General features: G+C 35.5%; 16 protein-coding genes, 1 long non-coding RNA gene and 1 pseudogene across 21 annotated transcripts; 8 read left to right on the top strand and 10 right to left on the bottom strand.

Annotated features, from left to right (window-relative positions):
- Positions 1 to 12,475: 12,475 nt before the first annotated feature.
- On the top strand, positions 12,476 to 13,472 carry DYT1 (basic helix-loop-helix (bHLH) DNA-binding superfamily protein). The gene is made up of 4 exons (XM_048101171.2): positions 12,476 to 12,646; positions 12,723 to 12,896; positions 12,963 to 13,145; positions 13,205 to 13,472. The coding sequence occupies exons 1-4, from the start codon at positions 12,491 to 12,493 to the stop codon at positions 13,274 to 13,276; spliced, it is 585 nt and encodes a 194-aa protein (XP_047957128.2). The 5' UTR covers positions 12,476 to 12,490; the 3' UTR covers positions 13,277 to 13,472.
- A 1,023-nt stretch (positions 13,473 to 14,495) lies between these two features.
- LOC125188296 (uncharacterized) lies at positions 14,496 to 15,495 on the bottom strand. The gene is made up of 2 exons (XM_048085075.2): positions 14,835 to 15,495; positions 14,496 to 14,761 (listed from the first exon to the last, which is right to left on the bottom strand). The coding sequence occupies exons 1-2, from the start codon at positions 15,241 to 15,243 to the stop codon at positions 14,715 to 14,717; spliced, it is 456 nt and encodes a 151-aa protein (XP_047941032.2). The 5' UTR covers positions 15,244 to 15,495; the 3' UTR covers positions 14,496 to 14,714.
- Positions 15,496 to 17,535: 2,040 nt separating this feature from the next.
- On the bottom strand, positions 17,536 to 18,837 carry LOC125222334 (uncharacterized). Its single transcript, XM_048124866.2, has one exon. It carries the CDS (start codon positions 18,656 to 18,658, stop codon positions 17,801 to 17,803), a length of 858 nt encoding a protein of 285 aa, XP_047980823.1. The 5' UTR covers positions 18,659 to 18,837; the 3' UTR covers positions 17,536 to 17,800.
- Positions 18,838 to 19,649: 812 nt separating this feature from the next.
- On the bottom strand, positions 19,650 to 21,452 carry MORF9 (plastid developmental protein DAG). Its single transcript, XM_048124878.2, has 5 exons — positions 21,054 to 21,452; positions 20,543 to 20,640; positions 20,359 to 20,424; positions 20,065 to 20,252; positions 19,650 to 19,909 (listed from the first exon to the last, which is right to left on the bottom strand). The coding sequence occupies exons 1-4, from the start codon at positions 21,398 to 21,400 to the stop codon at positions 20,083 to 20,085; spliced, it is 681 nt and encodes a 226-aa protein (XP_047980835.1). The 5' UTR covers positions 21,401 to 21,452; the 3' UTR covers positions 19,650 to 19,909; positions 20,065 to 20,082.
- Positions 21,453 to 31,891: 10,439 nt separating this feature from the next.
- Positions 31,892 to 33,601, top strand: LOC125213852 (uncharacterized). The gene is made up of 5 exons (XM_048114615.2): positions 31,892 to 32,173; positions 32,360 to 32,726; positions 32,806 to 32,871; positions 32,953 to 33,018; positions 33,101 to 33,601. The coding sequence occupies exons 1-5, from the start codon at positions 32,010 to 32,012 to the stop codon at positions 33,281 to 33,283; spliced, it is 846 nt and encodes a 281-aa protein (XP_047970572.1). The 5' UTR covers positions 31,892 to 32,009; the 3' UTR covers positions 33,284 to 33,601.
- Positions 33,602 to 34,685: 1,084 nt separating this feature from the next.
- Positions 34,686 to 35,996, bottom strand: LOC125215097 (NAD(P)H dehydrogenase (quinone) FQR1-like). The gene is made up of 4 exons (XM_048116411.2): positions 35,851 to 35,996; positions 35,465 to 35,558; positions 35,125 to 35,387; positions 34,686 to 35,053 (listed from the first exon to the last, which is right to left on the bottom strand). The coding sequence occupies exons 1-4, from the start codon at positions 35,871 to 35,873 to the stop codon at positions 34,822 to 34,824; spliced, it is 612 nt and encodes a 203-aa protein (XP_047972368.1). The 5' UTR covers positions 35,874 to 35,996; the 3' UTR covers positions 34,686 to 34,821.
- Positions 35,997 to 36,779: 783 nt separating this feature from the next.
- On the top strand, positions 36,780 to 37,394 carry LOC125188307 (uncharacterized). Its single transcript, XM_048085085.2, has one exon. The coding sequence runs from the start codon at positions 36,780 to 36,782 to the stop codon at positions 37,392 to 37,394; it is 615 nt and encodes a 204-aa protein (XP_047941042.2).
- Positions 37,395 to 46,145: 8,751 nt separating this feature from the next.
- On the bottom strand, positions 46,146 to 47,523 carry PUB8 (plant U-box 8). Its single transcript, XM_048099488.2, has one exon. It carries the CDS (start codon positions 47,404 to 47,406, stop codon positions 46,306 to 46,308), a length of 1,101 nt encoding a protein of 366 aa, XP_047955445.1. The 5' UTR covers positions 47,407 to 47,523; the 3' UTR covers positions 46,146 to 46,305.
- Positions 47,524 to 50,750: 3,227 nt separating this feature from the next.
- On the bottom strand, positions 50,751 to 53,989 carry LOC125220537 (receptor-like serine/threonine-protein kinase SD1-8). Its single transcript, XM_089065571.1, has 6 exons — positions 52,751 to 53,989; positions 52,167 to 52,459; positions 51,884 to 52,094; positions 51,579 to 51,816; positions 51,355 to 51,505; positions 50,751 to 51,264 (listed from the first exon to the last, which is right to left on the bottom strand). The coding sequence occupies exons 1-6, from the start codon at positions 53,205 to 53,207 to the stop codon at positions 50,959 to 50,961; spliced, it is 1,656 nt and encodes a 551-aa protein (XP_088921697.1). The 5' UTR covers positions 53,208 to 53,989; the 3' UTR covers positions 50,751 to 50,958.
- Positions 53,283 to 53,981, bottom strand: LOC125220527 (S-locus-specific glycoprotein S13-like). The gene has a single exon (XM_048122692.2). The coding sequence runs from the start codon at positions 53,979 to 53,981 to the stop codon at positions 53,283 to 53,285; it is 699 nt and encodes a 232-aa protein (XP_047978649.2).
- Positions 53,990 to 54,117: 128 nt separating the features above from the next.
- Positions 54,118 to 59,513, bottom strand: LOC125220517 (receptor-like serine/threonine-protein kinase SD1-8). Its single transcript, XM_048122681.2, has 7 exons — positions 58,109 to 59,513; positions 55,967 to 56,131; positions 55,642 to 55,832; positions 55,356 to 55,566; positions 55,039 to 55,276; positions 54,774 to 54,924; positions 54,118 to 54,559 (listed from the first exon to the last, which is right to left on the bottom strand). The coding sequence occupies exons 1-7, from the start codon at positions 59,400 to 59,402 to the stop codon at positions 54,245 to 54,247; spliced, it is 2,565 nt and encodes an 854-aa protein (XP_047978638.2). The 5' UTR covers positions 59,403 to 59,513; the 3' UTR covers positions 54,118 to 54,244.
- Positions 59,514 to 61,030: 1,517 nt separating this feature from the next.
- LOC125220508 (G-type lectin S-receptor-like serine/threonine-protein kinase B120) lies at positions 61,031 to 64,360 on the bottom strand. 2 transcript variants are annotated; one of them, XM_089063896.1, is made up of 7 exons: positions 62,866 to 64,360; positions 62,651 to 62,761; positions 62,350 to 62,558; positions 62,067 to 62,277; positions 61,745 to 61,982; positions 61,517 to 61,664; positions 61,031 to 61,444 (listed from the first exon to the last, which is right to left on the bottom strand). In XM_089063896.1, exons 1-7 carry the CDS (start codon positions 64,271 to 64,273, stop codon positions 61,136 to 61,138), a joined length of 2,634 nt encoding a protein of 877 aa, XP_088920022.1. In that variant the 5' UTR covers positions 64,274 to 64,360; the 3' UTR covers positions 61,031 to 61,135. The 2 variants fall into 2 exon arrangements, with proteins under 2 accessions (XP_088920022.1, XP_047978629.1); XM_048122672.2 differs by having other exon boundaries at positions 62,881 to 64,358.
- Positions 64,361 to 79,031: 14,671 nt separating this feature from the next.
- LOC125202119 (calcium-binding protein PBP1 pseudogene) lies at positions 79,032 to 79,823 on the top strand (annotated as a pseudogene).
- A 3,895-nt stretch (positions 79,824 to 83,718) lies between these two features.
- On the top strand, positions 83,719 to 87,054 carry LOC125188349 (G-type lectin S-receptor-like serine/threonine-protein kinase At1g11300). The gene is made up of 7 exons (XM_048085138.2): positions 83,719 to 84,973; positions 85,054 to 85,161; positions 85,239 to 85,441; positions 85,543 to 85,753; positions 85,837 to 86,080; positions 86,159 to 86,309; positions 86,386 to 87,054. Exons 1-7 carry the CDS (start codon positions 83,722 to 83,724, stop codon positions 86,686 to 86,688), a joined length of 2,472 nt encoding a protein of 823 aa, XP_047941095.1. The 5' UTR covers positions 83,719 to 83,721; the 3' UTR covers positions 86,689 to 87,054.
- A 3,788-nt stretch (positions 87,055 to 90,842) lies between these two features.
- On the top strand, positions 90,843 to 94,073 carry LOC125218871 (G-type lectin S-receptor-like serine/threonine-protein kinase At1g11330). Its single transcript, XM_048120656.2, has 7 exons — positions 90,843 to 92,103; positions 92,203 to 92,310; positions 92,396 to 92,598; positions 92,672 to 92,882; positions 92,967 to 93,210; positions 93,290 to 93,440; positions 93,516 to 94,073. Exons 1-7 carry the CDS (start codon positions 90,843 to 90,845, stop codon positions 93,819 to 93,821), a joined length of 2,484 nt encoding a protein of 827 aa, XP_047976613.2. The 3' UTR covers positions 93,822 to 94,073.
- Positions 94,074 to 94,596: 523 nt separating this feature from the next.
- Positions 94,597 to 96,534, bottom strand: LOC148931723 (uncharacterized). Of its 3 annotated transcripts, none has more exons than XR_016136056.1 (6): positions 96,252 to 96,534; positions 96,061 to 96,112; positions 95,511 to 95,574; positions 95,348 to 95,407; positions 95,187 to 95,257; positions 94,597 to 94,862 (listed from the first exon to the last, which is right to left on the bottom strand). It is a non-coding gene; the product is annotated as an uncharacterized LOC148931723 (long non-coding RNA). The 3 variants fall into 3 exon arrangements; XR_016136057.1 differs by having other exon boundaries at positions 95,187 to 95,222; positions 96,252 to 96,532; XR_016136055.1 differs by having other exon boundaries at positions 95,187 to 95,215; positions 96,252 to 96,531.
- Positions 96,535 to 102,454: 5,920 nt separating this feature from the next.
- On the top strand, positions 102,455 to 105,653 carry LOC148931724 (G-type lectin S-receptor-like serine/threonine-protein kinase SD1-13). The gene is made up of 7 exons (XM_089065815.1): positions 102,455 to 103,703; positions 103,783 to 103,890; positions 103,974 to 104,176; positions 104,251 to 104,461; positions 104,545 to 104,788; positions 104,852 to 105,002; positions 105,078 to 105,653. The coding sequence occupies exons 1-7, from the start codon at positions 102,455 to 102,457 to the stop codon at positions 105,381 to 105,383; spliced, it is 2,472 nt and encodes an 823-aa protein (XP_088921941.1). The 3' UTR covers positions 105,384 to 105,653.
- Positions 105,654 to 106,904: 1,251 nt separating this feature from the next.
- Positions 106,905 to 110,113, top strand: LOC125188357 (G-type lectin S-receptor-like serine/threonine-protein kinase SD1-13). 2 transcript variants are annotated; one of them, XM_089065814.1, is made up of 8 exons: positions 106,905 to 107,978; positions 108,123 to 108,177; positions 108,254 to 108,361; positions 108,440 to 108,642; positions 108,735 to 108,945; positions 109,034 to 109,277; positions 109,352 to 109,502; positions 109,578 to 110,113. In XM_089065814.1, the coding sequence occupies exons 1-8, from the start codon at positions 106,923 to 106,925 to the stop codon at positions 109,881 to 109,883; spliced, it is 2,334 nt and encodes a 777-aa protein (XP_088921940.1). In that variant the 5' UTR covers positions 106,905 to 106,922; the 3' UTR covers positions 109,884 to 110,113. The 2 variants fall into 2 exon arrangements, with proteins under 2 accessions (XP_088921940.1, XP_047941107.2); XM_048085150.2 differs by having other exon boundaries at positions 106,905 to 108,177.
- The last annotated feature ends 288 nt before the right edge of the window (positions 110,114 to 110,401 follow it).

The following is a 110,401-nucleotide window of genomic DNA, read 5'->3' on the forward strand; positions in this document are numbered from 1 at the left end:
TTCCACTACCAAATCTTCTCAAATCTTTAATTTATTTAATTAAAGATATTATATCTTGCACTCTATAAATAAGAGTGAAACCCTAAACCTAAATAAAAAAAAATCGCCCCCCCTCTCTCTCAAATTCACGCCTCTCACTCCCCCACTCTCTCTCAATTTTTCTTCTATTTTTCTCCAAGAGTTCTTCATCTTTTGAGAAGAATTCAAGTTGATGCCTAAAGAATTATTGAAGAATCAAGATTCTACTTTGTTTCTACCGATCGTTTTTATCAAGAAGAGGTATTTTGATTTATCGTTTCTCATCTAACCGATTAATCGGTGTTCTTGAACCCTCATGCATATAGATCGAGTGAAAAGGGGAAAACCAATTGATGAATGAGATGCATATGTGTGTGTGTGTGTGTGGATCGTGCGTGTGTTGTGTGTGTGTGTGCATGTGTGTTGTGTGTGTGCGTGTGATGTGTGTTGTAAAACACTCATGCGTGACATGTTTTGAGGATAGATTTGGAGTTGTAGTGTGAATAAAAAGTGATATGATAATCATGTCTTGATTTTGAATTGTGATATTAAAATGAATTGATGGGAAAAGGGAAACGTTGGGAACATGCATGATTTTTGAATCAATGTTTGAGACTGATTTGTTATACACATAATTTAAAGGTGATAACTCGCGCTCTCAGCGTGATAGCAAGGGGAAGAGAATACTTGCGATCTAAGCCGTCGAGGTGGGCTTTTCTTTTAAAATAAGGACAACGTCCTAAATCTTTATTGATGAGAATGAAATCTGTGCTTATCATGCCTTGATTTGTTTTGTCGTGCCTATCCCTTGTGGCTATGCCACTATTGATTTAATCGAATTCAGATCTTTGTAGAGCCGCAAACTCTACTTGGGTTAGTGTACACCAATGTTAGACCGTGTGCCAGCGTACGGGTTGGCCGGTCTAGTGACCTGGATTGCGGCCGCATTCCTTGTCATGTAAAATGAGGATATGAAAAACGTCGATGTGAAAAATGGTTGCGCGACCGTGATTTTGATAAAGGACATATTTTGGTGCCTCGGGCATTTCTAAAGATAAAGCTCTGATGGACACTTGAAAATGGCATGATAACTAATATTTTTGATAAAACTGTTTTCAACATAAGTCCATTGAGTATGTTTATAGTACTCACCTCTGCATTTGTTTTCCCTATGTACAGGTTGAGCGGCGACGAGCGGTTGGCGGTGTTGAGCAAGTTAATGAATAATATGATCATTTTGAAACTCCGAGTGTAGTTGTGTCTTCATACATGGCTTCACCCTTCTCTTGGATGCTTCCGCTGAAACATGAAACTTATTATCGTTTGTTTGAGTTTGAACTATTTCATTTTGTTAGATTATTGAGACATGATACGGTTTGGATTATCATAAGACCTTGTCGTTTTGTATATTAATTGTGATAGCCCTTTTTTATTGAACTTAATTGCTAAGCCGTTACTTTTATCGTTCTAATTGTTCATTAAATACTTTGGTAAAATCCCTTTAAATGAAACCTTAGCTTATATTCTTGTTGTATTTAAGTCCGCCTAGGTAGCGATCGCCGTATTTATTGTACCCTAAAAGTGCGATCGTTACAATTGAGGACGGAATATAACAATATCTTACCATTATATAAATCACATGAATCACTACTTCTATTGCCAGTTAATTTAATTTTAGGATGGAACTCTATAAATTTCTATCAAATTTAAATCTTAGAAGTTTCTTATAGTACTATTGATAGTCTTATCAAATGGCATACACACTGTGCTTATTCATGTGTAATATTCACATTATACATATTACTTAACTATTAAACATCCCGCCGCCTCTGCATAGCTCCAAAATCCGCCAATGGAAACGGACAACATTGAACGAATCAATTCTTGATTGCATGAATCGATTCTTCAATGTTTCTTATACCGTTGACTGTCTTTATATATATACATATCATGAAATGACAAATAGTCATACGTACTCTTCACATTATTCATATACATATTCATGTGATTAGTAAATCAATGGCACAAAAGTAGTTATGAAAAATAGTCATATACTTTTTATTTTCTTTTATACAAGGAGGGCCCATGAGACTTATATAGTGATTTCAGTTCTCTTTTTATATGTTGCGGGATAGTTGTAAGTATTTTTTAGTTTCAATTGCCAACACATGCATTTTCTATTTAGTTTTTGTGTTAGGAAGTTGCTCCCAACGATCGGCGTCCGAAGATCGGCGATCGGCTTGTGTTCCGTCGCGGTTTCTAGTCTTGATATCTATCTAGCGGGCGCGTTTGGCGCCAAGGCCATCATCTCTTTTCTCTCGGCTTGCGTTCCGGCGGTTGGGCTATCGTATCATTTTGATTGCGATCACTTCATTGGAGATTGTGATCGTATGATTTATTCAGTTCCTCACTCTTCGTGTCCTCGAATTCTCCGATCCATCATTGGAGATTGCGATCGGATCATTTTGATTGGTATTCAGTTTGCGAAAAAACTACTCCCTCCGTCCCACTTAAAATGACACGTTTTCCTTTTTAGTTTGTCCCAACTAAGATGACACATTTCCTTTTTTAGAAATTTTCTCTCTCCAATTAATACACTCAGCCACTTTTTTCCCACCCCTATTAAAATATTCATCTTTCTTTCCCTCTCTATTTTAATACTTCTACCCACCTTTCCTCTCTCCAACTAAACATATTAACCAATAACTCCTAAAATCCCATGCAGGCTAAGGAATGTGTCATCTTAGCCCAGACGGAGGGAGTATATAGCAATGCATAAGTTTGTGTATTTATTTAAAAGTACTTTTAAAGTCAATGTATTTTGGTGTAGAGATCTGCGTATGATTTATAGTTACACAATACATTTTCGAAATCTAAACTTATCATCTTGGTAACTTGGTTATTGGTCGATATATGGTATACGACTGAGGTCCAAGTTATTATGTTTTTCTGGTGATATATCTAATCCTAAATTATGTATATGGTGCATGCATCTAATCGAGGTTAGAACCAATTCATTGTCTCAAACTCAAGAGAATATTGCATAACAATATTCAAAAAATAATTTTGTACTTTAGTCATTATTTAAATTGCATAATAGAGTAAGAAAAAAAACAAGAACCAAAAATAACAATTCTACGTCTAGATAACACGCATATGATATTTTGGAGTGTTGTAATTTATTATGTCAAGCAGTTATGAAATTGATTGTATTTTCCAGGCATCTCAGAAAATTGTTGTGTTGTAAAATTGAATACGTAACCTTGAATTAAACAAGGGCTAACTAGAATTTTAGAAGAGTAGTATTATCGATGATCTGGTCGACATTTTAGACAAAATGATAAGCTTGCAGGATTCTCAATATTTTATTGTCTGCTCCAATTTGTCTCTTTTCAATATTTATGATTTTTAAATCTATATGTTCGGATTTTATAAATTTAGTTAATTCAAATCATGTTATGTCACGCATTCTAAGTTTATTGATGTTCTGGTCGAAAAAAACATAAATATCGTTTTCCCTCAATCAAATAAAATTGACTAGTTTAAGAATTAAAATAAAACGATAAGCTTGCAGGATTCCCAATATTTTATTGTCTGATCCAATTTGTCTCTCTTTTCAATATTTATGATTTTAAATTTAGAATGTTCGGATTTTATAAATTTAGTAAATTCGAATCATGTTATTTCATGCACCATATATTTGATATTCGTATTTTATTCTCTCAATTCATATAAATTTTAATATTTTTTATTTTTTAAAATATGTGCTCAAAAGTAATGGATCAACTGGATAGATATACTACTGCAAGTCTGCAATCCATCACATTTAATCAGGAGAATGAAGATCAGAAATAATATTAAGCTCCCATCACTGGCAGACCTACATGCATGGAGCCATATATGGGGTCCCATGGAACCCCCAAGATTTATAAATTTCACTATATATATATAATAGGTTCACAATATTACATGCAGATCTTATAGTGCAAGTGGTGTAACCATTACAGAGAGCCGAGACGATTCTTGCTGATCTCGTTAATTTATTCGCATGGTTTTATGTGGTTTATGTTTATATTTACACAGTTACTATTTTGTCCACCACACTTCCTATTTTTAAACTACACACTCTTTGCAATAAAAAGTATTCTCATAATAGTCATTGTCTTTACTATTATTCAATATAAAATATTTTGAAATTTTATTATTATGGAACACAAATAATATCATAATAATGTTAGCTTTTCTAATGCCCACGTTATTTTTAACGACAATGATACATATATATTTATATGTATTTCTAGTTATTGTCATCCCTTTTTATTATTTGTCACACTATAATCTATACTTCCTCTGTCCCATTCAAGATTACCACTTTTCCCTTTTTTTTTTTTTTTGTCACAATCAAGATGACCAATTTTCAATTTTGGAAATAACATCCTCTCCCCTCTTTCCTCATTAAAATATTCAACTATCTTTTTCATCTTTACTTCATTCCACCTAACAACTCTTCCTAAAATTCCGTGAATGTGGCCATCTTGAATGAGACGGAGGGAGTATATCTTACAACTTCACTCATGTCATAACTATTTGTGATGAGGTAAATATCGAAAATTACAACTTCACTCATGTCATAACTATTTGTGATGAGGTAAATATCGCAAAATACCCTGAAACTGTTAATGAGTAATTTGGACCCTCCCCCGAGTTGAAATCATGTGTCCGCCACTGCGGCTCCCATATTTCAACTTGTTAAATGCGCAAAATATATATACATTACAACAACTCTATAAAGACATTGTGATAAATTTAAGAAATATGAACATATATTCACACGTGAACTTAATGATAATCATTTGAATAAGTAACGAGAAAAACTACAAGAAGAAACAAAATCACGCTTAAATATGAAATATTTGGTTTTAAACAAAGATTTTATTTAGTGTTGTTTATATAGAAATAATAAAATAAAATAGAGAAAAAATTGAAATAATGTGATTTATACTTTACGAAATGTATTATTTTTAATGATATAAATAGGACGTTTCATTAATAATGAAACATAATGGATTGCTAATATATTAGAGATACACGATGCAAACGTTTTCTTCTAAAACTATTCCTCACAGGGAGTTTCATTATCAAATAATAACACTTACATTATTTAGTCAAGTAGATTGGAAAAACATATTTATGATATGTGGGGTTCAAAAACATAGCATCCACTTAACAATCTTTTTCTTTATTTCAATGTCGTTGAAAGTAGAGCTGGCAAATTTTGATACGACACGGACCCGCGCGAAATTAACACGACACAAACATGCACGTTTAGGATTTGGATTCTTATAGGGCCGACCTAATAAGAATCCGAAGATAATGGGTTGGGTCGGGTCCGGTTTGGGTCGGGTTAGTGTTATGCGCTGAGAAAAAAATAATTACTTTTTATTTATTAAAAAATTATTAAACTTTAACTTTAGTTATTTTTTTGATTAGAAAAGATTATACTTTTACTTTAATTAATTAAAAAATATTATACTCTAATTTTAATTAATTAAAAAATACTATACTTTACTTTTATTAATTAAAAAATACTATTAATTACTATTTTTTATGAATTTTAAGAAAATTTTTTGTTTAATGTTATTATAAATTAATTTTTTTTAAATTATTTAATTTCGTTATTTAGATTTAATATTGCTATACTTTAATTTTATTATTTTGATTAAGAAAATAATTATTTTAATTTAGAATTTTTTTATTTTATCGTGTAATATCATGTTTAAATCGTATAATTGTATCATGTTTTAGTCGTTATCGTGTCGTGTCAAGCTAACTGACTATCATTAACAGAGGGTTGACTTTTTTTGGGTACACGATAACACGCATGAATCCGACACGAACCTGTTGGGTTGGGACACGATAAGAACCCTATGATTTCGGGTTAGGTTGGGTTTTGACCTTATTGGGTTGGGTCGATAATCGGTCGACACGATAACGACCCAACCCGCACGATTTGACAGCCCTAGCTAGAAGAATCATCGAACACTATTTCTATGGCGCATTAAATAAATTAAATAATATTCTCTCCGTCCTTGAAAAGTATAAACTATTTCCTCCATTCCTGAAATGGATAAACTATCTCTTTATTAGTCCGTCCTTGGAAAGTATGAACTTTCTAATTTTGGAATAATTAAATAACATATTACCCTTACATATCATTTTATTTACTACAAATTATACAATTAAATCTAAAACCTAAAATGAGATATAGGTAATTAACTTCAATGATACTCCAAAATCAATCCGACTCATTTTGGTTTTTGAGTAAAAAATAGTACTCCATCTGTCCCAACTAAGTTGAACTAAAATTATTGGGCACAGAGATTAAGAAATTGTGTTGAAAAGTGGAAGAGATGAATAAAGACGAGCAAAGTAGGAGACAGAATAAAGTAGGAGTGACTGGAAATTTTTTTGTCAAAAAAGGAAATGACTCAACTTAATTGGGACCTCTCAAAATGGAATGCCACTCAAATTTAGTTGGGACGGATGAACTACCTATTTTTAGGTTTACTCTAAACCAAAACCAAAATATTTTCAAATTTTATGAGTAAAAAAAACATAATATAGAGAATATTCTTTTAAATTTGAGTTTAGTGTAAATGACTGGTGTAAAATCATATTGGATATGACATTTACACACAAAAATGGGTTTGAGTTTAGTATACATGGAAATATTCTTACATTCCACTACTGTGGAGCTCACTCTCCACTAACACTACTTACACTACCTTTTATCACTCTCCGTCTTACTTTACCAATTACTACTGTATATTAAAACCTGTGTCGAACTATATGTTCATATTTTTCAGGGACATACTGAGTACTACTATCAGTTAAAAGATTTATTCTTTTTTCTTTTAGAGTCATTTTTTTAGCACATGATGCAAAAAAATTTATTAAATGAGTTAAGTTGAGAGAAAATAAAGTATAAAGATAAAGAGAGAATAAAGTAGTTAAGATGTGTATGTTATTTTCTAAAAAAGAAATGAGTATAACTCAACTACAGCGAGACGAGATAGTATTTTTTCATAATGAAACAAAAATTGAGACAAATTATTTTGTTGGAAATTTTGAAAAATGACCATAATTTATACTTCATCCATCTGTAAATAGGAGTCTCGTTTTTTCTATTTTAGTCCGTCCGCGAATAGGAGTCTCAGTTCATAATTACCATAAATGACCATAATTTATACTTCATCCGTCTGTAAATAGGAGTCTCATTTTTTTCTATTTTAGCCCATCCGCGAATAGGAGTCTCAGTTCATAATTACCATAAATGTTAAAAAGGCCCCACATTCACCACCTCATTCCTTTCATGTATCATTAAAACTAATATATACAAGTGAGACTCATGTATACTTCACTAACTTTCTTCCACCCACTAACTCATGTCAGAAAGAAATGAGACTCCTATTCCCGGATGGAGGGAGTAGGACGCAAAAGAAAGCATCTCTAAATTGAGGATAAATTAATTTTAGTTGAAACACCAAGAATGAGGACGATTTTAAAACATTAATGGTATATTTAAAAAAAAAAATTAACATCTTTATCTGCATTAAAAATTATCAATATTTGATGTCTCAAAATTTTATCCCAGTATTCATCTCTTGCGTGCAGCTCTCTATTATATGTTAGAGTTGTTTCTGCGTCGTTGACACTAAAACAACTCAACAAATTTCAACAGTAATTGGGCCCTCTAGGATTAAATTCTTGCTCCGTCACTGCCCATGGTGATCAATTCCTGGATCCGTCAATAGCACACGTTATCCTTAGAGCATCCACAATGGGGTGCCCTATAATCCGCCCTATAGGACGCCCTATCCTCTGCCACATCAGCAATTTATTCTCCTACCCTTCCACCTACAGTGGGATGCCCTATATTCCGCCCTATAGCACCACAATTTAATTTTGTATTTAATTTTTATGTTTGCAAATATATCAAGCAAAATAAATAAATAAAAAAGCACCACAATTAAGGCAAATCCTACTGATTAGGCCTGATTCATGCATGTGTTTTATAGTAAAACTGCAATGAAATCAGCGAACTAACGACCCTTTTTGAGCCAGGTGTGTGTAGATTTCGCCGAAAACCGAAGATCACATCATTTCAGAGGGTGAAAGCAAAAGTTGGGAAAAGAAGGAGAAAAAAGAGGCGGCATTTGAGCTGATCAAGTCATTATTCAACCGGAGCCAGTCAACCTCTGCGCTGGAGAGAAGACTACGAACTCCACTCTAAAGTGTGAAGGGCAGAAGCGTCATTTCAGGGGAATGGTACCCTAGGGATCAGAGCCCTACGCCTCCATATATAAAGGAGTCTTTCACACTAAGAGAAGGGAGTTCCCCCAATTTCATTTCTTGCTTTGTAGTGTAGGGGGTTCTCTTTAGAGTAGGCAGGATTTCTAGCTCTCTTCTAGAGCTGAAATCAAAGTTCCCCTCGTTTCCTTGCTTTTCAATCTCCTGCACACACTTGGTTCAGTCTAGATAGCTGGTAGTTAGCTGGTTGATTGTTGTTTACACTCGCATTTCCGTTTCTGTTCAGTAATCCCACTCCGAGAAGGGGTGATGAAACAATTTCTTGCTTTCCTAGCTTAGTTCTGTTTTATTTTCATGTAATCGACTCTTTCCTGTTTCGTTCTAGTTTAAATCTAAGTTTTCTGTTTTCGTTTTCTTAGCTTCGTGTTTGTTTTACATTTTAATATTTTAGATCTGTTTTCGCTTTCATTGTTTTGTTTGAGTCTTAGCTTAGATTTGATGTTTTTGTTTGAGTCTTCGTTTTCTGCTTAGATCTACGTGTTCTCTTTTCATTTCTGCATGTGATAGTCGTGGTTCTTGTTTTTACGTTGTCGTAGTTTAGATCGTAGGAGTGATTTTAAGTTTTATGTGTTTTCTTTTGTTTCGTCTTCTTCAGCTTTTCAGATCTGTTGTTGCTCTGTTTCTTTATGCTGATCTGTTGAGGAAGACGATTCTGTTAAAGTTGTTATGCTTTTCGTACCTTTTTGCAGGGCCTGACAACCCCGTTTATTCTGTTTGTCTTTTTATAGTAATGTTTTCCGAGTTGATCGGTTAGGTAGCTTAGTTGTTCAGCTTAATTAGTTTTCTTCTTTTCCAAACTCGTAGTTAAACTTAACTCACCCCAAAGTAAAGCGTGGCAGCAGCGAAGCCCCAAGCCGTATCACACAAACATATCAAACGCCTCATCTATGTGGGATCGATCCTTACTTCCTTATTCTGATTAGTTAATATTAGTGGGTTAAGGTTTTTATTTCGATCGCCCCTTCCTGTCAGCTCTTCCATTCTCCTCACTCGAGTCGGAGCCACTCATCTACATTTACTTCATTAAAAAAAAGTTAAAAGAGTGGAGATAAAAAAACAAGTGCACTACAGATCAAAGCATACTCTGCATCATTCCCAACTTGCGGCGCAGATCATCGATCAACCACTTGTGGTATTCGGCTTCGCCCGGGTCCTCGCACTGCCTGAAGGCGTGGTGCGTGTCCAACAACATCCTCCGGTTGGCGGCCGCCACCAACTCCGCGTAGGAATGTCCCGCAGCCGAAGACGAAGCAGGGGCCAGGGTCGCGATCAGGGTTGGGGTCGGGGCCGGGGCTGGGTTCTGTGAGGATGTCGCCTTCGCCTTGCCCTTGTACATCGGCTGGTTGAGGTCCATCGGAGGTGCGCCGCTATCGCTGCTCTTATAATCACCGGCGGTGGTGTTCTTCGTCCTCTTCGCCACAAACCGATATGGGCAGAATCCCGCCTTGGAACTTCTGCTTGTCCTTCAAGATGAGCCAGGAGCTGTAATGCTTGAAATCGCCATACAATGAAATGTACGACGCGCACATCCGTCAAACTCTCGCCGCTGCCCTTCTCTCTCAAGCACTTCTCGTACTCTGAAGAGAACAAATTGACCTGCTTCTTCACCTGATCTCAGTGCTTGCGGAGCTGCTCCCTATGGCGATTGTAAGCGGCCGTCGGCTTGGCCTCGTTGTAGCGATCAGCGATGCGCTCCCAGTACGCGATTTGCTTTTGGTTATTGGCAAACACCGGGTCCTCTGAAATATCAACCCAACACTTCGTCAAGACATTGGTTTCATCCGGGTTGTAGTTCGTCCTCCCTGGGGCGAATTCTTCATTCTTCTCCGGAGGCGGCAACTTCTGGGCTCTTTGCTTGTTCCTCTTCTTCTTGGTGGTGGAGCCCGAGGCGGCGGCGGCAGCAACGACGGCAGAGGCAGAGGCGCGGCCGCGGGGTGTAGCGGGGGCGTAGGTGGGAGACGGCTCCATGTCTGACAGTTTGTACGAATCCGTGCTGAAATCGGGATCGTACTGGGTGTTGGAGTTGAAGGGCCGGTATTCATCAAGGCTTGTACCCGGTCACCGTGCACCATCACCGAACAACGGAAATCCGTCGGGACAATTCTGACTTGGGAAATCACCGGGATTCATTTTATAAATTGAAATAGAGAGAATGAGATGAAAGAGTGAAAGGACGAAATAGAATTGTGGTGTATATATGTAAATTTTGAAGAATTAAAGAAAATGTAAAACGTGTTGCATCGGGCGCGCTATCGTCCGCGTCGCCCGCAATGAAGCGGACGATAGCACGCCCGATGCGTGCTCCAAGACCTATCGTCCGCATGGCTACAGTGACGGACGATAGCCGGCTCGATGCATCGGGCGGACTATCGTCCGTTTCACTGTGAATGCTTTAGAAAAAAAATTGCATTATTAGTTCCTAAACTTATGGTATAGTTACCCAAGAAGCCCTTGTTTAGTTTTTTTAAAAAATCAGAATCTCCAACCCCTACAAGGGTGTTTCAGACTATATGTAATAGTTTGGGTTAAGCTAGGGAAAGGAAATCCTCTTTACATAAGACAAATTACACCAAATTACACCTTTGACTGATGATCACTCATATTGACATATTGTCACTAATGATAAAAAAAAAAAAAGACACCCTATTTTTATATAGAAGTATCTCAAATTTACTGGGCATTGGTTAATTTAATAGAGTTTCGAGAATTGAGCACACAATGCTATTAAAGAAACTAAGTGGTGAATGCGTATGATGCAAACTATTGTAAACTTTGAGAGGCAAGCGTTGCTAAATGTAGAAGTACGAATGTGGTGTGTTTCTCTCTTGCAAAGCCTACACTTATTTATAGGCTCAAGGAAAAACTTGAAAAAACTCAGTCATTACAACCATTCATTACTTAACCTAACTTAAGAAATAATACTATCTTCGTTCCATCATAGTTGAGTCAATTTTTCACTTTGAGAAGTTTCCTCATAGTTGAGTCATTTCCATATATAGTAACTTTTTTCTCTTTCTTACTTTACTCTCTCTTACATTATTCACTTTTTACTTTATTCTTTCTACTTTTTTATCTTTCTTACTTTTTTATCTATTTATTTAACACACTCATTTTGTAAACTCTGTGCCAAAAAGTTTTGCCTCAACTATATGGGAACGGAGGAGTATTGCATTTGAAATGATAACTTGGTTAAGCCTTTCATATGGAATGTGATCAAGCATACATGTTCTTTATGAATGAGAAAAAATTCTACGAGCATTAATAGAACATGTTTTGAAGTCAAAGCACTATAGAGATGCAATAAAGATGGAGATGAATGCATTAACTAAAAATAACACTCAGTGTGAGTCAAACCAACTAACACATCTTTTGCTGAAAATCACATATAGTTGTCAAATAGATTGGGCCAATTAGCTCTAACTTGGATTCAAAAACATGAAATTGTATCCATGAAGGTTTGAACTTGTGACCTTCACATTTAGGACTGTATCACTTTAATTTCTTAGCAACTAAATTGTGGAATTCAACACTTATAACGTCTAGTCTTTTGTGCATAATTAATATCCAAACCATCACTTGTACATATCATGCTCTGAACAAGTAAAATCCTCTGAACATAATTCTACAAAAATAATGTACTAGTAATAAGATATCAGGATGCTTCCACTCTAACAAACATAACTGACACTGAAGGTAGAGAGAAAAACAACTTGACAAGAGAATAATGTACTTGTAACTTCTGCATGCTTAGACAGCTATGCTCACACTATATTGTACTATGCTACTTGCAACCATATATAACAAGGCCACGAGTAGTTTGATGCTATTACGGTTAAAAAGGGTCAGAAACTCAATTTCTTAATGGCTTTGATCTGATATAACATATTTTTACATTAAGTTGTAAAACCCCTCCCACTCTCTTTCTCTCTCTCTCATGCTAGAAATGAGCCTCTCAACTCCCAAAGACACTAATCAAATGTGTATGTTGACCAAAGGAAGCCTAACAAACTTCAACAAGAAGATTCCCACTTGACTCTGTCATGTGCTAATCTTGTGAAATACACTTATAAATAGGAATCCCCTCCCATCATTTGGCAAAGCAATGGGGGGAGGAGGCATGGACAACGAGTGCCACAACACCAGCAACGAGGGCGATGAAAGGTTCAAATCCAAGAACCTCGAAGCTGAGAGGAGAAGGCGCAAGAAGCTCGGGGACAGACAGCTAGAGCTGCGCGCCTTAGTACCCAACATCACCAATGCAAGTAATCGAAAACCTCTCAGTATGAATCCTTACTCGCAATTTAGTCTCTCTGAATATGAGTTTGTTGGTGCAGATGACTAAATCCACTATAATAACTGATGCAATCACGTACATCGAAGAGCTGAAAACGACCGTGGAAGAACTAAGCAACCATCTCCTGGAATTGGAGGAGACTAGCGTCGATGAAGAGAAGATCAAACTGAAGGAGATTGACGATGAGAAAGAGATGAAGAAACATGGAATAAAAGTAGTATGCATTCTATCTCAAATTGATCAGCATTATAATGTGCTCTTACTTATCATTTCTTAACAGGTGGAGGCTGAGGTTGAGGTGAACCGTGTCTGTGGGACTAAGCTATGGATACGCATCGTGTTCCAGAAGAAGAGAGGCGCGCTTACTAAACTGATGGAAGCGATTACCTTGCTCGGGATTGATCTCATTGACACCGCCATTACTACTTCCAGAGGAGCAGTTCTCTTCACCTCATTTGGTCAGGTATAACTATCACACTTAAGTACAAAATGAAGAGATTCTGATTTTATTTGTTCGAATAGGGAATTCGTGGTGGACTGCCGGAGGCTGACCAGATGAAGATATACTTGTTGGAGATCATAAGGAGCATCTAGAGATATTATAACCGCGATTAATTCGCATTGATTGATCATTAATCCATCCAATAATTAAACAAGTTTTGAGATTGAGGTGTTGAAAAACAGAACAAGTCCAATACTAAACACTAATTCTGGACATGGCCATTGTATTCTTCAATATTTTTTCTGGTAAAAGAAGTGAACAAAATCTTATTTGTTTGCAGTTATTACAGAGATGGCAATAAAGAATTTCTATTCTACACTCTGTTCTACAGCAAGAAAAAACATATGCAATAACCTAAATTTAGTTTTAGTACATCAATAACATGAATAAAAATACTCAAATTTAGACATTGGTTACAAATTCAGGCCATTAATCTTAAGCAGATTACTCATGTTATTATGGGCTCTGTATTTGTGCGAAAGAGGCCCAAAACAGACAGATTTAACTGGATACGGGTCATGGTCCCCAAGTGAAACGTATAAATGCATCGATAAAATCTAATTCTCATCAATGATACAAACGAGAAATTACTTGAAGACGATTTCCTTCCTTCAAATTCTTCAAAAGACGAAATGAATAGCTCTCACTTCGTATTCAACATGTATGATTTATGCCAATCGTTAAGTTTGATTCCAAACACCATGAATGTCAAAAACAAATTGACAAGAATACAACAGCCTAATTTGGGACCACGAGGTACAAGATAGGCTAATATCTAAACTAATGGTGCTTTCCAGAAACATTAAGAGGCCCAGTAGAGATGATTCACAGCCTTAAATTTGTCCATATATGCATGTCTTTGGACTCGTGAACAATTTAATTTAATAATTACTATCAAATGTGCCTTTCAACAAGATATCAAAACATTTCTTTTTTCTCAACTTTAACCCTTAAATTTGCCAAATTACTGATTTGATGACAATCTTCCTCTTCAATTTTCCATTTCTAACCAAACTCTAATCTTTTTCTCCAACCGTTTGTGGGCCCCATTTTCATCATTCAAACAGATCATATGCCAATGGTCTGTTGAAAAGCTTCATTATAAAACCAAATTTCCTGGCCCCACATCAATTAACTCACTTCTTTCCTCATTCCATCTCACTTCAGGTATTCTACAATCTATTCATGAAAATAATGTGAATAGCAACCAATTCCAGTTAGGAAGTTGCCATTTACTAATTTTTCAACCGGAATGATTCTGCCAACCTTAAACTCATCAAGATTTTGTCAGAACACAATAAATTAGTCATGTAGAACAAAATCAGAGCCACAATCTCTTCATTCATCTCAAAAAATCTGCAGTTAGCATCCATGTTTTTACAATTCTACAAAGATGTAAATTAGAAAACAGTCCCGAAGTTGAGTGGGAGAGACTCATTCATCCTTAACCAAAGGGAGACAAGACCGATCTTTGACTTTGGGTACGGAGCAACTTCTCTGGCATGCCTACAAAGGCAAACAAATGAGACATTATTCCTCTCTGGGCTCCAAACCCAAGCCGCGGTCCAGCATCACAGCTGCAACAACAACAACAACGACAACAATCAGATACATTAAAAATAAAAATTAAAAAAAAAAAAAGGATCTTACAAGTGGGATAGCAAAGAGGAGGTTCTTCAAACAGAGAAAGAGACATCTGCTTGTGAGCGAGGCCGATGTCGAACAAGATAAGGCCGGAGGAAGGATCATACACGATGATGTCCTTCACCGGAAGCCATAAAAACAGCTCTTCTTGAGACAGCCCCTCAACTCCCATCAACCCTCCATAGCTGAGATTCGCCCTCACCACGCTCTCGAACCAAATCCTCGTCTCCATCCTCGCCATGCACGGGCTCTCCAAAAACACCTGCAGCAATCCATCTTCACTCAATTCGTACGACTTCACCCCATTCTTCGGGAAAAGCCCGGCCGGGAGGCCCCGGCTCCTCAGCAGGTCATGAATCGAGGCCGAGGCCAGTGTGACCAGACAGAGTATTAGAATTTTCAATAGCAGCAGCATAGTGAGTAATGAAATGTGAAATGTGAAAGAGCAAGGATTTATTTATTATGGGGTGAATTTGAAATGTGGGGTCATGAAATTTTATTTCTATATTAGCATTGTCTTGTTACTAAAATGTTGTGTGTGATTTTTGGGAGTGTGTGATTAAAAAAAAGGCTGGCGTTTTGGTGACAGATGAAAATGCATTTTCTTGCCAGAGGAGATCTACCTAAGAGCCAATAATTGTTGGACATACTATACTCCAATACATGATTGTCATTATTGTATTGAGGAGGCAATGTCTCAATTCATGTCGTACTATATATCTTCATTGACAAACCAGATAATTTCAATTACTAATGTTAATTAGTGATCAATTGTGACATGGTTAGTGTACCAAACAGGAAGATTATGAAATACACCAAATACTTATAAAAAAAGTTGTAAATTAGTAGTAGTAATAAATATAGAAGTGTATGTAGCAGAAGAGGAAATCATGAGAAAAGGAAAGATCATATGGTGATGCATCAATTGGGCAGGATAAAGTTGGCATTTCTTTAGAGCAAGTCCGATGACGGAAATGACGAGGTTCTTGTCCCCACTTTTGGAACTTTCTTGTTCATTTATTCCTATTAATCTCAAATATAAATATTATTACTATGATGGATTGCTATATTCTCAGCGTATTCGTTTAATTTAGTTCTATTTTGGATATTTTTAACACTATCATTTAGGAAGAAATTATTAATTTAGATTATAAATTAATTATGGTAATATTAATTAACGTACGTACTATATGATTCAATTGCTATAATTATAGAATAATTTTACACTATATTTTTTTTTCAAATAAATTTTATTTTGTCACTTTAGTTTGATATCTAGTTTATCTTTTCTCTTTTGAATTATTCAGTCGTGGCTTCTTTCCTTTTTTTTTTTTTTTTTTGCTCAACTGTAATTTTTAAAATAAATCATCAATATAGTAATAATAAAATCATTTATCTTAATATATGAAAACAAAAATTAATTAAAAATTTTCCTTATTGAAATGTGAATTACATAATAAAATAATGATTAAAGCTTTTTCTGCATCTTCTGTTTATATGTTATTTTCCATTTGTGTTTTTCGTTAGCTTGTTTTCTTTCTCATTTAATATCCAAAAACAGAGGTGAAATAATCAATATAATCTCTTCCTTGATTATATGAGGGGTAATTAACTAAATAGCAATTTTCAATTAAAATATATAAATTCTATTAATCGACAAAACTATCCAGTTATCTATATACATGTATATAATTTATCACTACTCTTCAATATTTATTTTAAATGGCAGAAAAATATGTTTGTTGTACATGGACAAATAGTCAAATACCCATAGTTAACAGAAATATATAACCACAATTCACAAACATAGTGATGTTTACTCACTTAGGGTAGTGATAAAATGCAAACTTATATATTGTACAAACTCCAAACTCCTCAACACAGCTTCAACACAGTTTCAACACAATATCAACATAGTGTAAAAGTTCACGATTTTAATGTCAACACAGTATCAACACAATATCAACACAACATCATTCATTGACTACCGTTGAAATTCTGTTGATATTTTATTGTTGATACTTTTTTGTGATCCGTTGACATTTTTCAATGGCCCAGATCATAATTTTGAGTTTGTACAATATTTAGAGTTTTCATTTGATCACATTCCTACTCACTTATGTATAAAGTTCAACTGTGGGGAGACTAATGAAAAAAAAGTGAAAAAAGAAATGGTGAAAGACCAAAATACCCTCACCAAGAAAACTGATATTTGATTGCAAACCCTAATGGCAGAGAGCGCCGCCAAGAATTAGAGTTGGGTAAGTTTTAGTTGAAAATTGGAGTATTTCACTATTATAAATTGGTAAAAGCAACGTCGGCTCATACATGATTAATCCTAAAAAAATTTATGTGGATATATACCTTTCCCAAAGATTCCTGTTGCAAGAATTTGCAGTACCGATAGTTACTTGCTTTTTAGTCTTCAATCCATTGATTAAGAGGCGGAATGGATACAAAATTATTTTTCAAAATAGCCATGCTTTCACTTTATGACTTTTATCTTTCCTAGTAACATTTTCGTACATGTAACACTCATTGTATTCTATTCACATGTTGACCTCACTATTCATCATTTCATGAATATTTTTCATTTATACTTTACCTTCATTTTGCATACTTATTTAGAAGAAAATTGTACATAATCCATCATTTCTTGAGATTGGCCCTAGTTGCATAATTCCACAACGCATAGGAAATTGTCGGATTTTGCAAATAAAGTGTGTGCCATTGCATTATTACAGTGTGTTAAGAGGTAGGTTACACATCCCTTTACAAAGAAGAAAGCAAGAATAACAAAATTAAATTATTAAAAAAATGCCATGATTTTGCCTTCCACCAATTTGCATTTTGCACAATGCTTCTTCAATGTGGATAGTACAGTTTATTGCCCAATTCAATAACCCAACTAGACATGTTTATTTTGCAGCCAAGAAATAACACGAAAATCATACCAAGAATAATTACTGAAGTCAAGAAATTTGATCATACTGGTAGAGAGACTGGTGATAATTGTCGTGACCATACGGCACCGGACTACCGAAAAGATAATCTGCGGCTGACTCCCACGGCTCAATTCGCCTATCTTGATCACAGACGTGGCAGCAGTTCCTCTGCTGCTGCGCGGCCTGCGCCTTCTTAGCTAAGCACGGCCAGTAACCAAACAGACCCTCACACAAATCCACACCTTCCAATCCAGACCCATATGGAATTTGAGAACCATAATTTGGATACTCAACAATAGGGATCACATCACTTTGCTCAACAATAGGGATCACATCGACTGGCTCACTACCCTTCCCGTCATCATCGATAATCTTATCTGTTTCAGGTTTGGTATCGGCCGGTTTGCTAGGGTTAGTTGGGGTAACGTCTTGGTCTTTCCCATAGGGCGAAGGGATTGAATCAAAAGAGAAATTCTCCGGGGCGTTGGGTTGGGGGACCGAGCGAGGGTAACAGATGCGATCGGAAGGAGGAAGGGGCTTTCCGTATGTCATGGCCTGATCATAACCTCCACCGTAGGGAGTGGGGTCATACTCTTCGAATTCGGGTATAGTGAACAACGCATCAGAGTGTGATACTGTAAAATTGGTCTGGGAATAGAGAAGGGGCGGTTCGTAACAACTATAGTTCGTCTCCGGTTGATATACAGAGTAGTGGTAGTAATCGTAAGACGGAGGAGCATAACTAATCGGATCAGGATAAGTAGATACAGAGTAGTCAAACGGGGTTGAGTAAGACTCACCGGGATCGTATGGAGAGACGGGTTCGAAACCATGGTGGGGAGCACTCCAGTAGCGATCATCGCCGTTGTAGCGGTAAAACTCCATTTGGCCGGAAAATTGATCGCCTAGTTTTCAGAGAAATCAAGGTGGAAATAATAGATTTCATACAAACCAAGTGATGCTTATCCATAGGTGACTGTTTTTGTTAGAAAAGAAACAAAAACGGTGGAGGGTGCATGTGCCCACTTCTAACAATAGTACACATCATGATAGTGACACAACACCTTCCTGCCTAATTTTCCATAAATTCTTAATTTCAACCGCAGACCTAGCATTCTAGTAAGGATAACCTATCTTAGAGATATGAGTAAAAGCAGATGCACCAAAAGCATTCGATAAAATCAGCATACGAAACATATCACACCATAGGCATAATAAAAAGATTGATCGGAATGAAATTCACGCAGAAGCATGATAATCTAGAAACTTAAACTGATAGATGAAAGGAACGAATCCCTAACCAAGAAAGGAACAAATCCCTAACCAAGAAAGGAATGAGTCCTAACCTCACGGCACTTGTCGGACACTGCTATTTTACCTCTGTTCAATCCTCAAGGAGGTATTTTTGGAGAATTACTACGTTATGACTCTAATCCTACTTCCCTACAAAAGATGAGACTATAAGTATGAAAACAATACTAATAAACATGGAAATAACAACAGACTCATAGGATAAACGTCACTCTTAAACATCCTGCATCTATCGCTAATTCTTGATCACTATCACTAAGAATGTACCATGCTTGCAGATTTGTGCTTTTTGCGGATACTTGGAGCAACTTGCTCGCCCTAGAGTGGCAGATGCATGGATCGTTTAGCTCAGCAGAGTTATACATGCATGAGTCCTTGGAGTGGAATTTTAGCTGCTTGTCGATCGAAGAGATTTCTTCTAGCAAGGAATTGCATCAATGATATATGGCATATACTATATACTCAGACTCAGTACCTCTCGGATTAGAGGTATTGGTACACCTGTAAGCTGAGTATATTTCTGGTGCATAACCAAAGCCAGAAATGAATACAATAACTAGCGCTATTAGCGAATAAACATGAGACGTTCAATAATAGAACCTGACTGACAAGTTTTTCTACTACATACTTAAATAGCACTGGTCACAGTTACTCCTATAACACAGCTGGATACATATACTGAAAACTGACAAGCAGCCTCATAACTAGCTTGAGATTCAAAATGTAAGGATCAAAAACTTAAACAAAGCTCTCATCTTGTGAAAACTATGCTCCAATCCAAGCTATTATTTGACAGAACAGCATCCACGGATAGCAATTTGCAACCTAGAACAATAGGAAACAAGAATAGAATTGGATCGGTAGAAAGACCAAGCACTTAGCAGTACCAGGACTGAATACTTTAGAGTACCTAATGAAGCAAAGATCTTTACGGTATATTTTCCTCATCAATTATAAAGGAAAAGTTACAACCAAATTACCATATTCGTCATTGTTCATTAGGAAGCAGATTCCGGTGTTGCTTCTTGTCTTGGTTTTCTTTGTTCGGAGGGAGGGCCATCTCTCTTTCTTACATAAGCTTTGCTCTTATATTTTGAACTTCTGGCTTGCTTCGGTTGATAAGTTGGGTACTGGCAGGGAATGATCTCTCCATTTACGTACTTATCTCCTACAACCATCAAAACAGCAAGCGTGCAAAGGAGAATGTTCAAATGTAACACAGACAGTACTGTTTAGATGTCAGATCACTAAAGAAATTTAAAAGAACAACCAACCTCCATAATCCTTGTTCTTAACATCAATATATGAATCAGGCAAGACCCACAAAACACCAGGTAGGCCTACAGAGTGAAAAATAGACACACAAACAACTTATTAGGACCCGAATCACATCTGTGAAAACAGTAACTGCATTTTGGAGATTGAAGACAACAGGAAGATATTGCAACATTAACATACCCTTGAATTTCTCAGATGTCTCTTCCGATACAGTGCACTGAAAACCAGTGTAAGTTGTGGTACTAAAGGCATACATATTCTTCTTTGCTTCTTCCATACTGAAACACAGAATTTTAGATCAACCGTGAGATGTTTGGCATCGATGAAACATACATATACGAATGCATCACTCAACCCTACTCATCAACTTCAATAGGCATAACATCAGAACACAACCACCTTCTTATTTTTCGAAACAATGCCAACATTTAGGATTCCATAAAAGCTACACCCATAAGAACCTCAAAATTAATCAATCCATCAAAGGTAATCACACACAAAGTAAACATAACCTCAGAGTCTTCAGCCAAAACTACAAGCAATACTCCAGTTACTAATACAAGTAATTATACTATAAAATACCTCACAACAATTCAAATGCACTATCAACTAGCAGAAGCATATACTATCCTGGGGCAAAAAAAAATCAAAACTTTTCAAAATAAAACATCGTAATTTTGCTGAAGGAGACCTGCCGAGAACTGTAGCGAGAGTGTTGAGGTAAGTGTCAATCATCTGGTCCCTGGTGGGAGCGGGGTCTTTGGGGAATTCCATGACGATGAGCCAGTGATTGTAGTCACATCCCGGTAGCAATATCGTCTCCCTTTCCTCGCCGCCGCTATTCCTTTTGGCGGAGTATTCGCCGTCGGTCAAAGCTCTCACGGCCGGCAAAGCGGCACTTCTTGATTTAGTTAGGTACGGGCGAGCGCAAGGAAGGAAGGATACGGACAGTGTGGAGGGATGTGAAAGTTTGGGGGTTAGGGTTTTGGAAATAGGGTTTAGGGTTTTGGAGAAGGATGAGAGATTCAAAGTTGCCATATTTTTGGTTGTTGGGATTGTGGTCAGTGATGAAGAAGATGATAAGATTAAAAATCTGCCTGAAATTGAAGTTGTTTTTTCACAATTTGTTCTGATTTGGATCAAATTTTTCTTCAAGGCCCATCAGATATTTTACAATTTCAAACAGACAAACACCAATTTAATGATTGAAATTATCATTTAAATTAGGTTAGCTAAAATCAGTTAATTGTCGATATAATCACAATTTCTGATCAAATTTAAATTTATATTATTCGAAGCTTGAATGGTAAATCACTAAGTTTTAAAAAAAAATACAATTGTCTCATAAATAATGTTTTTGGAGGCAAAGTGGATGCTAAATTGATGCACACATGCAAAATTTGAGTGTTATCAATTAATAATGACGTGAATGTATATTAATGTGATGATATAGATGACTGAACGATATAACTTTGAGCTTAAGAAACTAAAAATAATAACAGAAATTTGATCAAATAGAAAAATTGATAATTTTAAAATTTCGTGATTTGTCATTTAAATTTTGAAATGCGTGAGATGAAACAGAATTGGATTAAATTTTATAATTATATACTAGGTGAATAACCCTTTAAATTACAGGCTTTTGTTTACTTCTGTTTAATCACATAGCTTTTAAAAGTCCGGTATTAAATCATCATTTTTGTATCTTTTCGCATTTGTTTCGTACCGTGAAAATTCCAATGAAATTGGTCATTAAAATAATAATTTACAAAATTTTCGTGAGATGTAATAATACTGTTCGGCCCATCATATGGGCTACGATTTGTAAGTTGGCTTGAGTTGGGCTTTAAACTTTTATCTTCTATAGTAAATTGAAATGTTTATTTCCAAATCTAATTATCTTTGCAATAGATTTATTTTAGACGAATTATTGATAAAGAATAGTTGTATATAATAATACTATTCCTATTTATTTTATAATATAACATAAAAAATCTAAATAAATAAGAATAGTTTTAATGTGTAAAATTAACTTTTCCTTATTAATTTTCGTATTGCACGTTATGGAAATATAGGTAGAAACTACATTTTAATAAAATGGTCAGGCTTAAATACATCATACTACTAACTATCTGCTTCATTTTATTTTTTAAAACCTAAGTTGTAGATACGACATTAATTTAATACTCCCTCCGTCCCAAGGTATTAGACCAACTTTCCTTTTTGGGATGTCCCAACATATTAGACTCATTTCTTTTTTTAGCAAAAAACATCTATCTTATTTTATTCTCCACCTACTTTTTTCTCTCTTCTCTCCCCTACTTTTTCCTTCTCTCATACTTTACTCTCTCCACTTTAACTATTTAAATATCAATTCCTTAAATCATGTGCCCAAAAGAAGTGAGTCTAATACTCCGGGACGGAGGGAGTACTAGTTATCCATGACTTACTTTCCTAAAAGAGTGGTTGACCAATTATTTCTAGTCCCCATGAATATATATAGTTTAATATAATATGACAAAGGGATGTGATCGTATCATAACCCATATTTATGGTGATAACCTAATAACTCTCATTTTATGAAAAAAAAATATTATTTTATGGAACAGAATATCATTTTATGGAATAAAAGTATCATTTTATGCATGCTGAAAAAATATCATTTTATCGTGTATAAATATTATTTTTAGTAAAAATGATACTTTTGCCCCATAAAATGATAGGATTATTAGGTTATCACATAAATATGAGTTATCACAAATGTGTAGCAGTATGATCTTAACACAGTAAGTTAATTAAATATAGGCAGAACATATCCATTCCATTAGGGGCTAATTATTTTAGGTTAAAAGAAAATTGATAAATGTCTAACAAAAATTTGGTCCAAAGCTTGTGGATTACTATTACATAGTACACGAGAATTGACTAAGAAATACTTAATCGGATATTGTAGACATAATTACTTGATTAGGTAAAATTCCAGCACGAGGAGAGTTCGTTGGTTAATTGCATAGGTAATTATGATTTAGTGTCACAACAAAGTGGAAAAATATAAATCATTTGACTTAATTATACCAAATCAATTAATCGTGCAAACTACTCGTTATAAAAGCGATAAAATAAAACCTTTTTCTTTTAATTGACCAAATCTCAGATTTAATTAGTAGTTCAACAGAAGTTTGTCTGCATGTAGCAAATCTTTGGAAACTAGTGAAGCCCACCTAAATAATGCTTAATCTTTAAAAGCCTAACTTAATACCAGAAACTTATGGGGGTTGACTTGAGTTGTTGCAATGGTAAAACACCAAATCGACTTTTCATGAAGAACGTGCTCGATTAATTAAAATTTTTAAAAAGATGATAATTATTTTTAATTTTGAGAATAAGCAATAAAAGTAGTTGAAGGCCATATTTATATACATAATGCGATAAAATATGCTTGAAACTTAAAGTAGTTAAAATCTATATGGATAGGGTTAGTGTTGCAGTTCACTTGCACGGTCGTAAACCGTGACATGTGCATATAGTTATACATAAATAATTATTTATGAGATTCTTATAACCACTTAAAAAGTTTAATTCTCGTTGTTGTAGATCTTAGTAGAGCTGTTGAACCTCCCTTAACGGCAGTTTGATATTTAGTCTTTTGGCAGCAACCCCTGTTGGATAATCACAAAATGTTACTGGTCCTATTATTTTTTATATCTAATATATGCTAGGGGTGTTAATCAAGTCAACTCGCTTGGATTGTCAGATTATTCAAGTGTGGGCCAATCTATTGTTCACAGAATGTTATTATTAGAGCATCTCTAGTGCTACGGACTTCCCGTCGCCCTTCCCAAAAATATCTTCTGCCACATCATAAAGACTTCCCACCCTTCTACTACGTCATAACGGCTTCCCACTGCACAATCCAGACTTTCAATCACCCTTCCCGCAATAAAAAAAAATTTACAATTTCACAAATATACTATTTACGTTACAAAATTAAAATTTTGACACGAATACGGACGGAAAAAATGCAACGATTTTATTTTTTTTTTAAAAAGTATACATATTTAAACTAAAATAAGTACATTTTATATCTTTATTTTTGTTTTATGTCTTAATTTCCGACGATAATACATGCGTTAGAGTTTTTTAAAAAATCGTATACATAGAGTTTGCAACGAGCCGTATATATAGAGTTTGCAATGAGCCATATATATAGAGTTAAAAAAAATAAAAAAAAATTGGGAAGTCCGCGCCGAACGTCCGCGAGTCGCCACAATGGCGGACGTCCGCACGCCCTTCCGCCGACGACCGCGCCCCTCCCGCATCCTCACGGGACGTCCGCGTCAGTCCCTTCACGCCTTAATGGCGCCCTTCCCGGAAGCCTCTCCGACGTCCGACGGGAAGGGCGCCATTGGAGGATGTGATCAACAGATCACGTTGAAAACTCTAAATATTGTACAAACTCAAAACTATGATCTGGACCATTGAAAAAATGTCAACAGATCACAAAAAAGCATCAACAGGAAAATGTCAACAGAATTTCAAAGGTAGTCAATGATTGATGCTGTGTTGATACTGTGTTGACATTAAAATTTTGAAATTTTATACTGTGTTGACATTGTATTGAAATAGCGTTGAAGTTGTGTTGAGGAGTTTTAAATTTGTACTATAAGTTTGTATTTTATCATTACCCGTATTAATTATATCTAATATTAATATATGTGGTTAGGGATGTAAATCAAATCAACTCACTTGGGTCGAGTTAACCTGAAATAATATGGAGTATTTTTTGAAGTTTACATCTTCTTCCAAGTTCTAACCACTATAAATCTAATTTCGACATAGGGCAGAACATTAAAATATGGAATTAATATCAATGGCTATTTAGAAAGTCCCATATTGAAATAGAGAGTTGCGTTTTACGTCGAAAAAGTGAATGTATAACATGGTAGAATGTCCCTATGAAAAAAGAACCATCAAATCATTTTTCTTATACACTCTTTTATCAATTTATAAGTTATAACTTCATACTTACACAAAGTTATTGAAATGAAAACTCAGTAATAAAAACATTCTTTCACCGCCCTAAACTAAAGACAAAATTGTGTAGACTCTCAATCTTTTAAAGTCAATTTTTACCAAATACTTCAAAATTAAATAAAATTAATATTTATGTGATCACAATGCTTGTAGTCGGTTGTTGGGCAGTCACTTTCCGATATAAAAATTAAAGGGAAGTCAAATAAATGTCGGAACGGAGAGCGCCCACAAAAAGTGGGGGCTAAATATTTTTATTCTGGTATTTATTCATTCATACTCCTACTTTCCATAAGAAATTTTAGAAAACAATTAAATTGAAATAAATAAATAAGTGTCAATGACGCTTAACCAAAGGTCAGGGTTAAGTCCACCTATATGCGATATTTATTTCTGCATATCGTATAGTGGTTTCATCTGTATACAGAATAGTATATTTTTCACTTTAATAAATAATGTAAATTTTTTATCTCTAACTCTATATAAATTTGTATATGCCACGTATAATTTTAATAAATAATGAGGCTTTATTTCCACGAGCAATGATATTGAAATAGAAAGTAGAAGAATACCCACTTACGAGCTGTAATAGAATCCTTTGTATCAGCTCATTTTTTAAGTACTAAAGTCTTTTGTCACATTATTCCAAAATGAATTATTTATACCCATCAAACGCCAATTTAACAGTTCCCCACTAAAATAATCATAACATAAGTGACGTCATTTTCCTCAAGACTTGCCAACTCTACTGCTTTAAGTCTTTAACCCTTGTAACTTCGTTATTATTAACACGATTATATACTTATTTATTGTATCAATTTAGTTAAGTTGAGTGATTTCTAATCATATAAATTTACAAAAAGGAGAAAAATCTGGTGTAATTGGATCGATGGTTGCAGAATGAATATTATGGACGATGTATCAATTTAATTAGGTGATAAAATCAAAGAAAATAGTAGTAATAAAAACCAGCGCTTTTCAATACAACTAATACTATTTCTGATATATTCATAGTCTTATAATGAACAATACGAATTTTAATATAAAATTAATATAAAAAAGAAAAAAGAGAGAGAAAATGGTTTAGAAAAGGTGACTCATTTCATTACATATATGAAAACTTATCAACCATGAAAAGAGATTAATTTTTGTAAGCAAATTGAAATAGAAAAATAAGACTATTGTTTATATCTGTGGAGCCCAAAAAGCAGTGTATATGTGAATTTTCACAGTACATTAATTTGTAATCAATCAATCAATGTACATTCCAAAGCCAATAATTAACAATAGTGTATGAAAAATAAGCAAGTCCTATTATAAATAACTAGGAGCAAGACTTTGTTTACGGAATTTCAACTCCTCAAAGTCAATGTAAGATCGATATGACAATGCGTAATTTGGTAGTAGAAAATCTTTCATTTTCATTATGTGTGTGACTTGTTTTGACAAAATACTAAAGTAATTCTTTCCTTCTGTCTTCAAAAACGCGTTGAAGTAGAAATTAAAAATGTTTACATTTAAAAATGAAAGTATTAATATATAATTATATTGACTTTCCAGAAGATTAAAGTCAAAAGTTGCCCATTTGGGAGGTTAGTAGCCAGGGTAGGACGGTTGGGGTATGGATAAGTGTGATTAATTTTTGTATTAAGCAGATAATGTAAAAAAATTATCCCTAATCACACTCATTAAAAGACAAGAAGTGTCCTGTCCTTATCTATAAACACAAGTTAATTTCTTGCTATTTTTATAAAACAAAATTATCCTAATTGATTAGATTTTGATATATATTTGGGTGGCATCTCGAGTAACAAAGTTTAATTAGATTGAGAACTTTAATTTTTTTATGATTGAGTTTGTTTTCAAGTTAAGCGAATGTGCATCATATTCAATTTACTACAGATTATAATAATATATAATTAATGAAAAATTATGTACAAAGAAAATGTGCTACTTATTTTTAAATTTTGTTGTCGACAAATTAACATGTTAAGATACTCAACATAATCCAATTACTCAATTCGCATTAATAACGGAATTAGTACATATTATTAGCTTGTGTGTGCAGTGATTAAAAGATTTAATTGTCTTTGTGAGCTAAATTGCTGATGTAATTGAATAAGACGTAGTTAGGGGTTGAGCCGTTGAGATAACCACACATCAAAGTAAGCCAAACACATACAGTATTATTCTCGGCCAAAATTCCCAATAATAGATAATTGTGGGGATATCCTAATGTTTTCATTTGAATATAATTAGATAATAATTCCTCAAAATGACAAATTATTCGAGTAGTGGAATATTGGTTGACTAGTGCATCGCATTTCCCACAACAATGACACGTGTACCCCTTAAGCCTTCACTTGTCAATTTCTACACCTCACTATGATGTCAATTTGCGTTATTAATTAATAGACTCATATTTTATTTTATTCATTGTTTTACTATTTATGGAACCTAAAAATTATTGATAGTTCTTAATAGAAAAATTTTCATTCTTTATTCCTACGTCGTGCCGTCCCATGTTATTTGCACTATTCCGTTTCGGCTCTATTTATAGTTTAAATTAGAACTAATGTATTTAAATAATATATTAGATTAAGTTAAGAGCTCATTTATTAAGTGACGTCTCATTACACTTAAAATTCTAATTTAATTATAATAAAAAATTAATCTAAAATTTATGGCTTAAAATGGAAAGTGCAAATAATATGAGACGGGGGAGTACTAGATTAATGGCCCATGCCTCTCATAATCCAAATATAACAGGATTTGAATGTCTCTTAAATTTTATTAGAATAATTAATACGTCATAATTAACAAAACGTGTATGAAATGTAACACTATCATAATATAAAATGTGGTGGGTTTCTAATGATAGTAATTATGGAAGTTGTGGGTGAGTTGACGAGTGGTTAAATCTTGAATTTCTAAGAAGAAGAGCTAGAGCTACATTAAATAAATTTGTGTTCCAAATGTCATTATTAAAACATTCTTCAACAACACTTGGTAGTAGGAAAAGTCATAAGCAATGACATGAGCATAAGGGTGAACTTGTCAATTCACAATCTTGTATATTGAAATTCCTACTTTGCAATAAGACAAACAGATGATCCAGATGAGTGAATGGCAATAGACTTTTGTAACATACAAAACACAAAATAAATACTCCTACAAATTAAAATTTTAATATACTTATATTTATAAATTAACCGCTTCTGGAAGGGTCAATAGGCTCTATAATTTTATAAGTATCATACAAATTTTTTCAAAATGGTCTCTATACTTTCTTCCTTAAGCATTATGTAAGTCTATAATTTTATTCAGTATGTTACTCTATATTTTCATCGACCTTTACTAATTTTTATTAGTTATACATCCTCTAATTTATAGCTTTTCAAGTTTGGTTTGTAACTAACTCTCCTGAATTGGTAGCTAATCGAGAATTTTTCTGCAGTTAATTCTAATGAAGTATCCAAATTAATTTTGGTATGCTAATATCTAAACTAGATTAGTCAAACTTGGTGTAATTGTTGAAATTATAAACCATAAATTTAAATAGAACTAATTACTGTCAGAATCTTGTACATGCTCATCCGACATCTGAGGAGATTATATATACAGTATTGAATGCAAACAGAATTTAAAATAAACACTACTACTACTATTTTACAAATTTTTGATATGATAAGATGATTTCTTACAAATTTATACAGTAATAATTTAAGTATATAATAATCAATATAGTCAGTGTCATGTTTTGACCCGGGCCCGATAATGTGTGACTAATGATGCGCGTGCCCCGTGCGGGACCCGGCCCACCACCCCACTCGTACAGTACGCTTGCAGCCGCCTCGCCTCTTTTAGCCGCGCTATATTTTTATTTAATTAAACTTGCTTTTGCTAGTTGCAATAGCAAATAAAAATAATAATTCTGGTGCAATATTGGAAACGTGTAACAATTTGTATTCTCTTTCTTTCTTAAAATAATTATCTTATATAATCCACGTATGTAGTTCCGTTAGTTAATGTAAACGTCAGTTGTATCGAAATAAAACGAAATTCGCACGGTGCATGCGAAATGGACTGATGAGCCAAACACACCGTCTTTGCCATGGTGTACATGGATTCCAAACATCCAATATATTACTTAAGGGGTGAAATCGCCATCTTATTATTATGTCGCCTTTTTATAATTTATGTAATTTATTTTGTTTATTTTTGAGTTTCTAAGATTTCCAAACACACTACAAATTTAATCTCGGATGTAATCTTGTAAACCGAACACCCTCTTAGTTTCTAAGGACACAAAAATTGAGATGCAATTAATTGCGGTAAATTTTTTTAAAAATTAACAACAACTTAAGACGCAAAAGTAATCGTTACTAGATGAAGGACAAATTAACTTAATCTTTTACTTTTTTAGGACAATTCCATTTGTGTCCTCTAATATTAGTTCAGACACTAATAATAAAGATGTTTTTTGAAGCATTGTGGTATATTTAGAAACATAAATTAGCATTCTTAATTGAATCAAAAATATTTTTAATGATTTTGTTTTTTTATCGTAGTAGTATAATTTACTACTATTCCGTAGTATAATATAAGAGATGGGATTGAATGGTACTTATTCATGTCACCGTAATAAAAAATAAACGTAATAAAAAAAATGTACTTATTCATCCAACCGTAATAATAATAAAAGAAAAAGTCAGAGGATTGAGAATTACAAATTATATGGAATTGACCTAACATACCTTTGAAATAATTTACATGTATGGACAAGACAACACGATTTGTTATCTCAGCCAATTCTATCTTGTTCATTGCTTGAAGTACATACGGTTTTCAAAAGAATTACTACACGACACTGTGTTGCTTGACATTAGAAGATTAGTTTGTTAGAGGACAGAATAGTTGACCTTTTACCTCGTGGGACCAAATGCTAATTTTATAAATATAAATTGTTTAAATTGATGGGATTAACAATTAAGTATGACCCATGATCCTAGAATTTTTATGGGGGGGTGTTTTATTTTTATGCAATAGAGCGACACTTTTCAGACCACCACTACATATAAACATACGTATATATATACACACATGCATGCACATGTACGTATAACTATCGTATCAATTAGGAGATTATATAGTCAATTATTTAATCTATCAATTAGGCAATATTATGTTACTTTAGGTCAAATTGAGTGTATCTTAGGAGAAAAGTCAATTTCCTCACATATATATTACGAACAAAAAATACGCTTGTTGACTCGACACAACGAAGTCATTGATTTAACAAGTCTATTAGTAAAAAGAAAAAGTCAATCACGTCTTTTATTTATTATTTGAAAATTTTGGGCTACAATAATTTTATTACTTCCTCAATCCCACAAAAAAATGGACATTTGAAATGACACAGAAGTTAATACACAATTAGTAAAATAAGAGAGATGGAGATACAGATAGAAAGAAAAGTAATTATAGTATTATTAGTGGAGAATGAAGCACACTTTACTAAAGAGAAAGAAGTTACCAAAAATAAGAGGTATTTTTATGGAACATCCGAAAATGAAAAATGTCCTTATTTTTATGGGACGAGGGGAGTATCATTTTTTTCCAGCCACATTAAGACACCCTACAAATATTTTAAAAATATATAGATACAAAAAACTTAATACAATTTTTAAGGGCATAAAGTCGAGAAAAAAAAATTAGAACGAAAAAAAGGATTCTTAAATTAAGAACATCTTAATTTAATCTTTTGTTTTTTAGGGTGCAAATAGAAATGTCCTCTAATTTTGGTTGAATCACTAATAATAAAAATATTTTTTAAAGCGTCATTATATTTTAAAATAAAAATTAACCTTCTTAATTGTATTAAAAAATATTTTTAATATTTTTTTTTTAAATTATAGTTTTACCATAATAAAGGTATCTTATATATATTCGACCTAACATCGACGTGGCAAGTCAGATCAAATTAAATTTGCCCACAAACCAAATCCCTTTCTTTATAGTTTATAGCAACTTAGGAATTTTTAATGCTACAATCAACACCTAATTATAATAATGAATAATACACGCACTCCTAAATATACCAAATACACAAAGAATTCTACCCGAATCTCTATCTAATTAATAAGTAGTAGTTGTACAAGTATATACTTCCACAAAAAATAATGTCCTTTTTATTTTCGATTATATATCCTACAATTTTTAATTTTTTTTCTCTTTCTCAAGTTATGAACTTCAAATTAATAATATTTCATTTTTTTCATTGATATTCTATCAATTTTATATTTCCACTATTAAGACTATTCTAATGAAGTATTATTAATTGTTTATAGTAAGAATGTATTTCCGCATATTAGTATGCATTGTCTAATAATGAAAACATGTACTCCAAATTAAAGTGTCGGGACCAGATTCCAATCCTTACCTACACCATTTTCTCATCTACAAACACATACATGAATGTATATATATAGCTGGAGCCACACCCCACAAGCCATACAATTCACTTCCCACCTCAAGCTTAACAAGATTTCAAGTGTAGTACAAACCCAAAATCCAAAACCAAAAACCAAAAAAGTTGATCATATCAGCTGCATCCATGGCAGAAGAGGTCGGATTAAGCTGGTGGAATTCCCCCCAAAATCTCTTCAATTCATCGCCATGTTCGCTAGGGAGCTTCGTTTGGCCCACCCCCGATCTTCACCACCACAGCACGGGAGTCGGCCTTTCGCCTCCGGATAGCTGGAACCATCAAGATATGCTGTGAGTAATATTTTATGTTTTTTCTCTAAAAAAAAGTTAAAAGATTTATGCAACATTATTGATGAAGAAATTCACAACTAACCCTAATAGAAAATTCAGTGTTTTTGGACTTACCTGCAAAAAAAAGGTGGAATTATGTAAGCAGACACTTATATATCTATGTTTTTCCCACTTGTCGCTTTGCAGCGGAAAATCAGAAGAAAATTATTCCAATCTTCTACTCGATTCAAGCATGAATTATCGGCCTTCCAGCAAAGAAGATTCAAGTTTTGGTGAATCATATGCAACCTTGTTGCAGACACTCTTCGACACTGATTCTCAACCCCTTCCATCTTCATATGATCATCAAACTGTTTATGATCAGATGAATTCAAATGGATTTTTGGGTAAACCTAATGTTCGTCCGCTGCTGCAACCGACGACTCATTTCTTCCAATCATCTCTTAGCAATCAGCAGCAGCATGAACAAGCCGCAGCAGTGAAGAAAGCAAGCAACCAACCTGCATATAAACGGCCGCGAATAGAAACTCCATCGCCACTGCCAACCTTTAAGGTATGTACAGCTTTGTGAAAAAAAAAAAAAATTGGACTTGAAAAACAGAAGGTAACTTTTAGCTTTCTCTCTTCAACAGGTTCGAAAAGAGAAACTCGGGGACAGAATCACCGCGCTCCAGCAGTTGGTTTCGCCTTTCGGAAAGGTAACTTTGGAATTCATCATTATAATAAAAAGTTGTACAAATATTTTCAAGAATGTTAATATTGTGAAATTGAACTTTCAGACTGACACTGCATCCGTTCTCCACGAAGCAATCGAGTACATCAAGTATCTCCATGATCAAGTCCATGTATGTTTCAGTTTCACTTTCAATTCATTTAGTTCATAAAAAAATATGGATAATTGATTATGTTTCTATAATTCAATTTCAGGGCTTAAGCACACCATACTTGAAATATGGAGCTACAACAGTCCCGTGCCAAAAGAGGAATAGGGATGAAGAAGGGGTGACGAAGGACCTCAAAACTCGAGGGCTGTGCCTCGTCCCTATATCGAGCACCTTCCCCGTTGCAGCCGAGACTAGCTCAGATTTCTGGACACCAAGCTTCAGATAGATATCATGACTATTTACACACCAAAAAAGAGACAATAATGTAAGATTTGGAAGTGGCAAGAATGAAGGCCGCTCTCCATTGTTGTTATACATGTTTTCATGAAAAGCAAGGAAAAGGTAAAGAGGGAAAAGGGACAATGCTGGGCCACATCTTTGAAAGAATGTAGAACTAATCAATGTAGCATTTCATATAATTGTAATAAAGTAAAATTGATCAAGAGGAGGTTTAGGAACATATGCTAAGCTTCTAGTTTATTAGTAGTTTTTAAGGAGATAAGTAATGTGCATTAAGAATTTCAGTTCTTGCTTCTTTGTTTTATTTGTGGAGAGTTTACATTATTATTTGTTAGTGGAGGATGTACATGTAAAGGGAGTTAGATAGCATCCCAACATACACCCATTGAGATGATGGGGCAGCCTCTGATTACACCTACAATCCCATTATACTAATTTTAGTTTCATATTTTAATATTTAGAATTATTTAGCATAAAATATTTTGAGATTTCAGATCAGTGGTGAGGGGTCATGTAACAATTTGAGTCATTGAGACAAAAGAAGCTTCACTGACCAAAAAAAGAAGAAGAATAAGAAGAAGAAATGATGTATGATAGATGAAAATAAGAATATATGAAAAATGTCAAGGTCAAATTATCCGCCTTTGATTTCTTTTTATCCGAATAGAACATTACGCCATCTGTTTCATTCTATATTTGTTGTTTATTCATCAAATGTTCTCATGGTATCTAGCTCTCTCTCTCAATAAAAAAGTACACTTAATTATGCTTAATTTTCTTGATAGTTGAAATTAGATAGTACTAATCATATGCTGATTCCATTCTAGTGGAGGAATTGATGTTCATTCACAAGTACAAAGTTAGTACTGATGTTTGTTGCACAGCATTTTATACATCATGTAATTAGAAGAAGAAAAAGATCAGATCTTTGATGTGTGTGAATGAGACTTTGCTTTGAATTTATGCATTGAAAAGGTGTAAAAACTTTGAGATGGTACCAAATTTTTGTTGATGGTGTCTGTGGCATGTGCTTTCTAGCTAATCTCTTTTGTGAGGGATTTAAATATGATGGATTGATTGGAATTATACCATACAAAGAAGCATCAAAGATAAGCTTACGTTTACTGCTGAAAAGAATTGATTTTTATCTAGAATAAGAGCATGTTTTACTTTAAAATCATGAGAGAGGAAAAGGAAATTAAAAAGCATAATATAAAGTAAAAGCATTGTGGCTTCATTGTGAAGCAGAGATTAAAGAAGACAAGCTTCATGCCACAGTTTGCTTCGTCTGTTTTAGGTAATCATTCCTCATTATATTATTTGACTTCTTTGTCAAGTTTGAAACATGATCTGTAAATTCTGTTATCAGTTGATGTTTAGTGATAATGTTACTTAAAAAAACAAACTTTATTAATCTATGATGATGATTTCAAACATAAGAGTAATAATGTAACAACAAATGAAGTATAGTGTGACAAAACAGCAACATAATGTAGAACAACAAGTGTTGATGAGATGAGGAGATCAAGCAGATTGTTTAAGCTTCTTCGCGACAGTGGCAACGATCTTCCCTTGGTGGAAGGCTTGGGCCTTCTCAATCTCGGATGGCTGTCTGGAGCCGTCTCCAGCAAAGGTCCCCGCGCCATAGGGGCTACCGCCCTTGACCTGCCCCATCTCAAACATGCCAGCTCCAAATGTGTAGCCAATGGGGACAAAAATCATACCATGATGAGTCAGCTGAGTAATAGCTGTCAAACTGCATAACAAAATTGTTAGTACAAGTGAAGAGGGATTGATTGGATTAGGTTGCCTTGATTTATCGCATACGCTGTGGTTTCTTGTCCGCTTCCTTGGCTTCCCGTGCTGTAAAAGATCCCTGCAGGCTTCCCGGCCAGCGCCTGAGTCCCCCACAAGCCTCCCGTTGCATCGAAGAAGGCCTTGAATTGGGCAGCCATCATTCCGAATCGAGTTGGGAAGCCAAAAATGAGGCCATCGGCTTCGGGAAGGTGGTCAGGGGTGATCACTGGGACATCACTCTTTGGTGGGGCGCCCATCTTTGCAAGAATCTCAGAAGAAAGAGTTTCTTCAACCTTGTTTCAATCACACAACATTCAAGTTAAGTAATGAATGAAGAAGTCATTTGATTGTGAAATTTTTTATGCCAAACCTGCCACAATTTGGCCTCTACTCCTTCCACTGATTCTGCTCCTTTCTTGATCTCTTCCGCGAGTCTCTCGACATGCCCGTACGTGGAGTAGTAACTGTCGGGGTTCAAACCATCCCACATCGGAGAATCAGAAAATGTTCAAGCAATATATAGGAAATGCTACAACTTGAATTATTGAATATGGGAATTAAAGATCTTGAGAAAGATTTCAAATTTTGATTTTACAATGTATGTGAAAACACATCTGATCCATGACTTATAATGCATAACATAAAGAATCACCATATTTGGATAAAAGTAGCATGTTTTCAATTGAGAAGTGTGCATCAAAGATCAGACAAAGGTTAAGAAACAGAGGATTCTGCAATGAAGAGAGAGATACATACACTATGTAGACCTTGACTGCCATTGAACTAAAGGATCTCAATGTGTGTGGGGTAATTTGTTTTTGGTGAAGATGAAGAATAATGAGAGGAAATGGCGGTATATATAATTTCTAAAAGAGCAACCGTTGACTAAAGAAATTTGTTAGGCTTTGCCTATATAACTACACTAGATCTGCATCTCCATCCCTATATTTAATTATCATCAATACTCATGGAATTTGAATTCTTCAATTTGCTCGGATGTTGATATCACGTTTATCGTCATCCTCATAAATTTACAATACTTAGTAATTCAAATTCGAAATGAATTACTGCATTATTTATCACGCAGTATATATCTGACCTTATTAGTCGCTGACTATTGCATACAAGTACTACTCCTAGTCTGAAATTTTGTCACATTTTTTCATTTTTGTCCATTCCACAAAATTTGTCACATTTCGCTTTTTATCATTTTAGTTAGTAGACCTCACATTCCACTAACTTTTTCTCACTCACATTTTATTATAAAATCATTAGAGCATCATCAACGCCGGATTTCCGTCGGGCGTCGGATCGCGTCCCCGACGTCTGCCATTGCGCGAGGAAGAGGGGCGGACGGATGTCCCGTGCGGACACGGGAGTTCCGCGGGTATCTCGCGACATCCGTCGCAACGCCGGCGGGACGTCCGCCGCTGTGGCATGCGGACGGACGTCCGATAGTTCTATATTTTTTTTTCAAAATCTATATATACGACTCGTTGAACTTCATTTCACTCGCACCACTTATGTTAATAAGTTTTTCTCTCTCTACATTTCTTTTATTATTTAATATACTGGCAAGTGGTAGTGGTAGTGGTGCGGGTGGTAGCGGTGCTAGCGATTGGCGCCAGATTGTTAGGGATGAGCTGCGTGCGTCTAGGGAGATAAATCGTGCGTTACAAGTGGCCATGCAGCAGCAGCATCAGCCGGCGGTACCTCAACCCATCCATCGTCGCATTTATATACCTCGTGACCACATCGCAGCACACCATCGGTTGTACGCGGACTACTTTGCTCCACAGCCGCGGTTTGGAGACAACTTATTCCGCCGACGTTTCAGTATGCGTCATGAACTGTTTCTTTGTATCGTTGGTGCTTTAGAGCGTCGATACTTATATTTCAGGATGAGAGAGGATGCGGATGGTAGACCGGGCCACGCCATTCAGAAGTGCACTGCAGCGATCAGGCAGCTGGCTTACGGAGGTACGACCGACATGTTCGACGAGTACCTCCACATCGGCGAGACGGATGCCCGCGAATGTATGGAGTTTTTTTGTCAAGGCATTAGGGAGATATTCGGGGATACCTATCTTCGGAAGCCTACCCCCCAAAACTACCAGGATCTGATGGCTATGCACGGGAGCCAGCACGGGTTTCCGGGAATGTTGGGCAGCATAGACTGTATGCATTGGGAATGGAAGAACTGTCCCTCCGCCAGGAAAGGGTTGTTCACAACCGGTTTCAAGAGCAAACATCCCACGATAGTCCTTGAGGCGGTAGCTGACTACCGGCTGTGGATTTGACATGCATATTTTGGAGTAGCCGGTTCGAACAACGACATCAACGTCCTACAGTCGTCTCCCCTTTTCAACGACCAAGAACTTGGTGTTGGTCCGGCTGTCAGTTTCGTCGCCAACGGCAACCAGCACAACATGGGCTACTATTTGGCGGATGAGATCTATCCTATGTGGCCCGTCTTCGTAAAGACGATCAGATGCGCAACAGAAGATAAGAAGAAATACTTTGCGGGTCGTCAGGAAGCAGCGCGCAAGGATGTGGAGCGGGCATTTGGTGTGATCCAGAGTCGATGGGCGATATTGAGGGGTCCATCATGGTTGTGGGATATGGAGACCATCGCTGATGTCATGTACGCGTGTATTATCATGCACAACATGATTGTCGAAGATGATGGTCCAGCACTGACTGAGTGGGCCGATGAGGATGGTGCCGGTCCAAGCCACGGTGCCACCTCCTGTGCACGTATGGGGGTACCCAGGAAGGGCTCGATCGGGTCCGTGCGTTTGCCGACATGCGCCAACGACAAGCCCATATTCGACTCCAGAACGATATAATTGAAGAGCTATGGTTGCGTCAGGGTGGTCGTTGATATGTTCGGGCGTGTTAAGTGATGTAGTTCTTTTTTTTGTCGTTTTTTTTAATCTAATGAAATTAATTTGCACTTTGTTTGATTCCGTATGCATTACGAAATTTTAATTCCGTACATTGTTTATTTTGATTCTGTGAAAATTTTAATTTGGTGAATTTGTGAATTTTTTTTTATTGCGGGAAGTCCGTGCGGGAAGGCTATGGGATGTCCGCCATTGTGCAGGGAAGGCTATGAGATGTCCTTATGACGTGGCAGTGCGGGGAAGGCTATGGGATGTCCTTGATGACATGGCAGGGGGTGTTTTTGGGAAGTCCGTCGGGAAGGCTATGGGACATCCGCATGCATTGAGGATGCTCTTACTTTAAAAGTAGGACTCACACCCTACTAACTTTTCAACCCACTTTTCATTACATTTCTTAAAACATGTGCTCAGTCAAACTGTAACAAAATTTAGGAGACGGAGGGAGTACTTCATTTTATGGCAACCTTTTTCTATTATATTTTACGCTATTATTTATGGATTCCACCATGCACTATACAATTTCAACTATATTTTCTCATTTATTTTACTAATTATGATATTAAAATTTTTATCAACTCTAAATGGCTTATTTTCTATGGGATGAAAGGAGTATAAACTTAACAATTTGCGTAAAAATAGTGATAGCTGATAAATTTGAATTTTTGATGAATAAAAAAATATCGCATAGAAGGCAGAGAACTGAACAGTACTTTATTTGAATTGTTTTCTAAATTAATTATAAGCAGTTATAATTTGGGATTTTTTTTTGTGATATGAAGATTTATTTTAACAAATTTGCATACATAATACTGATGCTCAATTGCCGTCATCTTTTTAAAATTAAAATGCTAAGTTGACTAGACTTAACGAGATGGCAATTAAGTTAACATCAGATGTTAATGAATTAAATTGAATACATCCGCTGCCAATTTCGCCGTCGTCATTATACGAGAGCATTATGTATTTCTGTATTTGTGAAAAATAAATATTAACGGCCAAAAAAAAGGCTAAAGTATTTTATTTTATCAAAAATATTAATTTATGTTTATAAATAATTTTAAGCTTCAATGGAAATCTATATCTTTATGCATAATGCAGACTTCTCAATTTTCTTTTCTTGTGAATATTCCAATAACTTTATTTTAAATATTTCTTAAAAAATAAAATTTATTAGGTTGTTATAAAACAACCTCTATAAATAATCAAAATCAAATAAAATTATATTTTCAAATATAACTTCTATCACCAATTTTTTCCACGTCCACTATGGATTATATCTCTAATGGATGAAACAAAGCTTCGATATCAATCAATATTCAAGACGACTTTTCCTATTATTAGAGCCACTAATTAGCTAACGAATTAGACAATAAAATCAACCGAAACTCTCCCCTATACGAGAAAATATTCAGTGGATCTTCCACACCAACGTATCATTATGAGGTGGTGTACTCAACCATTTAATTTTTGACAAATAGAAACATAAATGACTAGACATGCCAACTAACGATGATATATAGAATATTGCATAATCTTAATTCTTAAATTATGAAAATTGACAATATTTTTTCTTCATATATACAAATATATTGACACACTTATATAGTTATAATTTAATTTTTATTTTCATATTAAGTTACTAAGTAAAAATATAACCTATTTAATGCATTGAAATTTTAAAAAATATAGTATTAAACAACTTTTATGAAATATTGTATAATCTTAAAATACAAAAATTGCTAGTAATATTTTTTCCTCCTATATATAAATATATTTACGTATTTAAATCGTTATAATTTAATTTTTTACTTTCATATTAAGTTGCTAAATACATGTAACTCTTTAAATGCACTGAAAAAAAGAAAAATTAAATTATGATCATACATTTTGTTTGTGTGCATTTTCGCTTACATATATATTTTTATGTATAAATATACAAGAAAAAGGAAATTATAATTATAAAATTTAAATAATACTACTAACAAAGTATCACACTCTGTGATTATACTTATTTTTTATTGTTGCCGAAAGATAATGAATATATATAAAATATTATTATTATATGGAGTACTATATATAAGTATGTAGTGTATACTTAGGAGGTAAAAAAATATTGATAAATTTTAATATTAAAAATTATGCATTATTTTATAAAAATGATTTAATGCATATCTTCTACAAAAGTGGTTTAATGAATATTTTCTAAAATAACTTTATGTTGCATGTCTAGTTGGATTTGAGCTCTTATTTTTCCAGTTGTCAAAAATAAATGATTGAATGCACCACGTCGTAATAACACTTTGGTGTGGAAGGTCCACGGAATATTTTCTCCCCCTTATACTAGCGAAGTATATATTAATTCGAGTCACCGTGCTGAATCTATACACCTTTTATTAAATTAGCTAGTGTATGATTTATAATTAAAATTAGGTATCTTGCATTAGATTATTGCTAATTGATTCAACCTACATATAATTTAAATTAACTCTCCGTATTAGCGGAATCCAGAAAGTATGTAACACGCTAATTCTTCACGTCAAATTTAAAGTGGGTGATAAAAAATTTGTTCGAATAAAGGTTACAACCAAACAAGACTTAATAGTATTTCTGTATTAATTGAGTTTGCATACATAATGATGATGCATGCATCATGTAATTCATGCTCTTCTCATATTTTATCTTCTTTAATTTTTTTAATTTACGTAGGTAGAAACTAGAAAGCCGTCATTAGATAGAGTTAATAACTATCAAGTTGTACGAGGCATGCAAATCATTTAATTTGAGTAAGTCAAATTTATAACTTTCAAACTATAGAAAAAGAAAGTTTTAATGCGAGGCTGTTTAGGTTTTACATCATAAATGATGTCTGCGTACCGTCATCCATTTTCATTTTCATTTTCATTTTGGGTAAATGTCAAAACTTCCTAAACAATTAAGTCACAATTTGATACAAATCCAAACTTTGATTTAGACACAATATGATCTTTTGTCCAAAAATCAAGGCAACTAACCACTCTAAGTCTCTAATAACGGAACAGTTTGGACATGCATTAAACTTTGATTTGAACAAAATATGATTTTTGTAGTGAAATTGTATGTGTATATGGAACTTGTAAAATTATATTTGGATGTCACCGTTGATAAATTAAACAATATTGTATATTTATAAATTAAATGACATTGTTTTGATGAAAAATATACTACTATATGTAATTGACCTGGAATTGTCACTATGGGTTAATTTATAAGAAATCCAAATTTTATAGTTTTTATGGGTTAATTTATAAGAAATCCAAACTTTATAGTTTTTCTAGCCGATTTTCAAATTTATGAGACATATTAGAATTTGAAAAAATTTATGGCTACAATTTTCCCTTTTTTGTTTCGAAAAGATTGTATCCGATGTAAATTACATTTCATGATTGTATAATTTTTTTACTTGAAGAAAAAAAAAAATCCGCAATCACTGTACAAAAGAAGCTTTGGGCTATTTACTTACCTTCAACGAAAAATTAGGCAAGCTATAATTATAATAATGAGTAGCTTATAACTTAACTCGATACAAATATTGGACTCTTTCCGTACTTGATATCTTGTAACAATGCTAAACAGCCCACTTTTATTCTTTTGAACAAATAGATAGGCCTTTACATGTCCTTTTGCTACTTTTTGCTTTCTGCAATTTGTCCTCAGAGCCTCACGGAGCAAAAAAGAAAAAAAAAAAAAAAAAATTCAAACTTAAGTGATATTTGAGTTTTTTATTCGATTACACCAAAATTCTCAAATCAACTATTGGAGCACTAATTATTTGAGTTTTACATTTCACACTAGTAATATTTTTATTTCATGTTTCGATGTGGGATGACTAGCATGTAATTATTTTAACACTATAGAGTTGTTCGGTTTAAAAGATTGAATCGTCTCGGATTAAGTACGTAGTGTGTTTAGTTCATGAGATTCAATCCTAGATGGATAATCATGATATAATTAGTCATAGCTAACCCTCTCCAACTAAAATAATCTTACAACTCAATTCTAGATTATATCTTGATATCATTTTATCTAGAAAACCGAACACCACCTATGTATTTAGCTTACGACAAATCATTAACACCCCAATAAAAGAGCCTTGTTAAATTCATTAGCTTTAACAATTGTTAATATGAGTCTGAAGAAATGCAGTGATTCAAATTAGCACAAAACACGTTTACCTTATGGAATTAGTTCTTGTATGTTTTGTGTAAGCATTTTGGGGACATGTAATGATGCTAATGTTCAAAGCATAATCAGAGTTAACAGTTAAGGAACAACACATGCTCCTTTTTACTGTCCATCTCCTCTATCTCAAGGCATGCTTGTAATAATGCCTTTGTTCAATGTATGGATTGACCGTTTGAACACAATGAAGAAAGTTGTCTCTATTCTCAAAAGACAGAAGCACTAGGGCAGACGAAAAAACAAAATCCCAAAGGGTTGAGATGGAATTGTCGCACTGTAGAGTCCAGAATTCGAATTTAGTGAAGTTTTTCGATTCTCATGAGCTGCCGTGGGTGTCGGTCGATCCTCGAACCCCACTAGGAGAGAGTGAGAGGTGAAATGTATCCTAATCAAAAGTAATGTGTATGTTGCGGCAAGAATTGAGAGAGACATAATTGGCAATGAATGGAAGTGAAAAAAGCATGCAAACAATAGAATTAGAAGGAATCGATGAAGCTCCTTTCAAGTCAAATCACAACATTATTATTTCACTCAATCGGCCCCTCCACCATTATAGAATATACCATTCAACTCATGCCTTTTTTCCCACACCTAATTGCTCTATTTATCATATTATATTTATCCAATATATTTCCCTTTGCATCACACTGAGATGGACCAGATATCAAAGAGCCCAGTACAATATTTAGACCACCAATCCCAAACCGAAATGCAGGACCATTTTTTGCAACTATATTCATTTAATACATACACAAAAAAACGAAATATCACATCCATGGAACTACTTCAACTCGGTCCTTCATTTATGGACAAATTTATGTATTTTTATACTACTTTTCTCTTTTCTAGATAAGGCTCTATAGATACTTCTATTTGTTAAAAATTAAAATCATATCTTTTATACAATCATTCACATTAGAAGAATACACTTTTTGTATAAATTCAATTCTACGGTTCACATTAGAAGAATACGAAGAATACACTCTTTGTACAAATTCAATTCCTATATATCATTCACATTAGAAGAATACGAATAATACACTCTTTGTACAAATTCAATCCTCTCAGTTCACATTAGAAGAATACACTTTGTATAAAATTCAATCCTTACTTTAATTTGTTGAAGTTGGGTCCTCGCGTCCCATGACAAAATATACCTTATTCTTCATTTTATTATCCACACCTAGGATTAAATATTGTTTCATTTGAAATCTGCACGTATTTTTTACAAAATATAAAGAAAAATGGGTAGCAAAAATTTATGTAATACTAAGTTAATTAAATACGAAGTCTATTTATCAAAAGTTGTAAAAGTAAAATTGAACATACCAAAATAACAATTTAGAACATTTAATACTGAATTTATATATGGAGTGCGTAGTAATTAAATCTCAGATATTAGATATCTAAATTTAATGTCAATAAATGACAAATTATGTCAATACACACTAATGCACCATCAAGATTAAAACACACGAATGTCAACTTTCTTCACAAAAATGTCATCTGAGATTAAAATATACAAATGTCAACTCAATTATATAAATATCAACAAGAGTTAAATGAGACATTGTGTTGTCATTATTTATTTTGTTGTATCCGATCTGAGAGCACTCCAATGCACTCGGCGTTAAATCCGGCGTTTTATCTTCGATTATCGCCGAAAATTCGCCGGCAATGGGGAGGAATCGGCGATAATCCGGCGTTAATTCTACCGAATTAACGCCGAATCCCGAAAATTCGCCGGATTATCGCCGGATTATCGCCGACCACTGTGGGCGATAATCCGGCGATAAAAATAGTTTTTTTTTTTTTTTTTAATTTTCCCCCCTATAAATTTAAAATTTAATAATTAATTTAAAATAATTTCCCCCCTATTTTTTTTTAAAATTTTTGTCGTTGTAATTTTTTACTCGTGTTTAATACAACGAACTTTATTACTATTATTTGTCTTGTCTTATAAATTAGCTAGCTTTATTATATACAAAAATAAAACAATTAAATTAGTAATGATGTAAAAATGAAATGTTGAGTTAGGGAGAAATAAGGGAGAAACCATTGGAGCAGTTGGCTAAAAGTTGGCTAAAAACTGGGGATAAATTTTGGTGCTGATGTGGCGCTGATGTGACAGGAGTTAAGGAGAAATAAGAGAGTTTTTAGGAAAAGTATTGGGAGTGCTCTGAAAATCTAAAAAGCCAAAGTTTTAATTATTAGTTATTACTAAATATGCCGTTATCATTTGATTACACCTATGAAATATGGCATATTATCTCTCTATATTATTGAAAGCAATAAAGCTATGCAACCAAATTTTGTACAACCAAAAATTGATTTATTTGAGAAAAAATGTAATTTATTTATGCATTTAACTAAAAAAGTATAGGCATATATATAGTATAGGGAACGTTCATAATATTATGATATTTGTGTATAATTTTTAAAAAAATTTTGAATCATAAAATATAATTAATGCTTATTTTAATTCAAATTTGAAAAATAATAGAGAAATAATTCAAATATAAAAATAAAAATTGAAAATGAGGCCAAGAACTAATAAAGTATTTTTAATTTGTTAACTAACTATATTTATTATTTTAATATTTAATTAAAACATCAAAATTACTAATATAATCTTGTTTTGGTTGCACAAAATTTGATTGTTTATCGTTACTCGATCGAAAGAGACACGGATTTCCACACATATAAATGCTAATTAAATGGCTATACCTACTGCTATGCAAAGCCAAAATTTGGCATCACTGAGAATAATTCCGCAATGTGCACAAATAGCAATCCCACAAATCCAATTAATAAAATAATTACTACTAGTACTATATCGAATCATCTCAAAAGATGAGAGGACCAAACAGGCTAACCTCTGATGTGGAATTTTGAAAGATTCTTCCTACGTTTACCACTTGCAGTACTAAAATAGGTTAGCAAAAGTATTAATTTATCCAATCAAGAACGAAACCACAAGTTTACCAACACAAAATTGCATAATTAGTCCAATTTAGCCATTTAGTTTTTTCCGGGAAGCTGCTAATCACCACCAACCAAATCATGGTGAAAGTGACAATAATCTAATCCCAATCACCAAGTTTTGATTTGATCCATTCTTCTATTTATTAATCACCTCATCACTTTTAGAGGTCGGCAGCTACAACAAATTCAAAATACTTTTTTTTTTTTTTTTGTAATATTGAAATATATTCCTTGATGCTACATTATTCAACAAGCTTGGTTGCATATTTCAACGACACAGGGAATCAGACCCACAAATCATGTCATATTTTTTACTCACCAACGTTGCAATCACTTTAGTACACCACTCTATGGATAAAATCATAACTCTAGCCTAACAAGTAACCAAAATATAATACTCCTAATCTTCAAATAAATTTACAAATCAATTATTAAGAAATGTACCATCGACCTCAAATTGCAGAATCTGAAACTAAATTGAGTCAACAAAACATATGAAAGTTAGAAACTTCTCAACAAAAGATGGTAGAGTTTTGCATCAATACAAATGAGATGAAGATGGTATATGCAAAAGGCCAAGACAAATATACCAAAAACAATATGCTTCAACCAAGTACATTTCACTAAACAGTTGATTCTTGCATGAAAAAAGAGGCCTCACCACAGTGCAAAGTACATTTCACAAAATAGTTGATTCTTTCATAAAAAAGCAGTCTTTACAAATTACACCACTGTAGCTTCACCTCCACACAGCAAATTCACCAAAACAGAGAAGTTCTCTTCCACAAAAATTCAAATTGCTAGCAAAAGAATAATCCTAGCAACGGTCATATTGCAGTGAGGAATCAGAAAGCATTAATACCATTTGGACAAAAACACCAATTTCTGATCTTTCAGTATCTACCTATTTTGAGAGATGCATCATCTGATTATTTGAAAATGTACAACAAAGAACCAGATTCTTCCTTAGTAAGTCATTCTTTTATACAATATGCTATCCAACAACACTTAAAAAATTACAAAAACTTGCTACTTACTTCTTACTTACCTTCAAGATCAATTTTTTTTTTTTTTTTTTACCACACTTCAATCCACAACAAGATCATACAGTTTTCCTCTTCCCTTGCAATATCTGAATCAACATATTAGCATTCCTCCTCACCTTCTCATTGTCATCCTCCAATAGCCCTACACATGTCTCAAACAACCCCTCTCTCAAAGCCTCCAAACCCATCTTTTCATTGTAGCAACAGAGGGAGCTTAATGTCAGCAGAGCATACTGCACTCCTCTTGAGCTCCCATTGCTCACAATCCCAATCAAAACATCCAAAAGCCCACAAAATCTGAGCATTTCATCTCTAGCAAGCTTGCATTTTGCGAGGAGGCCGAGGACCTCCACGGCCCGCTCGAGGCCCGAATCGGCGTTTTGGATCAGAATCGGCACCGCCCCGGATTGAATTGCCCGAATTCGATTGTCGGAGAAGGAGCAGAGAGTGAACAATGCGGTGGCGGCTTCCTTCCTCTCTCTCGAATTGCCAATTTGAAGGAGGGAGACCAGGCCCGGAATCGCATCCGGGTATGACCCGATCGTGACCTTGTTGACTTCGAGCACGGCGAGGCTGGTGAGAACGGTGGCGGCGACCGCGCGTGAGTCGCCGACGCCGCAGTGGAGCGCGTAGACGATCTTCCCGACGATTCCCTCGGCGACGAGGCCGACCTTGCAGTCGTCGTCGAGGCTCAAATTGAGGACGAAATGGAGCGATTTCTCCTGGAGCCCGGGCTCGCCCGACCCGATGCAGTTGAGAACGGCCGACACGGCGCCGGACTCGGCCAATCGGCGGCGAATTGAGGAGTCGCGCTTGCAGAGGCGGGTGAGCTGGTCGAGCGAATTGAGCTTTTCTTCAAGCTGAGAAGAGCGGGAGGTGAGGAGGTGAATTAGGGATTGGGGATTGGGGGTTTTGGGGGGGTTGGGGAGGGAGAGGAGGGTGAAATTGGAGATGAGGCTGCGGAGGGCGTGGTTGGGGATGAGGGAAGGGGGGTCGGGGAGGGGCAATTTGGTAATTGGGCAGGAGCGGTGGCCGGCGTCGAGCCAGCGCTGGATGGAGGCGCGATCGAAGGTGTGGCCGGAGGAGAGGATAACGGGGTCGGACATTATCTCCAGGGAAATCGGGCATTTGAAATCGTCCGGCAATTCGGCGGCCATTTTTCTTTTTTTTTTTTTGATTTTTTTTTTCTTTTTTTTTTTTCTGGTTGTGTCAGTTGAAAAATGGGGGGAGAGAGAGAGAGGTTTATGAGGTTTACCGTTTACGTGAGAGGTCAGGTCTGAGAATTTGTGAAGAGAGGAGATTAAATATGTGTGAGGTGAAGAGCTCTTCCCTTGTGACACTGCTTCTTCTGTCTCCTCTCGCTGAGTTAATTACGATACTGCCCTCCTAGGATTAATTGAGATTAATTGGTGATTTCGTATATTTATTGGTGGGATTTATCTTAATTGTGTTGATTTAATTGGGATTGGTGGTATTTATTATAAATAACTTCTTTATTGAATGGTTTTTTTAAAAATTTGATTATTGATTTTGGGTGAGATTGTGCATTTGGTCACTTCAATTCCATTTTGGAGGAAAAAAAGCTTATATTATGTTGACAATAAGATTAATAAAGAAAATATCTAAGCATTTACTATCAAAACTAAAATGTATTCATCAAAATAAAAAAAAGGCACGCTTTAAGTTGATTGAGATTTCGATTTACCTATTTATTGGTCGAATGTTCTTAATTCTGTTAATTTGATTAAGATTAGTGTAATTAGTTACTATTAATTAAAATATTTATTATTTGAATTTGCTAAAATTGATTAGGAAATTTGGTTGATATTGTTTGTGTACTTGCTTGTGTACTTCATTGCTTCATTTTTATTTTGAAAAAAAAAACAATTAAATGTAAGAAAAAAGAAAAACAAAATATAGAATCAAAATCACAAAAATATAATGTACTCCAATTAATTGACTGTGTTTGACCTGACACGTATTTTAAGCAATGTAGTGGAAATGATGGAAAATATTAGTATTCCAGTAGAATATGAGTCTTACTTTTATATACTTCATCTGTCCCATATTACTTGAGGCATTTTTTTTCGGGATTTAAGAAAGTTTTGTTTAGTGGGTTAAGTAAAGCAGAGAGGAAAAATAGATTACTAGATAAAGAAGAGAAATTAAGTAAAAGAAAGAATAAAACAGATGAGATTAGATAGATGTTATGTTTTTAGCCAGAAAAAGAAATGACTCAACTAAGTTGGGACATTCTAAAATTGAATACGACACAAGTAACTTGGGACGGAGGAAATATTAATTTTATAATAATAAAAAGTGAATAGAATAAATTAATAGGATATGAGATTTATTAAAAAAAAAGTACTAGTAAAATAAATAATGCCAATTAAATAGGAACTTAAATGGGGATGGACAATAAAGAAAATTAATATCAATTAATAGGAGACCGAAGTATTATTTTAGATATCATAAATGGATATAACTAATAGATAATTTATTCCTCACATAAAAAAAAATTAAGAAAAGACAAAAATGTCTCTAATTATAGAAAAACATCCCAAACATGATTATTTATAGGTTAAAGTTCAATCATAAAAAAAGAACCTAAATATCTAAAAATATTTTAGAATTCACTCAAATATTAAATATTTCGAAAAGACAAAAATGTCTCTAATTATAGAAAAACACCCCAAACATGATTATTTATAGGTTAACGTTCAATCATAAAAAAAGAACCTAAATATCTAAAAATATTTTCATTAATTCACTCAAATTTTAAAAAAATTCTCCAGTATAATGAGTTTCATGGATTTTTGTCGGTCGTGGGTTTTGCCGGAAAAAAAAGGGGAATTTAACAACATTCATTTCAAAAGGGTATTTTGGGAAATAAATCATTCTTTTCTCCCGACTCTGCCTTTTGGGTAACGTTTGAAGGCGTGCTTCTTGTTCAACGGATTTATCTTAGCATCTTCATTTTATTTCTCAATTTTTATCTCTGCAGTAACTACTTATCTTGACTTTATCAAACTTTGACTTTTAATTAAAATTTTCGACAATTAAATTAATAAAACTATGAATTCCAATTATTTACAAAAATAGAGACAAATACCTATCGGAGCCACTAAACAATTGTCTAAGCAATGAAGACTACAAAATTAAGGTAAGTAGGTTAACCTTTTTGGATTAATTCATGCTTAATTTCTATATCCATTGAAACATTGATACGTAAAATATGAATAAATCTTAATTTACGTCTTTTATGGAAACATATTACAAACTAGTTATCCGGATCCAAAAAAGTCGCGACTATAAATTATTCATCAATCTGAAATAAACAAAAAACAAGCAACTGATGTGACTGAATAAATTCATATTTAAAAAAGAAAAAAACTAAAGTTCATTTTATGGGTCGATTATCTAAAAAATCTGAATTAATTTTTTTATTCAGATTATTGAATTAAATTACCTCAAATTGAATAAAAACACAAATTATACACATAGTTGGTATCTATATAAATCAAATATATTTAAAATTAAACACAATTTTCTCAAAGAGATGTGAATGTCCCTAGTCCTACCCAAATTTTTTGTCTTTTCGTGAAGAATTCAAAAAGCAATTTTAAAAGGTGGAATAGCACTAATTGTAATAGAGGTTAAATACCAAAATTAGGGATCTAAAGGATACAGATTATAGAGTATAAGGCCAACTCCACGTATTGAAATAATCAATTTTATAATGGGGTTTATGAAATATGTTAGGTATCATCATTCTTCATAAAATTAACATTCAAGCCTAATAATAAAAAGAATCCTTCTACCAATCTCTTATTTTATGAGAAAAAATTATCCTCCAATCATTTATTAATTGATATTAATGAGATATTCTAAAATATTCATTTTGATGCGCTATTTAATATGAATGGCTACATTTGGAAATTAAAAATTTGGTGTCACCTTTAAGAAACTACACGTCAATAATATATATATATATATATATATATATGAGATTAAAAATATTTATTATTATTATTATTATTATTATTATTTTATTATTATATTCTATTTCATGATAAATGGAAACTATTGTAATTATATTATATTCTCACATATTGATTAAGTCAGTTAGTTTACACCTCTCAATTACAAAGACTTAGTCGCATTCAGCCCAACCGACTGACCAGTATAAACCTCAAGGAAACAAATGTAAAATTAATTCTTGAAAATGATGGGTGATGAACCTAATCCATCAAGAATCAGAAAATTCAGGTTTTCACCCTTTTTATTCAGTCCAATCAAATTGTTTCTTACATGTATATTTTATGTGGTCATAATCGCCTCGCCCCATAATTCTTGAATCATCAGCGTAACACCTGTCATGGTTTAATAAGAAACGGCAAAAGGAAGGAAAAAGAAAAATAAATTGCTGGATTGATTAGTCACTAACCAATTCATGAAATGTTTTGTTTCTTTTCCCTTTCCACTTTTGTTATACAAAAATTACAAATCTATATGAGCACCTATAACAGTCGTACATACAAAAAACTATCGGAATAAAAATTCAGGAGTCTAGAGATAAGAGATGCTATCATGTGGTATGTTCAATTAATCACAAATGCATAAATAGAGAAAATTGAGAAAATAATTGGTTCATGCAATTATGATTGGTTGAACAAACTACTGGCTACATGTCTGAATTTTTACTTAATCTATCGACCATGGAGCAATGTAAAGGTAATTTCGTTGAAAGTGTTTGGTATCTTCCCGGTGGAAGAGGAATCTATGTCGAGTATTGTACGTTGAGTGTAGAAACCCGGTTGGTTAGGTTGTTCCAAAACTGGATGCTCACTGTCCAACATTACGACAACGTTGGACATTTTAGGCCGGTCTTCTGGTCGTTGTTGCACGCATAACAACCCAACTTGGATACATCTTTGCACTTCCATAGATTCTTTGTTAGGAATCGATGCATCCACAATATCCCTAGGGCTTCCTTCCCTCCATAATTTCCATGCCTGCATTATTAATATAATATAGATGAAAAATGAAAGAATGTGATTTGTGTGATTACTCGATAAGGCCAAACATTATGTTTTGTAGCTTACATGTCCTAAGAGATTGAGGTCGTGGTCAGGATGATAGAATCCCCTATTCTTCTTGCCACTTATTATCTCTAACACCAACACTCCGAAGCTGAAGACATCGGACTTGACAGAGAAGAAGCCGTCTACTGCGTATTCTGGGGCCATATATCCGCTATAACATGAAACAACATGGACTATTAGCTAGGAAAATTGAAGAGTAGAGAAGAACAAGTTTGTTTGCTTACTAGGTTCCCATCACTCTCTTTGTATTTTCTTGATACTGATCGGCCCCAAACATTCTTGCTAGCCCAAAGTCTGAAATTTTTGGATTCATTTCACTATCGAGGAGAATATTGCTTGCTTTTAGATCCCTGTGAATAATTCTCAATCTTGAATCGCGATGGAGGTATAAAAGTCCGCGAGCAATGCCTACTATTATATCATAGCGTGGGGGCCACTCTAGAGATGTATCCTTTCTTTGATCTAGGAAGATTGAAGGAGTTTGAGGATATTCCTAAGAGAAAAGCAAATACATAGTAAAGAGACTGACCAAAGATGAACAAGTCCAAACTCTTGTTGGGCATGTACTCATAAACCAGCATTCTCTCATCTTGATGAATGCAACATCCCACTAGCCTAACCAGATTCCTATGCTGCAGTTTAGTAATCAAGATCACTTCGTTCTTGAATTCGTGTAGGCCTTGCCCAGAGTCTCGAGACAGTCTCTTGACCGCTATTTCTTGGCCATTCGATAGAACGCCCTTCGTAGCAAGATGGTATTGTTTTAGTGAGAAAAATGCTTAGTGAGGATCTATCTACTAATAATACTATACCTTGTAAACAGACCCAAAACCACCTTCCCCGATCCTATTAGCAAACGAGAACTCATTTGTCGAAGCTGATATTGTAAAAAAGTCGATTAGAGGCAAATCAACATCATCATCATCATCTCCTACTCTTGCATTCTCATCTTCATTTGGACCATCATTTTGCTGCTCCGCCAAACCCGCTTTCTTCTTTGCGATACGCTTACGCAGCCCTACCCAGAGGACGAGTGCCAACACCACTACGAATGCAGCCAGCGATACTGATGCAATCACAATGCCTCTCTTCGAATTTTTCGAGTCTTTTCATAACATGACAAACACAATTATCAGTATATAAGAACCAAGAAATAAAATACTCCCACCCCTCCTCCCTCTGTAGTAGAGACATTTCTTTTCGGCAAGGGATTTAAGAAAAAATGTTTTAATCGAGTTAAGTAAAAGGAGAATAAAGTAGAAATGAAAAAAGTAGAGAGATGAAGAGAGAGTAAAGTACTTTTTGCCAAAAAAGAAAATGACTTAGCTACAGTGGGACGACACAAAAAGGAATACGACTCGGCTACAGACGGACAGAGGGAGTAAGATAAAAGCACCTAGTTCAGAGAGAGGCATCTTGACAAAGAGTTCCTGTCCACCCTCACCATACAGTCTGATATCCAACAACTCCCCCGACCAAACCACACACCCGGTAGCTTCCGTCCGAGCATACGCCACACACGAACACTCCCTCAAGCACGCGGCCTCGCACTCCTCATTCCCCACATTCTCAACCACAGAGCTAGTAGAAGTATCCGGAACCTTCACCCTCGAAAACCTCCTGAACCCTGCTTCTGTGCTGCAATTCAACGCAACGCTGCGACTGCATCCGCCCGACCGATCAAACCGCTCCCACTCCTCCCTCACCCGAGGCTCAAACCCTTTCAAACAACCACATACCGGCACTTGACCAAATTCACACACTCCAAATCCACCACATTTCGCGTAATCATCACAGGTATCCGATTGCAGCGTGGTGACACCGATCCATTCGCTACTCGTCTCGCTCCACATGAAGTGCGTCAGAAGCCCGGATTCCGTCACCACGAATCTCGACACAACAGAGTCATCCGTGTTTTCGAATGAGTACTATACATAGGTAGAATTGTACACGAAACTCGGGGTGAAAACAGTATTTCCATGAAGAGCTTCGGCGGCGCCACCGAAGCGAACTCCATCCCAAGGTCCGCTCCTGTACACGACATCCGAGCCTCTCCGGAGAATGATCGAAGGCAGCCCCTTCGGATCCATCCGGTACGTGTATTCTCCCGGAGAAGGATCCTCTGCGCTTTTCCACGATGTCAGAAACAATTCTCGATCGCTTCTCAGATCCCACCCAGGCCTCATCCCGGGAATCAGGGTGTTCGAAGGCTCGTGGAAGCTCTGCCACGAATAATTGTTGTTGCTGAGTACGAGGTTTCCATTGTCCAGAAGCCGTAAAACCGGGTTTCTGGACGTGGAATTTGCGGACCAAATAGATGAGTTGTTGGCGGAGACGACGATGTTTCCGGAGGAAGTGAGGGAGAGTGTGGCGGCGATGGGGCGGTTCTTGTTGGCGACCCAGACCACGGTTTGAAGAGAGACTTTCTTGAACCAAATTCCGACGTATCGTTCGGTGGAGTTCCGTGGGCTGAAGAATCCGAGCTCGAAGATTCCATTGGGAGAGACGAGAGTTGTGTCGTCGTCGTCTGAGAGTGTTTGGTTCGGAGCTATGGAGTCGAGGGCGATGGAGGATTTGAAAATGGAAAGAACCAATAAGATGGTGTGAAACAGAGTATCATATTTCATCGTTATTTGCGTTCAAGATGAAGAAAAACAGTAGGAGTTTATGTTCAGATAGAACTTAGAAGCAACCGTCTATGGAGACTTTTGCATTCTAAAACTCAATAACGGTCAAGTTAATAAATCTTATATTTTGACTAAATTATTCAACATTGAAATTTTCAATTTCGAAATGTAAGAGTTACTACTTTCTATCTTTATTCAATAATTAATCAATCCTTCTATAGTTCAAAACTTGAACTGAAACATTTACAAGTTAAGCTGCACTATCATCGACCATCAAGCATGGTAACGGTAACTTGGTTGACGGTGCATGATTCGTCGTCGTTTCTAGGCGACGACGAGTCGGTTTCATTAGGGCGTCTTCCCAGGCAGTATCCTGGATGTTTAGGCTGTTGCATCGACACAAAATCGCTGCTCAACATTAGTACAACATTGGACATATTCGGCCTGTCTTCTGCGTGCTCCTGCACGCATAACAGCCCCACTTGTATGCATCTCATCGCTTCACCCGCCGCGTATTCTTCCCCAGCCGCCGCGTCCACCACCTCCATCGCCCTCCCTTCCCTGTACAACTTCCATGCCTGTACAATTCCATGCATTCATTATATAAATATATGTAGGGGTGCATTACATTGCTAAACCTTTTAAGTTGTTAACTCTTGCTAACTCATCGACGCAGTATATTAAAAATGTCAACACATATTATTGAAATGTCAACAAAATTATGTGTTGACATTTTTAAGACACTGCGTTGATGAGTCAGCAGAGTTAACATCACTAGATGAATTATCTTACATAGGCAAGAAGATTGAGCTGGTTGTTTGTTTGATAGAATCCTCTGTTCTTCGTCCCGCTCACTATCTCCAGAACCAGAACTCCGAAGCTGAAAACATCGGATTTTATGGAGAAGAGGCCGTCCATTGCGTATTCTGGCGACATGTAGCCGCTGCAAACATTCTCATATTAGTACCTGTCGTCATCTAATGATATGCAGCAGAAATAACATACATTAATAGATAAAGATTCATAACAGATATTGCATGCTGGCGGATTGTCTTACTATGTTCCGACAACTTTTTTGGTGTTGGCTTCGGTCTGATCTCCCCCGAAGATTCTTGCCATCCCAAAATCCGATATCTTGGGGTCCATATCTTTGTCAAGAAGGATGTTGCTCGCCTTGAGATCCCGGTGGATGATTCTGAATCTCGAATCTTGGTGTAGGTAGAGGAGGCCTCGTGCGATCCCACATATGATCTTGAAGCGCGTTTGCCAGTCCAGCATCGAGCTTCTGTTTTTCTCTGCAATAAACAACACTCATCAGTTCATATTAAAAAAATGCATCATCCATTTATGTAGGAGAAGAGGGCTGTTTCTTACTGAAGAGTATAGAATCAAGGCTCTTATTCTCCAAGTATTCATACACCAACATCTTCTCCTCCATCTCAACGCAGCATCCGAGTAGGCGAACAAGATTCCTGTGCTGAAGTCTGGCTATCAGCTTGACCTCATTCTTGAACTCTTCTACTCCTTGAACCGAAGTTTTCGACAGCCGCTTCACAGCTATTTCCTGGCCTTCAGCTAGCACACCCTAATGCATAAATATGTTCAATATTGGCCTCATTAATATTGATGATAGTTTAATTTATAGTAAAAGATAATTCACCTTGTAAACAATGCCAAAACCACCTTGGCCTAGCTTATTCTCATCACAAAATTTATTGGTGGCAACTACTAAAGTTGTGATGTCGAACAGAGGTAGCTCGAGTTCATCGACTGCTGCTTCATCGGACTGGTCTCGTTTGCTTGGAATTGTTGGTGAATTCGCGAGATAGTCTTGGCTCCTCTCCCTCGAACCTGTTTCGGAATTGGGAAAAGGTAGCATCAAGTTTACTACATATGTAACATGTAACTGCATCATTAGACACAAGTTTACTGTTTATGTGACATGTAAAATGCTTCATTAGACACACAAATTTCCTTACTAGTACCTCTTGGCTCTAATATATCTACAGTCTCCGGTTTCCGTTTCTTCCATACGAGGAAAATGGTGAATCCAATGAGCAATGCAGCGCTTCCGACGACAATTCCAGTGATCATAATGGTTTGTCTAGTCTTGTTAAAATCATCTCCAGTTACTGAAGCTGCTGGTGCTACTGGAAACAAAAAATTAACATCTCAGCCACTTAATTAATTAGTATGTTTAAGTTTAAAAAAAAAGTCCTCTTAGTAGTTTAAAAGTAGCTAAGTCGATTTGGTGTTATGCACCATAAATTAAATTCATAATGAGAAATGCTCTTTTCAAAGTTTCAACTCATACATCGCAGTCCTCAAACGCTACATATTACCTAACCCTGCCTGCACAAATTTAAAACTTATTATTTCTTATTTATTTTGGGTTGGTAGTAATTATATACTCCATATTTGCCTAATTGAATATAGAGAAGCATTTAACGTCGTTGTAATTAGTAGAAGAATTGCGTGATTAAAGCAGCCTAAGTCCATAAGGTCGGCAGGTTAGGCGTACTAGTATTTACAGTGAATGCAATATAAGGAAAAAATTATAATTGAAAAAATGAGACTCAACATATTAGAGAGAAAAACATACTATAAAAAGTAGTATATTGCACTATTTTCCGTAGATGGGAAAAATAGAAAATGGGAGTGTTTGACAAAGCCAAACAGTATTCTTTAATTATATTTCAATCAATATATATATGTAGCTAGTAACATTATAGATTAATAAATTAATAATACTATTTGAGAAGCGGATGTATTACGCATACATGTAGGATATCATTTTTCCTCGATTCAAACGTGATTGATCAAGAATATAGGTCATATCATATCCTACAATTTGTGGTAGATCATAATGTGAATTTGACTTATATTGCATCTTTTTTTAAAGATGGATATTAGTGGTAGTAAATCCTACTCTGTTGTTAGGCGGTAGGTGATTATCATATACTCCCTCAGTCCCAACATATTAGACTCCTATTTCACTTTGGGGCGTCCTAATACACTTGAATCATTTTTCTTTATGGTAAAAATTTACTCTAATATCAACTTCACTTACACCACAAACAACTATCTCCTAAATTCTTGTGCTCAAAAGAAAAGGGATCTAATATCTTGGAACGAAATGAGTAACATTTATCCATTCAAGAAAAAGTTACTCAATGTAACTATGGACCTTAGCGAAAAGAATTACCCATGGTTGCAGTAATACAAAAACTGGTATGAACATAGGAAGGTTGAGGATGGTGACGTCATGTGCGTGACATATTCAAACAAATGGACAATGTGAATACAAAGGCGGTATTCTTCCATTGTTGTAAATCAATACTACTAATATAGAGTAGAAGTAGTAATACTTAATCAACAAATTCTAGAGAGAACACTACTTTGAAAATGGAATTCCAACACAACCTTGTTTCTTGTGAGACAAACTATTTTTACGTGTATCACATTGTATTATCCCCCATATTACGTGTAGTTGACTTTCTATTTATATATCATAGTTTGAAATTAGGAACCAAAATTAAAAAAATCCAATTTTTTTCATAGAATATAATCATCTCATCCCGCATATTATTGTATTCATGTAATGCTTCATAGTGGAACAATTAAAAAAGGGATCAGTCCACATTGTCACAACATAATCACCTAAACAATTCTGACAAACACATAATCCTCCCTTAAACGAAGAATAATTCGCTCCTAAGTACTACTTGGGCCACCAACCATTAACCTACTACTTCCAAGATTACGACCTTCATAAATTACTTCAAATAATTACCACCACCAATAATAGAACTGCATCAACACAGTTCTCTCTCCGTTCGCGATTAAATGTCCCATATTTGGCCGGCAAGAGTTTTAAGAAATTGTTTGACTTTATGAAGTAAAGTGGTTAGAAAAATTAGTGAAATGTGGGACCTATTTTTATATATTGGTTTTATAATAAAATGTGAATGGAATGAGTGAGTAGAATATAGAATCCACTTATCAAATACGATAAAAGCGAAATGAAACATTTATTGGCGGACGGGGGAAAAAGGAAAAATGGGTCATTTAACAGCAGATAGAGGATAATGGAGTAAAAAAAATTAAATAAATGTAAACCAACATACCTAATTCCGAAGCCGGCACCCGGTAATAAAAATCCTGGCCTCCGCCCTCCGCCGCTGCGTACTGCCTCATATCATACAAATCCTCCCCCCAAACCACACACCCACTCCCGTCGCTAATATTCGCGCTCGAATACCCCCGGCACGAGCAGTCCCTCCGGCACATCTCCCGGCACCGATCCAAGCCCATCCCCCCGTCCACAACCGCCCCCCCACTCTCCGGCAGCTTCACTCCGCTCATCGCCAAAAAACCGTCGCTATCGCACTCCAATTCCGTCTCCCTCACACAACCCTCCGAACCATCCCGAAGGTTCCACGCCTGCGGATTCTTCGGACGGAACGCTTCCATACACTTACACACCGGCGAAGCGTTCGCGTCGCAGATTCCATAGACACCACATTCTCTGTAATCGTCGCACTGATCCTTCGGAGCGTACCAGAAAAGACTCCAGATTCCGCTTGACGGAATCCAGATGAATCTCTGCAAAACACCGTTGTGTTTCACTAGTAATCTCGAATGCATTGATTCGTTCAACTGGGTGAAAGAGTATGATACTTCTTCTGGATTCCTGACGAACAGGAACGACAGAAGCGGGCTGCTGGGCCGCATTTCAGGGACCCCACTGAATCGCAGCCCATTCCACGGCCCGCTTCTGTAGTACATTTTTGCCCTGTTCGTCAGGTGAATCTCTGGGTAACCGGAGATGTCCAGCTTGAAGCTGAAGTCTCCTGTCGACGGATCATCCGCGGATTTCCACGACGTTATGTACCGATTCAGTCCTGTTTTCGAGTCCCACCCGAGCTTCATCCCTGGCAACAACGTATCCGTTGGATAGTCAAAGCTTTGCCAGAGATAATGGTCTTCGTCGTCTGCTTTGCAGACGACGAAGTTTCCGTTGTCCAACAATCTTGCGATTGTTGTTGTTGTTGTTCTGGTGGTGCCAGTATGGTTAGCTGACCATACTGGTATTCCGGAATGATCTGATAAAATCAGCCCAGCGCTGTCTGGGCTGATTTTTAGGATCCCGGAGGAGTTTGTGAGGGGAGAGTCGCGGTTGGCGACCCAGATGACGACTCGTTCGGGGATGTTTTTGTACCATATTCCGACGTACCAGGTGTTTGAGGCGCCGGGGAAGAAGCCGAGCTCGAATTGCTGGGCGGCGGAGATTAAGGTGTGGTCTTGTGTGAGCGGTTTGGTGGGGGTGATGAGATCGGTTGAGGTGGTGAGGAGAGGGAGGAGAGTGAATGTGAGGAGGAAGCGCCGGAGGTGGTGGTGGCGCTCCGCCGCGTTTCTCATTTTTGAGAGCTTTTGAGCATTTTTGGCGTTGGTGATTTGGGTGAATGATGAATGAATGGATATTTTGGGTTTAATGTCGACAGGTGGAATTGTGTGTATTAAAGCATGGGAATAATGAAGGACGCGTCTATGCTTTTGCTGTCCAAACTTGACAAAGATTAAAGTGTATTCTATTTCAATTTACTTGCCAAATCCATTGGATGTACTAATATGTTTTGCGTTAAAATGATAACGCCTCTTAAAATGATACCATGACACTATATATACAACAATATTATAAACGCTATACAACAATATTTAATACGCTAGACAACAATCTATAGATTGTTGTCTAGCGTGTTGGATATTGCTTTCCGAGAAAAAATTGTTGTATAGTGTATAAAATATTGCTGGCCGTTTTTTTTATCCTTGAACATTTTTTTTATTGCCACATGGCAGCTGATCATTCGTCCACGTGTACAAATGATTAGTTAGGAATGATAGTAGAATGTTACCTTGAGAGGTGGTGGCACCCTAACACTCCCCTATAATAGACCACATGTAATTTTCATTTAAATACTACTCCCTACGTCCAAAAAAAAAAAAAAAATCACATTTGCTACGTTTGGTTGTGTCGTTTGAAAAAAAATATCTCATTTTGTATATATGCTTATATGTCGTTTAAATTTCATTTTCTTTCTAAACTGATCTCTTCTCCATATGCAAATTAATGTGACCGGTTTCTCAAAATTGAAAAGAAACTGCATAAAGCACCGATTTAATTGTCGCGTTCCTATTTTTTTTTTCAAAAAAAAGTCTAATCTACTTTGTTTTATTCCCTGACAGAATCAAGCAGAAGTCCGCTTTTGTTGGAGAAAGCTTTGTGAATTAGTAATTCCACTTCCCATAAAAGTCTTACTATTTTGTTATATCATCCCATGAAAGAGTTTTATTTCACCTTTTCTATAAAGGATAAAGGGTAAATATGCTCTACATTCTACTAATTTATTTCGCTCACATGTTATTAATATAAAACTAATATATACAAAGTGGGACTCATATTTTACTAACTTATTCAACTCACTTTTTTTACATTTCTTAAAATACGTGCATAACCAAATAAGACCCCTATTGCGGGACTAAGGAGGAATACTTAGTTTGGGTTTGTTAAATTATTTACCAAACATTACTTTGACAAATTCAAATTTTTTAACTACTAGTAGTATGGTTAAAGTAATCAACTTTGTTACAAATCCAAGTTCAATAGCTCTTGCTTTGTTTTCTACCTAATTATTTTGGTCATAACGATTTAGACAAGTTGTTGGATTTGACATCGGCAAGGAGAGAAATTTAGCTTCGTTTCCACCACAAAAAGTATTTAAAAACTAGTCATGGTAAGCATATACAAATATTTTTTAGTAGTTCCAAATGGTTGAGCGAATAATAATATTGACTATTTGTATTAGTAATTTATACGAAATGGGAAGAACAACCCATTTATTAAATTATTTATCCAACCCATTCTGTTTGTATATTCATACAATGACTAGGTACAAAAATTAATTTTATACCACTTTTTCTTGGTCAGAATTCTGACCATCATGCTATTCACAAAATCCACAAATTTCAATAATTCTGGGCTCAATATGTGTGAAAAGTTGATCTTTCTAACGTATGATTATTCCTTCATTAGAGGCAATAAACTATATATACAGCATTTCATATTAACATTAAAAAAAATAAGAATCAAAGAATTATCTTCCAAGAATAGCAGTGATAGTAACATTGTTTGAGGATGCAGCATCTTGATTTACATTCCACATATCCTCATCTAGATTATACCTCATTGATGTAAAAGTAGGCTGTCTCGGCAAAGGCAGCGCCACGTTCTCGCCCTCCAGCATCAGCAGAACAGCCGGCATGTTTGGCCTGTTTGCAGCAACGTCTTGCACGCACAGCATCCCGACATGAATGCATCTCAGCACTTGTTCCTGCAAGCTCGATTCCCGGATTGAAGAATCCAGCAGCTCGATCGCTCTCCCTTTGTCCCAAAGATCCCACGCCTTGAACGACAAAAAAAACACAGTTAGATCCATCACTGCAGAAGAATATACGAGGCTGTGATCGTAACTTACATATGCAACCATATTTGAGAAGTCCGTTGAGCGGTAGCTAGCGTTTCTTTGACCGGTTATGATCTCCAAGAGAAGTACGCCAAAGCTATAAACGTCCGACTTGAGGGAAAACAAGCCCTCCATAGCATACTCAGGTGCCATGTAGCCACTGCCAAACAAGATTTTTATATCTTTCTGCTACAATAGTAAAGAAAAAGTTGCCTACAATAGATATTAACGATGACTTACTATGTTCCAACGACAATGTTTGTGTTCGCTTCGTTTTGGTTCCCTCCGAATATTCTGGCCATGCCAAAATCCGAGATCTTTGGGTTCATCTCTTCATCCAGCAAGATGTTGCTGACTTTTAGGTCCCTGTGTATTATCCTAAGCCTTGAGTCACGGTGCAGATACAGAAGCCCTCGTGCAATCCCCGTGATAATGCTGAATCGTTTACTCCAGTCTAGCTGGGGCTTCTTATCAGGATCTGTATCGGAAACAAACAATTGGTGTTCAGTTTAGCAGGATTAGAATTAAGGTCAGCAACTAACAATCTACACGCACGACTAACCAAAGAGATACGAATCGAGGCTTTTGTTGGGCATGTACTCGTAAAGCAGAATGTTTTCTTCTCCCTGAATGCAGCAGCCCAACAGTCTAACAAGATTCCTGTGCTGTAGCTTAGCAATCAGCATAACTTCATTCTTGAACTCCTGTAGCCCCTGGCCAGATTTTCGCGAGAGCCTCTTCACTGCTATCTCCTGCCCGTCCGGTAGTACACCCTGAAGACATCGTTCAATACATTAAACGTTGCAATTCTACTTCATTCAGATCACTTGGGAGACAGTTTGTACCTTGTATACATGACCGAATCCTCCTTGTCCGAGCTTATTATCGTCAGAAAAGTTGTCGGTAGCTGCTACCAAGGAGTTGAAACTGTACAGTGCTAGTTCAGTTCCATTCCCTTGCTGTCCTTCAACTCCAAGATCACTTGGTCCAGAGTAATCGATCGAACATTCTCTGCTCGGACCAACTTTGGGCACTTCGTTCGTTTCTGTAACCACTGAAATAAATCGAAAACTCTGATCCATTAGGCTGTCATACTTAATACACACATGAGCAGTTAACTACCAAAATGATGTAGCAAAGGCTCACCGCCACGTTTTCTTCGTCTCTGCAGGAAAAGCCAACCCGCGATAAATAAAAGGAACGACCCAACAACTGCGGCTGTGATAATGACTGCTCTATAAGCACGCTTCGTTTCACCTACGAAAACAGACCAATAATGCACATCCTAAACATACAATGTAGATAAGATAAACAGATGCATAAAAGAAACAGGGGACCTCACAAGAATCATCAAAAGGTACCGAATATATACGCACCCAATTCTGAGGCAGCGAGGCGAACGAACAAAGTGTTCCCGCCCTCCACGAACCGCTCAACATCAACCAAGTCTCCGGTCCATATCATACAATTAATCCCACTAACAAAAGCATATCCAGTGCAAGAACAGTTGTGCAAACACCTCCTTTCGCACTCCTTCGCGCTTTCTAACCCGACATAATCCACAAAGTCGGGCAGCTTCACGCCCTCAACCTCCCCAAATCCGTCGTTCCCAACGCCCTCAGCCACCCCACACTGCAAACGAGCCCTCCTTTTACACCACTGCCCGCCATCATCAACCGCGAACCCCTCCATACAACGACACCTCATCCCATCCATCCGATCACACACGCCAAACGGCCCACACCGGTTGTACCTATCGCAGTCGTCGACAGGGTGAGCCTGCACAACGCGCCACTCGCCATTGCTCCACGCCTCCTGCCTCTCAACCCCCTCCCAATCAATCTGAAACTTCACAAATGAGGAATCTCCGGAAGGGGTGTAGGTGAAGAACAGCTTCCCATTTCCCAAATTCGTGAGGCGAAAACCGGAGAGGTAAATCGTCCTGACGTCTGTAACGCCGATGAATGAGATTCCATTCCAATGGCCGCTTCTCCACCGTCGATTCTCCCCTTCCCAAATCACAATCTGCGGAGATCCGCGAGGGTCCAATCCTAATGTATAATTCCCCGGTGAAGGATCAATTGCGGATTTCCACGAATGGAAAATTTTGAGCTCTCCGCCGGCGGCGTCCATGTGAGCTTCCATGTCCGGCAAATAAGTATCAGTGGGATTGTAGAAACTCTGCCAGAGCATTTTCTTCGAGTTTGGGGTTGGGAAAATCGCGAGATTTCCGGTATCCAATAGAATCGCCGTCGAATTAGGCGATGAGGAAGAGGCATTGCTCGACCAAACAATCACACCGTCGCCGCCTTTGATCTGCAAATTGCCGTCGTCAGCCATGGATAAAACGCCGTCGTTTCCTGATAGCGGTTTGTCTCTGTTTGCGACCCACACCACTGGTTGAACTGAGATTCCGTAGTGCCAAATCCCCACGTAGCGGAATCGGGAGCCGTTAGGGCTAAAAAATCCCAATTCGAATCTCTCTCCGGCGGAGATTATAGTGGCGCCGCCGTCTACGACTGATAAACCCATCGGAATTCTATTTCCGGCGGAGATGAAAACGGAGTAGAAATGGCACGTTAGTAACGATAACCAGAAGAAATATCTGAAATGACGAGAGCCCATTTCAAAAGGTGTGATTTTGAGAAGTTGAGAGGGTGATTTGGAGGAAGAAGGTGGTTTTAATGAGAGGTTTTGTTTGATTGAAGATTCTTCGTTAGCAAAAATCCGAAAACTCCGCCGCCCAAACAAAAAGCAGTTCCTTGACATTGGCTCATTTGAATTTTACACAACGTGTTCAAAATGAATCGTCACATTTCTGAATATTTTAAGGAATAAAATGCTGCTAAATTGGGTAGTTCTTGGGCTTCTCCTAACAGTGGGGGCTCTGACAGTGATGGCAGTTACTGAAAAGGAATAGTCAAAGATGGATTAGCCAACTCGTTGACCAAATTTTGGCTTGGTTTCCCACTGATTTATTATTTAGAAAAGGTAAAGATCTACGGCGCAGATCTTTAGTAAAATAAAGGATGTTGGCCACAGATTTAGATATGATTATGATTTATGACGTATTATTCCTAGTAAAAATTTAGTGGTCCATGGTAGATACACGCGTTACCACTTGATATGTTAAATCGAAATATTCAATTTTTTTAGCACTTAAATTATATTGATTGAACACATAGCACATATCGGTATATAAATTTTTGCTCTCATCTGGATTGGATTGCAGTAAATAGGTTAGCCCGTATATTCGAGCTGTTTTACATAGTACAAATCAATTGTGAGCGCTAAATTGGTATCATATTTATGTAAAGATAAAAATGTTGTGCATTTCAATAAATGTAGAGTGAACTACACAAATGGTCCTTGGACTATGAGTTTATCTCGTCCATAGTTCCTGGACTTTAAAAATATCGCCAGTAGTCCCTGGACTAAGGGTTTATCTCGAAATTGGTCCTTTTGGCTTTTTTTGATACGAAAATACCCTTTGATATTATTTTGGGGGGTTTGGACAATTTGGTCTTTTTACACTTTTAACATTTTAAATCTGATATTATTTTAGTTATGTACTAACTTTGATATTATTTCAAAATTATCATTCTTCTTCCATTTTGTTATCCTTCACTGAATTTGTTTTTTTAATTTCAATATTAGATTTAATTTTATAAAATTTTAAATTTTATTTTTTAAATATCAATAAATTTTTTTAATTATAAAAATTATTAAATAGCAAAAATTAATAGTTATAATCAATATTTGATAGTGTATAGTACTATGTAATCAATAAGGTATGACAACGCCTTAGTTTTAATCAATATTTAAATAGCTTTAATCATAAATAGATTATATAACACAATTTATTCTGAAATAAATATGCATCTAATGTAAGACTAATATAATTTTTGTTTATTAATTTGAAAACAATCAAAATTTACTAGAAAATTTCAACAAAAATACTCCTATATAAAATTTTAAGTAGGATCAAATTTTTAGTCAACTTCATAATATTTAATCACAAGCAATTATAACAACCGAACGGAGGCTAAATAGAATAACTCTTATTTTTCCATCATGATTAATATTATTTTTCTGTACTTCTTCAATTCAATTGAATATTATATTAAATAACAAAAATTAATAGTTTTAATCAATATTTATAGTGTCCATGAATTAATAGTTTTCATTAAAAAATTTATTGATATTTAAAAATCTAAATATTAAATGTAATTTTATAAAATTAAATCTAATATTGAAATAAAAAAAATTCAGTGAAGGATAACAAAATGAAAGAAGAATGATAATTTTGAAATAATATCAAAGTTAGTACATAACTAAAATAATATCAGATTTAAAATGTTAAAAGTGTAAAAAGACCAAATTGCCCAAACCCCCCAAAATAATATCAAAGGGTATTTTCGTACCAAAAAAAGCCAAAAGGACCTATTTCAAAATAAACTCTTAATCCAGGGACTACTGGTGATATTTTTAAAATACAGGGACTATGGACGAGATAAACCCATAGTCTAGGGACCATTTTTATAGTTCACTCATAAATGTAATAGATGTAGTATTGATACAAGTCTAATATCTAAATTATACATATATATATATATGTTTGGATGGAAACGATTTTAATAATAAAAGTTCTGAATTATTTTCAGTTTTTCGGTCATGATGATCTATGAGGGAGGAAGGAGCTACAAGATTTTTCCAAAAAAATTTATCCTGACTGTTTGTATGCGTTTTTTTTTTTTTTTTTTATTTTTTTAAATTCTGTTTGTTTTAGACTTTCATGAAAATTATTGCTATCTTTGTATTTAATAAAGATAGTTTATGATTTTTTGAAATTTTTAATATTCATATCATTATTACAAATAACTTGGTCATAAATCACAACTGACCTATTATTTATTGATAATTCATTATGCATTCTTGTTATAACAACCGCATGCTTTACGAAAATAGATACACGTACACTGCTTAATAATTACAGAGGATTAGAAAATGAGTTTTTTTTTCACCTATATTATAGTGGTTTAGGAGATAAGGTTTTTGACTTTTTAGGGCATTAGCAATGGGGCCGATTCCCAGAGCCGAAGGATCGGGCCCCCAATCGCCTTCCACCGGTCACCATAGTGGGGAGGGAGCCAATCTCCCTTCCCCTTCCCCTTCGCCGTTCCGCCGATAAATCGGCCAAGCTGATGCACCTATCGGCTCCGCATCGGCCCGCGATAAGTCTCGGGCCGATGGCGGAGCCGATTTTCCTTTTTTTATTTTTAGTTAATTTTTAATTTTCTTCTCCTATATAAATACCTCAATCCTCTTCATTTGACACACCCACATCCTTTACTTCACAATTTTTTTCGCTAGAAATATTTAATTTCACCCACAATTCGGATGCAGATTTCGATTCCAATTCATGGAGGGGCTGATGTTTTATTTAAATTCGTTTCTCTTTGTATTCTATTTTCCAATATTGTAATACATCGAAGAATGAATTTATTATGTAATTTTATTTATATTATTTAGTTATTTATGCTTTTTTTAGTTTTTGAAATGAAATGAGATAGGCTCTGAGATAGTCTTTGGGATAGACTCTCCATTGCACAGAGATAGGCTCTGGGATGGACCTGCTGACGTGGCAGTAAAAATGGAGATATGCTCTGAGATAGACTCCGAAAAATAGCCTCTATTGCTAATGCTCTTATGGCTGGATTTTATTGTGAGAATAAAGGTTTTCTCTTGTAAGGCTTGATGAGGGATTATTACTAACCATTTTAATTGAGTCAAATTGACCAAAATTATTAATTATATTTGATTAAACGTTACTCAACTTCCGACATGAAAAAGTAAATGAAAAGGGGCCATGGGAAATCATTCAAAAGACACGTGTGTATTGATAATGGAGTGCTGTTTACTTCTTTTATTTTGCCATCGTGGCTAAAAACACTAACTTATGTTACTAATATCTGCCGGTTTATTTATTGTTTTACTAGTATAGTCTATTAATAAATAAACATAAATAATCATGAAATAAACACATAGGATTATGAACCTTATAATTCAATATATGATTTTCGGATACAATTTATAATTAGATATAGAAATATATATAAAATAAAAATGAACCCTAGTTCTATTCACGATACAAATTGAGCCGGGCCTATATATAATCTGTATGAACGCATTGGGTTGGTTCGTCGTGGCCGTGGAATGGTTGGCTTCGTATGAGACTCTATCCAACACATCGCTTACGAAGCTTGTAAAAATTTTAATAGTACTATGTTCATGAGATTGTATCCGAGATTAAATTTATTGTGCGTTTGGTTCATGAGATTCAACCCCACAACTCAATCCTAGATAGATAATCATGAAATAATTAGTCATAGCTAATCCTTATGACTAAAATAATCCCACAACTCAATCCTAGATTATAACTTGGTTTTATTTTATCTTGCAAACCGAACACTACCTTAATTACTCATGGCATAGAAGGCAGGCAGAGTGTTATTTGTATATTTTTTTAAAAAAAATCTATATTCTCCTAACAACCAGTCTATTAGGTAAGGAAAATGACAAAATGTACTAATATTCAACAAGAAAATGAAGAGCACTTGACTTCTTTAACATATGTGCGCGCGTGTGTATTTTGTATAGTTTACATTATGATTATTGGAGTGCTTGTATGAATTAACAATATGAACACGGTCGTGTTCTTGAAATGATGCTACACTTACCAAAATAGACCATCATTTATTTTAAACACAATTATTGTTGGAAATAGTGTAGCCTTTACATGGACAACTCTTGCTATTACAAAAGAACCAAAAACTAGAAGGTAAATAAAACAAAAGAAATACAATAAAAGAACAAGATGTAAACTATTGTCTTCTTCAAGTCGAGTCGAGGTAACCCTCTCTCCGCAAGACGATATACGCCCCGGCTAGTGCTCACGGATTGGCGCAACGTCCCCAAAGATGAAACGACTTTCCTCCTACCGAGTTGAAGCACCTCAAACTCGTAGGCTCCGGCGAACTTGAATTGGAGGCGAGAACTGAGCTATGCAATGCTCCTATATGCGAACTAGAATGCTAGAGATCTTAGAGAGAAGAGAGAATGATTGTTGGTGTGTTCTCATCTCTCAAATCCACACCTATTTATAGGATAGGAGTGGCCACACGAGAGGTCTCGGCATTAAGGCACCTCATAAACATATTGGAGGTTACATCATATGAAAGGCCAAAGGTCTTAAGGAAATGAAAGGATTAGACCTCTCACATTTCCACATGTTTTTCTTACAATCCCCCACATTGGTTAGAGTGTTGCAAGCTCAAACCAACACCAGACACAAATGCATGTATGCAGACTCTTTGCTCAGTTCTCGAGAAACGATACTGTCTTTGGAGAGGTAACTTGTGGTTTTGAACCTTCCATAGTCAACACTATCGGACATACCGGCGGGCTAGTGGACGCGATGCCTTGAACTATTCCTCCTTGGTGTATGCCTAGTCAATAGCATCAACACAATATTGTCTCAACTCCATCAGTTCTCACGTTTGTGTGCGTTTCGGCCGTGGAACACCTCTTTGGAATTCATAAGTGACTCACACACACGAAGCGGCCCCACTTCTCACTTACATAGGTATTTCTTTCATGAGTATCCTGCAATACTTCATCTCCCTGAGATTTCAAGAATCATTAAAAGTCCAAAGACTTAACCTCTTACCACGTGCAGGTTACAACACTCAATGCTTTCTCAAGAATGGGCGAAGATTAAAATCTTCTGAGTGTTACAACTAGATTTGTATAGCTTTGTTTCCCATTGAACCAATCCCATGGGATCTCCAATCGTATGGTTGGGTTACCACTATACTCATTTTTTAAGATGTGGTTTTCAGTCCCATTCCTTTTAGCAATTTATGCATTTGATCACGGTTTAAACCTTTTGTTAATGGATCCGCTATGTTATCCACTGACTTAACATAGTCAACTGCGATAACACCACTTGTGATCAATTGCCTTACGGTATTATGTCGTCGACAAATGTGTCGAGACTTACCATTATAGAAGTCACTGTGTGCTCTACCTATAGCTGTTTTACTATCACAGTGTATCACTACTGTGGGCACTGGCTTCTTCCAACATGGAATATATTCTAGGAAATTTCTGAGCCACTCGGCTTCTTCCCCTGCTTTATCCAAAGCGATAAACTCTGATTCCATGGTGGAACGAGCAATACACGTCTGTTTCGTTGACTTCCACGAAACAGCACCACCCCCTACAGTGAACACATACCCACTCGTCGAAAATGAGTCTTTTGAATCAGAGATCCAATTTGCGTCACAGTACCCTTCAAGTACTTGGGGATATCTTGTGTAGTGCAATCCAAAGTCAATAGTATACTTCAAGTATCTCAAAACTCTGCACAAAGCTTTCCAATGTTCCTTGCTTGGATTGCTCGTGAATCGGCTCAACTTGTTCACCGTACAAGCAAGATCTGGTCTAGTACAATTTATGATAAACATCAAACTTCCTATAACCTTTGCATACTCTTTTTGAGCAACAGGCTCACCCATATTATTGCTTAGATGGACATTGAGCTCCAAATGAGTCTTTGCTGGCTTACAATCAAACGAGTTGAATTTCTTAAGCATTTTCTCAACATAATGAGATTGCGTTAAGGCAATTCCCTCATTAGTCCTCAAAATTTTTATTCCAAGAATCACATCAGCTAGACCCATATCTTTCATATCGAAATTTCTTTTCAACATGTTTTTTGTCTCGTTAATAATGGCACTATTGCTGCCCATTATGAACATATCATCAACATAAAGACACACAATAACAAACCCGTTATCTGTGTTCTTAATGTAAAAACACTTATCACACTCGTTGATAGTGAATCCATTTGACAACATCAAATTGTCGAACTTCAAGTGTCATTGCAACGGCGCTTGCTTCAATCCATAAAGAGACTTTACTAATTTGCATACCTTGCGTTCTTGCTCGGGCACAACAAACCCTTCAGGTTGCTCCATGTATATCTCTTCTTCCAAATCACCATTCAGAAACGCAGTTTTCACATCCATTTGGTGAATCTCAAGATTGTGCAACGCAGCAATCGCAAGAAGCACCCGGATGGAAGCTATTTTCTCATAACAGGTGAGTAAGTATCAAAGAAGTCATGCCCTTCTTTCTGCTTGAAGCCTTTCACCACTAGGCGAGCTTTGTACTTATCTACAGTACCATCGGGTTTATATTTCTTTTTCAGAATCCACTTGCATCCTAAGGCCTTGCAGCCTTCCGGCAAGTCTACTAACACCCATGTGTTATTTAGCATAATGGATTCCATTTAACTGTTGATAGCTTCTAGCCACCACACTGCGTCTGGGCCAGACAATGCTTCTGATAGTGACTTTGGTTCACCATCCAACATAAAAGTTATGAAGTCTGGACCAAAAGTCTTAGCAACTCTAACTCTTTTACCACGTCTTGGTTCTACATCCTCAGGACTTGTCCTTGTCACTTTTGGAAAATTAGAACTAGTGGTTTCATCCATCATTCTTTCACTAGAATGATCATCTTGCTTCTTGCAAGGAAACACATTCTCAAAGAATACAACATTCCTTGACTCAATTATTGTTCCTTCAGCTACATCGGGAATAGCTGACTTATGAACTAAGAAGCGACATGCGCTGCTGTTCAATGCATATCCAATAAAGATTGTTTTAGGGCCAATTGCAACTTGTTTTGGAGGCGGCACTTGTACCTTTGCTAAACACCCCCACACTTTGAGGTATGTATATGAAGGTTTCTTTCCCTTCCACAATTCATAAGGAGTCACATCCCTATTTTTGAGTGGAATCTTATTCAAGATGTAATTTGCGGTTAGCAAAGCTTCCACCCACATGTTCTGGGGTAATCCTGAATTAATCAACAGAGCATTCATCATCTCTTTCAGTGTTCGATTTTTGCGCTCAGCAACACCATTCGACTAAGGAGAATATGGAGCCGTGGTTTGGTGAATTATACCACTTGCATGACATAATTCTGCAAACGGCGCCACACATTCACCACCTCTATCACTTCAAACACACTTAATTCGACAATTAAGTTGATTTTCGGCTTCATTTTTGAAGTCTTTAAACGCTTCAATTGCCTCATCTTTACTTCTTAATAAGTAAATATAACAATACCTTGTGCAATCATCAATGAATGTGATGAAATACTTTTTACCACCTCTAGTTTGCACAAATTTTAAATCACATATATCTGTATGGATCAACTCTAGAGGTTTGGTGCTCCGTTCTACCGAGCGGAACGACAGCTTGGTCATTTTTGCTTCAACACAAACTTCACATTTCTTTTGTGAATTAAATTCATCAAATTTTAGTAAATCAAGATTTACTAATCTTTTTATAGCATTTAGATTTACATGTCCCAATCTTTTATGCCATAAATAAGAGCACTCAAGCAAATAAGAAGATGTGACATCTTCCTTATTGCTTATTGCTTTTCCACGGTGAATGACCATAACATTCAGCTCAAAAAGCTCATTCACTAGGTGACCTTCACCTATGAACTTTCCATACTTGGTTAATATAACCTTTTCACACTCAAATTCTAGTGAAAATCCATGATTTACTAGAAGTGAGCCTGACACCAAATTATTTCGGATGTCTGGGACATGCAACACATCCTTAAGGGTAAGAACCTTTCCAGATCCTAATTTTAGGCACACGTTACCCACACCAACCACCTCAGAAGAGGATTGGTTTCCCATGCGTACTTTTCTACCCCCAACAGATTTGTAAGTAGAAAAGACGCTTCTCTCGGAGCACACATGACATGTGGCACCCGTATCAACAAACCATTCATTTGGATTATTACCATGGTTCACGTTGGAGACCATTGCGACCACCTCGTGATCTTTGTTGTTTATAACAACGCGTTCAAATAATTTGCACAATATTGTCTCCATCAATAAGTACACAATTATCTTGAATCATATGTGCATTGGTATATTCAACACCACATGCATTATTACTACCAAGTCAAAATTGGTCTTGCTTGTCAAATGACAAACGATAAACACAATTATCAAGAGAATGGATCTCAAGAAATTAACCACTTCAGTGCTCATCGACATTGCGTCTGTTTGTTGCTTCATTCCAGCTTTGAATTCTATGTTTCCTCCAGCTTCGGTCGACATGATGATGGCAAGAGTACACTATCTCGTCTTGCGATTGTTGTAAATAGTGTAGCCTTTACATGGACAACTCTTGCTATTACAAAAGAACCAAAAACTAGAAGGTAAATAAAACAAAAGAAATACAATAAAAGAACAAGATGCAAACTATTGTCTTCTTCAAGTCGAGTCGAGGTAACCCTCTCTCCGCAAGACGAGATGCGCTCCGGCTAGTGCTCACGGATTGGCGCAACGTCCCCAAAGATAAAACGACTTTCCTCCTACCGAGTTGAAGCACCTCAAACTCGTAGGCTCCGGTGAACTTGAATTGGATGCGAGAACTGAGCTATGCAATGCTCCTATATGCGAACTAGAATGCTAGAGATCTTAGAGAGAAGAGAGAATGATTGTTGGTGTGTTCTCATCTCTCAAATCCACACCTATTTATAAGATAAGAGTGGCCACACGAGAGGTCTCGGCATTAAGGTACCTCATAAACATATTAGAGGTTACATCATATGAAAGGCCAAAGATCTTAAGGAAATGAAAGGATTAGACCTCTCACATTTCCACATGTTTTTCTTACAATTATCACATTAGCCAAAATAGATGATCTAGATCTTATTTCAATTGCTTGATAAATAAATCTCAACTAATCATATCGCCATCAATTGTCTCTACACGAGATCAACAGTTAAGCATCAATTAATGTTTTGCAAGAGAATATGCTGCTTTTTTACTAATTAATTAGTTTATCAACGTCTTCTTGAATCGTCGATCCGTTGATGCATTTAGGGGTGGATAAGTACGGTATACCTTACTGAAACCATCATACCGTATACCTTACCGAAAATTCGATATGAGAAAAAATCATACCTTTATCTTACCAAAATTTTCGGTATACCGAACTTCGGTATACCTTATTTTCAGTATGACAAATTTCAAAACCGATACCATATCTTATTTTCAATATGTCATACCTAAATCCGGTATACCGTACTTTTGCGGTATACCAGTGTTTTACGGTAAATTGGACTACGGTACGGCATACCAAAATCTCATTATTTTGTAAATAATTCCAAATACTATGATAATAATATTTCAAAATACTTAGAAAACATGAAATTTAATCAAACTCAAACATATTCAAATAATGTTAAAAAAGAACCCGCCACAATTAAACTCCACGCAATCACATAATGTTCAACGATATTTGTTTGAAACTAATTTAATTAAAATATTAGTATATTTGTTTGAAACTAATTGATTGAATGATATCTAGTTTTCCTAATTGAGTTTATTTGATTTTATATTTAATTGTATGATTAGCCGACAACCATAATGAGGCAATATTTGATTTCTACATGTAAATATTTATTTGTTTGGTAAAAGTATGAATTTACTTGATATAATTTGGCATATATTGATATCGGTATATACCTAAAATTACGGTATGTACCATATTTTCGGTATACCCCGGTATACCTCGGTATATGAAAATTCATACTGTTACCGTATCGAAATAAATCGGTAAGGTATTATACCTTACCGAAAATTGCGGAATACCGAAAATTCGATATTTTCGATATTTTCTCGATACGATAAGGGCGGTAATTCGGTATTTTTACCCAGCCCTAGATGCATTAAGTTATTTCAAATAGAATATATGGGTATTTGATATTTCTTTCACCCCAAATTAATAGAGACGTTACATTTTGATACTAAATTTAAGAATGTGGTTTTCAGCGTGTTAATGAAATAATAATAATAAAATAGATAACTGAAAAATAATTAAATTTTATTAAAATATGAAATGACTCATTTTTCAAGGAAAACCATACCATACCATACGATACCAGATTAGAATATTACTATAAGTGTACTGTGTATATTCACAGACAACGACTCCAGTAATTAATGCACGAAATAAGATGTAGGTGGATGCTATGAACATTTTAATTTAAAAATACCCTGATTATTAAATATTTCGTGATAGAATAAATGAAGTTTATGTCTAATTAAAGAATTTACATAAACTTCATGGTGCAATTGTAATACCTGTCGAATATCAACGAACACTGTTTAGCATTGTGTTTATGACCATATAAAAAAAACATTTTTATATCAAGGAAATATATTGGTAGTACTATGTTTGAATTAAAAATATCAAATCTTTTAAAAACAACTTGAGTTGTTAACATTGGTAAAGGGGTAAATTTTTAAAATTTATTTAAAAATATTTTTTTAGGCAAATTAGATTACTAATAAGTATTAAGGTATAAAATAATATGTACAAATTATGATAATTTTAAAACTTGATAATAAAAAAAATAAATAATTGGATTCATTAGGGGCTAAAGCCCCTCCCCTTTTACATGTAGGACCGTCCACGCTTGGAATTGCTAATCACAATAGAGCATACATGTTGATTGATGAACCTAAATGAAAAAACTGAGATTTATCGTCATTACCCTTTTAATTAATGAGAATTTGAATATTCTGAAAAAAAACTAAATAATTGTCTTGTTCCTTTTAAGCTAAGATGAAATGTTTATATTTACACCTCTAGTTAATCTGCCTTTTCATATTTCAAATAATTAGTAATAGTTTATAGTATTAATTAAGCTTAGAATTTTTTTTACACTACATTTAATCCCAAATAATTAAATGTGTAATGTATATTTCCTTAATGAAGTGTGTGTAATGCTTTGTTACAAATGAACTGTTAGTGTGCCCTGATTCGTGAGACGCGCGTCCTGTTGCCCTAGCCTCGTTGCTCCATATTTTACCAGATCGACCTGATGCGTCACGTGAGTTGTGATTTAAAAGAAAGACAAATAATAAGATGAAGTAACATACCAAAGTGACCATTTCATGTCTTATTGTCTTCTAAATTCACAAAACACCTAAAAAGTAGCTATAGGCAGTTAGTTACATTGTTGCCGGTTTGGGGATTAAGTGAGTGGGTGTTTTCACATCTCAACATCACATACAACTTCACGGATTCAAGTTGCTATTTGCAGATACATTAACACATGATTTTAGAAAAATATTAAATTGCTGGTTGATGTATACAATCACACACATTTAGCCTAACAATATGCATTAATGTGAGCAAAACTAACTTAGGACTTCAGGTCTCATCTTACATATGCAATTAATTAGGCCTTGTATAAGCCTAATACTTGATTAAGCATATTTACACAAATCCTTTCTTTTTTGTTATCTGCAAAGCAAAACAGCAAAAGCAATGGAAATAGACAAAACGTGCATTTTCTTCCTTTGTCTATGTTTCATCTATTACTGCAATTCCTTAACATTCTTGCTTCTTGTAAGCGTCTGTGACGATAAAGTTAAAAGAATGATTTCAACATGTAGTGAGAAATTGTTCAAAATGTGGCAGCAAATTAAGACAAAAAACTGCCCTGTGTATTCTGTTAGTATTAGATGAGGAGGTCTTCTTCGGAATTTCTTATTTATTCATCTTCTTCTTCCTCTTATTCTTCTTATTGTTAACATTATAATCATACTAATTTATACTAATAGTTAAAATTATAATCATAGTAATTTATACTAATAGTGCCCGTTGGGTTAACTACACAAAATTATCACCAATATAGTCTAGGATAGACTCAAATGGGCTTTGTCTAATATTAATGAGTCGGAGGGGATAAGGTCCGATGATTAGTTATGAGATTAGGAAGAAAAGGAAGCTGCTCAGATGGGCCTAGATGGGCCCAAATCTACAGTTGCGGGCCGAGAATTGGCTGAAATAGTGTACCAAACGGAAGATTGTAGGAGAAGATATATATAGGAGTTGTTTTAGGAACCAAACGGGCACATACTATATAAATTATTAATAATTTCAGTTTATAGCCTCACATTTAGTTAATCTTGTATAGCTACCCTAAAATTTCAACTTTTCCAGGTTATTGCCGTTGATTAATTTGTAATCCAACCTTTTTCGAAGTTTGTAAGCTGAAATCGTTCAACTTTGATTTACACTGGGGGTGTTTGGTAGACATGTTAAGTTATCATAAGATAATTAAATATGATTGGCTTTAAGATAAGTAATTTATTTGGCATTCTTGTTTGGTAGCAATGACAAAAATTAGGATAAAGACATAAAATGACTAATTTAACCCAATAAAATTAATCTTATCCCAAATATGTCCCTAGCACATATCATCGTTCATTTCTTCCCATTTTCTCTTAATCCCAAAAATGTAGGGCTTCTCCGATCCGGCGGCGCCTCTCTCCAATCCAGCGCCTCTCTTCTCCGATCCAGCGCCTCTTCTCCACTCATTTCTCTTGTTGCAACATCGCTTCTCCACTCATTTCTCTTGTTGCAACATCTCTTCTCCACTCATTCCTCTACTTAATAAAAGCAATTTCCTCCTCCTAAACAAGGGAATATGATTTACTCAAAATTGAGGATACGTCTCGCATTTATTACTTCCACTCTCACTACAACCCCACACTTTCAAATTAGAACCCTATATTACTAGTCACCATTTTAAAGGATGGCATACACTCCATTTCCAAACTAAAAATCCAAAATACTCCACCTGAATGAGTGAATGCAAAGGAAATCACAGCGGCGTGCTAATCCGTCGGAGAGTTGATCGGCGGCGAGGCGAGATGGAAGTAGCTTTCCTAGAAATTAGGGCTAGAAGAATTGGGGGTTTTCATTCAGAGATAAAAGATACTACCTCCGTCTCCCAAAATTTGCTACACTTTGACCCGACAAGGGTTTTAAGAAATGTAATAGAAAGTGAGTTGAAAAAGTTTGGGATGTGGGTCCTACTTTTAAAGTATTAGTTTTATAATAAAATGTGAATATGAATGAATCAGTGGAATATGGGGTCCATTACCAAAAATGGTAAAAGTGAAGTTTATCAAATTTTCAGGGACGGACCGAAATAGTGATATGTATCAAATTTTAAGGGACAGATCTTTATAAAAAAAAGATAAAAGAATAGGGTATTTTAGTCGTTTAACATTTTACCAAAAATGGTAAAAGTGAAGTTTATCAAATTTTCAGGGACGGACCGAAATGGTGATATGTATCATTTTAAGGGACAGGTCTTTATAAAAAAAGATAAAAGAATAGGGTATTTTAGTCATTTACATTTTATCTGGATATGGATATAGGCCTGATAAATTAACACATCTGTTTTGGGCTGATAACATAAATAAGAAAATGAACTAATTTTTTCGGGCCAAGACGGATCGAGATGGGCCTAGGTTTTAAACATGGGCTATATAATTATCTTATCTTCCAAACACTCAAATAAACCAAAAGAACTCATCTATCATGATTTATCTAAGCTACCAAACACCCTCTGAAAAAAGTTTTAACTTTTAAGTATTGGCTTGTAGCTCAATAAAAAAAAATTCGACGCAAAAGCGTGACTGGCATGGGATTGATGATAAGTAAAATGAGCTGGATATCTAATTTACTAAACAAATGAATGTATGTTGTGTACGTCCACATTAATTATCAAAGAAAATTCACGTCATTTACTTATCTTACGAGCCGTACTTTCAACGCTAGCTATAAGCTACAAAACTAAAATTAATTTTATATTTCACTTTGATGGATTCTAATAACTCATTTACTCCCATTTCAAGTGGAACATTTATTTTTGCCAACATGATTTTTTTTAACATCGTATTGTGAGTTAAGTATAAAAGGGGATAAAGTAAGAATGATAAAAAATAGAAATAATGATGTTTCTATTTTAAGCAATGTGTTACTCCCTCCGTTCTATAGTAATAGAGTCATTTTGCCATTTTGGTACATTCCATAGTAATAGAGTCATTTTCCTTTTTAGTAAAAATCAACACATTTTTCCACACCTACTTTACTCTCTCTTACTTTTTTGTTTCTTCATCTCTCTACCTTTTTTATTTTCCACTTTATTCTTCCTTCATTTAACTCACCTAACATAATTTTTCTTAATCTTAATGCCGAAAAAAAAATGCTTCAATTACTATGGAACGGAGGTAGTACTATTTAAGATATGACATCCCAAAACGGAAAATGTGTCACTCAATGTGAAACAGATCGGATGAAGTATTGAGGTTAAACTAAAAATTATATCAAAATAAAGTTATAAACCAAAAATGAATTAATTATTATTTGAGGGATCCCATTGCAAAGTCTGACAGGCAAATAAGAGGTGTCGCCCGAAAATTCCTAAGTCGTAACTCAATTTTATATGATTATATAAGTAAATTAGTTTAATACGTTTGAACAATGATTTGATATTCATAAAAAGAAAGCAAAGATTAGAAATTAGAATATACACCAAATTAAGAAAGCGTTTATGGAAGAGAGAAGGAAATGGTGTGCACGATACCTAATCGCCTCTTCGTTTCCGTGAAACTTCCACGAATGAGAGAGAAATCGAGAGAGACGATCCATCCATCCATCTCCCCAACAATAATGGTAGCATTGATTAAACAGAATCCCATCTGAACAGTGCTTTCTAAGTCGGCGCCATGTTTCAACCTACGAACTTTCCTTCTTCACACATTTTCATTCATTTATATATATATATATAAATCACACCCATCAATCTCATTTAATCACCACACACAATCGCAATTATAAAATGGATAAGAAGAAGAGAGAAGGCAATTTTAATGGCGTGGTGTTCGAGGATCATTTTCCGGCGATGGTGGAGAAGCTTGGGGCGGAGGGGTTCATGGATGAGCTGTGCAAAGGGTTTGAGCTGCTCATGGATTCCCGCAAACAGATGATCACATTCACCAGCTTGAAGAACAATGCTGCGGCGCTGGGATTTGAAGATGACGATGAGCTGCTGCGCTCTATGTTGGAGGAGGGAGATTTGGACGGCGATGGGTGTCTCGATCAGATGGAATTTTGTGTTTTGATGCTGAGATTAAGCCCCAATCTCATGGATCATGCTGCCGATATCTTGTTTCATGACTTCGATTAGCTTAATTACCTCACATTTTGTATCTGGATCTCTCATCTGTGTATATTATTTTTTTGAAACGATTCACATTTTGACGAGTATAATGAAATTTTTCATTTACTTTTCCTAATTATTATAAAAATAATAATGTACTCCATCGTCTCCTGGCTATTAAATATAAGTTTTAACTCAATTTAATTTGACGATTTTCATTTTCACTTTCTTACGTAAAGGGAAAATTGAAAGATCGTAATATTTGTTTGATGAAATTGTAAAATACTCCAAGGGAGATGGTATTTATTCGTAAAGTTGACGGAAAATAAATTAAAGCGATTTAGCATTAAGTTATGCGTTACAGTATTAGATATTCATGTCTTGCTTAATAAGCTAGGGTAGTGTACATGATAGCCTAGGCATTCTTGTTTTCTTGAATAATAATCGTATATGCAATAAATTATACTCCCTCATAGCCCACGTTCTTGAGCCATTTCTTTTCGTCACGTGATTTAAGAAAGTTGTATTCAGTAAGTTAAATAAAGTAGATGAGAGAATAAAGTAAAAGAAAAAAGAGAGAATAAAGTATGAGATTTTATGTTTTGTTTTTAGTAAAAAAAGTGAATGACTCAAATAACTTGGGATAACCCTAAAAGGTTGAAACTCCAATACTAAGAGCCCCCCACATTCCAACCTGATAGAATTGTGAGGGATGTTCAATCAAGATACACACCACTGTCCAGCGTGCTTATCTTATAGTAACTCATGAGGTAGGAATATCATATTTTTTCAATAAACCAAGATTTCATAATTTTAATTATCATACATAATTATAAAAAATAAATTTTAAGGTTATTCTCGAACAAGGTTTTTCAATCAAAAAAGAGAAAAATTAAGAAATGACTTTGAAGCCTCGGCTTTTGAATGATCATATTAGGAATTCAACCTCGATCGCAGGTTAATCCGAACCTTGATCGCAGGTTTATGGACAATCAGTATTCTTAATAATAGTAGTATTAAATAAAATATGGAGTACTACTGCTCATTTAAATAATCTACATTTATCATTTTGCTTTTTCTTTTGATTTCTTCTTTCTTTTTAATTTAAAAATCACAGTCGTGCTTAACATTAATGGGCCACTTTCGCTTTTAAAGCCCATTAACAGATTAGCAATACATAAAAAAAAAACAACAACTCGTGCTTATCGTTGATGGGCCACGCTTTTCATTTATTTCATAGTACTCTATTGTTCTATGACTATGTTTAAATCGTTTTATTTAGTCCATCAATTCAACTAGGATATTTAACTGAAAATTTTCTATCAGCTTTGAGTTTAATTCAATTTATTTTTTAATTAATTTCCTAAATTAAATAAAAATATAAATCGAATTTGAATACTTAATTAATAGGAGTATAAGATATGGATAAAAAGTTAAAAGGGTAAGATCCATAAATAGTGTAAGAAATCTAAGTGTGGTTTATTTTAAACGCTCTTAAATCACAGTGCAAGAAATCTAAGAGCGATTTATTGTAAACGCTCTTAAATCGTAGTTAGCTCTTAATCTTATTTGTAGGGGTATTGACATATAGATAAAAGAATTTCATCATAAGTTCCAAATTTTGTATGACATTCAATTTTTGATTTGTTATAATAAAATTGCATAATTTAAATCCTCAATCTCTAATATAACAGGGAGTTCGAATAATTTGCTACATGCCCCCGCCAACAATCACATATAAATATAATACTGTCCGCGAATAATAGAAGTTTCATTTTCTCATTTTGGTTTCATTTAAAACTAATACTACTATACACTATCAATTTTTCTTAATATTTCTTAAAATTTGTGATGAAAAGAAATTAGACTTATATTCGCGAACAGAGGGAAAACTTACTTCATCAGCCATTAAATATGTCATTTTCTTTTTGTCCGTCCATAGATAAATATCTAATTCAACTAACTCATTTCTACTAATTCTACTTATTTATTGCAATACAATATAATTCCAAATTCTAAAAAAATCCATCGAACTTATTGCCGTAGTGAGTGCGTCTAATTTTACGCGTAGGTACGCGCTTGACAGTCGGTTTTTCACTTGGTCATATTCTTTGAATTTGAATAGAAACACTAAAGCTAGCAGACAACAGACGCACATTATTCTCTTTAAGACTTTGGAATCGGTCTACCAAAATGGAAAGTAATGCTATAAATGGAAGTCTCCGTACAATGACTTTTCAAAGTCTCCCCTTTGGTTACCACAAATGACAAATCATTTATCATCGCTATCTTAAATAGGTATGTTTATTCAGCCGATTCTAGTTCTAACCGGACCGGTTAATCGGTTAATTAGTTTTAAATTTTCATAAATCCTAGAACTGGAATCGGAACCGATGTGTGATTTTAATCCGAATTTATTTATAATTTTAAATAGTTCAATTCTAAAAAAATAAAAATTCAACGTCTAGAAATATAACAAATAATACCTAAAAATTCAAATAAATACACAAAAAATACAAACTAACAATACAAATATACAATAATATTCATATATGGATAAGAGTGATGTCAAATGTAGTAGGTCGGACTAGTTTAAGTTAGCAATTTTTTAATAAAAGAATAGGAGTTCTAAACTTTAGCAATTTAAAAAAAAGAAAAATTTAAAATTGAATTCCATTTTCCTTTTTTTTGGCTAAACAAATATTCAATGGAATTTCTAATACTAATTGATCTTGTTGTTACTTTTTGGTTTATAACGGAACAGTTAATAAATTATTCACAAACAGGTTAAAATCGTATGTCAAATGAATTGTTATATAAATTTGTTATAAAGTTAAATTTCTATTGTATGAAATGATATTGTATTTGTATAAATTCTTTTGAAAATTAAAAACAAACTTATAATATCACACTCATTGTAGTTAGTTCATAAAAAATGGATTGAGGAAATACTTGTAGATTCAAAGTATCACAGTTTAAACATTTTAAATACTTCAAAAATAGAGCTAGCAATTAATTTAGATTTATTAGAATATTAAATTATAAAAAATAAAATTGAATTATAATCTGGTTCCCAGTTAGGAACGGTCGGCTCCGGTTCCGAACCGAGACCGGTACTGGAATCGAAAAATCCGGTTCTGGTTCCTCAATTAACCGGCCGGTTCCAGTTCTAATTCCGGGTAACCGAGAACCGAAGAACCGATTAAGCACCCCTAATCCTAAGTTAACCCATTCGTATTATTTTCAGCACATTCCAAATTAAATTGAGTATTTTTTTTTGTAAGTTGATCGATTTGTATTATTTTTTGGTACCTTCTAAATTAAATCAAAGTTTATATCATACCTTATACTTTTTTATCTAGTACTCCATTGGTTTTGACTCATCATGAGTTTTAAGAAATTGTTTAACTTTGTGAAAAATAAAAATGGATAAGTGGGTGGAGTATGTGACCAATTTTTTACTCCCTACGTCCCTAAAATTTTGTCACATTTTTCCATTTTCGTCCGTCCCACAAAATTTGTCACATTTCGCTTTTTAGCATTTTTTGTAGTGGACCCCACATTCCACTAACTTATTTTAACTCACATTTATTATAAAACTAATACTTTAAAAGTAAGATCCACATCCTATCAACTTTTTCAATTCACTTTTTATCACATTTCTTAGAACTCGTACCTGGTCCAACTGTGACAAAAGTTAGGAAACTGAGGGAATAGTACATTAGTTTTATAATGGATTAATTGCGTAAAAAGTTAGTAAAATGTGAATATATTTGAATAAATGAATATTTAAATCATGGATAATTAAAATGATAATACTAAGATGATTTCTTAAACAGTGGACAGTGCGACTGTGCGCGAGTAGTGCTATATACTTAATCTTTGTTACTCCACTAAATACTACTCTTGTGGAGTGTGTACGAAAGAAACTTCTCCACCAACTTTGAACTAAAAGAATTATAAATTTGAATTTTTGAGGAGTGGTCTAAAATTCACGTCCCATTCATTCAACTATAAAACCATTCACTCCAAACCACCAAAATCATAAGCCCATTGCTCCATACCATAAGCCACAGAGTGGACAAATGACACTCTTTCTTCACAAATCAATTCTTCTTCTTCTTCTTCTTATCATCCAAAGTGTTGCATGTTTGAGCATAGAAAATGACACCATTTCAACCGGAGTAGTGATCAAAGATCCACAAACCATCACATCCCAAAAACAGATTTACAAACTAGGATTCTTCTCTCCTCCAAACACCACCAACCGCTACTTAGCCATCTTCTTCGCCTTCTCCCAAGAAACCGTGATTTGGGTCGCCAACAGAGACACACCCCTCACCGATTCTTCCGGCTCCGTTACTCTCTCCCGGGACGGTAATCTCGTGCTCTTGGACGGGACCAATCGAACCGTCTGGTCGACTAATCTCACAACATCATTAGTCAGTCCAGTAGTCCAAATCCTGGACACTGGCAATCTTGTCTTGCGTGAAGAGGCCTCTGGAGACACGCTGTGGGAGTCTTTCTCACATCCCACGGATATTCAGGTGCTGGGAATGCCGTTAAGCCAGAACGTCAAGACAGGGAAGCAAGTGCTGCTGACGGCGTGGAAAAACGCCACGGACCCCGGGGCAGGGCGCTTCACCGGTGGCCTGGACGTCACGAGCGGGACCCCACAGCTTTACATCAGGGATATTGAGGGGCGCCCGCGCTTGAGGAGCGGGCCGTGGAACGGTTACATTTTTCTTGGGATGAAGAGACTGTTCTACGCCCACTTGGATGGATTCAATCATGTTACGAATGACACTGCTGGGAATTTCTTCTTCACCCCGCAGCTGATGAATGATAGGCATATAATATCCAGCGTCAATTCTTCAGGAAGTATGGAACGGAAGGTGTGGAATGGGAACAAATGGGACTTGGTGTTGGTCGCTCCGGAAAATGAGTGTGATGTTTACGGCAAGTGTGGGCCGTTTGGTAGCTGTAATATCATCGCATCGCCTATTTGTAGTTGTTTGAGAGGGTTTGAGCCTGTAAATGAGGATGAATGCAGGAGAGGGAATTGGACTGATGGTTGTAGGAGGAAGAGCCAGTTGCAATGCGGAGGAGATGGATTTGCGATGCTGCAGAATATGAAGGTTCCGGACTTTTCAAAACCCTTGCCTTCTATGCTTCAAGACGAGTGTCGGGCTGTGTGTCTGAGGAACTGCTCCTGCATAGCTTATGCTTATGATGGTAACATTGGTTGTATGTTTTGGAGAGACACCTTGATTGACACTCAGGATTTTGGTAGTGTTGGTGTTAGCCTCTACATTCGTCTCTCTGCGTCTGAATTTGGTAATTTCCTTCACAGATTTTACTAGCTTATTATTCTTTTAAGCTTGCCTAAATTGAAACTTATCTCTTTCTGTATGCAGATAGCCGCAAGGAGAGAAAATTGCACATCATAATTGGAGTAGCTGCGGGTTTTGTTTGCATATCTGTTATGATGTTTATTTCATGGTGGTTTATACTGAAGAGGAAAGGTGATTGATCTATTATCACTTTTGACAGAGTAAGTATACAATCACTCTTGAAATGATCATGTTCTTTGTCAAATCAGGAGACAAAGTGAAAGATACAAGTATTGTTGAAGCAGGCCAAATGTTCGTGACGGATTCAACTGCAATCGTACTTAGAAATGAGACAAAGGAAGTAAATATTGGTGAGTTGCCAAAGTTCACTTTTAAGATGCTTGCTAAAGCAACAAATCAGTTCCATGAAGAAAATCTTCTTGGAAGGGGTGGTTTTGGTCCTGTTTACAAGGTATGACATTACTACAGTCTGATGTACGTAATACTCAATTCTACATTGTTTGAACCCATTGAATGACGATACCATATGCTGTTTGATGTGTGTTTTGGCAGGGAGTTCTGGCAAAAGGGAAAGAAATCGCTGTGAAGAGACTATCAACAGAATCTGGACAAGGCATGCAAGAATTCATGAATGAAGTGATTGTGATATCCAAACTCCAACACAAGAATCTTGTCAAACTTTTGGGAGGTTGTGTTGAGAAAGAAGAGAAGATTCTGATATATGAATACATGCCAAACAAAAGCCTGGATGCTTGTCTCTTTGGTCAGTTCAACTCATCACATTCCTCCTACGCATTTAAAAACATTTTCAACAGCAGAGTTTTCATAATATATATGTTTGGACAGGTCCTACAATTCGAACAAAGAAGCTGTTAGATTGGAATATGCGTTCCAGCATCATCGAGGGCATTGGGCGAGGCATTTTGTACCTTCACAGAGACTCAAGACTAAGGATCATTCACAGAGACCTCAAACCAAGTAATGTTCTGCTAGACCAAGACTGGAATCCAAAAATCTCGGATTTTGGTATGGCAAGAATATTCGGAGGCAATGAAGACCATGGCAGCACTGCAAGAGTCGTGGGAACATAGTAAGATGATATTCATCAGTTATATATCATCCTGAGAATAAACGCGTGTTTTGCTAACATAGTAAGATAATTTAACAGCGGATACATGGCGCCAGAATACGGAATGGGAGGCAGATTTTCTGAAAAATCTGATGTATACAGCTTTGGGGTGCTGATATTGGAGATTGTGAAAGGAGAAAAGAACACACACTATTTCAATGATGATTTGTCCTTGAGCCTTATAGGATGTGTAAGCACTTGTTAACTTGCTTTATAATATTTTGAAACTAATCCTGATCATTAAATAATTTATGTTTGAATTTCAGGCGTGGAAAATGTGGAGTGAGGGTAACGGTTTGTGTTTCGTGGAGGAAAGCATTGCAAGTAGAGAGACGGAGGAAGAGATGGTTCGATGCATTCAGATAGGGCTGCTTTGTGTGCAAGAATATCCCAAGGATAGGCCTTCCATTGAAATTGTGCTGTCGATGCTGAGTCGTGATATAATTGAGCTGCCACTGCCTAAGCAACCGGTGTTTGCGGATAATGGTTCGACTCCAGGACCTGGATCAACGAACCAAAATGTTTTCTCCAATAACGAACTCACTCTCACTGTTCTTGATGGAAGATGAATCTATTTATGAATGTATCGTTATTATCTTTTATCAGCCCAATACCGTAAGTCACATTCGGCCCACCTACGGATGTCATCGACGACAACATGAAGGGCGCCCATTGCCGCCCAAAGTGCAACACATGCCGTCCTCAGCCTTTACGTGATTATATATGTTTGATTTCATGTCATAATATTTATCTTTATTTGTATCTTTCATATAATAGGTCATAGTTGAGTTGAGTTAGTTATCAAGTTTATTCTCAGATTTTCTTTGTTAATTCTTTTCTGGGTCGTTTAAGAGTGTCAAACACTAGGGTTAGAATTCTATATAATAGTCATGATATATTAGAGTTTCTTCTATTCAAATAAAATATATGTTTCTCTAAAACCCTAATTCTCTACTTGGCATTGATCGAATTCTATGCTCAATGAGTTATAGCAAATTGATAATAAAAAATCCAAGTAATTAAACTAGACATGCCTTATGCGATGAAGAAATCAATCAGTTTGATGGTAAACAAATTTAAAAAGATATTTTTCTTTCAATTTCTATATGCTAGAAAACTGAAATTGCGATGTTATTTCTTATGATGCCCACAACTTGAAGGATATTGACTGCCTGCATGCATAGAAAATAAATGTTCCAAGTCTTCGCAATTGTGTTAACTGTTTATAGCTACCTTTTTCTAAGTGGAATATTTATGTTTAAGGATTTTATTCTTTAGCATTAAAGAATGTGATACTTAGATACCTAGAAATTGCAATATTATTTCTTATGATGTCCACTATTTCGATTGGAATGATGCATTGGTTGTATTTGGATAATTGGATGGGTTTCGAGAGGCGACTATCTAGATTGACTTGTTGCTAAGACTAAGGCAACTATCAAGATTGACTTTATAGAAATCAAATAGTTTAAGCTTGGACTAGTTAATTTTATTATATATAGCTGTAAGATTTAACTTCTTAGTACTTCCTCCGTCCGCCATTAAAATTTTCATTTTTCCTTTTTTGTCCGTCCATTAATAAATATTCCATTTCACTTTTATTATATTTAGTAAGTAGACCCATCATTCCACCAACACATTTCGCTCACATTTTATTTAAAATTAATATACTACTAAAAGTAGGACTCGCCTCCTACTAACTTTTTTCTATCCACTTTACTTTACGAAATTAAACAATTTCTTAAAATTCGAGCCGGTCATATATGAGACATTTATTTATAGACAGATGGAGTACATTGTAGTACGGTAAATTCACTAGTATTGATTATCGCATTGGCATATCATTGTGGAATAAGAGTTTTCACAACCTAAATGGACTCAAATAATATACCGTAAATGGTTACAATATTATTCGGAGGTTATGCTTGTCCTAGCTTGAACAATAACATCCATCGCATGTAATGTGTTTATCTTCTAGTATGAGCTAATACGGTAAGATCAAATTAACAGATGGTTTTAATGAACAAATATTTTAAAAGCTAATCAAGTATTATGCATACACATAAAAACTAGTAGTAAATTGGAACGTGAATATTGATAACCCTAAATTAACTAAATCCTGGTTAAGTTTTAATTTATACATATCGTGGTAGGGGTGCGTTATAATGACAACACTCTTAAAATGACACTGTGACACCACGCTAGACTGCAATATTATATATGCTAGACTGCAATAGTATAAACGCTAGACAACAATCTATAACAATCTATAAATTGCAGTCTAGCGTATTAGATATTGCAGTCTAGAGTATTGGATGTTGCCGTCCGCGTAAATTTACCTTTGCGAATTTTTTATGATTGCCACATGGCAGCTGATTATTCGTCCATGTGCACAAATGATTGACTAAGAATGATAGTATGGTGTTATTTTAAGATGAGTTGTCATTTTAACACATTCCTACCGTGGTATGAATAAATGTCCATATGCTAATCCAATTATATTGGCTCCACATTTCTATAACCCGATTCTATTCATATTTTATTATAAAATTATTAATATATAAAAATGAGATCTACATTTCATATTCCATTATCATTTATTATTAGTTTTCTTTTATATTTATTAAAATTCATGTGAAATGCAATTGAGACTCCTAATACGTGACAGAGAAATTAAATAAACTATACTATTATTTACATAATCTACATTGTTCATTTTCCTTAGTTTTTTAATAACCCAACTTTATGTAATTTCTTCTTTTCATTTGGAGTACAAAACACACACAGTCATGTTATCGTTGATGGGCCACTCTTTAGCATATAAAGCCCACCAACAGATTAGTACTACTACGTACCATATTAAATACACACTCGTGCTTATCGTTGATGGGCCACTCTTTTATTCGCTTCATCCGTCCCGCTTACGATGACACGTTTTCCTTTTTAGTTTGTCCAACTAAGATGATACATTTCCTTTTTTGGTAACTTTCTCTCTCCAGTTAATACACTCAACCACTTTTTTCTCACTCCTATTAAAATATTCATTTTTCTTTATCTCTCTACTTTAATACTTACGTCCACATTCTCTCTCTCCAATTAAACACTTTAACCAATAACCCCTAAAATCTCACACCGGCTAAGCAATGTGTCATCTTAGTCGGGACGGAGGGAGTGTTTCTTAATTTTTTAATCTTTTTATTAGTACATAAATTGATCTAGGATAATAATTGAAAATTTTCTAATTTCTACCATCTTTGAGTTTGATCGAATTTATGTATCTATTATTTCTCAAATTAAATAAAGAATTTTATTTGAATTTGAGTATTTGATTAAGACTATAAGAAATGGATAGTTGTAGGGTAGGATCCATCATTAGTGTAAGAGAAAGAAGCAATAATTTTAGTACAAGTAATTGAATGGGTCTATCTGAAGTCTGAACAGAGGTTCATTGTAGATTCTCTTAAATTATTAATCTTATTTGTAGATGTATTGACGAATAGATAAAAAATTAAAATAAATTCAAAATTTTATTATTACATAATTTAAATCTTCGATTTCTATGATAATTAATGTTGAAGTCGATATTTGCTACATGGACTCATCGACTATCTATATGTCATTAAATATATCCTTTTTTTTCCCTTTTTGTTTGTCCATATCAATAAATGTTTTATTTAATTTTTACTAATTTTAGTAAGTGAACCCCATATTTCACTAATTTATTTCTTCACATTCTAATATAAAATTAATATATATGAATAAAATTCATGTTTTATTAAATTTTTCTATTAATTTGTTTTAAAAATTTAAAATAACATAATAATTATTCCCATAATGACTGCGTCTAATTCTGCGCGTAGATACGCGCTTGTACCCAAGTTTTTCAGTAGTTCAAATTCTCCCATTTTGAATATTTTACAAATATTAGAGCTAGTAGACACACGCATACATATCATTCTCTCCGAGTTAGCCGACACGCTACGACAAAATTGGCATCGGTCTAGCAAAATGGATAAAAAAAATGCTATTTCTACAATACCAAACAAAATAATCATCTGGCGTGAATTGAAACACTCATGAGAGTCATAGTCTCGTACATTGATTTTTCAAAGTCTCCCCCTTTGACGACCATAACATCATTTCATTCTACTTACCATCGCTAACAACTCTCTATCATTTAACTAAATCAAATTCTATCCTAAAAGTATATAAAAGTGAGGTTTATATTTTACTTAACTCATTTCTCTATTCTTTTTATAAAGTAAAATAATTTTTTAAATTCGTGTCAAGTCAAAGTGAGACAATAATTGATGTATAAAGGGAATATTATTTATCAGTACATTCTAAATTAAATGAGACATACTCCCCCCGTTCCATATTAGCAGTCATTTTGACTTTTTTGCACTCGTTTTCCAAAAATGACTTTTCTGCAATTTCCCCCCTCTACTTTATTCTCTCTACTCTATTCATTTTTCTAGTCTATTCTCTCTAAATTTTTTTCTCTCTTACTTTTCTCTCCCTCCACTTAAAACAATAAACATTGTTCTCTTGAACTCGTGCCGGACCTCAACTATGGCGGTACTACTATTTTATTCTCTTTTCAATTAACTTTATAACTAAAGAATTATCAATTCGAGTAGTGGTGCATTAGTCCAAAGTTAACTCTCCATTCCACCAACTATAAAAGCCATTCACTGCACGCTACCAAAATCATAAGCGCAAAATGACACCAAGAATCTCTCAACTCTCTGTCCATAAATCACTTCTTCTTTTTATCATCCAAATTGTTGCATGTTTGAGCATAGAAAGTGACACCATTTCAGCTGGTGTAGTAATCAAAGATCCACAAACCATCACATCCCAAAACCAGATATTCAAACTAGGATTCTTCACACCTCCAAACACAACCAACCGCTACTTAGGAATCTTCTTTACCTTCTCCCAAGAAACCGTGATTTGGGTCGCCAACAGAGACACACCCCTCACTGATTCTTCCGGCTCCGTTACTCTCTCTCGAGACGGTAATCTCGTGGTCTTGGACGGGAGTAATCAAACTGTCTGGTCCACCAATCTCACCACCACCTCTCCCGTCATCAACTCAACCGCCCAACTCCTCGACACTGGCAATCTCGTCTTGCGGGAAGAGGCCTCAGGAGACGTGTTATGGGAGTCTTTCTCACAACCTCTGGATGTGCAGGTGCGGGGAATGATGCTAACTCAGAACGTTAACACCGGGAAGCAGGTGCTGCTGACGGCGTGGAGAAACGCCACTGACCCTGAGAAAGGGAGCTTCACCATGGGCCTCGACGTCACTAGCGGGACCCAGCAGCTTTACATCTGGGATGAGGGGCGACCGCGCTGGAGAAGCGGGCCGTGGAACAACCTGCTTTTTCTTGGGATAAAGAAATTGTTCTACAACTACTTAGATGGGTTCAATCAAGTGACCAATGACAGTGCTGGAAATTTCTTCTTTTCCCCACCGCAGCAGAATGATAGGCATATAATATCCACCTTGAATTATACAGGAAGTCTGAACCGAAAGGCGTGGAATGGCAAGGAATGGGAAGTGGTGATGGCGTGTCCTGAAAACGTGTGTGATGTTTATGGAACGTGTGGGGCGTTTGGTAGCTGCAATGCTCTCGAATCGCCTATTTGTAGTTGCTTGAGAGGTTTTGAACCTGTGAACGAGGAGGAATGGGGGAGAGGGGATTGGACTAATGGTTGTAGGAGGAAGAGCCAGTTGCAGTGTGGAGACGATGGATTTGAGAGGCTGCGGAATATGAAGGTTCCGGATTTTGCTAAAACCTTGCCTTCGAGGGTTCAAGACGAGTGTCGAACCACATGTCTTGGGAACTGCTCCTGTATAGCTTATGCTTATGATGATAACATTGGTTGTATGTTTTGGAGTGATACATTGATTGACACGCAGGATTTTGGTAGCGTTGGTGTTGATCTCTACCTTCGTCTCTCTGCTTCTGAATTCGGTAATTTCTTTCACAATTTTTACTAGTTAATGATAGCTATTTTTCTTTTAATGATCAATCAATGTTTCCTAAATTGAAATTATCTTTTTCTTTATCCAGATAGCAACAAAAGGAGAAAGTTGTACATCATAGTTGGAGTAGCTGTGGGTTTTGTTTGCATATCTATTCTGATGTTTATTGCTTGGTGGTTTATAGTGAAAAGGAAAGGTGATTGACCTAGTATTATTTTGACACAATACATATATTTTGCTGAATGTCACTCATGAAATGATCATTCTCTTTGTCAAACCAGGAAGCAAAGCGCAAGATTCAAGTATTTTGGAAGCAGGACAGATGTTCACGATAGATTCAACTGCAATCGTGCTAAAAGATGAAACAAAGGAAGTTAATATTGGTGATTTGCCAAAGTTCACTTTCAAGATGCTTGCTAATTCAACAAACCAGTTCCATGAAGATAATCTTCTCGGGAGGGGAGGTTTCGGTCCTGTTTACAAGGTATAAAGGGTTGTAAGGTTCACTTCTTAAAATGAATAATAAGATTATATGATGTTTGATGTGTGTTTTGCAGGGAGTTATAGCAAACGAAAAAGAGATCGCTGTTAAGAGACTATCAGCGGAATCTGGTCAAGGAATGCAAGAATTCATGAATGAGGTGATTGTAATTTCCAAACTCCAACACAGGAATCTTGTCAAACTGTTGGGAGGTTGTGTTGAGAAAGAAGAGAGGATTCTGATATATAAATACATGCCAAACAAAAGCTTGGATGCTTGTCTCTTTGGTCAGTTCAACCGATTTCATTGTTCTTAAGCATCTAAAAACATTTTCAGCAGCAAAGTTTTCATAATATATATGTTTTGGACAGATCCTATAAATCCGACAAAGAAGTTGTTAGACTGGAATATGCGTTACAGCATAATCGAGGGCATTGGGCGAGGCATACTGTACCTGCACAGAGACTCAAGACTAAGGATCATTCACAGAGACCTCAAGCCAAGTAATGTTCTACTAGACCAAGACTGTAACCCAAAAATCTCAGATTTTGGGATGGCAAGAATATTCGGAGGCAATGAAGAACATGGCAATACTGCAAGAGTTGTGGGAACATAGTAAGTATATCTTGATCAGTTATATATCTTCTGGAGATTAAATGCGAAGTTTTGCTAACATAGTAAGATAATATTATAGCGGATACATGGCGCCCGAATACGGAATGGAAGGCAGATTTTCTGAAAAATCTGATGTATACAGCTTCGGAGTGCTGATTCTGGAGATTATGACAGGGAAAAAGAACACACGCTATTTCAATGATGAATTTTCCTTGAGTCTTATTGGATGCGTAAGCACTTGCCAACTTTCACATATTATTGTGAAACTAATCCAGGCCATTGAATTATTTATGTTTGAATTTCAGGCTTGGAAAATGTGGAGTGAGGGTAATGGTTTGAGCTTCGTAGAGGAAAGCATCGCGAGCAGAGAGACGGAGGAAGAGATTGTTCGATGCATTCAAATAGGCCTACTGTGTGTGCAAGAATATCCTGAGGATAGACCTTCCATTGAAATAGTGCTGTCGATGCTGAGTCGTGATATCGTGGAGCTGGCAGCGCCAAAGCAGCCATTGTTTGCGGAAAATGGTTCGACACCAGGCCCTAATGGATCAACACAGCAAAATGTTTACTCCAATAACGGGCTCACTCTCAGCGTGCTTGAGGGACGATGAATCTATTTCTGATTGTATCGTTATCTTTTATGATCCCAATACCGTAAGTCACATTCGGCCTACCAACAGATGTCCTCGACAACAACGCGAAGGCCTATCGCCGCCCCAAGCGCAAACACAGGCCGTCCCCAGCCATTTTGTGATTATATATGTTTAATTTCATGTCATAAAATTTTTCTTTATTTGTATTTTTCATATAATAGGTCGTGGTTGAGTTGAGCTAGCAGCTTATAAATTTTTATTTGTTGATTCTTTCCCAAGTGGTTTAAGATTGTCGAACACTAGGGTTAGAATTCTATATAATAGTACTACAAAAAAAAAGTTGTTTTGCAAGCACCAAAATGCTTGCAAATAACCAAATATGCTCGCAAAACGTCATTTTGCAAGCACTTTGCGAGCACGAATGGTGCTTCCCATTTCGCTCGTTGCAAAAGTTGCAAGCATTTTGGCAAGCACATGCTGAAAAATTGCAAGCACAATGACCGGTGCTCGCAAAATGGCTTGCAAAACCTAGTGATCGAATTATTACTTTGCAAGCACCTGTTTTGCTCGCAAATTTGCTGAAACTTCTTTAGTGCTAGCAATGTGCTCGAAAAATAATTCCACTTTCTGAGCTATTTGCAAGCACAGCTGTGCTTGCAAACTGATAGTACTATTTTTTCTCTAAAAATTCTGTAATTTTTTAATTTATTATTATTTTTTTCAAATTAATAATAGGGTATATTTTTTAAAAATTATATGAAATTAATCAAAAGAATGACAAAATTTAAATTTTACATAAAATTAAAAATATTGTTTTACACTTCAAACCAAACGAATGATTTGAATCTTTCAAAATGATAACTGTCACTGTTTCATAACTTGCACACCATGAAACTAGAATAGAAAAAAAAAACCTCCCTTTTCTTCCATAAACATAGAAGTCAAACCTAACACTCCCTAAATCTATGCACTTAACACTCCCTAAATCTATGCACTTCTTCTCCTCCTCTCTTGAACTTGTTGACTACGGACCAGCTCCAGCAATTTTTTGATTTCCTGCTGCATTGACAGAAATACTCATATTAACATAATCTAGGTTTAGGACCAAGAAGATACTTGCTTCATATGTGGCTCCATAATTTCACTGACATCAAGGAAACTCTCAAGAAATTAATACATATAGCATGCATAAAAGCAGACAATGCAGACCCTAGTAAATAAAATTAATAACACAATGTGTAGGCTGCCAAAATCAGAAAGTTTAAGATCAATTTTCTGGGTCAGAATGGTAGTTAAAGAAATCACACACACTCAAAGCATATTCATTCATTTGGCAGAAACATGAATTTTGCAAATGAGAAATGGTAGAGTTAGGAGATATACCTATTACCAGCTTCAAAATGAAATCTCCCCTGAGAACTAAAATCAGTGAGCTCAAAAATCAAATTTGGTTTCTACCACACATAAATCTCAGTAAATCAAAAGCTTTTACAACTTATAAACTTCAAAACGATGTTTATATTCCAACAGGAATGGAATCTTACCCCTTTGAAAACTTCTCTAAGTTTTTCACATCGTTACAATTCACACAGAAGTAAACAAATCTGCAAATGAAGAAAATACATAAAAAAAAATACAATTAAAAGTGAAATCTCCAAAATCCAAATGGAAATAACTAAGAAATTGAAAATCTAACCATAATTTCACCTGGAAATCAGATAAGTGTGTAAACCGATCGAGGATTTTGTAGTATTCACACAGCTGGCAGCTCCTAATCAATGAGAAACGAGGTGAGTTGATTTTATTGGGTTAGTTATATAACTTTGTGCCCTGTAACAGAAGCACAAATATGCAACATGATATATTTTATACTCCATTTTTATGTACAATCACATGAAGATATGAGATCAATACTAATGTGTTTATTATGATTGTGAGAAACAACACATAAACATAGCTGGAACAATAGTGAATCTCCTTCAATAATCAATACCTATATTTATGGTTCTGTTTCTTAACTCTTATAAAATTTAATCAAGCTTTCTTAATGTATGGTTAACTCAATGATCTAATGCTACTAATGATTTAATTTCCAGTTTACAATGTAAAGAGTAAACAACATCAAATGAACATCACAATTGCATCGAACTCGATGCAATCTCAATCACGAAAGCAGTTAACCAGCTCAACATTCCACTCAAATATGAAACACATATCTACATAATTCATTACAAAAGTCCAGAAGCAGTTCACTCACCAGAGTCTCGGCTTCACAGGATCCAATTACTAATTCTCTCAATTCAAACAATCTGAAAAAATCGTGAATCGTGAATCTAGGTGATAAATAAAGTAGATCAGAAAAAAGCAATCTGAAAAAAATCAAAAACAGAAAAAGCAATCTGAAAAATATCAATGACGGAAATGCTGGAGAACTGGAGTTGAACATACCTGCTCTTCGAGAAGCTTTGCGCGGCAGCGTTTGATCCTCCGATTGAATCTCGCCGCTGATAACTGTTCGAAGGCGCAGGGATGAAATGAATCAGAGCGCAGCACATGGTTTAGTGAGAGATGATACGAGAGAGGGGAGGTTTAGGGTTTCTTTAGGGAGAGAGACTGGCGGTGAGAATTTTGAGAATTGAGAGAGATGGTGAGAATTAGGCGGTGAGAAATTTTGAGAAGTATTTTCAGTGAAAGGTTTGCGGCCCATTATTTCACCGAGGAAGATGCATCTGGACAAGAATTACTAGTAGTAATAATTTTGCAAGCATCATTAATTGTGCTCGCAAATCTGCAAGCAGTGTAGCAAGCACAATTCGCGTTTACTAGAAAACTCTTTATATAAAATTCTTGTTTGCAAGCACTAGTTGCTCGCAAGCAAGTACAAGCTTTTTACTCGCAATTTTGCTTGCAAATCTGCCAGAATTTGTGAGCACATGTTGTGCTTGTAAATATGTGCTTGCAAACAAGCGTTTTTTTTGTAGTAGTCATGATATTAGGGTTTCTTCTATTCAAATAAAATTTCTAAAACCCTAATTCTCTAGTTGGCACTCTGATGCCTAAGTCAGGCCATTGATCGAATTCTATGCTCAATGAGTTATAGCAAATTGATAATAAAAAATCCAAGTAATTAAACTAGACATGCCTTGTGCGATTAAGAAATCAATCACTTTGATGGTAAACGAATTTAGTAAGATATTTTTCTTTCAATTTCTATATGCTAGATAACTGAAATTGCGATGTTATTTCTTATGACGCCCACAACTTGATAGATATTGACTGCCTGCATGCACAGAAGAAAATTGTTTATAGCTGCCTTTGTAGCTAGAAGTGGAATATTTATGTTTAAACTAGTCGTAAAAATAATTTACAAAAAATAATTTTGGAAAAAAAATAAGAGAAACGATAAGTAATTATTCCTTGAGGAGCATAAGGTAGATGTAACGGGTAATGGTTCCCAAATAGTTTTACCATATTTGGAGAAAGATGAGGTTAATATGCTGGGGTTTTATATTAGGAAGCATGCTTAAGTATTAAGGATTTTATTCTTTAGCATTAAAGAATGTGTTACTTAGATACCTAGAAATTGCAATTAATATTACTGTATTTCTTATGATGTCCACTATTTTGAATGGAATGTTGCATTGGTTGTATTTGGATGTGTTTTGAGAACTCTCTGTATCGTACATCCTACGTACTCAATTTTAGGTACTGACTATCTAGATTGACTTGTTGCTAAGACTAGGCCGACTATCAAGATTGACTTTATAGGAGTCCAATAGTTTAACTAGCTAGTTATCAATTCGTCATAAAATCAATTTAATTATATATAGCTGTAAGATTTAACTTTTTAGTACATTGTAGTGTGGTAAATTCACTATTATAGATTATCACATTGACATATCCTTGTAGAATAAGTGTTTTCACAACCTAAATAGATTCAAACAATCTATCATGAATGGTTACAGTATTAGTCCGAGGTTATGCTTGTCCTCCTAGCTAGAAGATGTGGTACATAGTGGTATGGTACAGCAATAACATTGAGTATATATATGTGCTTGATTATGAACTATTTTAATGTGTGTCGTTAGCTAGAAATGACCTCACTCTAACTGATTTCACGGCAATTTTGAATACAATACATGCTTCGTTGACCACTATACTTCTATTCTTTCGAACATGATGTGTAATCAATGCTCCCAACTCCCATCCGTTCCATCCAATCCTATCTTGTACTACCAAGGAGCAAGGACAATTCAGCAAACTTAACAGACTTCATTTGTTATTATGTTAAAATACACGTGTAATATTGACTAGGCTGGCTGTGATGTTAGATTTTGTATAAAGCCACTTCACTGCCAGCCATCAAAATCATAAGCCCATTGCTTCCTGTAAAATGACACTACCCAAAACTGCTAAACTCTTTATTCATAAACCATTTCTTCTTATCATTTTCAGTGTTGCATGTTCGAGCATAGAAAATGACACCATTTCAACCGGTGTAGTAATCAAAGATCCACAAACTATCACATCCCAAAAACAGATATACAAATTAGGATTCTTCACACCTCCAAACTTATCATTTAATAGGACCGAGCGGGTATTAATTGAGTTTTGATAAGTAGTAGTATCAAATTTCGTTACCCTTTAAAGTTGAAAATATTTTCTGAAATATATTAAAAGGTGTTGTAATGAAACACAATTAATCTTTCTATTTCCTTGGCTAAAACGGCGTGATTTTGTGTGTTAAGATGGGAAGAATAACTATCGCAAATTACAACGGGATCCATGAATCAACTTTTTCGAACCGATTTTGTATAATTAATGGGATAAAATGCTGAGAATATTTGATGAATAAACAAGAATGAATTTTTATTTAGAGTACGACTGAAAATTGGAACACAAATATCACTTTCCCTAAAATGAGTTTTTATGCACGGTATTTCTCCATCTCTGAAAAGTATGAACATTTGATTCGACATGAGTTTTAATGCATAAATGATAAAGTAAGAGAGAGATAGATAGAAAAAATAATTAAAATATTGTTAGTGGATAATGAGTTTCACATCTTTAAAGAGAAAAACCTTTTTTAAATTAGAATGTTCATACTTTTCAGAAACTGACTAAAAAAAATTATTCATGCCTTTTCAGCGACGGAGGGAGCATGATAAATATCCATATGCTAATTCCAATATTGATCGCAGGGTATATGACATTTTTTGTCTTTTTCAGGGAGCAGTATTATGTGCTCTTATATCCTTATTATTAAATAAAATAATTTTTTTGAATAATCTACATTGTTCATTATCGGTTTTATTTAATTACACAACTTTCTTAACATTATTAGACTTCTTTCTTTTTTACAGAAAATACAGTTGTGCTTATTGTTTATGGGCTACTCTTTAGCTTATAAAGCCCATTAAGAGATTCGGACTCCGTATTGAATACACAACGTGCTTATCGTTGATGGGCCACTCTATTCATGGTTTTGCATCTTTTATTATTTTATTTTAATCTATTTATTGGTCCATAAATTCAACTAGAATAGTAATTGAAAATTTTCTATAATATTTAATTCTAATTGAATTTTTTAATTAATTTCTAAAATTAAATAAAAATTTAATTGAATTTGAATATTTAATTAATATAAAAATGGATACAAAATTAAAGGGTGGTAAGATCTATAAATAATGTAAGAGAAAGAAGTATTACTCCCTCCGTCCCGCAAAAGATGACACGTTTTCCTTTTTAGTTTGTCCCAACTAAGATGACACATTTCCTTTTTTGGAAATTTTCTCTCTCCAATTAATACACTCAACCACTTTTTCTCACTCCTATTAAAATATTCATCTTTCATAATCTCTCTACTTTAATACTTACACCCACCTTTTCTCTCTCTAATTAAACATTTTAACCAATAACTTCTAAAATCCCATACCGCCTAAGTAATGTGTCATCTTAGCTGGGACGGAGGGATCAGTATTCTTTTAAGTATAAGATGAGGTAAAAAAATTGAATGTGGTTATCTAAAGAGCGGTTCATAGTAAAGGCTCTTAAATTTAGGTAGCTCTTAATCTTATTTGTAGCGGTATTGACACATAGATAAAATTTTAATTTGTATGGCAATCAATTACTCCATCCGTTTATAAAAAATAGTCTCATTCGTAGACGACATGTGTTTTAATGAAACATTAGTAAATTAAGACGGAAGTAGAAAAAATAGGTAAAATATGGAAGAAAAGAGGAAAAATAGGTAAAGTATGAGAGATAAAAAAAGATGATTAGATGAATATTTTAATAGGAGTGAGAAAAAGTGGTTGAGTGTATTAATTAGAGAGAGAAAGTTATCAAAAAAGGAAATATGTCATCTTAGTTGGGACAAACTAAAAAGAAAACGTGTCATCTTAAGCGGGACGGAGGGAGTAGTATAATACTTTCTACGTCCGCCATTATATATGTCATTTATTCCTATTTTGTCCGTCGTATCTCATTTTATCTTTATTATTTTTATTAAGTGAAAATCACATTACATTAATTAAACTCACTTATATTTCATTATAAAATTAATATATAAAAATAAAATCTACGTCCTATTAACTTTTCCCGCTCATTTTTCTTTACAAAGTCCAACCATACTTAAAAATCTGAGTCAGTAAGGAGAGAATTAGAAAAAACATCGAATTTATTGCCGTAGTCACTGCGTCTAAATTTACGCGTAAGTACACGCTTGTACCCAAGTTTTTTCACTAGTCGAAAGTCCCAGCTCTTTCAATTTGAACACTAGAGCTAGGAGACAAATATAGTGCATATTATTCTCTTTGAGACTTTCGAATCGGCCCAGAAATGGAGAAAATTGCTATTCTGGCAATAGCAAACAAAATGATTCTTGCCGTGAATGGAAGTCTCGTACAATTACTTTTCAAAGTCTTCCCCTTTGGAGACCACAAAATCATTTTAATTCTACTTATCATCTCTCATTAAGTTATTCGATTCGTACATTTTTTAGTACACTGCAAATTAAATGAATCATTTTCGATTTTTGGCAAAAATCGAACAGTTTAATACTCAATTCGTTTGAGATCATAAGAGTTCCATTTTTATTCGGCACGAGTTTTAAGATATATTAACAAAAGTAGTTGGAAAAAAGTTAGTGGTATATGAATCTCATGTATATATTAGTTTTAAATGAAATGTATGTGAAATAAGTAAGTGAACCGGAACTCCTATTCGCAGACGGAATGAAATAGAAAAACGAAACTCCTATTCGCAGAAGAGGGACCATAAGAGTATGCACTCTTTCCTTTTTAGTCCGTCCCACAAAAGTATACACTTTCTAATTTTAAAAACTTTTTCTCTCTATTGAGGTGAGATATTATGCACAAATAATACTTTAATTACTTTTTCTTTCTATTTATCTTTTACTTTACCAATTATGCATTAAAACTCGTGCTCAATCAAAAGTGTATACTGTTGTGGGACGGAGGGAGTATCATACTATATTCTCCTTTTATCTATATACCGAAATGTCACATTTATCGTACCGAAAAAATATTGAATTTTTGGTATTCCGCAGTTTTCGGTACGGTATGATATCTTGCCGATAGATTTTTGTACAGCAGTATACCAAACAAATGTTATATAACGAAAATGAGGTATCATACTGGTTCAATATATACCGAATGTATGATATATACCACATATCCAATATATATTGATAATACTACCTCCGTCTTTGAAAAATAGAAACATTTGAAATGACACGAGTTTTAATGCATAATTGGAAAAATAAGAGAGAAGAATTGGTAAAGTAATAGAGAGAGAAAGAAATTGAATAAAGTAAGAGAGAGAAAGATAAAATGTAGTGTAAATAGAGTCAGTGTATTGTTTGGTCCACTTCCTAAAATAGAAAATTTAGAAAATTTCTATTTTTATGGGATGGATCAAAATTGAAATAGTTTATATTTTTAAAGGACGGAGGTAGTATATTTTAATTATATATTAATATTTTTATTCAAACTACATAAAACTAATAATTCCACTGTCTCATGTTAATCGCACTTTTCATTTTATGTCGTTAATTTGGGATTGACCTTTTAGTGTAATTAAATTAATATTTTAAGTGTAATGAGAGATCACTTAATAATGAAACACTTAATTAACTCTAATGTATTAATTAAATACTCTAATTTTAAAATAGAAATAGTGTAAGTAGTTTAGAACGAGCCGAAACAGAAACGTGGGACGAAGGAGTACTATAGTGCAATAGTTTTTTTTTGGTATGAACATATGTATAATGGCATGTCATACCGTATTTCGATATGCCACAATGATACGGTATACCCTATAATGATACAATAACGGTATCAAAAATATATACCATATCGAATTTTCAATATACCGTACAATAAGATATATGTATGACATTTTCGGATACCGTATTTTTCAATAAGGTATACGGTAGCCATTCTTAGTACGGTATTCCGTATACCAATGCACCCGGAACTGCTTACTAAATACTACTAGTACAACTATTTTCTTAAATCTTACTTCAAACTGAAAAAATTATCAATTTGAGGAGTGGCGTAATATTCACGCTCCATCCATTCAACTACTATAAATCCATTCACTGCAAGCCAGCAAAATCATAAGCCAAAATGACACCCAGAATAGCTCAACTCTTTCTTCATAAATCACTTCTTCTTCTTATCATCCAAAGTGTTGCATGTTTGAGCATAGAAAACGACACCATTTCACGCGGTGTTGTGATCAAAGATCCACAAACCATCGTTTCCCAAAACCAGGTATACATACTAGGATTCTTCACACCTCCAAACACCACCAACCGCTACTTAGCCATCTTCTTCTCCTTCTCCCAAGAAACTCTCGTATGGATCGCCAACAGAGACAAACCCCTCACTGATTCTTCCAGCTCCGTTACTCTCTCCCGAAATGGCAATCTTGTCCTCGTAGATGGGACTAATCAAACCGTCTGGTCCACCAATCTCACCACCACCATGAACTCGACCGTCCAGCTCCTCGACACTGGCAATCTCGTCTTGCGGGAAGATGCCTCTGGAGACGTGTTATGGGAGTCGTTCTCACAACCAATGGAAGTTCAGGTCCAGGGAATGCCATTAAGCCAGAACGTAAAGACAGGGAAGCAGCTGCTGCTGACGGCGTGGAAAAACGCCACCAACCCCGAGAAAGGGCGCTTCAGCGGGGGCCTCGACGTCACGAGCGGGACCCCACAGCTTTACATGTGGGATGAGGGGCGCCCGTGCTTGAGGAGCGGGCCGTGGAACGGCTACATTTTTCTTGGGATAAAGACGGTGTTCTACGCCTACATAGATGGATTCAATCAAGTGAAGAATGACAGTGACGGGAATTTCTTCTTTACCCCGCAACTGCAGAAAGAGCATGTGATAACAACCGTGAACTATACAGGAGGTATGGTGCGAAAGGCGTGGAACGGAAAGAAATGGGACGTGGTGTTCGCCTCTCCTGAAAATGAGTGTGATGTTTACGGGAAGTGTGGGGCGTTTGGTAGCTGCAATGCTATCGAATCACCTATTTGTAGTTGTTTGAGAGGGTTTGAGCCTGTAAATGAGGATGAATGGGGGAGAGGGAATTGGACTAATGGTTGTAGGAGGAAGAGCCGGTTGCAGTGTGGTGACGATGGATTTGCGATGTTGCAGAATATGAAGGTTCCGGACTTTGCTAAACCCTTTCCTTCTGGGGTTCAAGACGAGTGTCGGACCATATGTTTGAGGAACTGCTCATGCATAGCTTATGCTTATGATAGTCACATTGGTTGTATGTTTTGGAGTGATTCCTTGATTGACACTCAGGATTTTGGCAGTGTTGGTGTTAGCCTCTACATTCGTCTCTCTGCGTCTCAATTTGGTAACTTAATTCACAACTTTTACTAACTAACGATACCTTATGTTTCTTTTAATGATCAATTATTTGTTTCTTGATTCAGATAACCAAAAGGAGAGAAAGGTGTACATCATAATTGGAGTAGCTGTGGGTTTTGTTTGCATATCTATTATGATGTTTATTGCTTGGTGGTTTATAGTGAAAAGGAGAGGTAAATTTTAACACAATTAGTATATATTGCTGCATCTCACTCTTGAAAATTGAAATGATCATGTTCTTTGTCAAATGAATCAGGCAGCAAAGCTCCAGATTCGATTATTTTGGAAGCAGGACAGATGTTCACGACGGATTCAACTGCAATTGTACTAAAAAATGAAACAAAGGAAGTTAATATTGGTGATTTGCCAAAGTTCACCTTCGAGATGCTTGCTAATGCAACAAACCAGTTCCATGAAGATAATCTTCTTGGGAGGGGAGGTTTTGGTCCTGTTTACAAGGTAAATTGACTTGTAAAGTTCACTTCTTAGAAAGAATGACAAGATCATATGATGCTTGATGTGTGTTTTGGTAGGGAGTTCTGGCAAACGAGAAAGAAATCGCTGTGAAAAGACTATCAGCGGAATCTGGACAAGGGATGCAAGAATTCATGAATGAAGTGATTGTGATATCCAAACTCCAACACAGGAATCTAGTCAAGCTGCTGGGAGGTTGTGTTGAGAAAGAAGAGAAGATTCTGATATACGAATACATGCCAAACAAAAGCTTGGATGCTTATCTATTTGGTCAGTTCAACTCATCTCATTCTTCCTATGCATTTAATAACATTTTCAGCAGCAGAGTTTTCATAAAATATATGTTTGGAAAGGTCCTACAAATCCAACAGAGAATCTGTTAGATTGGAATATGCGTTCCAGCATCATCGAGGGCATCGGGCGAGGCATCTTGTACCTTCACAGAGATTCCAGGCTAAGGATCATTCACAGAGACCTCAAGCCAAGTAATGTTCTGCTAGACCAAAACTGGAATCCAAAAATCTCAGATTTTGGGATGGCAAGAATATTCGGAGGCAATGAAGACCATGGCAGTACCGCAAGAGTCGTGGGAACATAGTAAGTGACCTTAATCAGTTTCCATGCTATGAATAAGCTAATAATGACAAGTTGATTTTATAGCGGATACATGGCGCCAGAATACGGAATGGAAGGCAGATTTTCTGAAAAATCTGATGTATACAGCTTTGGAGTGCTGATATTGGAGATTCTAAAAGGAAAAAAGAATACACACTATTTCAATGATGAATGTTCATTGAGCCTTATAGAATATGTAAGCACTTGTCAACTTGCTCATAATCTTTTCAATTTATTACTGGTCATTAAATAATTTATCTCTGAATTTCAGGCGTGGAAAATGTGGAGTGAGGGCAACGGCTTGAGTTTCGTGGAGGAAAGCATTGCAAGTAGGGAGACGGAGGAAGAGATGGTTCGATGCATTCAGATAGGGCTGCTTTGTGTGCAAGACTATCCCAAGGATAGACCTTCCATTGAAATCGTGCTGTCGATGCTGAGTCGTGATATTGTGGATCTGCCAGTGCCTAAGCAGCCCGTGTTTGCAGATAATGGTTCGACACGAGGCCCAAATGGATCAACACAGCAAAATGTCTACTCCAATAACGAGCTCACTCTCACTGTTCTTGGTGGAAGATGAATCTATTTACGATTGTATCGTTATGTTATCTTTTATGAGCCCAATACCGTAAGTCACATTCGGCACACAACAGATGTCATCGACAACAACACGAAGGCCCATCGCCGCCCCAAGTGCCTTCCTCAGCCTTTTACGTGATTATATATGTTTAATTTCATGTCATCAAATTTATCTTTATTAGTATCTTTCATATAATAGGTCATAGAATAGTTAAGCAGCTTGTAAGTGGGTTTTCTTTGTTGGTTCTTTCTCAGAAAAAAAATATTTATGTTTATGCTAAAGTAGCCATTAAAATAATTTTGGAAAAAAAATATGAGAAACGATAAGTAATTATTCAGTGAGGAGCATAAGGCAGATGTAGTGGGTAATGGTTCCCAATTAGTTTTTCCATTTTTTGAGAAAGAAGAGGTTAATATGTTGCGGTTTTATATTATGCATGCTGATGTTTTAAGAATTGATGTGATATTTAAATACCAAAAATTCCAAAGTTATTACATATGATTTTTAAGAAAAAAAGAAGACAATGTATTGGGGATTTTACACCAGAAAATATACTTTGTACTACCTCTATCCCTGAAAATTTGATACATATTACCATTTCGGTCCTTCCCTGAAAATTTGATACACTTCACTTTTACCATTTTTGGTAGTGGACCCCATATTCCACTAACTCATTCTTACTCACATTTTATTATAAAACTAATACTACTTTAAAAGTAGGACCCACATCGCACCAACTTTTTCAACTCACTTTCCATTACATTTTTTAAAACCTGTGTCGGGTCAAAGTGTAGCAAATTTTGGGGGATGGAGGTAGTAACATTTTGGTATTAAGAATTTTACTTTTTGGCTTTAAAGAATGTGATATTGTTGTCAGAAGTTTGTCTTTATAATTTAGTAATTATACGAGCAAATATAATATACTTCATTGTAAATTGTGTGGTTGATTGATATACTATCATAGATTATCACATTGCCATTTCCTTATATTGGTTTGCGAGAAATGACCTCACTCTAAAAGGTTGGCAATTTTGAATACAATACATGTTTCGTTGACCCTACAATATTTCTATTTTAAATACTATTCCTTAATTCCGTCCATAATAAATGTCACATTTTCTTTTTTTGTTTGTCTCATAAAAGAGGTCACATTTCCTTCTTTATTAGAAAAAGCTTCATCTCACATTAACATAAATATACTATTTTCTCTCACCATCTAACACACAAAACAACATCTCCAAAAATTTGGTGTTATTTCTCGAATGTGCCATCTATTATTGAATAGAGGGAGTACTATTATTGTTATTCCTATCATTGAGGTGCATTCAATGATCCAAGTCCCAACCGTTCCATCCAATCCTATCTTGTCCCAAGGGGCATGGGCAATTCATCAAAACAGACTTCATTATGCTAACTGCACGTGTAACTTTGACTAAGCTATCAAATACGAGCAGTGATATTAGATTTTGTATAAAACCACTTCATTGCCAGTTTGCCATCCATCAAAATCATAACCTCATTCATTCCCGTAGTCGTCAAATGGCAACCGGAATCGCTCAGCTCTTGATTCATAATTCGATTCTTCTTCTTATAATCATCCAAAGTGTTGCAAGTTTGAGCATAGAAAAAGACACCATTGTCATCAAAGATCCACAAACCATCACATCCCAAAAACAGATATACAAATTAGGATTCTTCACACCTCCAAACACTACCAACCGCTACTTAGGCATCTTCTTTGCCTTCTCCCAAGAAACTGTGATATGGGTCGCCAACAGAAACAAACCACTCAAACATTCCTCTGGCGCCGTTACTCTATCCCGAGATGGAAATATCGTGGTATTGGACGAGACTACTAATCAAACCGTCTGGTCCACCAATCTCACTACCACCTTTCCTGTCATGAACACAACCATCCAACTCCTCGAAACTGGCAATCTCGTCTTGCAGAAAGAGGACTCGGGAGAGATATTATGGCAATCTTTCTCAGAGCCTACGGACGTGATTGTGCCAGGCATGACGCTGAGCCAGAACGTTAACACAGGGAAGATGGTGGCGCTGTCCGCGTGGAAAAATGCCTCCGATCCCGAGCTAGGGAGCTTCACCACTGGCCTTGAAGCACAGAGCATCCCACAGCTTGCCACGTGGAACCAGGGGAGGCCGCACTGGAGGAGCGGGCCATGGAACGGCCTCATCTTTCTCGGGATAAAGGAGATGTTCTACGCCTACTTGGACGGTTTCACTCAAGTGACGAACGACAGTGCGGGGAACTTCTTCTACTCAAAGCCACAGGAGAATGTGTACATAACGGCCAGTGTGAATTCCACGGGGCATGTGATGCGGAACGTGTGGAATGGCATGGCGAAGAGATGGGACGTGGGATGGACTGCTCCGGAAAATGAATGTGATGTTTATGGAAAGTGTGGGGAGTTTGGTAGCTGCAATGTCACGCAATCTCCTATTTGCACTTGTTTGAGAGGGTTTGAGCCTGTAAATGAGGAAGAATGGGGGAGAGGGAATTGGACTAATGGTTGCAGGAGGAGGAACCAGTTGCAATGTGGAGACGACGGATTTGAGAGGTTGCAGTATATGAAGGTTCCTGACTTTCCTCAACCCTTGCCTTCGAGGGTTCAAGACGAGTGTCGGACCATATGTCTGAGGAACTGTTCCTGCATAGCTTATGCTTATGATGGTAACATTGGTTGTATGTTTTGGACTGATACCTTGATTGACACTCAGGAGTTTGATGGTGTTGGTGTTGATCTCTACGTTCGTCTCTCTGCTTCTGAGTTCGGTAATTTCCCTCACAAAAATTGTTAGCTATTCCTCTTGTTGACAGAATTGAAATGATCACTCTGTTGTATATACAGGCAGCCACAAGGGAAGAAAGCTTTACATCATAATACCTGTAACTGTGAGTTTTGTTTGCATATCTCTCATGATCATCATTGTTTGGTGGCTGATGATAAAGAGAAGAGGTGATTTCGCTATTAATCTATGTAAACATATTTTGCTTCATGTTACTCTTGTAGTGATATCGTTCTTTGTCAAATCAGGTGACAGAGTGAGAGATACGAGTATCGTGGAAGCAGGCCAAATGTTCATGACGGATTCAACTGCAATCGTACTTAGAAATGAGTCAAAGGAGGTTAATATCGGTGAGTTGCCAAAGTTCACTTTCGAGATGCTTGTTAAAGCAACAAACCGGTTCCATGTAACTAATCTTCTTGGAAGGGGTGGTTTTGGTCCTGTTTACAAGGTATGATTTTACAGTTTGATGTAATACTCAATTCTACATGTTTGAACCCATTGAATGGAAAGAGATCAGATGTTCGATGCGTATTTTGGTAGGGAATACTGGCAAACGGGAAAGAAATCGCTGTAAAGAGACTATCAGCAGACTCCGGACAAGGAATGCAAGAATTCATGAATGAAGTGATTCTGATTTCCAAACTCCAACACAGGAATCTTGTCAAACTGTTGGGAGGTTGTGTTGAGGAAGAAGAGAGGATTCTGATTTATGAATACATGCCAAACAAAAGCTTAGATGCTTGTCTCTTTGGTCAGTTCAACACATCCCTTTCTTTCTATGCATTTAAAAGCATTTTCAGAAGCAAAGTTTTCATAGTATTAGTATATATTTTGAACAGGTACTACAAATCCAGCAAAGAAGTTGTTAGATTGGAATATGCGTTACAACATTATCGAAGGCATTGCTCGAGGCATCCTGTACCTTCACAGGGACTCAAGACTAAGGATCATTCACAGAGACCTTAAGCCAAGTAATGTTCTGCTAGACAAGGACTGGAATCCGAAAATCTCTGATTTCGGCATGGCAAGAATATTTGGAGGCAATGAAGACCATGGAAGTACTGCAAGAGTCGTGGGAACATAGTAAGTGCTTTTAATCAGTTATCATGCTATGAATAAGCTAATAACTTTTGCTAAACAATAAGTTGATTTTATAGCGGATACATGGCGCCAGAATATGGAATGGAAGGCAGATTTTCAGAAAAATCTGATGTATTCAGCTTCGGAGTGCTGATCCTGGAGATTATAAAAGGGAAAAAGAACACACGCTATTTCAATGATGAATGGTCCTTGAGCCTTATTGGATATGTAAGCACTTGTTAACTTTGCATTAATATTTTCAAACTAATTCTGGTTGTTTAGTAATTTATCTTTGAATTTCAGGCTTGGAAAATGTGGAGTGAGGGTAACGGTTTGAGTTTCGTGGAGGAAAGCATCGCAAGTAGGGAGAACGAGGAAGAGATGGTTCGATGCATTCAGATTGGACTACTTTGTGTGCAAGAAAATCCCAAGGATAGACCTTCCATTGAAGTCATTCTGTCGATGCTGAGTCGTGATATCATGGAGTTGGCAATGCCGAACCAGCCGGCGTTTTCGGAAAATGGTTCCACAACAGGCCCTAGTGGATCAACACACCAAAATGTCTTCTCCAGTAATGAGCTCACTCTTAGTGGGCTTGATGGAAGATGAATCTATTTCTGATTGTGTTGTTAGTATTATTTTATACGAGCTCAAGTCACAGTCGGCAAAGTTATTTTGTTTTAAATGTTTCTATTGTACACGAAGACAGGTAATAGTGAAAAGAAAATGGAATAGAGAGGCGCAATAATTTTAAGAAATATAGTGGAATTAGTTCTGCCTGTATCACAATCCTTATAACGTATTCCCAGAGTTACAAGAGTTGAAATAAGTGCAAATTATGCAAGTCGAATGGTGATGGGCATGCAAGTTAAGCTCTCCCTTTCTCCCCACTTTCCATATCGCATTAGGTGAGAATCACAAAATTCTAGTCAATTCTTTTAAACTTTTAAAAATACTAATTATTTTAATTTTGCATGATTTGGAAGCCAAATTTATGACTTTTTTGCGTGTACCAATAGCAAGAAATAGTTAATTCTACAATATAGCATAACTTCCAAACCATACAATATTTTCCTCCGACATCTAGCTCCCTCCATCCTATAAAAATAGAGAATTTGGAGATAACA

This window comes from Salvia hispanica, chromosome 2 (genome assembly GCF_029641045.1).
Source record: "Salvia hispanica isolate PSC_SH4W2 chromosome 2, Shi_PSC_v1, whole genome shotgun sequence".
In the NCBI taxonomy this organism is placed as follows: domain Eukaryota; kingdom Viridiplantae; phylum Streptophyta; class Magnoliopsida; order Lamiales; family Lamiaceae; genus Salvia; species Salvia hispanica.

Coding starts and splice junctions, on each gene's coding strand:
- DYT1 (XM_048101171.2), top strand. CDS start 12,491: ATGGGGGGAGGAGGCATGGACAACGAGTGCCACAACACCAGCAACGAG. Junction 12,647..12,722: donor TAGTACCCAACATCACCAAT/GCAAGTAATCGA, acceptor TTGTTGGTGCAG/ATGACTAAATCCACTATAAT. Junction 13,146..13,204: donor TCTTCACCTCATTTGGTCAG/GTATAACTATCA, acceptor TTGTTCGAATAG/GGAATTCGTGGTGGACTGCC.
- LOC125188296 (XM_048085075.2), bottom strand. CDS start 15,243: ATGCTGCTGCTATTGAAAATTCTAATACTCTGTCTGGTCACACTGGCC. Junction 14,762..14,834: donor TCCTCTTTGCTATCCCACTT/GTAAGATCCTTT, acceptor TTGTTGTTGCAG/CTGTGATGCTGGACCGCGGC.
- LOC125222334 (XM_048124866.2), bottom strand. CDS start 18,658: ATGGAGTTTTACCGCTACAACGGCGATGATCGCTACTGGAGTGCTCCC.
- MORF9 (XM_048124878.2), bottom strand. CDS start 21,400: ATGGCAACTTTGAATCTCTCATCCTTCTCCAAAACCCTAAACCCTATT. Junction 20,641..21,053: donor CTCGCTACAGTTCTCGGCAG/GTCTCCTTCAGC, acceptor TCTGTGTTTCAG/TATGGAAGAAGCAAAGAAGA. Junction 20,425..20,542: donor GACATCTGAGAAATTCAAGG/GTATGTTAATGT, acceptor TTCACTCTGTAG/GCCTACCTGGTGTTTTGTGG.
- LOC125213852 (XM_048114615.2), top strand. CDS start 32,010: ATGGCAGAAGAGGTCGGATTAAGCTGGTGGAATTCCCCCCAAAATCTC. Junction 32,174..32,359: donor TGGAACCATCAAGATATGCT/GTGAGTAATATT, acceptor GTCGCTTTGCAG/CGGAAAATCAGAAGAAAATT. Junction 32,727..32,805: donor CGCCACTGCCAACCTTTAAG/GTATGTACAGCT, acceptor TCTCTTCAACAG/GTTCGAAAAGAGAAACTCGG.
- LOC125215097 (XM_048116411.2), bottom strand. CDS start 35,873: ATGGCAGTCAAGGTCTACATAGT. Junction 35,388..35,464: donor TAGAGGCCAAATTGTGGCAG/GTTTGGCATAAA, acceptor GATTGAAACAAG/GTTGAAGAAACTCTTTCTTC. Junction 35,054..35,124: donor AGCGGACAAGAAACCACAGC/GTATGCGATAAA, acceptor TTTGTTATGCAG/TTTGACAGCTATTACTCAGC.
- LOC125188307 (XM_048085085.2), top strand. CDS start 36,780: ATGCAGCAGCAGCATCAGCCGGCGGTACCTCAACCCATCCATCGTCGC.
- PUB8 (XM_048099488.2), bottom strand. CDS start 47,406: ATGGCCGCCGAATTGCCGGACGATTTCAAATGCCCGATTTCCCTGGAG.
- LOC125220537 (XM_089065571.1), bottom strand. CDS start 53,207: ATGTGGAGCGAGACGAGTAGCGAATGGATCGGTGTCACCACGCTGCAA. Junction 51,817..51,883: donor TTTGGACTTGTTCATCTTTG/GTCAGTCTCTTT, acceptor CAATCTTCCTAG/ATCAAAGAAAGGATACATCT. Junction 51,506..51,578: donor AAGAGAGTGATGGGAACCTA/GTAAGCAAACAA, acceptor TTCATGTTATAG/CGGATATATGGCCCCAGAAT.
- LOC125220527 (XM_048122692.2), bottom strand. CDS start 53,981: ATGAAATATGATACTCTGTTTCACACCATCTTATTGGTTCTTTCCATT.
- LOC125220517 (XM_048122681.2), bottom strand. CDS start 59,402: ATGAGAAACGCGGCGGAGCGCCACCACCACCTCCGGCGCTTCCTCCTC. Junction 55,567..55,641: donor GTTTTGGCATTGTTTACAAG/GTGAATTATCTT, acceptor TTTATGCATTAG/GGTGTGCTAGCTGAAGGCCA. Junction 54,925..55,038: donor AAAAAAGTTGTCGGAACATA/GTAAGACAATCC, acceptor GAATGTTTGCAG/CGGCTACATGTCGCCAGAAT.
- LOC125220508 (XM_089063896.1), bottom strand. CDS start 64,273: ATGTCAAGGAACTGCTTTTTGTTTGGGCGGCGGAGTTTTCGGATTTTT. Junction 62,559..62,650: donor GAGACGAAGAAAACGTGGCG/GTGAGCCTTTGC, acceptor GATTTATTTCAG/TGGTTACAGAAACGAACGAA. Junction 61,983..62,066: donor CCTCGATTCGTATCTCTTTG/GTTAGTCGTGCG, acceptor TTTCCGATACAG/ATCCTGATAAGAAGCCCCAG.
- LOC125188349 (XM_048085138.2), top strand. CDS start 83,722: ATGACACTCTTTCTTCACAAATCAATTCTTCTTCTTCTTCTTCTTATC. Junction 84,974..85,053: donor TCTCTCTGCGTCTGAATTTG/GTAATTTCCTTC, acceptor TTCTGTATGCAG/ATAGCCGCAAGGAGAGAAAA. Junction 85,162..85,238: donor GTTTATACTGAAGAGGAAAG/GTGATTGATCTA, acceptor TTGTCAAATCAG/GAGACAAAGTGAAAGATACA.
- LOC125218871 (XM_048120656.2), top strand. CDS start 90,843: ATGACACCAAGAATCTCTCAACTCTCTGTCCATAAATCACTTCTTCTT. Junction 92,599..92,671: donor GTTTCGGTCCTGTTTACAAG/GTATAAAGGGTT, acceptor TGTGTTTTGCAG/GGAGTTATAGCAAACGAAAA. Junction 93,211..93,289: donor GCAAGAGTTGTGGGAACATA/GTAAGTATATCT, acceptor ATAATATTATAG/CGGATACATGGCGCCCGAAT.
- LOC148931724 (XM_089065815.1), top strand. CDS start 102,455: ATGACACCCAGAATAGCTCAACTCTTTCTTCATAAATCACTTCTTCTT. Junction 103,891..103,973: donor GTTTATAGTGAAAAGGAGAG/GTAAATTTTAAC, acceptor CAAATGAATCAG/GCAGCAAAGCTCCAGATTCG. Junction 104,177..104,250: donor GTTTTGGTCCTGTTTACAAG/GTAAATTGACTT, acceptor GTGTTTTGGTAG/GGAGTTCTGGCAAACGAGAA.
- LOC125188357 (XM_048085150.2), top strand. CDS start 106,923: ATGGCAACCGGAATCGCTCAGCTCTTGATTCATAATTCGATTCTTCTT. Junction 109,278..109,351: donor GCAAGAGTCGTGGGAACATA/GTAAGTGCTTTT, acceptor TTGATTTTATAG/CGGATACATGGCGCCAGAAT. Junction 109,503..109,577: donor CCTTGAGCCTTATTGGATAT/GTAAGCACTTGT, acceptor TTTGAATTTCAG/GCTTGGAAAATGTGGAGTGA.